The following is a 129,834-nucleotide window of genomic DNA, read 5'->3' as shown; positions in this document are numbered from 1 at the left end:
CCAGGTCACAGTAAGAGTCAATCTCTGAACATTTGAGCACACACTGCCTACGAGAGAGCTTATATAACCAGCAATACAGGACAAGGAGGGTGTTCAAAGTGGAAACAGACTTTCGGGTATATCACCCTCCAATGTAGTCAGTATCTTTAACTTCTTTGAAACCGGAGGTGATTTTCATCTCTATGATCAGTCATGGGGGTATATTTACTAAAGTGCGGGTTATTAGAAGTGGAGTTGTTGCCCATAGCAACCAATCAGATTCAAGCTTTTATCTTCTAAAAGGTGCTAGATAAATGATGAGTAGTTTTACAGTGTTTTCATATCTATAATAACATAGAAGGCTTATTCTGCTAATGCATCCATTCCTAGGACAGTTATACTCTCTGTACAATAGCCAACATGACCCGACCATTAGCCATGAGCACAACAAATTCATAGCATATTACAGCTCCCCAAACTGGGCATGACCAGAATAGTATACTGGGGTACATGTATGGGGATGATCAGAATAGTGTATTGGGGTAAATGTATGGGGATGATCAGAATAGTGTATTGGGGTAAATGTATGGAGATGATCAGAATAGTATATTGGGGTAAATGTATGGGCATGGTCAGAATAGTATATTGGGGTAAGTGTATGGGGATGATCAGAATAGTATATTGGGGTAAATGTATGGGGATGATCAGAATAGTATATTGGGGTAAGTGTCTGGGGAGCAGAATAGTATATTGGGGTAAATGTATGGGGATGGTCAGAATAGTATATTAGTGTAAGTGTATGGGGCTCAGAATAGTATATTGGGGTAAATGTATGGGTATGATCAGAATAGTATATTGGGGTAAATGTATGGGCATGATCAGAATAGTATATTGGGGTAAATGTATGGGCATGATCAGAATAGTATATTGGGGTAAATGTATGGGGATGATCAGAATAGTATATTGGGGTAAGTGTATGGGGATGATCAGAATATTATATTGGGGTAAGTGTATGGGGATGATCAGAATAGTGTATTGGGGTAAATGTATGGGGATGATCAGAATAGTATATTGGGGTAAATGTATGGGGATGATCAGAATAGTATATTGGGGTAAATGTATGGGGATGATCAGAATAGTATATTGGGGTAAATGTATGGAGATGATTAGAATAGAATATTGGGGTAAATGTATGGGCATGGTCAGAATAGAATATTGGGGTAACTGTATGGGGATGATCAGAATATTATATTGGGGTAAGTGTATGGGGATGATCAGAATAGTATATTGGGGTAAATGTATGGGGATGATCAGAATAGTATATTGGGGTAAATGTATGGGGATGATCAGAATATTATATTGGGGTAAGTGTATGGGGATGATCAGAATAGTATATTGGGGTAAATGTATGGGGATGATCAGAATAGTATATTGGGGTAAATGTATGGGGATGATCAGAATAGTATATTGGGGTAAATGTATGGGGATGATCAGAATAGTATATTGGGGTAAATGTATGGAGATGATTAGAATAGTATATTGGGGTAAATGTATAGGTAAGATCAGAATAATCAGAATAGTATATTGGGGTAAATGTATGGGGATGCTCAGAATAGTATATTGGGGTAAATGTATGGAGATGCTCAGAATAGTACATTGGGGTAAATGTATGGGGAGGATCAGAATAGTATATTGGGGTAAATGTATGGAGATGACCAGAATAGTATATTGGGGCAAATGTATGGAGATGACCAGAATAGTATATTGAGGTAAATGTATGGCATGATCAGAATAGTATATTGTGGTAAATGTATGGGCATGATCAGAATAGTATATTGGAGTAACTGTATGGAAATTATCAGAATAGTATATTGGGGTAAGTGTGTGGGGATGATCAGAATAGTATATTGTGGTAAATGTATGGGCATGATCAGAATTGTATATTGGGGTAAATGTATGGGCATGATCAGAATAGTATATTGGGGTAAATGTATGGGCATGATCAGAATAGTATATTGGGGTAAATGTATGGGGATGATCAGAATAGTATATTGGGGTAAGTGTATGGGGATGATCAGAATAGTATATTGGGGTAAGTGTATGGGGATGGTCAGAATAGTGTATTGGGGTAAGTGTATGGGGATGATCAGAATAGTATATTGGGGTAAATATATGGGGATGATCAGAATAGTATATTGGGGTAAATGTATGGGGATGATCAGAATAGTATATTGGGGTAAGTGTATGGGGATGATCAGAATAGTATATTGGGGTAAGTGTATGGGGATGGTCAGAATAGTGTATTGGGGTAAGTGTATGGGGATGATCAGAATAGTATATTGGGGTAAATATATGGGGATGATCAGAATAGTATATTGGGGTAAGTGTATGGGGATGATCAGAATAGTATATTGGGGTAAGTGTATGGGGATGATCAGAATAGTATATTGGGGTAAATGTATGGGGATGATCAGAATAGTATATTGGGGTAAATGTATGGGGATGATCAGAATAGTATATTTTGGTAAATGTATGGGGATGATCAGAATAGTATATTGGGGTAAATGTATGGGGATGATCAGAATAGTGTATTGGGGTAAATGTATGGGGATGATCAGAATAGTATATTGGGGTAAATATCACCCACCAATGTAGTATACATGTTTTGTACACAATAATAATCACCCCACCTTAACCCCTTCACAACTGAGATAGACAAATCATACTCTATGTATTTAGTACAACAGGAAATTAATACAAAATGTTGTCACCTCTTTCTTTCAAGTCTCGCTAGCTACAAACATGCACTCAAAATAACTTTTCATTAAAGCCTACCAGCCCTCCTGATCTTCACTTACCTCTCCGGGATTGATCTACTATTCTTCCCAGTTCATCCTCCTACTGTTCGCCCTCCCATTAGTATGTAAGCTGTCATGTCCTTTCCTTGCAGCCGTGGCAGCCTTTTTTCATCTTTATGCTAATGCTAATGCTAGAATCCTCTTGTATACGCTGAAGATACATGGGTCTGCATGTGGAAGCCTATACTGCCTACTAATTGTATGTTCGCAGCCATCAACATAAATATGGTCTTGGGCTTACCCCATGCTAGGTCTAAAAGATCCATCTGTACCAGGCATCGCATCTCCATCCACACGCTACGATAGAGCATAAATCAGCTTACAAGCCCACGATACTCTCATGAATCGCATAGGCAAACACAGGAATGGGTTCCGGTTGCCAGGAAACCCCCTTCCTTAGCCCACATCATAATGCCCACAATTGAAATAGCATATAATACAAAAGTTGCATGTTTTTAAGATGCCCTCATTGTCACAAATGAAATCATTAGCTTGACCTGTTGGTCTTTTAAAATGTGTCAGTCAGTAATGAATATACTTGTGCACCAACTAAGAGATCTGAAAAACATGCACTGTTAGGGGTGCACTGATATAGAACATCTATAGGGTCAATTATTAATACTATATAATAATACACTATCCAGTACATAAGGAGACCAATCTGTACATATATGTCCAGGGCAGTGCTAGGTTCTTTTTCTGCCCCTCCAGATTCTCAAACCTGCTCAAATGATCTGCAATGGAGGCCACATCTGAAATAAAAACATTTAGCTCAGACAGGATGGTCCTACTTTCTTATAGAATGGCTTACTGTTATTGCTGGTCCTGTATATGTCAGAATTATTACATATTGTACACTACTGTATACTGTACTTCGTATGCCGTATATTATAGCTGCTTAAGTGATGATTATGCCCTCTTCATGGACTGGCCACACTTGCTTTAAAATCAAGCATTTGGAAACCCCTCTCTAGAAATCCTGCGTTTGCCACTGAATCGGACCTCTAGTGTGCGTCCATTAGACTGGCTGATGCACGATTCCCATCCACCTGCTTTCTCGAAGTGTGTCAGCCAGTCTAACAAGACGGCATTTTTCTTGCAGTGTCATAACTAATCATAGAATCCTGTTAGTGTCATACACAGGCCCGCCAAGAGCCGCTCCTGCTCCGGGCAAAAATGAGGGCGTGGCCTAATTAAGGGAGGCATGGCCACGCCTACTTAGGTTAAAAAAAAAAATTTTGCAGGTGGGTGCAGTGAGCCCCCTCAGCCCAGCGCATAACCAGTGGGGGGCGCGATCAGCTTGATCGCTTTCCCCCCACAAGCATAGGAGACTGCTGTGGTTGCTTCTTAGCAGCCGTGAGCAGTCTCCCAGTGCAGCCCTGCGCACAGCAGTGTGTGCTGGGCCAGGGGCAGAACTATGGGAGACAATGGAGGCGCTTGCCGCCAAGCTCCAGCTCCGAAGGGGCACCTCTTCCATTGTCCACAATATATTCACCCCACTTAGGGCTGTAACTATGTACTTGGAGTGTACCGTCACGGCTGCCTAATACATGGCACTCCTTCCTTAGATAGATAGATAGATAGATAGATAGATAGATAGATAGATAGATAGATAGATATGCAACATATTTATCTTCCTTTTTTGGGGGGGGGGCACCAAATTATAACTGAGCTGCTGTGATGTAAGAGGGGGGGAGCAGTGCCGGACCCAGGCCCCCACCGGACCCCTCCAGCAAGCCCGGGTCCGGGTAATAGTACCCGCCCCCGCCCCCTCTCGGCGCCCCTGGTCATACAGCGTATAGCAGGGCAATCACAGATTAAATCATAAACTAATTTATATCTGACTTCCCTCTCCTCTACCGATGGCCATCTCACAACCACAGCCCTCTCCTCTACCTCCATCTCCTCTCTAGCCCACTCCTGCCAGCCTCCATAACAAAGTTTCCAAAAATAAAACTCAACCTAACTAACAAAGGCCCTCATTCAGAGCCACTCGCTAGCGGCAGTACGCTCGTTCCGAGCGATGTTCGCACATCTGCGCATGCGTACGGTTTTTAGTACGCATGCGCGAACCAGTCAGTGCGGCCGAAAATCGTTGGTACGCAATATAGCGAGGGCCTGCTATTTTGAGTGACAGAATGAGGCGTATGTGGGTGGTAACAGGGGAAGGTGCTTGAAAACGGGGAGTGGAGATCCGAACGCAGGCGTGCTTAAAGGTCAAAACGGGCGTTTTAAGGGAGTGCATAATTAATACAGCAGCGTCATTGCCCACGTCACTTGGTTTTTTTTAACTCAGAACTGCTCGCAAAATAGCGGTTGAAAACACCAACCACAAGAATAGCGAACAGTTCATACGCTGTACGATGTACTCGATTAATCTAATAAATAGCGGACATGACGTATGGTGCGTGCGGCCAGGGGGCGTTTTTATAAAAAAAACGAGCGTATGTTTTGCTCGCTCGTTCAGACTTAGAGGTGGGAACAGACTGCAATTTGCGAACGGATCATTTGAATAGCCACCCCTTGTTTTTGAACGAACGACCACAAATAGCGAACGGCTCTGAATCAGGCCCAAACTCTTTTCCCTCTAAACTGAATACCCCTCTCCCTCTGCTGTAAAAACTCTGATTCATCCACAAAACTCCCTTTTTACTTTCACTTTGTAAGGGTGTCTGCCAGGGTTTTTAGTAACAATTTCCTGCTATTTATATTGCTTGTGGTATATTTGGACCAATAGTAATACATGAGGAAGTCTGGATTTCAATTTTGTTTTTGATTTGAAGTTCGATTCAACGAAGCTCGATACAGAGTTGCTCCTAATTAATTAATTTTATAACACTGTGTAATGTATTTTGTATGTTTATTGGTTCATTGTCTATCAGAATTTAAAACTATGTGTATATTTTAAATTCTGAGATTTTAAAATATTTGTTAGTATAGTGAATATTTTTCTATAGCTGGTATATAAGCGCAGATTTTGTGGCGGGTTTATACAAGAGATTGCTTTTATCTCATATTATCCTGCTGCTTTATTCCTGCATTTAGAAATTGCACAATATTTGAATGTATGTTTATTAGGAAGGACTTGCTTTATTTTGATACTAGCTGGGATACCTGGCATTGCCTGGGTTGAAGACTGGACCCTGAAGTACACTAGCATCCTTTTTTTTTTTTTACATTGTCCTTGCCTATAACCTGGATAACTATGTAAATTAGGAGTAAATGACAGTGCCGGCAGCGTATTCTCATACCGTTTGGAATGTGGTATATCAGGAGTAGACTGACTACAGAACAGAAATCAGTGTAGCTTCCAAAATCACTTGGGGCAGGTGATACAGTTGTTGAAGCTGGAAAATTGGCTGAGACAATATCAGTTTAAAATTGAATCGTGGCGACGCCATCTTGGAAATGAGATCGCAAGACGCCATTTTGCGAATGGCCGCCCAAGCGCCATTTTAGATAAACTCACATTTAAGTACATATGGCGATATTACTATTAGCACCATGCGATTGCATCTTTCATTATTTCTCATATACACAGTAATACGCACAATTGTGCTGTTAACTAGTCGCATATTAGCGAATGCATAAATTCCAATATGAAAACACAGTTTAGTAGCTAAATGCGCATGCACCCGCACCAAGTTAACTAGCGTCTTTATATCAAACCCCGCATACTCACACATTACATATTCACATACAAGGTTTCATAAGCTTTAAGGTATAAGATTTAAGTTATTCTTTTAGTATAAATGCTATGAAATAAAGATTGTTTGGTGACTAAGGTTTTATACATGCTAAGTAAGCCATGTTTGGTTTTGTACTGATGCGTACTCTTTCCACAGTATTCCGGTGATATCGGTGGGGAGATCGCATCATGCATTCTCGAGTTATGGACCGCAGAGACTTCAAGCAACAAAATGTATATGGTATAAATAACTGTTAGGATGTTGCATGTGGCGGGAGGGCAGAGACCCCCAGTTGTTAGAGGCTGGGTGAGTCTATTTGAACCAGCCTGTTAAATTTCTGTAACAGATGCTTCCTCCCTGGGAACCAATGACATCAGCAACAAACTTCTCTATTGTCCGGTCTATTCTGGGGGGGTATAAATATGCGTTCTCAAACAATGGGTTTTTAGTCTTCATGCTGAATGCTGATAGATGAGGAGTTTCTTGCTGATGCCTAACATCTGGTCCGGAAGCACTGCGTATGTATACTGTACTTGGGTCGGTATAATTCCTTTGCGCCGAATTGTGTCTGGATCAATAGCGTGTAACTGACTGTACTTTTACTTGAATAATACTTTGCTTGGAACCACAGATTCTAGGTCTTAAGTCTTTATTTACTGTTTGACTGTGTACGCAAATTAGCGTCATCTTTAGAAGGTATAGGCAGGATATTAGAAGGTATAGGCAGGATATTAGAAGGTATAGGAAGGAATGTATAGAGGTTCTGATCCAGTATCATTAGTTGGGGGCTCGTAGTGAAGTCACTTACTTGCTCACACGGTACATACGTCTATCGATATTTCAGCAAAGGGTGGAGTGGCCACATGCAGGGTTTACCTGCAACCGCTTTGTGTTGAAAGATCGCTATCCATCTCCGTGTGAATCAAGGAAGCTGATTAGAATACAGGGACAAGAGAGGAAAAAGTTTGTTTTCCTCTGTTGATAGAACCTTATGTTTAAAGGGGTGCCGCAGTACTGAGTACGCGGCTGAGTCGCAGGTTTGCGCACAGCAAAGACGCACTTTTGTGTATGCAGCTAAAGGTTGTCATACGGTTGTGTGATAGTCGCATTATTGTGTATGCGACTGGTCGCACAATAGCGTATATGTACTTCCAGTTGTGCTGCCACGTGTTTTAGATAAAGCCGTTGAGGTTTACATTTTTCAATTGTTATCAATATCTGGGTTAACGTGTATTTTTCTGCGCAGGAAAAAAAAGTGTGTAACAGTGAGTGTTTGTTGGTAGGGGTAACTTGTTCCATACAGTTAAAGGTACCGTATGACCTTTAAGGGTTAAGTGCTAGTCGCTCGGTAAGCAGCTTTACCGTTCTATACACAGTAGCAGGTGTACATGTTGTCTTTGTTGTAGAGAGGTGCGTGGAAGTGGCCGACATACAACCTTCCATAGGTGTGGAAGTTGCCATACTAAATCTTATCCGGGTGTGGAAGTTGCCTTTTTTAAATCTTATCCAGGTGTGTGGGCGCCACCGACTTAAATCGTCCACAGGTAAGTGAAAGTATCTTGATTGTCTTTCACCAGTTTAAATCTTCATTGAAAAGCATAGGATTTTGTCTCAGAATGGGAGCCGCGCAAACAGTAGAGATGTTAGACAATGATGTGCTGCTAATGGAGGCGCCGATCGGATTGGCTCGTCGTATTATGCATACTAAGTACGGTACTTATGCGATAAGGTATTGTGATGTATGGTTTAAAATGACGATGAAGAGTGTTAGACCGTTTCCCAGAATTGGTAGTTTTGATAAAAATGTATTAGATAATGTCCGGGATCACATCAGTCTGATGCGCTCCCGGGAGAAAAAGGTTAAATATTATGAATGTTTAAAACTGTGGCAGCATGAAGGGGATGAGTGGCTTAAAAATGTGCAAACGACACAAACTAGCGTGCGAGCACATTGCCAGAGAATATATCCGTGACGCTAAATTGCAAAACGGGCGAGCCGCAAAATGGCGCCCACGTGCGGCAAGGTAGCATTGTGGAGAGTATTGCCAGCAGTTCACGCTCACCTCCCCCACCTTATGTGGATGGAGGTGCAAGTACAGTTACCAAAAATTCTCATAAAAATGTAACAAGCAATTTGTACCCTCTCTTAAGCAACCATAAAGAAAATGTTTATGATGTGGATGATGAGCCTATTGTAACGTCTGCCATTTCCCATGCTGTGCAGATGATAGATGCTGCATCACCACAATCACGAGTGGTGCCGCCATCTCCATCGGTAACAGCAAGGGAAGTGTTAACACCCTCTGCACCCGTAGAGGAAGTTGTTCATACCATACGTAGCAGCAGCAGACTAAACTAAACTACCGGTCTGCATCCCATTCGGACAATAACCGTTCCAAATGGAAATGCAGATGCGACGGTATAGTGCCCACGAGGGAAGTAGTAATGCATTGTCCATGGACAACAGCAGAACTAAATTCCATCATAAATTATTTCCCCGATCCCAAAAAGGAACTAGCCAAATGTCAAAGATTTTTGAGAAATTTGGGTAGTTCACATGAGCCCACTAATAAAGATTGGCGTGTGGTGTTAAGGGCCTGTCTACCACGCAATACCGACGTGACAAAATTTATCACGGATTGTGTATTGGATGGTGATGTTCCCTTAACCGACAAAGTAAACCAAGGTAAAATTTCCCACGTTGTAACTCAATTGGGTATATATTTCCCAGTAGTAGTTAACTGGAACAAAGTGTTCACCATTAAGCAAAAGGAGAGTGAATCTGCAGAAGATTATTGCGACCGGGCATTGCAGACTATCACCCAGTACACTTGGATAGAGGATATTAAAGATAGCACTCACCACAGGGGAATGATAGTCACGGTGCTCGTGGACGGTCTGAAAGAGAGTTTAAAAACCCGGGTTCAGACCTCACAGCCTGGCTGGCGGGGACTCACAATAGATACCCTCAAAGAAACCACCATCGAACATGATAAAAACATCTCAAAGAAGAGAGAAGCCCAGAGCGAAAAACTAATGGCTGTCAGTATCCAAGCTCTGGAGGGAATGACGGTAACATCACAGCCAACCGACACACTTGCACTTGCACACACACTTACATCTGAACAAGTATGTGCCCTCACTAACCCCACGCATCAACAAACACAACTCTATCCCACTAACCCGACACAACCACAGGTCCCATACTACTCACAAACTTCTTATCCCCCACAATACCCTTACCTTCCCTATCCTTACCCATATCCACCACCTTTACCCTCTACTCAAACCTCACAACAGCACATGTCTTCACCCGATACACGAACATGTTTTAACTGTAAACAAACAGGACACTTAAGTAGAAACTGTACAGTAAAAAGAGAAGGAACCCCAAGTCAGGGAAGACCTGGATATCCCCATAAGGGATATGCGCAGAGACCAGCAAATGTCCAACAGGCACCAGCTCCAATTGTTGCCGTAAATGCTTTATTGGAGAATGGTAGCCAACGCTAGGGGTCAGGTCATACCTGTAGTCTACAGATAGTCAGGTTAACGGGAAGTACTAGGTAAGAACCGGTCATGATGGTTGATGTAGCTGGTACTGAATATCCTTTTCTTGTAGATACAGGGGCGACCAGGTCAGTGATAAAATCTCCTGTTAATTTACAGGTGACCAACGAGACAGTACCAACAATGGGTGTAACAGGTAAAGTGGAACATTATCCTTTAACAAAGTCCACAGACATTACTATTGGGCCGTTGCATACCAGGCATTCTTTCCTCCTGGCTGCTGCGGCTCCTACTAACTTGCTGGGAAGAGTAAATTTAAAAGGCGGTAGGCAAGCTCCAAAAATTCCCCAGTACCCACTAAAACAGGAGGTAGAATTAGGGGTTTTTCCAATAATTGAGCGATTATTGCAACAGGGAATTTTAGTTCGTACAGCTAGTATAGCCAACAGTCCCATTTTTCCAGTGAAAAAGAGTGGTGGGAGGGGTTATAGGCTGGTACAAGACCTTAGAGGTGTTAATAAGGTGGTAGAGAGCCAATTCCCTGTAGCGCCAAATCCAGCTGTCATTCTGATGCAGATCCCACCAAACGCAACCCATTTCACTGTCATTGACCTCTGTTCTGCTTTCTTCTCTGTGCCTCTCCACCCTCACTCTCAGTATCTATTCACATTTACATACAGAGGTTTACAATACACATGGACACGGTTACCCCAAGGTTTCATAGACAGCCCCAGTATCTTCTCCCAGGCATTGCACGACTGTTTACAATCTTTCCAACCTGCCAATGGATCTGTTCTAATTCAATATGTGGACGATTTATTGCTATGTTCTGACTTGTTTATGTCATGTTTAAATGATACTAAACTTTTGTTACTTCATCTCTCGCATACAGGACACAAGGTGGCTAAGGACAAACTACAGCCGTACCAATCCAGAGTAAAATATTTGGGACACTGCCTAACCCAGGGTTTACGACATCTTACAATGGATAGAATCCAGGCCATACAAAACATGACACTGCCGCAGAATCAACAGCAAATTCGTACCTTCTTGGGAATGTGTGGATACTGTAGAATGTGGTTTTTCTATTTTTGCCTTACCTTTACAGGAATTAGTCTCTTCCTCAAAGCCCGATCGTGTTGTACACACAGAGGAATCAGAGTAGGCTTTCCTTAATCTTAAGGATAGTCTGACAAAAGCTCCTGCATTGGGAATACCTGATTATGAAAAACCTTTTGATTTGTATTGTACGGAAGCCGATGGTTGTGCTGCAGGTGTCCTTACACAAAAACATGGTGATGCCAGTAGGCCCGTAGCATACTACAGTGCCCAATTGGACACTGTGGCAAGATCACTCCCCACCTGTTTGAGAAGTGTAGCAGCTACCGCTCTATTGGTGAGTAAAAGTGAGGACGTAGTATTGGGTCATGATATGATTGTCTACACTCCCCATGCTGTATCTGCTCTGTTGAACTCAGCTCAAACCAGACACGTCTCTTCAGCTAGGTTTACCAAATGGGAACTAGCTCTAATTGCACCCGCAAACTATTTACTCTATTTACTGGTAAACATTGCAGCACGCTGAATCCAGCAACGTATTTACCATATGTACAACATGATGTACAAAGGGTGGAAGGAGAGGAGTTACTGGCGGGAGGTGAGTTCAGCAGACATAATGATACGCACGATTGTATGACATATCTGAATCAGACCTTTACTGCTAGACCTGACATACATGACACACCTTTAGAGAATGTGGATGTGACCTTTTATACGGGTTATGCTGTTGTAAATGACACAGACATCATAGAAGCTAAGCCTCTTGGTCCTCCTCGTTCAGCCCAGGTGGCAGAGTTAGTAGCACTAACTGGAGCGTGTGATCTGGCAGCAGGGAAATCTGCTAACATTTACACTGACTTGAGGTATGCGTTCGGAGTGGTGCATGATTTTGGGGCTCTATGGCGTCTGAGAAATTTTATGACAGCAGCAGGCACACCAGTTGCACATTCCCGACACATAAAACATCTTTTAGAAGCAATCCAACTGCCCAAAGCGGTGGCAGTAATTAAATGTAAAGCCCATACATGTGAGGATGACCCGGTGTCACTGGGCAACAACAGAGCCGATGAAGCTGCAAAATGGGCAGCAGGGTTAAAAATGTTTTCTCCAACTGAAAAAATTATGTCTTTCCAAACAATTGATATGCTGAAATTAATTGAGATGTAAAATTTGTGTTCAATTTAGGAAAAATCCATTTGGAAGTCCAAGGGATGTGGGCAAGAGTCTTCCGGGCTCTGGAGGGACGAACAAGGTAAGCCAGTAGCCCCCAAGGCATATTACTCCAGCCTGGCTGAGGCAGCACACGGTTTGACTCATCTGGGTAAACAAGGTATGTGCAAGTTGGTGAGGGCATACTGGTGCGCACCAGGTTTTTCTTCACAAGCAGAAAAGATAGCAATGTCCTGTCTGACCTGCTTGAGGAAGAACATAGGGAAAGCGATCCCTACCAAACCGTCCCACATTCCACCGACTGATGGACCTTTCCAGGTGATACAAATTTATTTCATCCAATTACCACCCTGCAGGAACCTTAAGTATGTATTAGTGTGCACAGACGTATTACTAATACTGCTGCGTTTAATGCCAAGAAAATAGTTCAGGAATTTGTATGCAGGTATGGTATCCCTAAAATTATCGAGAGTGATAGGGGTACTCGTTTCACAGGTGATGTTTTTCAAAATATGTGTAAGCTGATGGGTATTAATAGCCGACTTCATACCCCCTACCGACCGCAAGCCAGTGCCAAGGTAGAGAGGATGAACGGGACTATTAAAAATAAGTTAAGTAAAATCATGGCATAGACTGGACTAGGATGGCCAGAAGTGTTACCTTTGGTCCTACATAGCATAAGGACCACTCCTAGACCAAATCTGTCCCCATTTGAAATATTGTTCGGTAGACAACCTCATTTGATTATAAGTCCACAGGAAGACCTGAAGGGTAACAACGAGGTAACTGTAAAGTATCTTATATCAATGAGTAAGCAGTTAAAGCAACAGCAGCAGAAACTGAAATTGTTGTCTAATGATATGCCTGAAACTAACTGTCATGATGTTGAACCAGGAGAGTATGTAATGATCAGAAATTTCTTGCGTTCAGGTTGTTTGACTGATCGGTGGGAAGGTCCGTACCAGGTGCTGCTGACGAGTACTACATCTTTGAAGGTGGCCGAGAGAGATACCTGGGTCCATTCCACTCACTGCAAAAAGGTCAATCAACCGGTGGAGAAACAAGTCGGAGACAAGGCTGATAGTGTGGACCTGTCGCTCGCAAGCTTGTTCCCGGAGGATTGAAAAGGTTGTAATGAGATACCTGAACTAAAAGAAACTTGCAGGTTTTGTTGTGACAATGGACGGGCCTGCTGTGTTAATTTTCATATTCTCTTTTAGAGTGTTCACCATCTTGGTAGGTCCGGGAATATCCAGTTTCTGTGATGGGAGACCAATCGAGGAAATGGGAGCAGATGGCAGTGCTGATGGAGTGGAGTCAGGAGGGGTGCAATGCCAATCAGGGGAGTGTCTGACCAGTCTTAGTACTGTTATTGTTAAGAGAGCTGTCATTCCGGATACTCGGGGACGGTGTGGAGGTTTATCGTCTGAAGATTCCTGTATTTGTGAGCTATGTGGGTCCCTAGTTGATGAGAACTGTATCCAACGGTGCCAACCTAAATATAACCCATACTGGGGTGGGTATCCTTTAGAGGATTATCATAGCATGGTAGGCAAAGTGTTAAATCAAACTGATTGCTGGGGGTGTTCACATGTGCCACAGGGGACAGCATAATGTAGGGTTGGTGCCATCTCCGCTGAAAATCACGGAAATTTTAGAATTACGAAAAGGGAAAACATTGGATGGAAAATTTCTCTCACCCAAACCACCTCATTTCAAAATCTATCAATTCCAAGTAGATAGATCACTTTTGTGTTTAAACATAACCAACCCCAATAAACCCGGGAGTTGGGAAGTGACGGGGAATAATCAGACGATGACCTTCTCACAAAGAGCTGATAATGAGTCCATAAACCATGATCTGTTATGCTCAATTAAATCTGGTGGGAAACATTTTAGGTATAGGTATACATTGAGTTCCATCAAAGAAATTATTGGTAAGGTGCCAAATGGTTATTGTGCTAAAATAATACAGCCAGAAACTTGAATGTACCAGATGGAAGACCAAGAAATAGGATTGTTTGCAAGGGAAATGTGCATAATGATAATGATGCATACCATTCATTATGTTCTCCCTGATAATGTATATTTCATATGTGGAAGAAAAGCGTATAAATGGCTCTCCCCGAGTTCCGAAGGTTTGTGTTACCTGGGTAGAGTAGTCCCAGAAGTTATGACCCTCACACATGTTGAAATGCTTGGTATACATAAAAACACACCGTCACCATATCTTCACACACAATATGAACACAGAGGCAAAAGAAATATGATACCTGGTGACGTGCATAAAGCCACTCAGTTAATCAGTGAGACAACTGACTTTCAAGTTTTAGTCGCATTGGATCCCACCAGGATTGCTTGAGGTACATTAAATTTTAGGTATTATAAGGAACTTCCTGTCAGGGCTCAGCCGGGGATTGGCTCCCGCTTACCGCGCCGCCGGCTTCCCCTGTCATCCTGGGTGGTCGGGCAGCTTGCACGACGGCAGGGGAGAAGCTGAGCATTCTCCCCACATGCAGTGGCTTCCTGGTGGGCTGGTGTCTGGCATCGCAAGTCCGGACATGGGCGCCACCATGACAGTCGGCCCATGTGACTGTATCCTCCTTCCTGATAGGTCTGTGATCAGCTGATGCTGTGCACCTGTCTAAGGGTTCCCCTGGGTATATAACTGTTCCACAGGTTACAGGAAGTTGCCTGAACAACGGTTGTCTCCTAGCATGCCTTAGTGAGTTCCAGGTCCAGGTTCCTATTTTCCTTACAGCAGCAGTGTTACCATCTCTACCTGTGTGCCTTTACGTCTCTGGTGAATATCCGTGCAGCAGTGTTACCATCTCTACCTGTGTGCCTTAACGTCTCTGGTGAATATCCGTGCAGCAGTGTTACCATCTTTACCTGTGTGCCTTAACGTCTCTGGTGAATATCTGTGCAGCAGTGTTACCATCTCTACCTGTGTGCCTTAACGTCTCTGGTGAATATCCGTGCAGCAGTGTTACCATCTCTACCTGTGTGCCTCTCGTCTCTGGTGAACATCCGTGCTACAGTGTATACCACCTCTACCTGTGAGCCTTCTATCTCTGGTGAATTCTCAAGTAACCGTGAGTCGCTCTCCACTTGAAATCTTTATTGATATTTGATCCTCGTGTCAAGGTGTATTACTGTACGGTTAGGGTATTGCTTTGTGCCTAAGCAGGCATAACCTCTCTGGGCCACGGGTGTTGTGTCTCTATCCCTGCAGGGCTTGGGTACCTGGTCAAAGGACCGCGACCTGCTCACGGGGTGCAGCTAAGCCCAAATCCCAATTGGGGGGGTCACTGGCGAACACCATCCTGTGGGTTAGATTCCGCACCTTTGCCCAGGTCTTGCCAACACTCAAGACCTGTGGATGAGGAGAACATATATCCAGGCCCCTCGTCTCCGCTTCCTCCCCCATCTTAGGTCCACCACAGCCTCTACTCCAGTCTCAGACGTGACAGTTTGTTCAGGCCTAATGGAGGCTGCAGGATCCCAAGGTACTGGGTCACTACAAGAGTTGACCTCTCGGATGGACAACCAAGAGGCGCAACAACAACAAGTGGCTCAGTATTTACAGGAGCTCTCGAGGCAACTGGTTTCTATTCAAACCACATTGGCTTCTATCCTCCCGGCTCCTCCGACTGCAGCCCCTGTACCCTCTCCATCAGTTCCTTCACTGGTGGTTCCTACCCCCAAACTCCGACTCCAGTTAGCCACTCCAGAAAGGTTTGACGGTGATCCCAGGCGGTGCCGCGGATTCAACAACCAATGTGAGATCCAATTTGAATGTCTTCCCCAGAACTTTCCCATGTCTCGGGCAAAAGTGGCATATGTGATATCACTGTTAACAGGAGCAGCGTTAGACTGGGTCTCCCTTTTATGGGAACGGGCCAACCCCATCGTATCTACCTACGAGGAATTCATTTCAGCATTTAAGAGAATTTTTGATGAGCCAGGCCGTTCTGCATCTGCATCTTCTGACCTTCTCTGAGTACGTCAGGGCACACGATCCATGGGGCAGTATGTAGTCCAGTTTCAGACCCTGGCATCGGAATTAAAATGGAATGAGGAAGCTCTTAAAGCGTCCTTCCTTCATGGACTCTCTGAGAGGATGAAGGATGAACTTGCCTCCAGAGATTTGCCAGAATCTTTCGCTGACTTTATCTCTCTCTGCATCAAAATTGACCTTCACCACCGGGAAAGATGGGCTAGTAGGGGAAGAGGTGAAAGCCTACCAACTCGTTCTTCTGCTGTTAATCCGCCTATGCCTACCTTAGCTAGTGAAGAGGAACCGATGCAGGTCAATAGAACCAAACTCACCCCGGCAGAGCGCAATAGATGCTTCCAAAATAAATTGTGTATTTATTGCGCTGCACCTAACCACATTCTGAAAAATTGTCCTTTACTTGCGGGAAATGCGAGACCCTGACTGAAGTAGGGAGCATTCAGTTGGGGGTTATGCTCAAGCCATCCCAATTATCAGAGAGTCTTCTAGTAGTGTGCTTTCCCATAATTCCAGGACAAGAAAGGTCCATGCTTTAATTGATTCTGCAGCCGCTGGTAATTTTATTGCGGAAAAATTGATTCACACCTTGGGTGTTCCAGTCGTTCCCCTACCTAATAAATTGTTACTGTCCGGCCTAGATGGTAAAACTCTGGTAGGGCTACCCATTTCTTCGCTCTCTCATCCTGTGACTGTTCGAGTTGGATGCCTACATCAGGATATGCTGGAATTTTTTGTTTTACCCGAATCCTCCTATGAGCTGGTATTAGGGCTGCCCTGGTTGAAAAAACACAATCCTGTCTTCGACTGGGATGCTATGCAAATCCTATCCTGGGGTTCACATTGTTTCCAAAATTGTTTGACCAAGGTCGTTCCAGTATGTAACCAAGCGACGGTTTCCAACCCAGCTAAGAAGTTCCTCCGTCCTGAGTCTCCTAAACTTCCCCCCAGCCGGGGTTGCCTGAGGCTTATCAAGACTTTGCTGACGTATTTTGTGAACAAGCCGCAGATGAACTTCCTCCGCATTGACCTTGGGATTGTGCTATCGATTTACTTCTCGGGAAAAGCCCTCCACGTGGCCGTGTTTACCCCTTGTCCGTGCCAGAGACCGCGGCCATGGAAGAATACATTAAGGAAAACCTTGCTAAAGGATTCATTCGGCCTTCTTCTTCTCCTGCAGGGGCAGGTTTCTTTTTTGTAGGGAAAAAGGATGGTGGACTCCCCCCTTGCATAGACTACCGAGGCTTAAATCAAATCACCATAAAAAATCGGTACCCTTTACCTTTAATTTCGGAACTTTTTGACAAGGTTCAAGGGGCTCAGGTTTTCACCAAGCTGGATCTAAGTGGTGCGTATAATTTGATTCGAATTAAAACTGGGGACGAGTGGAAGACCGCGTTCAATACCAGAGACGTTAAGGCACACAGGTAGAGATGGTAACACTGCTGCACGGATATTCACCAGAGACGTTAAGGCACACAGGTAGAGATGGTAACACTGCTGCACGGATATTCACCAGAGACGTAAAGGCACACAGGTAGAGATGGTAACACTGCTGCTGTAAGGAAAATAGGAACCTGGACCGGGAACTCACTAAGGCACGCTAGGAGACAACCGTTGTTCAGGCAACTTCCTGTAACCTGTGGAACAGTTATATACCCAGGGGAACCCTTAGACAGGTGCACAGCATCAGCTGATCACAGACCTATCAGGAAGGAGGATACAGTCACATGGGCTGACTGTCATGGCGGTGCCCATGTGCGGACTTGCGATGCCAGACACCAGCCCATCCGGAAAGCCACTGCATGCGGGGAGAATGCTCAGCTTCTCCCCCGCCGTCGCGCAAGCTGCCCGACCACCCAGGATGACAGGGGAAGCCGGCGGTGCGGTGAGCGGTAGCCGATCCCCGGCTGAGCCCTGACAGTACCCCCTCCTTTAAGGGTAGGCACTGAATTTGAGGTGGAGAGGATCCTGGATTCCCGGCACAGCTTCAACACCCTTCAATATCTCATTGATTGGAAGGGCTACGGCCCCGAGGAAAGGGCCTGGATCAGAGCCTCTGATGTGCACGCTCCGCGACTAATCCAGAGTTTTCATAGGAGATTTCCAGATAAGCCTGATGGGTGTTCAGTGCCCACCCTTAAAGGAGGGGGTACTGTCAGGGCTCAGCCGGGGATCGGCTCCCGCTTACCACGCCGCCAGCTTCCCCTGTCATCCTGGGTGGTCGGGCAGCTTGCGCGACAGCGGGGGAGAAGCTGAGCATTCTCCCTGCATGCAGTGGCTTCCTGGTGGGCTGGTGTCTGGCATCGCAAGTCCGGACATGGGCGCCGCCATGACAGTCGGCCCATGTGACTGTATCCTCCTTCCTGATAGGTCTGTGATCAGCTGATGCTGTGCACCTGTCTAAGGGTTCCCCTGGGTATATAACTGTTCCACAGGTTACAGGAAGTTGCCTGAACAACGGTTGTCTCCTAGCGTGCCTTAGTGAGTTCCCGGTCCAGGTTCCTATTTTCCTTACAGCAGCAGTGTTACCATCTCTACCTGTATGCCTTTATGTCTCTGGTGAATATCCGTGCAGCAGTGTTACCATCTCTACCTGTGTGCCTTAACGTCTCTGGTGAATATCCGTGCAGCAGTGTTACCATCTCTACCTGTGTGCCTCTCGTCTCTGGTGAACATCCGTGCTACAGTGTATACCACCTCTACCTGTGAGCCTTCTATCTCTGGTGAATTCTCAAGTAACCGTGAGTCGCTCTCCACTTGAAATCTGTATTGATATTTGATCCTCGTGTCAAGGTGTATTACTGTACGGTTAGGGTATTGCTTTGTGCCTAAGCAGGCATAACCTCTCTGGGCCACGGGTGTTGTGTCTCTATCCCTGCAGGGCTTGGGTACCTGGTCAAAGGACCACGACCTGCTCACGGGGGGCAGCTAAGCCCAAATCCCAATTGGGGGGGTCACTGGCGAACACCATCCTGTGGGTTAGATTCCGCCCCTTTGCCCAGGTCTTGCCAACACTCAAGACCTGTGGATGAGGAGAACATATATCCAGGCCCCTCGTCTCTGCTTCCTCCTCCAACATAGGTCCACCACAGCCTCTACTCCAGTCTCAGACGTGACACTTCCTAAATTGATAGATAACATCACCGAGATGTACGATGACACATTCAGGTATACAGGGAAAGAATTGCAAGTGTACAAGAAAGAACTGGTGCAACACAGGCTAGTGTTGAATTATTTAACTGCTGTTACTGGAGGGTATTGCGTAACGTTAGCCACCCAGTTTGGAGTAAAATGTTGCACCTATGTCACCAATGATACCAGCGACCCCAAGGAGGTGATAGACTGAAAGATGGATGAAGTTCTGCAGCTAAAATGGGAGTTTCGTAAGAACCATAACGCTTCAGTGGCTGAAGTAGGGGAAGAGATAGAAGGATGGGTTTCATGGCTGAACCCAGTAAAATGGTTCTCAGGTCTAGGGGAATGGGTCCAGGAAGTGATCGCTAGCATAGGCAAATTCTTGATCCTTATACTAATTATCATCATAATAATTGTCATATGTGTCCGGTGTGTTCCTATTGTATTGAAGTGTGGAAAATGTAAAAATAGAATAAAACGCAAGAACGAAACTATGATGGTGGTCAGTAATGACAATATGAATACCGAGGTAAATATAGAACTGCATTACAACCCTGAACTAGGAAATACCATCATTTGATGTATTATATTTAGACGTGCATAGAATGTATTATTGAAATGTTATTTTTAGAACACCTCAGATAATGTAAAGTCTCAATTCCCCTTCAAGACTGCTTTTATAAGACTGGTGCATTCCCACACCTTTCACATGATCTTCCAAGATCCACGGTGTGCGTATAATAGTAGTTTTATGTCCCCACCCAGAGACACATTATTGATGGATTAAGAACCACCTTGTGGAATCCCATAAGAACACTAAATAATATGTAAATGTAAGCCTAAATTAAAACTCAGAGAATAGATTGTGATAGCATGTTGTTTGCTATCAAAGGGTGGACTGTCGAAGCTGGAAAATTTTCTGAGACAATATCAGTTTAAAATTGAATCGTGGCGACTCCATCTTGCGACTGGCCGCAAGACGCCATCTTGGAAATGAGATCGCAAGATGCCATTTTGCGAATGGCTGCCCAAGCGCCATTTTAGATAAACTCACATTTAAGTACATATGGCGATATTACTATTAGCACCATGTGATTGCATCTTTCATTATTTCTCATATACACAGTAATACGCACAATTACGCTGTTAACTAGTCGCATATTAGCGAATGCATAAATTCCAATATGAAAACACCATTTAGTAGCTAAATGCCCACGCACCCGCACCAAGTTAACTAGCGTCTTTATATCAAACCCCGCATACTCACACATTACATATTCACATACAACGTTTCATAAGCTTTAAGGTATAAGATTTAAGTTGTTAATTTAGTATAAATGCTATGAAATAAAGATTGTTTGGTAACTAAGGTTTTATACATGCTAAGTAAGCCATGTTTGGTTTTGTACTGATGCGTAATCTTTCCACAGTATTCCGGTGATATCGGTGGGGAGATCGCATCATGCACTCTCGAGTTATGGACCGCAGAGACTTCAAGCAACAAAATGTATATGATATAAATAACTGTTAGGATGTTGCATGTGGCGGGAGGGCAGAGACCCCCAGTTGTTAGAGGCTGGGTGAGTCTATTTGAACCAGCCTGTTAAATTCTCTGTAACAGATGCTTCCTCCCTGGGAACCAATGACATCAGCAACAAACTTCTCTATTGTCCGGTCTATTCTGGGGGGTATAAATATGTGTGCTCAAACACTGGGTCTTTAGTCTTCGTGCTGAATGCTGATAGACGAGGGGTTTCTTGCTGATGCCTAACATCTGGTCCGGAAGCGCTGCGTATGTATACTGTACTTGGGTCTGTATAATTCCTTTGCGCCAAATTGTGTCTGGATCAATAGCGTGTAACTGACTGTACTTTTACTTGAATAATACTTGTGCTTTGGAACCACAGATTCCAGGTCTTAAGTCTTTATTTACTGTATGACTGCGTACGCAAATTAGCGTCATCTTTAGAAGGTATAGGCAGGATATTAGAAGGTATAGGAAGGAGTGTATAGAGGTTCTGATCCAGTATCATTACAGTGCATCCAGAAAGTATTCACAATGCTTCACTTTTCCCACATTTTGTTATGCTACAGCCTTATTCCAAAATGGAATAAATTCATTTTTGTCCTCAAAATCCTACACACAATACTCCATAATGACAACGTGTTAAAAGTTTTTTTGCGATTTTTGCAAATGTAATAAAAAAACTAAAAACTTAAGAAATCACATGTACATACGTATACACAACCTTTGCTCAATACTTTGTTAATGCACCAATTACAGCCTCAAGTCTTTTTGAAAATGATGCCACAAGCTTGGCACATCTATCTTTGGGCAGTTTCGCCCATTCCTATTTGCAGCACCTCGCTCTATCAGGTTGGATGGGAAGCGTCGGTGCACAGCCATTTTCAGATCTCTCCAGAGATGTTCAATTGGATTCAAGTCTGGGCCATTCACAGAGCTGTCCTGAAGCCACTCCTTATATATATCTTGGCTGTGTGCTTAGGGTCGTTGTCCTGCTAAAAGATGAACCGTCGCCCCAGTCTGAAGTCAAGAGCGCCCTAGAGCAGGTTTTCATCCAGGATGTTTCTGTACATTGCTGCATTCATCTTTCCCTCTGTCCTGACTAGTCACCCAGTTCCTGCCGCTGAAAAGCATCCCCACAGCATGATGCTGCCACCACCATGCTTCACTGTAGGGATGGTATTGGCCTGGTGATGAGCGGTGCCTGATTTGCTCCAAACATAACGCCTGGCATTCATGCCAAAGAATGCCAAAGGCATTCAGTGTTTGTCTAATCAGACCAGAGTGTCCTTCAGTGCATTTTGGCAAACTCCAGGTGGGCTGCCATGTGCTTTTTACTAAGGAGCGGCTTCTGTCTGGTCACTCTAATATACAGGCCTGATTGGTGGATTGCTGCAGAGATGGTTGTCCTTCTGGAAGGTTCTCCTCTCTCCACAGAGGAATGCTGTAGCTCTGATAGAGTGACCATCGGGTTCTTGGTCACCTCCCTGACTAGGGCCCTTCTCCCCCGATTGCTCAGTTTAGACGGCTGGCCAACTCTAGGAAGTGTCCTGGTGGTTCCAAACTTCTTTCATTTACGGATGATAGAGGCCACTGTGCTCATTGGGATCTTCAAAGCAGCAGATATTTTTTTGTACCCTTCAACAGATTTGTGCCTCGAGATAAATCCTGTCTCGGAGGTCTATAGACAATTCCTTGGACTTCATGCTTGGTTTGTGCTCTGACATGCACTGTCAAGTGTGGGACCTTATATAGACAGGTGTATGCCTTTCAGAATTATGTCCAATCAACTGAATTTACCACAGGTGGACTCCAATTAAGCTGTATGTACATCTCAAGGATGATCAGTGGAAACAGGATGCATCTGAGCTCACTTTTGAGCTTCATGGCAAAGGGTGTGAATACTTATGCACATGTAATTTCTCAGTGTTTTTTTTAATTAAATTTGCAAAAATCTAAAAAAAAACTTTTTACACGTTGTCATTATGGGGTATTGTGTGTAGAATTTTGAGGACAAAAATTAATTTATTCCATTTTGGAATAAGGCTGGAACATAACAAAATGTGGAAAAAAGTGAAGCGCTGTGAATACTTTCTGGATGCACTGTACATTAGTGAGTACATATAGTCTAGTCCAGGGCCGTAACTAGGGTAGTGCGACCTGTGCCATGGCACAGGGCACCGCAGGGCAGGGGGCGCTGTTCGGGCCTGTCAATTTTCTGTTTATCATCGTTCTCACTTGTAGTTTCCTCTTATTTTATCGCCAGCATCTCCTGGCCTCCCCTATCTCCTCCCTGGTCCGTCCTCATGAGGCAATGGCCCTTTTTCTGGTGTGTTTTCTCCTTATTTAAAAAATAAGGGGGGGCGCCAATGCTCTTTCTGGCACAGGGCACCAAAAAGTCTAGTTACGGCTCTGGTCTAGTTGTAGTACCCTTGAGCGCCCCGACACTCGAGGAGCAGCAAGCAAGCAAACAAAATGGTTCTCCCCTTAGAACCTCAATGTAGCAAATATAAAAGTAAAACCTGAAAGTTAAAAATGCGCTCGTGTCTAATCAGAAATATAGGTACTTCCCTTCAAAGTATACGGATCCTCTTCCTGGAGTTTTAATCCTTTTTCAATTGATATCCATAACATGCAAAACAAAAAAATTATACCACAACCATGGTGTAATATTTCCTTATAAGCAGAGTATTTATTAATAGTGTAAAGTTAAAATTGTGTATTCTGCTATGACACAATCTACACCAATATAATACACGTATCCAAGATTAAAATAGATGGGGGATTACCAGAAGTACCATTATCATAGGGCACATAGATTTTAAGTTGGAGGTATTCCTGACTACCTCTAAACGAGTCTCTATTTAGGTCCCTCTGGGAATCGCTTATGAGCTATATAGAAGATGGGGGGGAGGGAAAGGGGGTTAGGTTTAGGCACTTGGGGGGGAGGTTAGGGTTAGGCACCCCTAAAGGAGGGTTAGGGCTAGGGTGTGAATTAGGTTAGCATACTTACCTTAATGGACGATCAGGATTTCCACCTCTGCCGGGCTGCTACTGTCGTGATTAGAACCGCCGGCCATGCGGCTGGCGGTAAATCATACTGACTCCCTTCTTGGTAAGTTCTACAATGGGCGAAACTATAGAGGAGAACAACTTCACAAACCTGCAAAATTAGTTCGCAAAACCCAGGAACCGCTGGATGGCCTTCAGCGTAACGGGTTGTTCCCAATCCAGGATGGCCTTCACCTTGCTGGGATCCATAGAGAAACCTTGCGAGGAAATAATGTAACCCAGGAATGATACCTCCTTTACATCAACTCGCATTTCTCTAATTTGGCATACAAGTTATTCTTCTGTAGCCTTTGTAAGACCTGCCTCACATGTCTCCGGTGTTCATCCATGGACTTCGAGTAGATGAGGATGTCGTCCAGATAGACCACTGCAAAGACTCCCAAGTAATCCCTTAACACCTCATTAATTAAATCTTGAAAGACAGCTGGGGCTTTGGAGAGGCCAAAGGGCATGACAAGATATTCAAAGTGTTCCGAATGGGTGTTAAATGCTCGTCTCCTCTGATGCGGATGAGGTTGTAAGCGCCTCTAAGATCAATCTTAGAAAAGATGGAGGCCTCACGCAGTTGGTCAAAGAGGACGGAGATGAGTGGCAAGGGATAAGCGTTCTTGACTGTGATCTTGTTTAGTCAGCGGAGGTCAATGCAGGGTCGGAGATATCCATCCTTCTTCTGGACAAAGAAAAACCCCGCTCCCACTGTGGATTTAGAAGGACGAATGAATCCCTTATCCTGAGCCTCTTGAATATATTCTTGCATGTCCTTATCTTCTGGAATAGATAATGCATATAGTCTGCCCTTAGGAAGCCTGGCACCGGGCAATTAATCGATTGCACAGTCGAAAGAACAGTGAGGCGGCAGAACATCAGCCTTCTTTTTGAGAAAACTTCGGCCAGATCATGGAATGGATGAAGACTTGGCTGAGACGGTGGCAGCAAGACAAACTGGATGAGACAAATATCCAGAGAAGCAAGTCGATCCCCACTCAAGAATTTCCCCAGATTGCCACTGGATCAAGGGGTTGTGTCTGTTCAGCCAGGCTAACCTCAGGACAACTGGAGCCAGTGGACACTGAAGAAGTAGGAATGACAGTTCCTCCCAATGCAGAGCTCCTACAGCATATTGCAATGAAGGGGTCAGGGAAACGACTGGAAGCTTGGAGAGATTTGGCCCATCCAGACCAATAACCGATAAGGGTTCAGGTTTCAGGCCCAAGGTCTTGGAAAAGGTTATGTCCATGAAATTCTCCGCAGCTCCGCTATCAATGAACGCAGGAACGGAGACTAGGTCGTGAGGGAGAGAGATGACTGCGGAAATAAAGACAGAATTTTCCAGGGAACTAGATGCAAGGCCTAGATGTACCTCCCCTAGCTCATCTAGACCTTGCCTTTTCCCGACTTCAGTGGGCAAAGCTGAACCATATGTCCTTTACCACAGCAGTACAGGCACAGACCCAACGCACGTCTCCTCAGTTTCTCTTCGGCCGAAAGAAAAAATGCTCCAAGTTGCATTGGTTCCTCAGACTCGGGCGATGCTAACCATAACAGAGAACGTGAACGCAGAGACGGCAATTTCTTCTCCACTGAGCCATTGGTCAATGCGAATAACCAGGTTCATGAGGTCATCCAAAGAACTAGCGGCAGGATACTGGACTAAGATATCCTTAATCTCGTCAGACAGCCCACAACGAAACTGGCTTCGCAAAGCTGGGTCATTCCAGCCATAATCGACTGCCCACCTCCGGAATTCTGTGCAGTAGTCCTCAGCGGCCTTGTTTTCCTGCTTCAGAGACCTGAGGCTAGCCTCTGCCATTGTCATTTTATCTGGGTCGTCGTAAAGGAGCCCTAAAGCAGCAAAGAATGCCTTGACCATCAGCAGTACAGAGCTAGTTGAGGTAAGACCAAAGGCCCATGTTTGTGGGTCACCCTGTAACAAAGAGATAACTATCCCTACTTGTTGTGCTTCAGAACTCGAGGACCCAGGTCGGAGCCTAAAATAGAGCTTGCAGTTCTCTTTGAAATTAAGGAAGTCCTTTCAGTTACCCGAGAACCGATCAGGCAGATTTAGCTTAGGTTCTAACACAGCGGAAGCTGAGGCACCTTGGGCTTATTCATCCCGGAGGGAAAGTTCTTGAACTTTCTGCATCAGAACCTGTATCTGCGCAGCTAAAATTTGAGCAGGATTTTGACTAGGCTCCATTATAGAATATCACTGTACCCAAAGAAAATATGTCTGGCCAGTGATAATGTTAGGGCACGTGCGTGACTCTTTTGAGTACTTGGCTGGATGTGGCCGTACAACAGCTTTGAGAGAAATAATAGCCGTCATTCTTAGTGGGCTTTCTTATATTGTGAAAGCCCACAAACAATGACGGCTATTTCCTGAGGAAGCCGCTAAGCTAGTAGGCAGAGAAACGCGTAGAAGTTACTTTGTATCTTGTAGAGGACAACAGACCATTCACCGTAGAAGTTCAGCGCTGAAGCCGCGAGAATAGCAAGGAGTGGCGGTGAGAGATACACTTGACCGGTAGCAGCGCAAAAGTGCCCGGACCCAAACACAGGGGAAAAGGCGCTGAATTGCACATGCTGCTGAGGGATATAGCGGACATCTGCTTGCCTAAGTTAAAAGCTTCCCCCCTCCTGAGAAAAAGGTCATAAGTGGTTGCATACTAAAGGTACCTAATTGCAGGGGACCGGAGACTGTTAGTTCTACTCTACATAACAAACAGCTGTTATATGTCCTATTTTTTATTCACAGTGTGTTTTATTGGAAGGACTAAACTACTTTACCTTTAATCCTTTAAAGTATTTTTTCCTGCAAAGGATCATTTGTGGTTGCACTAAGAACGATACATTGTGGATAATTAGAGACTGTTACAAGACAGCTGACATTCGTGTCTTTTATTTGGATACACAGCGCACCTTATTGAAAGGATTGAATTCCATTTTTTGATCTAACAAATCATGTTATGAAACCAGTTATGTTTGGAAACTAAAGCGATATATATGTTCCGAGATTGGATATTAAACAACTCAATTGCCACTTTTTTTTGCTGAAATTGCTACAGACCTGATTAAATTAGGTTGTACAGATTGAACATATGACTTTGGAGTAAAGAACTCTCTCTGTGCATTTAAAATAATATATAGAATCTTTTGATAGGAACATTGTTCTTGTGTAATATGTGAATATTTGTTTATTATTATTTTTTTTTATATATGTGATTTTATGTGAATTAAATTACTGATATATGCCAATTGAACATGTGATAATTGACAGCGCCGTGAATGCATCGCTGGACACCCCACTTTTCACACACATCGCAGATGGGGTGAGTGTACCTAAATGCATCCGTGATTCATGGGAGGGTCAGGGTGGAGACTGGGAGGTGGCCTAAAGTCTTCGTAAAAAGAGGAGGTGTCATGGGCTTGTTATGGGAGTGTCATGGGTGTGTTTCAGCATGCGGCTGCATTCTCTTTCGCAGCACCGCAGCCAGAGTGGCCATGTTTTGAGGAAGTTGCAAGGGAGACTCTGCACCAGGCAGGGGCTGCTCGATGAGTTGAAGGTTCGATGGTAGAGAAATCGGACCCACCAGTGCACTTAAGCATTGTACAGATATGCAAAGTGGGCATCGCAGGGTTTGCTCAGTCTGTCACACGGAAGAACACAAGAGAAATGCTTAAAGTGCCATATGCATATTTTTAGACTTGCAAATCGTGAGAAATCGCAGAGAAAACTGCCTGCACCTCTGAATCAGCTCACTTAAAAACCATCATCTGCAAGGAGTTTGAAAGTGTTTTTTTTCCCAGATCAGGAACACTATGGACGATCTAGTCTATTACGTTCAATGGGAATCGGTATGTAATGCCAGCGGCTGTTTAGCCGCCGGATCAAATACCGACAGCGTCCGCCCGATCGGTTGAAATCCTGACACCTCGAGGTAAGTACCCTAATCCTCCCCTCTCCCTTCTCTTCCTTTAGGGGTGCCTAACCCTAACCCCCCACCCCCTAGTGCCTAACCCTAACCCCCCTTGGGTGCCTAAATCTAACTCCTTTCCCCGAACCCTAAACCTAAATCCTCCCGGTGGGGGTGCCTAACCCTAACCTCCCCCCTAGTGCCTAACCCTAACCCCCCTTCCACTAGCTTAACCCTAACCTTCCCCGGGGGGGCCTAACCCTAAGTCCCCCCGGGGGTCCCTAAACCAAACCCTCCCATCCCCGGCTAAGCATATACTTACACGGCAGAGAGGACGATCAGTCCGGAGTCCTCTGTGTTCCGGCGTCGGAATTAACATAAGCATCGGTATTTCAACGCCTATATTAAATCCCTTGCCGGGATTACTCTGTCGGGATTGAGACTGGTGGCCACATCATAACTACATCCCGTTCAAAGGAAATGAGTTGCTGTTGAAACGGTTTGGAATCGTTAGCAACGGCACCGCAGCTCAGACAACCCAACAAAAATCTGCAAGTCCAGAGGTTCCCGTAAGTGTGGCGTATAGCTGACTTTACTTGTGCCATAAGTTGAGTCGCAGCTAACAGGATCGAACCCTATAAGCAATTGTGTCCCACTATAAGATTTCAAATCTCTGGGCCTGATTCAGACCCACTCGCGAGCGGCTGTCCGCTCGCAAGTGGGTCGATGTTATGCACTGAGCATGCGCACGACGGAGGGAGCTCCGTCGTGCGCATGCGCCAGACGCGACGAGCGAAGGAAAGTCCTTCGCTCGTTGTGTCCGATCAAAGGGGGCGTGCTGTCAATGTTGATTGACAGCACGCCCCCTTTGGTGGGCGTGCCGGGGGCGTGCCTCCCTGACGGGGGCGTTCCCACGGGAACGCCTCCCGTCAGAAGCCGGCCCACTGACATCACTAGTGATGTCAGTGGGAGTGATTTTGGCTCTGATAGAGCCAAAATCACTCCGGAGCTTGCGGTTGAAAACCTCAACCGCAGGCTCCGGCTCGCAATTTCGATGGTCGCGATGGTCTCGACCATCGCGGCCATCAAAAAGCACGCTCGTATAGCCTGTGGGTGGTGACCCACAGCTATACGAGCGTCCAGGAGGACGCTCCATGAAAATGGAGCACGGCCCTCATTCAGAGCGTGCGCTCTGCTCAGAGCGTACGGCTCTGAATGAGGGCCTCTATTCAGATACAAGCTTTGCTGTCCCCCATTCTTAGTAGCAGATCCCCAATATATATTGGGCCTGATTTATTACTGATCGCAACTGCGATTATGTACGCAGGCTGATTGTTTGCGTACTGCGCATGCATTACAGTGCGTGCGTGCAAAGGCTCCACTGCGATCGCACTGATTGACAGGAAGTGACCGTTGGGGATGGTGATGGGGGGTGGTCTGCGAAACGCAGGCGTGTCAGTGCATTTGAACACCGTTTTATATATATATATATATATATATATATATATGCAGCTTGAGCTTTCACTGCGTGCAACAGGGTTAGCAAATTCTTGCCAGAGCCATGTTTCTTGCACACGGGATTGCATACGCAGGGTGTGTCATGCCCCCGAAACGGTTGTAACATGCCTGAAGTTTTGCTGCCACTCCCCATTACCTCTCCCAAATGCTCCCTGACTGTCAATCACACTGCATGAAAATAGACGCTGTGAGCTACTACGGTAATGTACCTTGACAAACGCGTTGTGCGACTCGGATGCATGCAGAGTTTGACGATTATTGCTCAACTTCAAAAACATCAGCCTAGCATACAACTCTGAATCAGGGGCTTGATTCAGACCCGCTCACTAGATGTGGACTCTTGTTCCCAGCGTATACAAATTCGGCAAGGCAGGCGATCGCACAGCAAGGCATTAGCACGCCCACTATATCCTGGCGTGTGATCGCTTTGTGTATGCAGACGCCCACCAGCCTTAAGTCACCCACTTGCGCACGTCATCTCCAGGAAGTGTATGCAACCATCGGTACATCGGGTACTATCGGATGCATTTGCAGCGCTGAGGTTGACTACTGTATACCCTACCGCAAGCACTGCGAGCACTTCAGTGTCAATTTCAACCATGTGACGTGTACTATGACGCTGCCTGTTAATTATGCACACCTCTGAAACGGCGTTGAGACGCTCAGGCACGCCTGCATTTTTAATGGCCTGCCCATGTTATCACCCACAAACGGCTTCTCCTGTCACTCATTCAGCTGGGCTGTCTATGCTTGGCAAGCATACACTTCCTGATCTCTTGGACTAGTTCGTGCACGCGCACTGCGATGCATATGCATGCGCAGAATGCGAACCATCGGCAGCTACGAGCGAACGCTTCTTAGCAACCGGGTCTGAATCGAGCCCTACGCCCTCTGGGCCTGATTCAGAGGCGCTCGCAAAAAGCAAGCGCTCGCTCTGAATCAGGGCAAGGTTTTTTTAGTTGCGGCCTCTTGGCCGCTCGCATAGCTGTGGGTTACCACCCACAGCTATTGCGAGCGGCCAGGATGATGGTCGCAATGGTCAAGAACATTGCGACCATCGGGTTTGCGACGAGACCCTTGTGGTAGGGTCTCGTGGCCGCAAGCCCCAGAGAGCTTCTGGCTCTAATAGAGCCGGAAACTCTCTCACTGACATCACTGGTGATGTCAGTGGGGCCGCCCACAAACGGCAGGTGTTCGCATGGGAATGCCTCTGTTTGTGAAGCCACCCCCGCCACGCCTACAAAATGGGGCGAGCTGTCGATCAACATCAACAGCCGCCCCTTTTGCAGTGAGTCCCGGAGCAAGTGCTTTTTGCGCTCGCTCCCGGGCTCACGCACGCGCAGTGGACACGCCGTGCATGCGCACTGGGCCACCATCGACCCGCTTGCGAGCGCAATGCGTTTGCAAGCGGGTCTGAATCAGGCCCACTATTCCTTTTGGCGAGATCACCAATGATACTGGTAGCAATAGGAATAATACATTAGCACATTTACACACAGCTAACCTTAAACTGTTATATAATTTAGAACTGTTACACACAGTTTACCTTAAACGCTAATATAATTCAGAACACAGGTAGCAATTTCACTAACTCTAGTGTGGAACTACACAATTACTGCATTAAATAGGGGATCACCGTGTAAAGTAATAATTAGTCTTATGGTGCATACACACGGTCAAACTTGCTAGATGAATGATGAACGATTTCTGACAGCATTTAAATGAATGAAATGTTCCAAATCTGACTGCAAACACAGTCGATGTCAGATATCGTTATCTGACATGCGGGCACGCGCATCGTTGGTGGGTGCATGTCCTACATGTCAAAGATATGAACGATTGAACGATTTTTACAATCGTTATCATTCATATCTGATAAGAAATCTGACTGTGTGTATGCAGCATTAGCTATGGACCAGACAGCTGTCGTTGGTGCACTTGTAGAGATGCTAAACAGGGATTTGGGTCCATTAATACTACTCTGGCTAAGAATCTACCAGTTCCTCTTTTCATTTACACTAACTCCACCAAGTTTTCCTTCGAGTTGGGGGTAAATGTTCCTCTCAGAAGACTGACTCGGGGCAAGTATGTGGAATTAGGGGAACAAAGTAAAGAAAGCTTCGTCAAATAATTCTAGAGGTAATGAAAATGACAAATCATGTCACTTCTCTGAGCTATGATTGGTTTCACAGGGCCTCTTTCCTATGATGTAGTAGAGTCTTTGTCCTACATTTATTGTATGTATTCCAGCTGATTTTTATAGTCCTTTGTATAGTCTTATACTCTTATGACTAACCTTTATCCTGAGTAATGGGGTATGGGTTAATCACTAAGAAAGTTCAAACTGTGGTGTTTGAAAGGAACGTATTCAGTCTATTCTTGTAACTTAATATCAATAGGAGCTGAAGTGTGAATTTATGGTAGTGTTGTGGACTATCTTACTTAACCAACCAATGGTCAAGCAGAACATCCGATGTTAAACACAACTTGGATCAGTAATGCATGCAGGAGGTTTGACACCTCCTGCTGCATTACCATATCAGAGCTATCGCAGCTGCTACTATGTAACCATGTTAATTTCCAGCCATTTCCAGTCAATTGTGACCACCTCACAACTAACAATATTGTTTTCAGTTTTCACATCCATATTGGCCAAAGGCTGCAGCAAACTGACTGGCTAAACTAAGCAACAGAGCACCAGCACAAACACATGGCAGTTTAAAAAAGAATATAGCACATCTAAGAAACATAGTGGCAAACTAGATAAGGGCCCGAGACCAACACAGCTTAATGGAGGTGGAGTACTATTTAGTGGAAGCTAGGTAAAGCATTAATTGATTGACTGATTAATTGAATACAGAATATAATGATAAATAAAAAATAATAATAATGGAACAAACCGTTAAAAAACAAGAATCCAAATGAGATTGATCAATTAATTAATTGATTAATGTTAATAATTGAGCTATAAAATAAAAACCCAGAGAAATGGAAAATGCTATTGAGTAACAAACATCAAAAAATCCCAATGAGTCTGATACCTCAGTCTAGTCAAATGTAATAATTATTAATTATATATGATTTAATGATACTAGTCTGTTACTTATTATACGCTGCAGGAAACAGGGCCTATATGCCTGGATTAGAACATGGTGATGGATGGCTTTGCAAATACCAAATAAACATGAACGTGACAGTAAAGTACAGTAATATAAGCTGCCTGAAATACACACACACACAATCTTGGCAAAGCCCATAAAGAAAACTAGTGCATGATAGACTTGTCCTTGTGCCCTCCCACCCACCTTTCTTGTTTTATATTAAAAAGAACATGCACAGTTTAACAAACCAAGCACTTCAGCAACAGGGACTGCCACTTTTGAGGCTGAAGTGTGTGGTTTGTTTGGGCACCCACAAAACAAGCTACCAATGGGCTTAAGGCAGCTAACAGTGTAGTCCTTTGCATAGTCTTATACTCTTATGACTAACCTTTATCCTGAGTAATGGGGTATGGGTTAATCACTAAGAAAGTTCAAACTGTGGTGTTTGAAAGGTACGTATTCAGTCTATTCTTGTAACTTAATATCAATAGGAGCTGAAGTGTGAATTTATGGTAGTGTTGTGGACTATCTTACTTAACCAGTCAATGGTCAAGCAGAAGATCCGATGTTGAATACAACTTGGATCAGTAATGCATACAGGAGGTTTGACACCTCCTGCTGCATTACCATATCAGAGCTATCGCAGCTGCTATCTGTGTCCGAAACACGTTGGTGGGGGAGGAATGTTGCTTAAGACCTGGTGACCTGTTCCAGTTAAGAGTACAATGGGAGTGAGGTGATATTACCCGGGTGTCATCCTCTACTTTTTTGTGTTACATCTTCAACCGTGCCTTTCTGGAAAGGCCATTTATGGTATAAAGTGATTTGTTATTTTTCTTTTTTCTGTTAATAAATGTTATACTTTTAAACACTATGATCTTTTTTTTTCTGGTTGTATGTGCACTGGATGTATTGAAAAAAATGGAGAAAAACAGACTGAGAAGGGCGTCTGCAAAACTTTAAAAGATACCTTAATGTGTACCAGTCTCACATACTTAAGGTGAGGATTTATTCTCAATGGTCCGAAGAGGAATACGTTCATGTCACAAGAAATAATTGTGTTTTTTTTGCTGTATCTTTCCTTTTTTATAAGTGTATAAGAGGATATTCTATCCAGTGCCGGTTGGCCATCTCACATTTTTGCATTTGAGTTATAAGAGGTGTGGTGATCCTGAGGTGGATGCTGGCAGCAGGATCAATATAATGCAGGTTATATCTATTCACACTTTATGTTAATTTTCAGCCATTTCCAGTCAATTGTGACCACCTCACAACTAACAATATTGTTTTCAGTTTTCACATCCAGATTGGCCAAAGGCTGCAGCAAACTGACTGGCTAAACTAAGCAATAGAGCACCAGCACAAACACATGGCAGTTAAAAAAAGAATATAGCACATCTAAGAAACATAGTGGCAAGCTAGATAAGGGCCCGAGACCAACACAGCTTAATGGAGGTGGAGTACTATTTAGTGGAAGCCAGGTAAAGCATTAATTGATTTATTGATTGACTGATTAATTGAATACAGAATATAATGATAAATAAAAAAAATAATAATGGAACAAACCATTAAAAAACAGGAAACCAAATGAGATTGATCAATTAATTAATTGATGAATTAATGTTAATAATTGACCTATAAAATAAAAACCCAGAGAAATGGAAAAAGCTATTGAATAACATACTTCCAAAAATCCCAATGAGACTACCTCAGGCAGAGTAACAGTCTAGTCAAAATTAATAATTATTAATTATAAGATTTAATGATACTAGTCTGTTACTTCTTAGTCGCTGCAGGAAACAGGGCCTATATGCCTGGATGAGAAGCTGGTGATAAATGGCTTTGCAAATACAAAAAAAACATGAATGTGACAGTAAAGTACAGTAATATAAACTGCCTGAAATACACACACAATCTTGGCAAAGCCCATAAAGAAAACTAGTGCATGACAGACTTGTCCTTGAGCCCTCTTACCCACCCTTTTGTTTTAAAAAGGACATGCACAGTTTAACAAACCAAGCACTTCAGCAACAGGGACTGCCACTTTTGAGGCGGAAGTGTGTGGTTTGTTTGGGCACCCACAAAACAAGCTACCAATGGGCTTAAGGCAGCTAACAGTGTTGTTAATCAGCACTACAGTTGTAAGATGTTACCCTCATCCTCACCCTCATCAGTGTTAATATAATCATCACATAATATTAGCTCATCCCCACTGAAATCCACTGTTACAGAAGTCTCTGGACTTTGAACCTGATTCAGATCCGCTCGCTAGATGCGATCGCTCACCCCCAGCGTATGCAAATTTAGCTAAGAGACGGCATGGCATGTGCTCGCTCGGAAAGGCATAAGCACGCACACTTTGTATTGGCGAGCGATCACTTTGTGTATGCAGACGCCCATTAGCGTATGTAGATATGCACACTAGCGCATGTCATCTCCAGGAAGTGTATTAAAACATTGGTACATCGAGGACCATCAGAAGAGCTCACAGCGCTTGGGGTTGCCTTACCTTACCGCAAGCACTGCGAGGATTTTAGTATAAAAAAAGGCTGGTGACGTACTATAATGCTGTCTGTTAATTATGCACACCTTAGAAACGGCGTTGCAACACACAGGCACGTCTGCGTTCGCATCTCCACTCCCCCATTTTTAGAGTCCTGCCCCTGTTACCACCCACAAACGGCCTCTCCTGTCACTCATTACACTGGGCTGTCTTTTCTTGGCGAGTGAGCGGATTCCGATCGCTCTGAGTAGTTTGCACACGCGCAGAACGAAGCGTGCGCATGTGCGGTCACTTAACATCGGCCGCGTATGAGCGAGCAGCCGCTTGCGAATCGGTCTGAATGAGCTCCTTTGTTGTAATTGGTAGCAAAGGTATTCCTAATAGAATTTGTCAATCATTTTTATGAATGACAGTTTTCCACATTTGTAGGAAGTAGCTTTCTGGGCCACTCGCTCAAAAGGTTCCCAGTTGTTCTAAACACTCTTTCCAAGTATACACTGGATGGTGGGCAGCTTAAGTAAAGCAAAGCTAGTTTGTACAAGGGGCTCCAAGTTGGCTTTTTCCCTCCCAGTATTCAAAAGGAATGTGTGACATGCTAAGTTGTACATTCTTATTTAAGTAATCCTCCACCATTCTATTGATGCTTACTGAATCAGACTGAGTCACAATAGAGGTGTAAATAATTTTGGCCAATTCTTTTAAGCCTGACCAGATGTCATAATGTTGTTTCACTCTGGCGTGCTGAGTAGACCAGTGGGTCTCTTGGGAAAGGTTTATTCCTGGCAACAGCATTTGCAGGAGAAACTGAAGCAGGAGACGTCATGTCATGTGCCACTTGTGCTGACCACTTGCTCGCAGGGAGCTCTTTGCATCTTTTAAGATCTGTGTCAGTTGGAAATAAAGACATTACGTAGGACTTAAACATGGGGTCAAACAAGGTTGACAAAATGTAGTGATCCAATTGCAAGATGTTGCAAAACCCTTTGGTTCTGGTGAAGGGAATTAAGAACTTTATCTACAAGTCCAACATACTTAGTATGATTGCTTTGTTTCATCTCCTCCTTAAGTTTCTCTAGCTGCTTTGCCAGTAGTTTAACTATCGAAATCACCTGACTCAGGCTGGCAGCATCTTAATTCACTTAATTTATTACTATTTAAAATGGTTTCAGTATCTTGCATAAAAAGGAGAGTATTCTCCAGTGTGCTGAAGTAAGGTACATTCCTCCTCCTCTCCCTATGTCATGGCTTGTTGAGTTGGTTTGGAAGGCTTGTTGCTCTACCTCCAGTCACTAAAGCACATGAAGGGTGGAATTCTACCTGGTTACTACCTCTTGCTATAGTTAGTGCAATGCAAATTGAACTGTTCTTGCTGCTGCTGCTATCTTTTACATGCAGTTGCTGAATGCCAAAAATGGACAGAAATTTTAAAGACCAGAGACAGCATCTGCAGCATGCACCTGTCATTTTTTTAAAACAATTTTGAAACACCAAGTTTATTGTGTGCACAAAACATGGTGCGTGTTCAAATTCCCCCAGTTGCAATGCTCGTATAATGACAAATCCTGAGGAGAGTCTTAGCTGGGTATGTCATTTTGCTATCACATCCCTGAGTTTTTCCAACAAGTTAACACCAGTAGGCCTTTTCATGAAGCCAGTGATACAGAGAGTAGCCTGCCTGTGAATGAGCTGGTGTTGTGTGTTAGATACTGCTGCTATTGCTTAAGGCGATGCATCCACAGGGTGGGCTGTCACTGTCAAGTAATCTTTAGTTTGACCACTACAGCTTGTCCACATATCTGTGTTTAAGTAGATACTCGGCATGATGGCATTTTCTAGGTCAAGATTAAGTTGTTTTTTTTTATTGTCAGATACACAAATATCCCCCTTATCCTGTTACACTTCCGCAGTAGAATCCTCAATTTCTGTGTCACCATCGTTACTTTTACTGCTACTCATCCACACATTTGCAGAGGGTGCCAAAATGGTGGAAGTAGGCTTCTTTAAAATTACAGTTTCAGAAATGTCAGACTCACACATAGCACTCATGGACACACTTAGACTCTCTTCATGGATCTATGAAGTGTGTGAACACAGAGTTTGTTCTTCATCCTTAGTAGTCTTCACCTGTCAAAACAAGTACAGTTCCTCTTTTCTGCCTGGCGTGTCGCTCTCCACTCTTGTGCTTCTTGCACACTCAGCTGAAGCAATAAACTTCTGTTAGGTTGATCAGAGTGTGCTAGAAGCATCAGAGCAGAGAGTAACACCCCAGGTAGGAAAGAGGAACTGCATCTGTTTTGACAGATGCAGGGTGCTAGACTGAAGCCTACTTTGTGTTATTTTTTGGGGAATACCACTGTACACACCATCGCTTACACTGGAAGGAAAACACAATATGCAAATTTGTTTGCACTCATTTCTTTTTTACACCTCATCATACCTGTCCCACATCATTTACACCTCATCATACTTGTCCCACATCATTTGCACCTCATCATACCTGTCCCACAGCATTCACACCTCATCATACCTGTCCCACAGCATTTACACCTCATCATACCCATCTCATAACATTTTCACCTAATCATACCCGTCCCACATCATTTACACCTCATCATACCCATCCCACAGCATTTACACCTCATCATACCTGTCCCACAGCATTTACACCTTATAATACCTGTCATGCCTTCAGCATAGTGTTTGTTGTATTACACTATTTCACATTAGCAGCCCCACCTAGTGGTCAGGACAGCAGCAGTTTAAATCTGATCCATTTTGACCTTCTTAGCATTCCATAGCAGTCTAGCAATGCATTCTGGGCTAAAGGAGCTGTAAGCAGCCATTTTCCTTTCCACATGGTCCCAGACAGTCATCATTACATATGCTCAACCTGGTACAGCATCCGATGGTGAGTTCTAAGCTTCAACTGTGCCATAGATCTGCTAGCCAGTTATGTTATGCATGTTAGCTGTACTATGTGACATTGCAGCCTGTACTTTGCATACTGTATGTTTCATGTTGGTTGCATATCCCATGTTATGTATATGTTTGCCTTGCATTCCCATGTACATATAGTAATTGTTTTTATTGTTGTTTACTGTTTTACCACATCACTTGCCATCACCCATTACTTCACATCACTTGTCATATCATTACTTATCATTTCCACGCAAGTTCCTCTATCGAATAATAAACTCAGTTCTTCAGATCAAATCTGACTGGATTATTGGAAGATAGAGTATTGGTTATGCTGGCTGCTCTAAATTTGTCAGGCCCTTAGTGCGGGGCAGTACAGTAAAACATCGGGCTCCCAGCGCGTGATGCATATATCTGACTTCGTCAGCAACTTTTCTGTCAGCAAGTGGGACACATACAGACTCACAGATCTGTTACACTGCCAGCCAGAGCTATCTGCATATGACAGTACAAGAGTTTCTATACAGTCTAACCGTGGCAGCTCAGCAATAGGAGTACCGCCATTGACACACAGGAATTTCACACTGTCAGTACAGCCACCTGCATATGGCAAAACAACAGTCCCTGCACAGTCAAACAGCCTAACAACAGTCCCAAGACCCTGACTATTCAGAGACCTGCTACAGTGTCAGCTCAGTTATCTGCACATTACAATACAGCAGCCTCTACACAGTCAAGCATTTCTATTCCATCATCATGTCACAGAAAACGACATTTTTGAGAACGGTCATGCTAAGATAGCTCCCATTCTTAAAGACACAGATGAATGCTGGTACTTACCAATGTTTGGAGTATACCACTCAAAGAAACCAGGTCAGATCAGAGTTGTGTTTGATTCCAGTGCCAAGTTCGAAGGAATTTCCTAAGATTCCTTTGGTTCAGAGACAACGACCCCTCTAAACTTATTGCAGAATACCGCATGAGGGTACACATCTTTGGTAACAGCCCTTCCCCTGCAGTTGCCATCTACGGACTCAGACGTTCAGCTCAAGATGGTGAGCTAGAGTATGGTTCTGATGTCAGACAACTTGTGGAAAAGGATTTCTATGTAGATGACTGTTTAAAATCTGTGCCAACGGATGAGACAGCAATCAGCCTCCTCAAGAGAGCTCAGGAAATGCTTGCCTGCTCTAATCTCAGGCTTCACAAAATAGCTTCCAACAGCAAAAGAGTGATGGAAGCCTTCCCTTCTCAAGTTCATACCAGTGACTTAAGGGATTTAGATTTAGGAACTGGGGGCCTGATTCTGACCCGGTCGCAAGCACTGAGCGCTCGCTACCGGGTCGATGTTTGCCCACTGGGCATGCGCATGATGGAGCCAGCTCAGTCATGCGCATGCGTGAGACCCGGCTAGCGATGGGTGCTCTGTCGCTCCGGGTCTCGCACCAAAGGGGGCAAGCTGTCGATGGTGATTGACAGCTCGCCCCGTTTGGTAGGTGGGCAGGGGGGGTGGCTGGCCAAACGGAGGTGTTCCCGAAGGAACGCCTGCCATTTGCGGGCTGCCCTACTGACATCACCAGTGATGTCAGTGGGAGAGCTTCTGGATCTATTAGAGCCAGAAGCTCTCTGGGGCTTGCGGTCATGAGACCCTACCACAAGGGTCTTGTCGCAAGCCCGATGGTGGCGATGGTCTTGACCATCGCGACCATCATCCTGGCCGCTCGCTATAGCTGTGGGTTGTCACCCACAGCTATGCGAGCGGCCAGGAGGACGCACAAAAAAATACAAAACGCCCAGATTCAGAGCGAGCGCTCTTTCACAGCGTCCGTCTCTGAATCAGGGCCTGATTCTCCACGAGCTCAACGTAGCCTTGGACTCTTATGGGACTTAAAATCTGACTCCTTTACCTTCCAAGTGAACAGTGAGGAAAGACCCTACACCCGCGGAGGTGTCTTGTCTGTTATAAAAAGCTTGTATGACCCCTTAGGATTTGCTGCTCCTGTCACTATCCAAGGTAAAGCCTTGCTCAGAGACCTAACCTGCGAGTCATCTGACTGGGACGCGCCACTGTCTCCTCGGAAAAGAGATTTGTGGGAGGAGTGGAAAAGTTCTCTGTCCATCTTAACCAACCTTTATATTACACGTTCATATGCTCCTGTGCCTTCTACAGAAGTACAAAACCAGAGACTATGTGTATTTTCTGATGCTTCAATCCAAGCAATTGCCGCTGTTGCATATCTTAAAACTGTGGATATTAGAGGCCAGTGTCATATTGGGTCTGTCATGGGCAAAGTGAAGTTAGCACCACTTCCAGAGCATACCATACCCAGGCTAGAACTTTGTGCTGCAGTGCTAGCTGTGACAACAATCCATACCATGATTTCACATTGTCAACTTGAGCCACACAGATTCCAAAGATTCTCAACTTGGAAATCACTTCTTAGAGCAATTACCTGCCTAACTCATACAGCCCGTTCATCTAAACGTGCCACATCTCTAAGAGTGACTGAATGTATAGGTTGGTATCACTGCCAAAATATTTACGCAACCAAAGAATTACAATTTCGCTCAAACATCAACACTAAAGGTGTAGAGAGATACCTCAGTGAGCAAAGTTTTACATGGACTTTCAACCCACCTCATTCTTCTCATATGGGAAAGGACATGGGAAAGCATGACTGGCATAATACACAGAATCTTTGATTCCATATTCCTAGAAGTAGGTACTGCAAGACTTACTCATGAGAGTTTAACAAATTTCATGGCTGAAGTCTCAGCTATCGTCAATGCTAGACCTTTGACTTCAGTTTCTAATGACCCAGAAAATCTGCTTCTACTTACTCCTGCTACTCTTCTTACTCAGAAGACCGGGACTATCTATGCTCCTTCTGGAGAGTTCACCAACAAAGACTTATTCAAATGACAATTAAGGCAAGTTCAAAGCCTAGCAAACACCTTTTATGACAGGTGGAAAAGACAATGGACCTCATTCAGAGTCAGTCGTTGCGGCCGCACGGTCGTAAGGGAAAAGGGGCCGGATATGCAAATGATGCACTCGCAAGTTGCGTCCTTAAGATCGGATCGTTAGCTGGCCGACCAAGGGGAGGATGCGGCCGTAAGACAAAAAATACGCCCCCTTCTCGTACGCATTACACGTAATCTCCGGCCATATAAGGATTAATCGAGACCATCGGTAACCATCGGAACTGGTCGTAGAGCTTAAGGTTGACCATACCCTCTCTTAAGCACTACGATCAGGTCAGTGTACAAACCACCCATGTCACGTGTGCCATGACACTACTTTGTTAATTATGCACTCCCATAAAACGTTGTTTGCATAATTAGGCACGCCTGCGTTCGGATCTCCACTCCCCCGTCTTCAAGCACCTTCCCCTGTTACCACCCACAAACGCCTCATTCTGTCACTCAAACTACCGACCTGGCTGTGTTCAAGGAGAGAGAAATTTCTGATCGTAGCAGCTAGTTTGCGCACGCGCATTGCGAACTTTACGCATGACATCGGTGGCGTACGACCGTGCGGCTGCAACGACCGACTGTGAATGAGGTCCAATATATCTCTACCCTGCAGCCAAGGACCAAGTGGCAAGTTGCCAAACCCAACCTAAAACCTGGTGACATTGTGTTTGTCAGAGATTGTCAGTCACAAAGTAACAAGTGGCCTTTGAGTATTGTCACCAAGACGTTCCCGAGCAAGGATGGAAAAGTTCGTAAGGTCGAGATCAAGATCTGTAAACAAGGAGAGACTAAGTTGTTTCTCAGACCAGTGTCTGAACTGTTTTTACTGTTACCCACTTAGAGTTTAAATTTGTGGTATCAGCGATACCAGACGGGGAGTGTCATGCCTTCAGCATAGGGTTTGTTGTGTTACACTATTTCACATTAGCAGCCCCACCTAGTGGTCAGGACAGCAGCAGTTTAAATCTGATCCATTTTGACCTTCTTAGCATTCCATAGCAGTCTAGCAATGCTTTCTGGGCTAAAGGAGCTGTAAGCACCATTTTCCTTTTCACATGGTCCCAGACAGTCATCATTACATATGCTCAACCTGGTACAGCATCCGATGGTGAGTTCTAAGCTTCAACTGTGCCATAGATCTGCTAGCCAGTTATGTTATGCATGTTAGCTGTACTATGTGACATTGCAGCCTGTACTTTGCATACTGTATGTTTCATGTTGTTTGCATATCCCATGTTATGTATATGTTTGCCTTGCATTCCCATGTACATATAGTAATTGCTTTTATTGTTTGTTTACAGTTTTAACACATCACTTGCCATCACTCATTACTTCACATCACTTGCCACATCACTTGTCATATCATTGCTTATAATTTCTACGCAAGTTCCTCTATCGAATAATAAACTCAGTTCTTCAGATCACATCTGACTGGATTATTGGAAGATAGAGTATTGGTTATGCTGGCTGCTCCAAATTTGTCAGACACTTAGGGCCTGATTCCGAGGCGCTTGCAAAAAGCGAGCGCTCGCTCTGAATCAGGGCGGGCGCTGGTTTTTTTAGTTGCGGCATCCTGGCCGCTCGCATAGCTGTGGGTGACCACCCACAGCTATTGCGAGCGTCCAGGATGATGGTCGCAATGGTTAAGACCATCGCGACCATAGGGCTTGAGACGAGACCCTTGTGGTAGGGTCTCGTGGTCGCAAGCCCCAGAGAGCTTCTGGCTCTAATAGAGCTGGAAGCTCTCTCACTGACATCACTGGTGATGTCAGTGGGGCCGCCCACAAACGGCAGGCGTTCACTTGGGAACGCCTCTGTTTGTGAAGCCACCCCCCAGCCACAACATCGACAGCGCCCCCTTTGTAGTGAGCCATGGAGCGAGTGCTTTTTGCGCTCGCTCCGGGGCTCACGCACTCGCAGTGGGCACGCCTCGCAGTGCGCATGCCACGCATGCGCACTGGGCCACCATCGACCCACTTGCGAGCGCTATGCACTTGCGAGCGGGTCTGAATCAGGCTCTTAGTGCGGGCAGTACAATACCCGTCCCACAGCATTTACACCTCATCATACCTTTCCCACATAATTTACACCTCATCATACCTGTCCCACATCATTTACATCCCCACGTACCAGTCCCATATCATTTACACCTCCACATGCCTGTCCCACATAATTTACACCTCATCATACCTGTCCTACATCATTTACACCTCATCATACCTGTCCCACATAATTTACATCCCCACGTACCAGTCCCACATTATTTACACCTCCACGTACCAGTCCCACATTATTTACACCTCCACATACCTGTCCCACATGATCTACACCTCCACATCCCTGTCCCACATTATTTACACCTCCACATACCTGTCCCACATTATTTACACCTCCACATACCTGTCCCACATCATTTACATTTCATCATACCTGTCCCACATCATTTACACCTAATACTTGTCCCACATCATTTACACCTCATCATACCTGTCCCACATCATTTACACCTCATCATACCTGTCCCACATCATTTACATCTCATCATACCTGTCCCACATCATTTACATCTCATCATACTTGTTCCACATCATTTACACCTCCACATGCCTGTCCCACATCATTAACACCTCCACATACCTGTCCCACATCATCTACACCTCCACATACCTGTCCCACATCATTTACACCTCATCATACCTGTCCCACATCATTTACACCTCATCATACCTGTCCCACATCATTTACACCTGCACATACCTGTCCCTCATAATCTACACTTCCACATACCTGTCCCACATCGTTTACACCTCCACATATCTGTCTCACATCATTTACACCTCCACTTACCTGTCCCACATCATTTACACCTCATCATACCTGTCCCACATCGTTTACACCTCATCATACCTGTCCCACATCATTTACACCTCATCATACCTGTCCCACATCATTTACACCTGCACATACCTGTCCCTCATAATCTACACTTCCACATACCTGTCCCACATCGTTTACACCTACACATACCTGTCTCACATCATTTACACCTCCACTTACCTGTCCCACATCATTTACACCTCATCATACCTGTCCCACATCGTTTACACCTCATCATACCTGTCCCACATCATTTACACCTCATCATACCTGTCCCACATCATTTACACCTCACCATACCTGTACCACATCTTTACATGTCCACATAATGTAATCCATTATTGTGTTTTTTTTAGGGAAAATCAAAATGACATGTCTTTATTGGCCAAATTAAGCTATTTAAACCCCTCCAAGTGCATGATTATTCATTGGGAGGGGTGTACCAGAAGTTCTGCACTGTGGGCCTGATTCACTACGGAACGCAATATTGATTACGCACGCAGTTTAACTGCGATAGCATGCTAATCTGAGCGATCGCAATGCAAACTCAGCACTACATAAGGACGCCCACTTTACATTGCACACATCCGTAATACTTAGGAGAATAGCAAAACCATCAGTACATTCGAGACCTCAGATAACATATGGCATCGCAGTGGCTGCGTATTCACAGTTGTGTACATTAGTGAATCAGGCCCTTTGTCCTGACATTTTTACTTTAAAACAAAGATTTTCCCTATCCTCTGCTCAGGGGGGGTGTGTACAAGAAAACGTGAATTTTCTCCAAAGATGCAATGCAAGTTTTTCATTGGGGTGCAAATGCGTCGTGAGAAGTGCTTGCAGGGCCCAACTCACTCCTAATTAAATTGATCCCTTAGGGTCATTGTGCCACGTCTGAGGTTATTAGTTGGTCGGAACAGGCATGGGAGGCTGAAGAAGAGTAATATGAAGTGTAGAGGATGATGGGCCCGAAGGCGAGGACAGTGAAGTAAATGTCTTTATTGAGCAGCAGGTCAGAACGGGAACCGATGATGCAGGATTGAGAGATGGATCGGTTTGAGACCGATATTGATGAATTGAAGAACTTGATGCTTTTGAGACCGATGTTGATGAATTGAAGAACTTGGGTTTGAGACCAATGTTGATGAATTGAAGAACTTGGACGGTTGAGACTGATGTTGATGAATTGCAGTATTGGATTGGGTTGAGACCGATGATGATGAATTGTAGTATTGGATCGGTTTGGGACCAATGATGATGAATTGCAGTACTGGGTTTTTTGGAACCGATGATGGAAGTATCGGATTGGACCGATGGTTGGAGGTATCGGCTGGGACCGATATAGGTTAATGTTAACAAGTCTCTGTGGTAAAACCAGACTGGAATATTAGATAGTATAGGAGCCTTGATAACCAGACTTGGAACTGGAATATAATGGACTGGGGGCCTGATTCAGACCCATTCGCAAGGCTTCGTTTGCACGTAGCCTGCCGATGTTTGCAATAAGTGCATGCTTACAAGACGCAGTGCGCAAACTAGTCCACGCGATCGGGAAGCGTTTGCAGCCTGTACACAGACGTACCGCAAGCATGAGTGACAGGACATGCTGTTTGTGGGTGGTGCCGGGGTGGTCAATGGTAACGGGGGTATGGTAGTGCGAACACAGGCATGTCTGTGCGTTGGAACGCCATTTCAGGGGCGTGTATGATTATGACGCATTGTCAGCGCACACATCACATGGCTGAATTACACATAGCAGCACTCGCAGTGCTTGTAGTAGGGTATGGTCAGCCACAAGTGGTGTGTATGGGTCCGATGTTTGCTCAATGTTACCGATTGTTTAATATACTTACTGGAGTTGGCGTCTTGTGTCAGGCTGGTGGGCATTTAAATACATACCGCGATTGCATGGCAAGACATAGTGAGCGTGCTAATGTCTTGCTAGAGATTGCGGGATTTGCATACTCTGGTTGCTGATGGCTGCACGCGAACGCAGCCTAGCGAACAGGTCTGAATCAGGCCCTGGGACCGTTCAGATACAGAGGACCTCATTCAGAGTCGGTCACGAGCGCCGATGCACTCGTAACCGACCCAATGGTTTGGCCTGCGCACGCGCAGCGGCCGCACTGCGCATGCGCAAGCCCCGGAGCAACAGAGAAACTTTGTCGCTCCGGAGCTCGTTACCAAAGGGGCGGCTGTCGATGTTGATCGACAGCTGCCCCTGTTGGGTAGGCGGGCCGGGGGGGGTGGTTTCCAAAATGGAGGCGTTCCTTTACGAATGCCTACTGTTTTGTGGGCGGCCGCACTGACATCATCAGTGATGTCAGTGAGGAGCTTCCTGCTCCATCAGAGCAGAAAGCTCCCTGGGGCTTACGAGTGCGCAGACCCAACCTTAGGGTCTGGTCGTAAGCCCCGATGGTTGCGATGTTGATCACCATCGCGACCATCAACCTGGTCGGTCGTTAAGCTGTGGGTGGTAACCCACAGCTTAATGATCGACAAGGAGGCGGCCGTTCAGGATGCAAGCGGCCGCCCTGATTCAGAGCGACCGCTTGCAACTAACAACCGCCTCTGAATGAGGTCCAGAGTACCTGGGAGCTCAGCACTGAGCTGTAACTTCAGCAAGAAGCGACCTTGTACTGGCAACAGAGGCCAGTCAGCAAATGGAATTTATTGGGGAGGATCCCCAGGGATTGGATGCTGCGATCACCTGGTCTGAGAGCAGCGCTCTGAGTGGAGGAAGAGCATCAGGTGATAGAGTCCAACATGGCTGTGCCCATATTGTGGTTTAGGAGGGAGCTCTGGCGTGCAGCTTGTGTGCCATCATGCTGGGATGACACGCTGTGAGCAAGGGACTGCAGAGAGCCATCTTCATGCTCAGTGACAGGACACTGAGCGGATGGGGCACAGACGGACCTCAGCAGCAGCGATGTGTAGCGTGAGCAGACCTTCATGCTAGTCTGGACAGACACCGGAGAGGTATGAAAGTGGTTTTTAAGGGTAGGAGCGTGACACTACAGAGTTCATTGGTATTGTCAAGTTTGGTTAAAGCTGTGGTAAAGGGGGTTTTGCTCATGTCAGTGACTTATTGCAGATGGAAGGGAGGGTTATTCACCTGGATAGTACGTGAATCAATTTAGCTTTGTGTAGTGTCACAGATACTGGGTAAAAGGCCTCGGATGTCCTAGTTCTCTGGTGAAAAGTGGTATGTCCTAGGAGTCCAAATTCAGGACCTGGTTGCTCTCTAGACTTTTGGTGCTGTCTCGGTACGTCTCTCCATTCTAGGTGACTGCCGCAGAAGTATGATCCTTGGCATGCTTCCTCACAGATCCCAATAGTAGTAGGAGACAAATTGGTTGATTAGTATACTATAAAGCTTCTGTAAAGTTATTGTGCACTAAAGACAATAATAACATAAATGAATAGGAGCAACAAAAAATTATTTCTATCTGTGATGCTTTAATGTCCACAGTAATGTGAACCAGGTAAGCTAATTTTCAAAACTTCATGGTTAAATGTAAGTAGACAAAAAATGGCAGCTGCTCAATCAATCTAGCAGCAATAATCAGGTGCTTGAAAGGGAGGGGTCATACTAAGTAGAAAAAGGAGGGGGGTTTAATCCCCTATTGTTCCTCAGCACACTGAATAGTACCTGCAACAACATATGAAAACTATATGGTCATAGAAATCAGAGATATTGGTTGCATGCATTTGCAAATACATGGGAAGCTGCTAGGCCACGTCACGGCTTCTCTGTCTCTAGCAGTCCCTAACACTAAGGGGTTCACATCCGGGGCGCAGTGCACCCCGGAAAACGTCCAGCCCAGGACCCCCCCAGGGCATCACATGAAAAATGGAAAAAGAGTGACAGTGCAGTGTAAAGTATAGGTGTGTAAGACTAATTAATGAGATTTGGAAAAAGGGGTTAAAATATATGTGAATTATTACATGAAAAAAATACTAACATAATATGTGATGTAAAAAGCAACTATGGCCCTGATTCAGAGCCGGACGCTTTGACCAGAGCGCTCACTCTGAATCAGGGCCCACCTCCATTAAAATGGAGCGTCCTCCTGGACGCTCGTATAGCTGTGGGTCACCACCCACAGCATATATGAGCGTGCAAATTGATGGTCGCGATGGTCTTGACCATCGCGACCATCAAAACTGCGAGTGAAAGCCTGCGGTTGGGTTTCTCAACCGCAAGGCCAGGAGTGATTTTGGCTCTATCAGAGCCAAATTCACTCCCACTGACATCACTAGTGATGTCAGTGGGGCCGGCTTCAGACGGTAGGCGATTCCATGGGAACGCCTCCGTCTGGCAGGCACGCCCCCGGCACGCCCACCAAAGGGGGCGTGCTGTCAGTCACCATCGACAGCACGCCCCCTTTGATGAGACACTCCGAGCGAAGGAAAGTCCTTCGCTCGTCGGGTCTCGCGCATGTACACGATGGAGCTCCCTCCTTCGTGCGCATGCGCAGTGGGGAACATCGACCCACTTGCGAGCGTACTGCCGCTCGCGAGTGGGTCTGAATGACCCCCTATGTGTATTAAGTGGTGATGCCATGAGGGGGCCCACCACATATATCTCGGATTTCTATGACCATATAGTCTTCATATATTGTTGCAGGTACTATTCAGTGTGCTGAGGAACAATAGGGGGTTAAACCCCCTCCTTTTTCTACTTAGTATGACCCCTCCCTTTCATGCACCTGATTAGTGCTGCTAGATTGATTGAGCAGCTGCCATTTTTTGTTTGTTTGGTATGAGTGGCATGAAGGAGCCAGCATTAGTAGGGCATGCTGGTTCTAGTAGTGCTAGTTGGAGTTCCCAGGGGTGACTCCCAGGTAAGCTGGCTCTCAATGTGGATGCATTTATGTATGTGCCTTTATCAGGAGGCCTTACATTTGACAAAATTTATATGTGCCTTTATCATGAGGCCTTATAATTGGTATATTTTACATTTGGGGTGAGCGTTTGGGTGTAAGACCCCCGGGGCTGGTCTGGCTGGGCCCCCTCATGGCATCACCACTTAATACACATAGTTGCTTATTACATCACATATTATGTTTGTATTTTTTTCATGTAATAATTCACATATATTTTAACCCCTTTTTCCAACACTCATTAATTAGTCTTACACACCTATACTTTACACTGCACTGTCACTCTTTTTCCATTTTTCGTGTGATGCCCTGAGGGGTTCCTGGGCTGGACGTTTTTCGGGGTGCACTGCGCCCCGGATGTGAACCCCTTAGTGTTATGGACTGCTAGAGACAGAGAAGCCGTGACGTGGCCTAGCAGCTTCCCATGTATTTGCAAATGCATGCAACTAATATCTCTGATTTCTATGACCATATAGTCTTCATATATTGTTGCAGGCACTATTCAGTGTGCTGAGGAACAATAGGGGGTTAAACCCCCCTCCTTTTTCTACTTAAGTGTAAGTAGATAAGTTATATACTGTAGTGCAACTTTGGTTCATTTTTGGGGCGTGGGTGCCCTGGATTGCTTTGGTTGATCTGTTTCAGGGCACCACATTATAACGCATTTTTCTTTTATAACACATTTTAACCCTTCACTGTTTGTTTATTATACATGTACTTCACTTTTTTATTTTCATTCCTTATATGCAGCTGTGGCTGCTCTTAACTATCTCTTTTACTCTGCACTTTTCTTACTATGGCGGTGCCCTGGGGCGGCTTAGCTGGGCTAGTTTGGGGGTGTCCTGCGCTCTGGATTTGAACCCTAGTATGTTAGGGACCTACCCTAAAGAGGTTACCTGGATATGGTGGGTAGGCCCATAACCTTGGCCATGATTATGCTAAAAACCTCTATTGATTGCAAAATTTTATTGCATTTATATTTTATTAGTAATTAGGAGCTGTGCACCTGAGATTTGTCTGTTTCTCTGCGTGCAATTAGTCTTATCATGTAGCACCTCCCATTATATATATTCAGGGTGTGCAGTCCAGGAACCTTTCTTATATAAGTCGTAGTCTAATGCCAAAGGATTAAAAGCCAAGCGGAAGCTGTTAGATGAAATTTATTTGGGGATCCCACAGATTACCATGTCTGAGCCTCCACTTTTGTCATAGCCATCACTGTTTTGGGATTTATTTCCTGGCCAGAGACCTTCCATGTTGGTACATACAGATATGTTTTATCTATTCTAATCATTTACCTACTCTCCTAGTATTTTCAGTTCGCACCACATCCACACCCCAAGGAAGAGTGTACGGGTCTTCCAAATCCCACCCACTTCCTAGTGAAGTTGGCAGGATGAGGAGATAATTGAAAGTAATTGCAGCGCCATATGGAGAGGTCGGGGCTAACATATATGAAAACATGTCATTTAAAACCCACTAGCTCCTCGCGGTTCCGCGATTCGCAGCAGTTTACCAGGATGGGGCGAAGCCTACTGGCAAAGGAGCCCGGCCCAACCCCCCGAAGTGGTCAGCTGCGTCTCCTCATATGAGCTTCTCCCGGAGAGGAGATATAAAAAGTATGATTCTAATGCATGGGCATTTTAATCAAAGGTAGAGGAGGGGGTACTAATTCTCTGAACCTGGGCCTGCTGGAGGGGCATGGGTTGAGGTTGAGGGGAACAAAAATTTCCCTTTTTGCAGCATGCAGCGCCACTTTGAATAGTATTTTTCATTCATTTTACATTAATTTGAAGATGGCGTTAGTTGCTGGGGCCAAGCTCCGGAATACTTTGAGGGCTGCTTCTGCTGTTGGAAATGGCTGCTGTGGCCCCTCCACGGTATATATAGGGGATGCTTAATATTTGCGAGTACCCCCTGAAAACACATGCATTGCTATCTACATATTAGGGGGCACTATTCTGGTATGTCTTTGATAAATTGACATAATGTGTTAGAATTTGTAATGTTAGGCACCCATCTGATGGGATTCACTTTGATGTGGTGGATTGTCTCAAATATGCGCTAAGAGTTTATTATATCTTTTTTGATTGTCATTGTTGTTAGTGCTTACAGTGTGCATCAACATGTTCTTTTTCCTGCAGGGACTGGCTGGTGTAAGGAGTTATGGGTCTTGTGGTGGGCTTGATGGATATTTGAGGCAGTCGGCACCCATGAAGTAAGTTGGGCATGCCTCTGGATGGAACTCATAATTTCAGAAGAATGGAGTTTGCTTTGTAGACTGGTCTCTTAAGCATTACTGAACACAAGATGTGTTTTCTGGTTCAGATAGAGCATAAGGAATTTAGGTGGAGGCTGAAGAAGTAAGGGAAGAACTGACAGGAAGAATTCATGTCTGCATTCAAAGTTGACAGGAAAAGTTTTTGATTCTTCATTTCCCCGTTAATAATATGATCGTGCAAGACCAACCAAAGCATTCCGTGGCAGCTGGCAAAAGTGGTGTGAATGAAGTCTTCTGCTTTATGACTACAGAAATGACCTCTAAACAAAATTACTTTGATAGCCTAGATACATTACACTTTTTCGCCGATGACGTAATTTTCGCCGATTTCATTTATCCTCATATTTCAGCTTCTTTTAGGCGGCGCGCTAACGCAATGCAATGTAATAGGCGAAAAAGTTTTGCCTATGAGTACCCGGTGGAAAAAAGTGCAGAATTGGGGTTTTGGGGTGCAAACTTGCAGGGACCACCCTAAACCCTTCTTACACCCTCCTTGACGCCAACTGCGTCAAAAAATGCAAACAATTACACAAAGGACACCCCAAAAAAGCACTTTGAAAGTATGGGTGAGAAAAAAAAAAGTTGGTGCAAATTCAAAAACTAGCTTAATAGCCTCTGGGGGTGTCTGGAAGTATGGGGGAGGTATTTTTTTTATTGCAGGTGCTTGCTGAAGGTGCGTTTTTTGTGCACTTTAAAGCTTTATTTTAGTGACTTTGAATTATGCTTGCACCCATTTTCATGTACCCCAAATTTGATGGGAATACTTATTTCCCCCCCCAAAGTGAGGAAAAATCTATTCTTCATCACTTGCTCAATGACACAAAATAGCGCCTATTGAGACAATTTAAAAACCCCAAATACCTTTAGCAGGGCTATTCGGGGGTACCCATAGTGAGCCCCCATGTTAGAACATCTATAGAGGGGTGTCAGGCTGATTTCCCCAAAACTGCCAGAACTTTTTGCTGATTTCCAATTCGCGGGGTCCCGTTTTCGCACATTTGCAAATGAATACGGGGATACGCAGGGACGCGCGCGATACTTTTTCGCTGGCAAATCCTCCGGACTCTGGGCCTGATTCAGAGCCGGACCCTCTGACCAGAGTGCTCGCTCTGAATCAGGGCCCTCCTACATGAAAATGGAGCGGCCTTATGGACGCTCGCATAGCTGTGGGTTACCACCCACAGCTTATGCGAGCGTCCATGATGATGGTCGCGATGGTCAAGACCATCGCGACCATCGGGCTTGCGACGGAGACCCTGTGGTAGGGTCTCGCTGCCGCAAGCCCTGGAGTGATTTTGGCTCTATCAGAGCCAAAATCACTCCCACTGACATCACTACTGATGTCAGTGGGGCCGGCTTCAGACGGTAGGCGTTCCCATGGGACGCCTCCGTCTGGCAGCCACGCCCCCGGCACGCCCACCAAAGGGGGCGTGCTGTCAATCAACATCGACAGCACGCCCCTTTTGGTGCGAGACCCGGAGCAACGGAGAGCCCGTCGCTAGCCGGGTCTCGCGCATGCGCACGACGGAGCTCCCTCCGTCGTGCGCATGCGCAGTGGGGCAACATCGACCCGCTTGCGAGCGTCCTGCGCTCGCGAGCGGGTCTGAATGACCCCCTCTGACTTTTCGCTCCAAACTGAATACGGACTTAAGGTTAAGATCCAGGGCTGTAACCAGGGATGTGCAAACGGTACTTGCTCATTTTTAGCTCACACCTCTATGGGATGTGATCCAATACAAGGACCAAGGACAGTTATCATGCCCAGATAATCTGTGTAATATTAGTGTGCGAAGTAGGTACGGAACCTTGTGGCTAATTGAAATCTCCCCATAGCTGTGTAGTAGTCTCCATACATAAATATATTCTGCATTCTTTAGTGACTCACAATATGTCCTAAATTTCCATAAAATGTGTAAAATGTTGAAAAAAACCTTTACCTAAAGAAGATGATTTTCTGCAAATAAAGCATACAGGCCTATCTATATAGCCCTAGAATCCCCCTAGTCATACATGTTATTTAGGGGCCTGATTCACTACGGATCGCAACTGCGATTACGCACACAATCGGCCGATTATTGCGTTCTGCGCATGCATCGCAGTGTGTGCGAACGCTCCACTGCCATCGGGACTGCGATGGCAGTGACTACACAGACCCATTGCAGGGTGTTTGACAGGAAGTGACGTTTGTGGGTCGGGAGGGGGAAGGGGGTCGGCAAAAGGCGAGTGCCAGGACATTTGAACGCCGTTTGCAGGGGCGTGCATAAATTATCCACTGCGATGTAGCTTGAGTACTCACAACGTGCGATTCCTGAGTAAGGTCAGAGCTTGTTCAAGTGTGCGCGGGGCTCCGATTGTACTCGATGGTACCGATGGTTTTGCAGTCTTGCTAAACATTTCGTATGCGTGTAAGGTAAGGTGGGCGTCCCTATGAAGTGCTGCGACGGCATAGCGATTGCAATAGCATCGCGGTCAGACAGTGTGCATAATCGCAGCCGCAATCCATAGTGAATTAGGTCCTAGTATAGCAACTTGCGGTGTCTGAGCAGTAAGATCATTCTGTGTTCTCCTAAAAACTCTTCTAGACGTATGTTGTTCCATTTAATTTAATATGTATGCATATGGAGGATGTGTGACTGAAATGATTATATATATAGTGACTAATAAATCCCCAACCTCAGTTGGGCAGCACAATGCAGCATTTCAAAGCAGCAGTAGCACTATGGGGAGGGGAGGAAGGGAGCCCCAGCATATAGGGTGATCCCCCAGCATGACAGGAAGCTGGGGTTGGTGGGCCTGTCCATGACGTGGCACCGTCTGAGGGGGACTGTGCACTGATGTGCAGGACTCCTTTGTTAGTGACAGACAGACAGGCAGTGTGTGCAGAGCAGGCAGCCGGCCCTGCCCTCTCCCCTTGGCTGAGAGTGACTGAATGCCGGCCCATCGTGTGGGGGAGGGTGCACAGCCCTCCCAGGCTCATTCTTCCCCCTGCTAGTGATGATATGCATACATAGCACACAGTCAGACATGCTGAGGAGGAGGAGGTGAGAGGCTCATCCTGTACATAGCACCTCCAGTCCCCCGGCCCTGGCTCCAGCCTCCTCCCTGGATGCATGCTCCAGACCTGCCTCCTCTGGAGCATCCCTTACCCATCTGGATCCCGGGACTGCTGTGCCTGCACATGGCAATGTCTTTATTGCAGCAGCTCTGGCAGCAGAAAGATGTCGTCATTACTTTTGTTTTGCCTCTCCTGCTCCTTCCTCTGCCCCTGGTAGCACAGAGCAAGGTAAATACAATGGGCTTTGTGTACAAGGTATAGACAGCCACTCACCTTTATTGTGGGCTTCCCTAAGGTTACACTCAACTTTAAAAGCTCAGCATCCCTGGTATAGGTGGTACTATGATGATGATGGGGGCATCTGAGGTCTCTGCCAGGCAGGAAGACACTGCTATACTATATATACTATATATGCATGAATGAAATGTCTGTACAATATTTAACCAAACTGATTCAATATTTATTTAAAGTGTAGATGCAGTTGTCGGCTTCTGCAAGTTTCTGTGTGCTTGAAATAGATTGCAAGCTCTTTGGGGTTAATCACTTCTTACTTTGCTAAGTGTACTTTTTATATTTATTCCAACCATTATATAATTGCTATATTTGCACATGCAGTCTTGTTCCATCTACATACAACATGTATGGGTTGGGTATACCAACGCCGGTATCCTGATACGTAAAGGGATAGCGGCGTCTGCATTTTGCCGAAGGCAGTATATCGATGGCCGACATATGCACTAAATCCCACATTTATATTAGCAGATAGTCTCATAGCACTTACTATAAAGTAAACCTACAGATACTGCAATGTTTCTCTGGGAAGTTTTTTCTTTCAAGTTGTGATTTTATTTATTTTTTGACATAGGGCTCGATGCAATTGCCCGAGATGTAAATAGCGCCGGGAGATAGCTCCCGGAGCTATTCAATTGTGCGCGGTGTTTAGTTAGAGAATGCCCGTTCTCGTGACTAAACACCCTGTTGAAGGCACGAGAACGGGCATTCCCCGACCTAACTTTCTGGCACGATGCTGTTTTCCAGGCGCGATGGGCAGAAAACAGCCTCGCGCCGACTCTTTTGTTGGATTTCTGCTCGCATCCCTGGAGGGGTGCGTGTAGAAATCCTTAGTCGGGGTTAGCTGCGCGGTGTATTGAATAGCTCCGGGAGCTGATTCCCAGAGCTATTCACTTCGCGCAGAATAGAATCGAGCCCATAGAAACAGACACTGGTAATAATGGCCACATTTCTGCTACAGGCGTCAATATGGTAATTAGTGTTCCAGGTGTTGTGGGCTGTACAGTAGGTCTGCTGTGGGCTTTTCCCAAAGATGGATACTCAGCAGCATTCACAAAGTGCTAAGTTGTTGCCAGTATTCTGTAATGTTTGGACCAGAGACATTTAAAACAAATTTTTCGCCTGATATTAGAAATCAAATATCAAGCAGGCACGCAGGAGCTTAAGGGGCCTATGTATTAATAATCACGGCAGTGCCGTGATTATTAAGGATTCGCATCGTAGGGGATATTTTCATCTTTAATGTACAAAGGAGAACCCGCGGGGACAGCGGTTCCGGTAACTTCTCTCCCTGTGAGTTACGTCTCTGGCATTAGGTAGAAGTTTATCACTGAAGTGGACGCTGACACTGCGCATGCGCACAGTGTCAGCATATGGAACTGGCTGGAGGCTGTGGGGGAAAGATCTCTCTCCTGCTTGTAAAGGCGCACATCCACTAGGCGACTAGGGGAAGACAGTACGATTACAAAATCTTAATCGTACCGTCATTCCCCGTCCCCTGCAGTGCCTACACCGAACGATTAGTCATTCAGTGTAGGCACCGTCCCTCATAACCGAACATGGCCAATCTGTCGTTATCGGCAGATTGACCGGCATGTTCGAGTGATGATTGATGTCAGAAACAACCAGCTGGAGCATTATAGTGCACGATTAATTAGCGATGGCACGATTACGATGTCGTAATCGTGCAACCGCTCATTAATATCGCCTAGTGGATGTGCACCCTAAGCCTTCATAGCCAAACTCAAGCATACCGAGACCAAGCTTTGAAAAGCTTCGCTTTTTGGAGTTTGGAACATAGGGGTCAGATAGCAGTCCCCATTGAAAATAATGGATCTGCAGTGCTATTTAGCACTCTGCCAGAGATTTCTGCATTGTGCCATTAGTACATGGCTACAATACACAAAATTATGCAGAAACTGAAAAAAAAAAAATTGATACATAGGTCCCTAAAACTCCTGGTTTCAATTTTTTTTTTTTTGTGAAAATTTATAAAATCTTTTAGAGACCTGTTAATATAAAAAGTACTTTATAAGCAGAAGTTGATCGTGCGCTTTTTAACTGTGTCATGTGATACAATAATGAATCTGCCTGTATGTTGACCTGGGCTGTTGACCTGTCTTCGTGGAGGTTGGAGCAATGGCCATTTAATGCTGATGGCATTAGGAGATCATCGGTTTATATATATATATATATATATATATATATATATAAGGTGCCGCAAAACTGTACAGAGCTGTACACAAGTAATAACAAACAAAATACAGGTAAAACAAGGAAACGAAACATTCAGTAAGGGCAACACAGTGGCACGATGGTTAGATTGCTGCCTCACAGCAATGAGGTCTTAGGTTCAATTCCCACCAATACATAGTGTATTGTTGAGGAGTTTGCATGTTTTCCCTGTGTTTGAGTGTGTTTCATCCAAGTGCTCTAATTTCCTCCAACAAATACAAAACATGATGGTACAGTAATTGGCTTCTGACAAAAAAAAATAACCGTAGTGTACATGTGGTAGGGATTATATATTCTAAGCTGCAATGGAGCTAGAACTGTGAATGACTAAAGCGCTGCATAATAGGTGTGTGCTATATAACTAGCTGTTAATATAATAAGACAGACCATACAAAAACAGGACAAGTATAGGCAGGGTGGTTGAAGAGGAGGTTCATGAGACCGAGGGTAAGGAGGGCCCTGCTAGTATTAGTTTACATTCTCTTCTGTAGTCCTTTATGCTACCCTAATTAATTAGATAAGTGTAAATAAACAATAACAAGCAGCATTTTATTAAACCGTTATGGCTGATATCATGACCATGTGATGAGGAATGTGTTGTTCCCTATAGTATACCTGTCTTTAAAGGTGCGTACACACAGTACGATTAAAATGCACGATATGAATGATAACTATATCGTTCATATCGTAAATTTTTTCAGTGCCTCCAACCCACCAACGGCCTGCGATGCACGGGCATGTATGGATGATAATGTCCATCGCCTCTGAATCCGGGCCAACCATGTCGATATCGACCAGGTTACTATAGGGACCCACGATGGTTGATTGCGGGTTGCTGGCCATCGTTGGTGGTATGCTGGATGATTGATATTGATCATCCAGTACACCCGGGATATCGCTATCGTTGACGATCGTCCCGTGTATATGCACCATTATACTTTTTTTTTTTTCCTACAAAATCTACATATCTACAAGCCTGCAATTTAAGCTTGTCAGGTAAAACCTGAATTTGTAACAGGAGTTGGAGCTTGAATTTGGCTTCGGTCTTCTATCCAACCTGAAATGAAACAATTTCTCAAGCACTGCATCTCAGGAATGTTACTACTCCTCCCTCCTGCAACTTCCTCTGATAATTCTACCCGTAATTGCATAACATTAGGTTATTACTATTATTTTTTTGCAATTTGTCCTCATTAAGGGGTCTAGTGCTAAGCCGTGGGCAGAGATAAAGTACCAGCCAATCAGCTCCTGAAATTTTACAGGCTGTGTTTGAAAAATGACAGGAGCCGATTGGTTGGTACATTATCACTCTCCAAGGCTTAGTACATAGACCCCTAATTATTTATTGGCCCCTTTTGTTATTATTCTGTAGTTACTATGTACTTCCTGCTTTCCATGTCTATCCATACCACCTGGTCCCTTTCCAGTGTTGAGATATATATATATATATATATATATATATATATATATATATTTTTTTTTTTTTCTGTAATCCCCCACTGTATGTTATATTTCTACCAATTGCTCATCCTGCCAACTGTGACCTATGTACTGCGCCCAAGATGGCTGCCTCGGCTGGTACAACATGTGGAACTATTCGTTTAGTGTGTATTGTATTAAATTGATTTCATTTACCCATATGTTTGTCTTCCATGTATTGCTTATCTCATACATTGTAACCTATGTAGTGCACCCAAGATGGCTCCCTCGTCTGGTGCCTTCGTGGGTAGGATGAACAATGCACAGATCTGATGATTTTGTAAGGATCCTGCATCTCGCTTTAGTATTCTGTAGCTTACCCATTGTGTTTCATGACTTCCAGGCCTTGCCTTTCCATCCAGTGTAACCTATGTAGTGTGCCCAAGGGGCTGCCTCGCCTGGTGCCTTCGTGGGTAGGATAAATAAGCCTTAGAATTTATTATCCAAAATGGCTGCCTCAACTCTGTGTCATGTCAGTGGTTTTCTGTATTTTCTGCACATCTAAACCTCTGTATTATTTTCATGAATTCTGTAAAGAGCCTTGAGGCCTTCTGGAGAAAAGCGCTATATAAATAAAATTATTATTACATATTACACTTGGGAGTGGTATGATTCTGAATGTCGACATGGACTTATGTCAGCATTGTGCATGTCAGCAGTCCAAAATGTTGAAAATAGCATTTTTCACTATTTTAGCCTAACCCTAAACTAAATTAAGCACTGAAATGCAATGTCGACATTTTTCGGAGGGTTAGGTTCAGGCGCTAGGGGGAAAGGTTAGGGTTAGGTACAAGGGAGGGTTAGGGTAGGGTGAGAGGAAGGTTAGTATACCGACCAACAAGTGTCGGTATGTTAACCCTGTCGGGATACTGGCCACCGGGATCGTGACTGCCGGCAAGCCATACCCAACCCCTTCCAGGGGTCCTATATGGTAGACTTGCCACTTAGCAACAGTAAGGGTGGTGCACATTACTTTACGTTGACCACGTTATCCCTTTCAGAGGGGCCTACAACCTGATGCAATGTCCATTAGTGATTTCATGACATGCACATATACTGTAGGGTGATCTCTGTAGGGAAACTATATATGCAGGAGAAAGTTTCTGCACTGAACACAATGAGAAGTCTGTTCTGGTTTCTATGTCCCTAGTGTTCGTAGACATTACTTAAATGCCTATATTGATACAAGTATAGTGTAGGCCACTGAGTGGAACAGTGTTAAAATTAGCAAGCAGAGAATGTTGGAAAAGTGTGGTCTGACTTCTAGGAAGTTTGCACGCTGGCAGTTAGTCAGTTCCCGGACAAGACTCACACTTATGCTTCATCCCAGTGGTCTGCATTCAGTCATTCATTCACTTTTTGCATCACTGACCATTCAGGACCTGGGAAGACTTGTCTTGCTATTTTTGTTTTCCTTTCGACTATAAAAACAAAACAAAAAGATATATAGCATCTAAGTTCTTTTAGGTATCAGGTGACTTAAAACTACTATTTGTAATTTGAACCTTGATAATAATTTATCAGGTTACGTGTGCCGTCCTGCAACATTTACTAAATACAGTGTTTTTCAATTGCCTATGTGCTTTTTAATTCATGTGTTGTTATATGATAGGTACTGTAGCAATGTGTGTGTGCATTTGTGGCAGCTTTATATTTTGTCCCATGGATAACATAAAATAAACAAATTTGCCCGATGATGGTCGTACATAAATGAAAGGAAAAAAAAAGAAAATCCTTTTTTAAAACTTGAATTCAGTATCAGTAGTCAATTGTAATGGCGTGGTATGTCATGTCAGTGTCAGCATGGTCTGATGAACATAAGTGTCCATATGTGACATGCCGACATGGTCATGTCAACATTGTGCGTGTTGGCATAGTTTTTCTAGGGTTAGAGCCCTAACCGTAAACCTGTACTCTCCACATTGCTGCGACTGTCGGTGTGTGACTGTCGACGTTATGTCCATGTTGACATTGCAAATGTCGATATGGTCACTGTTGACATAATGACCCAATATAAAAAGTAACATCAATAAACTTGCGAGCAGGGCCTTCCTACCTATATATATCTGTCTGTTATTACCCAGTTTTGTTCTATTAATGTTTACAATTGTAAAGCACAACGGAATATGCTACGCTATATAAGAAACTGTTACTAAATAAATAATAATAAAACAATACCAGCACTGTGCTATTGCAACAGCCAGGTCACCCATCCATTATAAAAGGACAAGTTTCTGGTGAATTTGCATTGTCTGTTTAACTGGTGAGTGATATCTTAAAGTTACTTCTTTTTGTTTTTAAAGACTTTGTTATTAAAGGATATTATCATTTATATCCCTTATTTATAAAGTGTCAACATTTTACAAATCTCCAAACAACTAAGGTGATCAAGTTACAAGCAATGGGGGTCAATCCAATTAGCCACAAAGGGTGCGAGTTGCCATCACGACTTCGTTAAAATGCCGGCAACAGCACTTCATCTTGCACCCCTCGCGGCTGGCTCCGAGCCCAAATTCACACAATTTTGCTCGGAGGAGCTGCGAGCACTTCTGTGCGAGTTCATGCTGCCGTCAGGCTGTTGTTGTGGTCACTCGCACGCGTGAGATCATGGCAGACCATTGGATTGGACCCAATGAGTGAAGCAGAAGTTAAACATGACTCGGGCAAACAAGTTAACCATCTAAGAGGTGATGGAAATACTCAATCCAAATGATATTATTTATTTATTACTGGTTATTTAAAGAGCCCATACATGTTCTGCAGAGTTTGCAGAGCATATTTGACCGTTCACATCAGTCCCTGCCCCAGTGGAGCTTACAATCTATATTCCTTACCACACGTACACCCCCCCTCCCCCCCACACACACTAGGGATAAGTTTTGTTAGGAGCCAGTTTACTACCTGTATATTTTTGGAATGTGGGAGTAAACCCACTCAAGCACTGGAAGAATATACAAACTCCACCCAGTTAATGCCATGGTGGAAAATAAACCCAGGACCTTAGTGCTGTAAGGCAGTAATGCTAACCATTACGCCAACCGGGTTGCCAATATAGAGCTCTTGTAAGAATGGTAGTGGTGTAAAGGTGCTGTTGGACAACGGGGGAGAGGGAAGATGGGTATTTGATTATAGTTTTGAAATGCAGAAAGTTCAGAAGGGTCTGATGAATTAGATTACTATAAATATGGAGCTACATGATCAAGGAGAAGATAAGGATATACGTTTTTATAGGAAAATCACAGAAGACTATTTATGGATGGGATTGGGAATTTTTTTAGGATAGAGTCAGAATTAGCAAATTGTTTGTATTCTGTACAGTTTTGGAAGCAATTTTAAAGATTGGGAAATATGAGCAAAAGGGGAGGAATGATGGCATTATTAGGGGAGATCAGCAGCAATGTTTGTTTTGCTTGCAAGGAGAGAATATCTTCTTAGTGGAATGGGGAGAACTATTATGCAGGTGTACGGCCAGCATTAGGCTGCAGTAGTCATGGTGGGTACTTATCATAGTTACTGGAACTTTAAATCTTGAGCATTCACCGGTGACATGAGTGTATATATAGGTGTGCTCAACGGTTTACTGAGTAATAATATGTTCATATACATCCTGACGATGTTAGTACACAATAATGATCTCCCAAAGGCTTGAGAGAGACCATGAAAAATGCTGGTTGCCTTCATGGTCCGTCAAGTGTTTGGGAAAATTGTCAGTGTTTATTAGGGAAATCAATGTGATTCTCACAGCTGTTCGAGCCATAATGATTGCAAGTCACGATGGTGTGTAGGATCTCCAATATATAAATATAATGCATAACTGGCAGGAAAGGAGCATCAGTTTCACATATGAGAAAATGCTGGCTGCTGCTGCTCCATGTTAGTGGCCGACATATGAGAAAATGCTGGCTGCTGCTGCTGCTCCATGTTAGTGGCCAACATATGAGAGAATGCTGGCTGCTGCTGCTCCATGTCAGTGGCCGACATATGAGAAAATGCTGGCTGCTGCTGTTCCATGTTAGTGGCCGACATATGAGAAAATGCTGGCTGCTGCTGCTGCTCCATGTCAGTGGCCGACATATGAGAAAATGCTGGCTGCTGCTGCTCCATGTTAGTGGCCGACATATGAGAAAATGCTGGCTGCTGCTGCTGCTCCATGTTAGTGGCCAACATATGAGAAAATACTGGCTGCTGCTGCTCCATGTTAGTGGCCGGCATATGAGAAAATGCTGGCTGCTGCTCCATGTTAGTGGCCAACATATGAGAAAATACTGGCAGCTGCTGCTCCATGTCAGTGGCCGGCATATGAGAAAATGCTGGCTGCTGCTGCTGCTCCATGTTAGTGGCCGGCATATGAGAAAATGCTGGCTGCTGCTGCTCCATGTTAGTGGCCGGCATATGAGAAAATGCTGGCTGCTGCTGCTGCTCCATGTTAGTGGCCGACATATGAGAAAATGCTGGCTGCTGCTGCTCCATGTTAGTGGCCGGCATATGAGAAAATGCTGGCTGCTGCTGCTGCTCCATGTTAGTTGCCGACATATGAGAAAATGCTGGCTGCTGCTGCTCCATGTTAGTGGCCGACATATGAGAAAATGCTGGCTGCTGCTGCTGCTCCATGTTAGTTGCCGACATATGAGAAAATGCTGGCTGCTGCTGCTCCATGTTAGTGGCCGACATATGAGAAAATGCTGGCTGCTGCTGCTGCTCCATGTTAGTGGCCAACATATGAGAAAATACTGGCTGCTGCTGCTCCATGTCAGTGGCCGGCATATGAGAAAATGCTGGCTGCTGCTGCTGCTCCATGTTAGTGGCCGACATATGAGAAAATGCTGGCTGCTGCTGCTCCATGTTAGTGGCCGGCATATGAGAAAATGCTGGCAGCTGCTGCTGCTCCATGTTAGTGGCCGACATATGAGAAAATGCTGGCAGCTGCTGCTGCTCCATGTTAGTGGCCGACATATGAGAAAATGCTGGCAGCTGCTGCTGCTCCATGTTAGTGGCCGGCATATGAGAAAATGCTGACAGCTGCTGCTCCATGTTAGTTGCCGGCATATGAGAAAATGCTGGCAGCTGCTGCTGCTCCATGTTAGTGGCCGACATATGAGAAAATGCTGGCAGCTGCTGCTGCTCCATGTTAGTGGCCGGCCTATGAGAAAATGCTGACAGCTGCTGCTCCATGTTAGTTGCCGGCATATGAGAAAATGCTGGCTGCTGCTGCTGCTCCATGTTAGTGGCCGACATATGAGAAAATGCTGACTGCTGCTGCTCCATGTTAGTAGCCGACATATGAAACAATGCTGGCTGCTGCTGCTCCATGTTAGTGGCCGACATAAGAAAATAGTGGCTGCTGCTGCTGCTCCATGTTAGTGGCTGGCATATCAGAAAATGCTGACTGCTGCTGCTCCATGTTAGTGGCTGGCATATGAGAAAATGCTGACTGCTGCTGCTCCATGTTAGTGGCCGGCATATGAGAAAATGCTGGCTGCTGCTGCTGCTGCTCCATGTTAGTGGCCGGCATATGAGAAAATGCTGGCTGCTGCTGCTGCTGCTCCATGTTAGTGGCCGGCATATGAGAAAATGCTGGCTGCTGCTGCTCCATGTTGCTGAAACATGGAAAAAGGAACAGCGCAAAATATGAAAATACAAATGGCTGTACGTAATGGTTCAAAGTAATACATTTATTTAAATAAAAATCAACATAAATATGCAAAATAAATAATGTATAGATATCAGTGGAGTCTGAGCGATGTTAATATGCAGAAGTATAAACTCTGGTGTGAATAAAGTTGAGACCTGTACCCGCAGGTCTGAAAGTATCTCTGTTCAAATAATAGTATCCATACCATCCATGAAGAGTGTTAGTTGGTAAATGATGTATCCCTGCAGCTTAGTGCAGTAATTAATTCCTGATTGTTGGTAAATGTGCCTGCCGTGATTGTTATGGATCACAAGATATTAAGCAACATGTAACACTTTATTTATTAAGTGTATTTCTTTTAATTACCAGCATGGTGACCTGCGAGTGACCCTTGATGTGTACTGCCCGGCTGCAGGGTTAATTATTTGTCTGAGATGATGCCATGTGAGGGGAAGGCTGGCAGATTTATATATAGCTCATTAGGACTTCCAGCAAAGGCTCCAAAAGACAGATAATGGTAAAATGATGGGCTCTTATACATTCTGGGCTTGCCCCTCTCACCAATATGAGGTTGGCCTGGGAAGTGTTACGCCCCCCCACCAAAATAATATTGTGTTGACAAGCAGGTTCTTGGCTAATTTGCATGAACACAGAAAGGCAAAGAAAGGGGTGGAGGGCAACCTAACACCCAGGTAGGTATAAATACCATATCCCACATGCAGAGCTCTGTACAATTATTGGGAGTACATCTGATATTGAAAATTGCTCCATCTTCTTGCATCTCCTCGCAAACAGTTTCATGTAAGTGAGATTGTTCTATTAATTTTTACCTTTTGTTTACTGAAAATTATTTGCCTAGAACTATCTTTGTATGTCATTCTTAATTGTTTTAGTATATATTTTAAGCATTGTGAATATTGTTCTCATATTAAACTTATTTTAATAAGATTGGGCTCTGTGATTATTGGATCCATTTTTCTGTGGATTATGCTTATCCATGCAACATATCTGTATTATAGATTTATATTTGGGTAATGATACCTGGGACTTAATTGTAATTGCGTAGGGAAATCGGAAACTTCCTTCTTGGACAGTGTTGCACCTGAAATATTTCCGTGTTGGCAATTACTGGGAAATTAATAGTGAGTGGAACAGGTACTGGAAAGTGTAATCATTTTTGTTGACAGACTATATGGTTGTTCTTTATCAACTCTGTGTTAGACCCACGTCACAAAGTCTTTAGTGAGTGCTGATCTTGGCAAAGTTACGGACAGCAGTTAGAGATTGGAGTATCTTGTAACCATGTCTGTGACAATTACCCTCAGTGTTTTATATATCTACTAACCACTTGCACCCTAGACAACTGTCTACGTTCACCTAAATGTGTTTTCTTCTTCTGAAAAGGACACATAGAGAGGATTTTTACTTCTCTACCCCTTATCCACCAAACCTTTAACCCAGGTTATTGCCGGGGCAATCCGTGTCCATGTTTGGTGTCAATGGGTCTGAGAAAAATTACCCTGGTCGATTTACCCAGGAATCCGACTCCTGTAACTACCAGGGTCCAACCTGGCATGGTCCCAGGTAACTGTGCGGTGTGAACGGTGCAACTCTGGTTATCCGACCTGGGTCACGCTAAAATACGCTGATTGGAGCGAGAAGGTGCGCTCAGAGATGATATCATCTCCAAGCACCCCTTAGAGCTCACAGCATGGCTTCATGTACAGATGCAGAGGTGAAGAAGCTGCTGGCTATAAGGGAAGAGGAGGAGATACATAGTAGTAATTCATTGGCCATGATTGATGCATTGCAGTGAGCAGTCACCACCCACTCTTTATGACGTAGTCTTTGTGAACCTAAAAATGTCCATTTCTAATGACGCACAAGTTTTGAAGGGCAGATATGGATTCAGTGTGAATGGGGCCGACCTGGGAATAACCTGGGTGCAAGGTGCAGTGTGATAGGGGTCTGATCCGGCTCTGACACTGTTTGGTACTGCGTTTGAAAACGCCAATCTCTAATAAATATCTGTAGGCATTGTAAGATAAACAAGTGTCACAATGAATAACAAAGCAGTCTGACCGTTCAGTGTGGCTTCTGGGTGATCAGATTCTTCAAACACTTTTGAAAGTTAAGTTGGGTAGCGGCAAACGATATATCGTTCTATCTTCAGTGGTTGTGTACAACCGTTATGTCTGTGAACAACATCGTTCACAGATATATCTGATTGGCCCTTTAGCACAGCCGATGACTATAAATCTAGCATCTGGCTGGCTGTATGGCCGACCACCCTCTATGTCACCCGCAGAAGTCATTTAATATGACGTCACGACTAGGCTGGCATATTCAAATGACTCTGCTGGACACACACATTAGCCGTACAATTGTTAAGTGTGTATGCAGTTATCAATCGTTAGGTCAGACAGGTGTGTACCCAGGTTAATTTGTAAAGCAGGAACAAGCATAATGCAATTATGCAGAGTGGTTTCCAAGTTTTTACCTGTTAAGCTACAGTAGGTACACACTAGACAACTTGCAAATGATGCTATGTCGTCAACTATTTACCTTGAACTGCCGGACAAAAGATATAGTGCATACACACTGTGCAATCTACCAAACGATATACCTTGCATCGTTTGGTGGTTAGATCGTTAACTATATAATGTAACCATATCGCCTGGTCATCCAGTAGTGTGTACACACTGCACGACCTCAGGGGAATCGTTAACTAGATTGACAGATCTTTCTGCCTGTAGAGAAGATCTGAAAATGCGACGGACGACGCCACAGGAGCGTGCATAGTGCGTACACACTTGACAATTTGAACGATTTGTCAAAATATCGTCTAGTGTGTAGGTGCCTTTTTACTATTGTTGTGTTTAATGGCCCCGTGATATATTTTTCAGCTCTTTAATACACTGGAGGTCAGACTGTTACTAATCCTGAAGAAATAAACTGCTCCTACTTGGCATGTCTACATGGTAATACGTATAGTGGAAAAAAGTAAACACACCACTTCAAAATTTGGACTACCACTATCTTTTATTACTTTATACATTTTCTTCTAAATTATGGCTTGATGCAGCCTTCGCTATGAGCCCAGTGGTGTAAAGACTGTCTTGATTGCATGTGTTTATTATTGTATGTAGTTATGGAAAAATAGGGGTTTGGCCTTGCAGAACATGGGCACTTCTCAGCATACTAATTGATCTTTCTCGCACCTACTGTACTTTGTCTTTTTTTTTTTAATTTTTTTATCTTGTGACGTTGAACAATATGTCAGTGTTAACTTATTTATTGTTCAGGTTTAACTCCGTATAATATCAGTAGATAATTGAAATGTTTTTATTTGTATGTTTGAAATGTTGATTTAAGAAGGCGTCAACTGTCTTTTGTATCAACACGTGAAGTTCTGTCTCTGAAACCAGTTTAAGTCAGAATGTTCTTTGTGTTAGAGAGCAGTGTGCTCCTGCACTCTCTCCTCTCTGTGCAGCATTTATGATGGGCACTAGGACCCAGAGTCTTCAGGGAGGTGCAACCTCTGACTTGATGTGCACTGCAGACTGCAGCCATTTTACTGCGTAAAGCTGGGAACACGCTATACGAACTATTGTCCGATATATCGTTTAGACGCGGATCGTAACCTCTATCGTACACCTCCTATAGCGTGTACTCCCAATACGTCGCTCCCTGCCGTCATTCATTGAATCGTCACATCTGCTGTGCTGCACATCAGATGGAACGATTCCACGGGCGACGTGTGCAGCATGTAACGATACACTATGCCAGATTATGTCGTGTGTACGGCGACATGATCTGTCAGTACATCGCATCGCTAGGTATCCAGCTTAAGATTGTCACAGAAATGTGCAGAAGCACAGTACAGGTTGAGTCTCCCATATCCAAAATGCTTGGGACCAGGGGTATTTTGGATAACGGAATATTCCGTATTTTGGAATAGCAGCTTGCAGGTCATTTTATACAATATTTTCAATAATTTTATGGCTCAAGCAAAGTTTGTGTACAGAAATAAAATTCATTTATGTTTCATATACACCTTATACACACAGCCTGAAGGTAATTTTATACAATATTTTTAATAACTTCTGCCTTAGACAAAGTTTGTGTACATTGAACCATCAAAAATCAAAGGTTTCATTATCTCAGGCATGCCAAAATTATTCCGTATTTCAGAATATTTGGATATGGGAGACTCAACCTGGGTATCTAGCTCCTGAGGTGAGATATCCAACTGCAATACTGCTGTCATCCTGCATCACCACTGTATATATTCTGTATATACTGTATTGCTGCTGTTACTCTGTTACCTTCTATTTACTAATAAACCCAGCATCGTGATTGAGGACTCTCTGTGTGGCCTAACAGTCACTTTCACATCTGCTTCCATCCTATTGGCATCACCCCAATAGGCTATATCAATAGGTTATGGGTCTAGGCGCCCCAAGTGTGAAGTAAACAATAAGTTCCTGTATTTGAATCAGCATATACAGAACAATGACTGTGCAGCTGCAAGTATGACTTTCACCAAACTGAGAGGTTCAGAGAACTACGCCTCGTGGATGTCTGCTATGGTGCTATGGAGATGCAGCTGAAGTGGGCAAAGTTGTGGAATTTCACAAAATCATCCAGGTGATAATCCAAATCCTGATAAAGTGGATAGGGCCAAGGGGACAATAGACTTAGCTGTGGAACAGCATGTGAATTCCATAATTCATGGGAAAGTTGTGAAACCCTAAACCCTACTGGTGCTGTGGTCCAAAATATGTCTCACCTACCCCCCACCCCCCCTTACAGTGGCCCTCCTCTGCTATGGTATAGGTATAGCATCCACCACCAGCCGGGCCCCCAAATTCTTGGGTGCTTAGCACAAAATAGCTGATAGAGGGAAGACATACTGTATGGACTACAGGTGCAGTGCATTAAACAAATGTTGGGTGCCAGACTTTCTTGTGGTGATAGAACAAGAAAACTTTATTGACACTCCTCCATATCCTTCAGCATAATAAACGTAATGGTTGCAAGCTCTACTTCATCATCTTTCTCCAGTGCAATGCTTGTAGCAGGTGGTAAATGCTGTATTTTATAAGCTTAACGGTTACAGAAGATTAGTTACTTTCCACTCCAAACGAACACATCCAGCACAGTCTAACACAGCAGTGAAATGGCTCCGGTGCAGGAGAAACCAAATCCGTTATAAGAAGCCCTTTTTTCCAGGAGTGAAAATACATAGGATCTGCGAAAAGTCCCAGACCTAAGTGTTTTTGGCCGTAAAAATGGGGTTTAATTGGATACAACGGACAAAAAAATAATAATAAAAAAGCACCCTTTTTTTGTATCTAAAAAACCTAAGTACTAGTTGGGACGTAAATAGCGATGTGCTCACGATCACCCGATGTGTATGATTTCCCTTGAAACTCTCCCTGGCAGCTCTGCACACAATTTGGAGTCCAATCTTCATGCAATCTCTCCTGCATCCAGACTATTTACAGGGCATCGTGTCCTAGATTGTCAGATCTGCCCTACAGCACGTCAGATCTGACGATGCGATGTGCGACCAGCGGGGACGCGCATCGTGATCGTGAATGGGGACGAACGATTTCGGCATTTTTTACACGATCTATCGTTCCATTGCGTCGGAATCGTCCAGATCGTGTAAAAAATCGGAATGTGTGTGAGGGATGCAAGTGATGCACAGCAAAAGAAGCGTGACAAATGAAACTATTCAGCTTTAAATGTAACAGACAGTTGCAGGATGGAATGCTGGTACATCGACTCGCAAAGGAAGTTGTCACTGATATGGAAAGGATACTGTTTGTCCCTGATCTAGGCACTAACATAATAGCTGCGAGTGCTCTTGACAAAAGAGGATACAGAGTCCATTTTGCAAGGGGTCGGTGTGTTGTGTACAACCAAAAAGTGACCGTTGTTGCCGCAGCGACCTGATATCAGCACCAATACATTCTTGACACCAAAGAAAATGTTGTGTACTGATGACTCGTAAGTCCAACAGGTCACACAAAACAGTGGCATGCTAAGTTAAGACAAACAAATCGCCCATTGGGGGCCGTATTTCACGAGTCTACTCTAGTTGAGCACAATCAGGTTATCGTAGCAACACAGGAGGCTGTGGTGCCAGACAAACCTGAAGCTAGAGGTCTGCCAGAAGGCGAACCAACAAGTGAAAATCAATAGGAACCTGCTCTTTGCTCTTGTGTTAATCTAGTATAGATGCAGAATTAAGGCCTGATTCAGACTAGCTCGCGAACGCATAGCGCTCGCAAGCGGGTCGATGGTTGCCCAGTGCGCACATGCTCGAGCCCCGGAGCGAGTGAGACCTTCAGTCGCTCCGGAGCTCGCAGCAAAACGGGGCGGCTGTCGACGCCCCATTTTGTAGGCGGGTAGGGGGGGTGGCTGAACAAACGGAGGCGTTCCCGAAGGAACGCTTGCCGTTTGTGGGCGGCCCTACTGACATCACAAGGGTCTCCTCGCAATGCCGATGGTTGCAATAATCGTGACCATCGCCAGGCTGCTCGCACAAGCTGTGAGTGGTGACCCACATTTGTGCGTGCGGCCTGGAGACCGGAATTAAAAAAAAAATAGGGACGCCCTGATTCAGAGCGAGTGCACACCAATAGTGTGCGCCTCTGAATCAGCCCCTTAGAACAGAGTTGATCCCAATCTCTGTTTTAAAGGCACATTATAAGTAACATTAAGACATCTGCGCTTCTTCTCTTACGGCTATAAAAATGTGACTATACTAATACTGTTCATCCATTGGCACAAGCTGGTAATATGCAAATAAAAATAAAGGAACAAGAAATGGTGTTTAATTAATGTTACTTGTATTTTATTAGTAAAACCACTATTTCATGCTAATGCGGTTGATAGATTACTGGAGCTGTGGAATGTGTGAGTGAGAGATGTATTATTTAATAGCTAAAAATGTTCTAATCCAGTTTCACTGTCAGTCTTAGATGTTGTCACTGTGAATAGTGATAGGAACTGGTCTAGGGAAATACAGTGAGACTTTGTTTTAACAGGCTGCGGTGTCCCGCACCTGTGTAATCTTGTCCTCCTGTGTTCTAAATGTCCGTGATCAGTCCTTCATCGAGAGCCCGAGAGTGGCGGTGTTCGCTGCGATTTATAGGGGATAACCCTGTGGTGTCCAGTCCTCATTCCGCTGTTCTATATTCCGGTTAAGTGCAGACAAGATGCTCACCGGCATGGTGCAGGGATGACTTGCGCTGACCATCCTGTCGCTGCTGCACGTCAGATGCGTCGTCCCTGACAACCGCATGCAGGTAAGTGGAGGATGGAAGGCTATATTGTGCGGTCGTATACCAGATTGTGCAGTGTGGGCCTGATTCAGAGCCGGACGCTATTTGTGGACGGTCGTTCCAAAAAAGGGGCCGGCTATTTAAATTAAGCGCTCGCTCTTTGCGGTTTGTTGATGCCTCTATGTCTGAGCGAGCGAACTAAAAATGCGCTCGCTATTTTGTAAAGACGCCCCTTTGCCGTTTGCATCACATGTCATCTCCAGTATTTATTAGATGAATCGGGTACATCGAAAGGCATCTGAACTGCTCGCAGTGCTTGTGGTAGGTTTTTCTTACCACTATCACAGCGAGCAGTTCAGGCTAAAAGACAACCAAGTGACGTGATCGATGACGCTCCTTTACTAATTATGCACTCCCATTAAACGCCCTTTTGACCGTTTGGCACGCCGCTTTCGGATCTCCACTCCACCATTTTCAAGCACCTTCCCCTGTTACCACACACAAACGGTACATTCTGTCAATGAAATTAGCAGCCCCTCGCTGTTTTGCGAGCGCACGATTTCCAACCGCAATGACTGTTTTGCTGATGCGCATTATGACCCATACGCATGCGCAGTTGTGCTACCATCGCTCAGAGCGAACGAGCGGCCGCTTACGAGCGGCTCTGAATCAGGCCCAGCGTACGGCCGACTCCCATATCATTGCATCGGGCCTTGGGACGGCTAGGGTACCGTACATACTGTTCTGATGTGTATGCAGCCTAAGAGCTTGGGACAGATCACAGCATACAGATGTTACTGAAGTACAATCCTTGATGTTCAGAGGATACATACACACTTCTGACTTGCAGGCACTGTTTTTATCCCATTCTAACACACAGTACCACAGGGGGTAAAAGCCCGCCCCTGGGTCCCACAACCAATCAAGCTAAGTGCATGCCCTGTGCATACATACATTTAACATTGTCTCAGTGGTGGGTGGTACTCCTTTGTGCTTGAGACCTCTAGGGCTAGAACACAGACACCTGCATACTTTCCGACATTCAGCTCCCTCCTTCCGGGAGGAAGCTGAATGTCTGCATACAGCAGGGGGGCGTGGCCAGGCAATGATAAAGTATTGGGGGAGGGCCTGGGGCGTGACCGCGTCATCGTGACCCCGCCCTCTCTTCTTAATGCCGAAATTAACAGCATTGTGAAGCAGTAGGTGGAGTTCAGCTTGAATCACGTCACTGCCGCCCCCCCTGCTGCGGGGGTTTCTATCAATACTGCGCGGGGGGCTGGATGGGTCAAATCGGGAGGGTAGGCAAGCCTGCAACTGTCCCATAAATTATAAAAAATAATACATCTTACATTTCAAAGGAGCTGAACTGTCTTCTTCCTTAGATCTACCACCCAAACCAGTTTGCAATCCTAAACCCCTTTTTAGAAATACACGCATACCATCTGGGGTGCATTGATTGTAAACAAAGAACTGTTCATTTCTTACCAGGCATATTGCTAGGTCAGTATAATTGCTAATTAATTTCCTAGAAGATGGCAATTCCTTATATATTCCTGTAAGTGCATAGTCCCAATGCGTTTCTCATAAACTGTCGATTCTGCAACTGTGCACAGCGCATTACAAGTAACATGTTACAATAAATGTAGATACCTTTTTATCTGCAATCTGCTGATCTTTGCTAACACAGCCCTGCAGTCCTGACCGCAGAGCTGCACAGTAGCATAAATGCATCCGTACATAGGCGGTAAGGTGGAGTGAAGGTTGCAGTAGGGAAGTGTCTTTGAGCAGCAGAACAATGCAGGAATTCATGTATTCATTTCATTTTGCAGAATGAGGTAAAGGGGTGGAGTTGGTGTTTTTGGCTCTTTTTCTTTTTTTAAACCACTTAATTGGCGTGGTCGCATGTAATGCACCGGAGCCAGAAGTGCTTCATCTGGCAAGGTCTCGTTACATGCGACCACGCAGCCCGCTCAATCCTCCGGCTTTAGGAGGAGATCCGTCCTGCTCCGTCTCCTCTGCCCCCCGTAAGTGATGCAGCGGTCTGTGACAATGGTAAAGTGCGAGGAGGGGAACATAGTTCCGCTCTGAGCACCCCAGCAGCAGATGATTGGTCCCCCCCTGCCTCACACTCCGCTGCGGACTGCTAAGGTGAGGAGGTGGGGCTAAGTCATGGGGGGGGGATCTTTTGGCCCTACGGGGAGGGAACTGTTATACAGACTTTTATAATATTTGTGCATCTGGGGGGGGGGGGAGGGTTTATCCTAAAAATGTTTTTATATATATATTATAATATAAGTATCATAACTAGGGGGTTGGGGGGCGGCTATTTTCATGTGGGGTGGAACGGTAAATTACAGTGGGGGTCTATGGATAGAGCGGTTGGGGGTGATTCAAAACATCCCCTAGTTTTATATTATATATACATTTTTTTTTTATTTTTTAAATATACTTTTAAAAGTACTTTTTAAACTTAGTTAAATTTCTAAAAAAAACCTGACAATTTGTGCGCGGTTTTGTCGAAAATAAATTGTCAGTTAAGTGGTTAAAAAATGGATACACATGGCCTGACTCATTACGCTAAAGAGTACACACACGTACTGCGCATGCATTTCCATCGCAGTGGGAGGCACCAAAGAAAGGAATTGCACGTACAGTGACAGAGAGCCACATATCCGATGGATCTTTCCTACGCCCAGCATGGGGCTGGCACAAGTGCCGATGCTAATGACGACTTGCGGCTGTGGGCGGAATAACAGTGGGCGGAGCGGCTTGAAGCTGTACAGATTCCCGCATCAGCCCTATGCATTAGCATAAGGTAAAGAGGGGGGAGATGTACTAAGCCTTGGCGAGTGATAAAGTGGACGGAGATAAAGTACCAACCAGTCGGCTCCTAACTGTAATTTGTCAAACACAGCAGTTGGGATCTGATCGGGTGGTACCTTATCTCTCTCCACTTTATCTCTCTCCAAAACAAAAAGTACATCTCCCCCTAAATTTGGCTTGCCGCAGCTTCCCACAATAGCAGCCACTTTGCGTCTGACTTAGAATTAGCCCTAAAGTATCTACTAAAAACAAATATCAACCTCAACTCTTTTGGTTATGTAAAAGTGTTTGGAGACGATATTTACTCTTGTTAGAGACCAGCCGGTAAGAGGATTCCTGAGGAACGTGTCTCAACTTTGTGTGAACAATTAAGTAATAAAGTTTTCAGCAGATTATGGGGTCTATTTATCAAGCAGTGAAAAACTTAGTGAAGCGCACCAGTGGAGAAGTTGCCCTTGGCAACCAATCAGCTTTGAAGTAACATTTATTAAGTACAGTCTATAAAATAATAGGTAGGAGCTGATTGGTTGCCATGGTCCACTTCACTAAATTTTTCACTGCTTGATAAATAGACCCCATAATCTGCTGCGGACATAAGCCGGTACACATTATATCGGGCGATAATGCATTTTCCATACTTGCCGACCTTTTGGCTGCCTCCTCCGGGAGAAGGCAGCCAGATCGGCACTGCAGGGGACGGGTCTCGGCGGAGGTGGGCGGCTCTTAGGCATGACGACACAATCGCGTCATCGTATCCCCGCCGCCCACTATGCAATGCCGAGATCATGATTCAATGCAAATGACGTCATCGCTGGGAGTGGGCAGCCGCGGCCAGGTGGCCCAAGTCTTCGGGAGACTTGTTCACATTTCCGTGCGGCCCGGAGCACCACGCGATATTTGGTAGCCTCCTTTCGGTTTCGGGAGGGTAGGCAAGTATGGCATTTTCTTGCATTTTGCTATAAAGTCTATCTGCTATGTGCTGCTGTATGTTACTTATAACTGATCACAGTGACAAATCCCTGACATGTATTAATTTATTAACATTACACGTAATTCTCTGCCAGTCCCTGCATTGGTCAGTACCAGAGAGTCCAAGTTTTGGGAAGTGTGGTCACTGTATTAATTTTGATTTTTGAGGGGGGATCTGTATAGTATGCTTCCAATTCTTTGTAACTCGGGACTTGACTGTATCGGAATACATATGAATTACCGTCGGACACAAGTCAGGCGGTTCAAATCCCGGCAGCGGCAGGCCGACACGGCTGAAAATCCCGATCGTCCACAGGTAAGTATGTTCTAACCTAATCTAACCCCCCTACCCCTCCTTAGAGGTGCCTAACCCTAACCTTCCCCCCAGTGCCTAACCCTAATTCCTCCTTTTAAGTGCCTAAACCTAACCCCCCCCCTTCCCCGCCGCCTAAACCTAAGTCTCCCGGGGGGGTGCCTAACCCTAAGTCCCCCCCCCGGGGGTGCCTAATCCTAACCCTCCCCCCTAGCCTAACCCTAACCTCCCGGGGGGATGCCTAACCCTAAGTCCCCCCCTGGAGCCCTAAACCTAACCCCCCCCCCCCACGCCTGTACGCAGCGTTGCCCGGGATCACTTCGATCGGGATGCCGGCCTCCCGGCGTCGGTAAAATGACAGGCGTCTAGAATTAGACACCTGTCATTTAACCCTCACCGGGATAAAGCAGTCGGGAAGCCGGCTGTCGGGCTTACGTGCGCCGGCTTTCCTATTGCATACCGGCTGCATCACAGACATGCATGATTATATTATCCGGATTCTTACTGATGTTTTTTATTGATAGGATTTGACTTCCACGTACTACTATCTTGAATATATCGAAAAGAGAATGGCTTAAAGTTCCCCATGATTTGGACAAATCAGTCAAAATAATAGCACTGCCATGGTGTTGTTACAGCCCACAAGGAATAACTGGTGCTGCCATATTGGAATTAGGGGGGGAAGGTAAAGTGCGAGTCTGTAGGTAAATTTTACCTTATCCCAAACTTTAAGGGTAAACTGAATATTGGGGACTGGACAGGCTGAAGCTTGGCTGCAGGACCTTGGGAGCCAAACAATTAGGTTTGGATCCTATTTATATAATCCCACAAAGCACTTTTTTCCTTTGCAGTATGGCTGGACCAATATACAACATGTGGTGCTTCAAGTATCTAACTCCTATTTCCCTATAGATTGTAAGATTGCAAGCAGGGCTCTCTTACCTTTCTGACTGTTCATACCCAGTCTTGTTTAATTACCGTGCATGTTTCCAATTGTAAAGGTTCTACAGAATATGCTGGTGTTATATCTATAATGTTATAAGCAATAATGTTTACATAGCTGTCAATATTTCAGTAACCTTTTCGGGGATTTTGGGGGCACTTTGTTCTTGGTGAAGGACATGTAATTGTATAACACACTGTAATTTAACTAGACATATACTGTGGGACATTGCACATATATCCGCACAGGGGCGTTTTAAGAGAGGAGGGGTATCGTGTGCAGACATATCTGTCCACCGGCAGGTGCCGACCGCCCGTACACACACAGTGGCAGCCGTGAGGAGGGGGGAGTGACACGCCTCCCACCTGCTGGGACACTCCCCCAACACGCCCCCTGGCCACCGGGACCTGCAGGCAGACACAGATGATGGTTGTTCAGTGTGAACAACCATCATCTGCAGATATATCTGTATAGTGTGTACACACCATAAGGCACTGCAGAAACCTTTTGTGGCGCCATATATATATATATATATATATATCGCCAAAAGTCCTGCACTCGCAACTTAAGCTTGTCATCTTCAGGGTGCTTCCAAGGACGACTGGGTCCCAAAATAAAGTTAGATTTCCTGTGCGGAAGGATGCACTCTCTGGTTTTTTAAAAAAATTTTTTTTATTCATCTTCAGACATCATATTGAAACAAAGAAAATCCTGTTTTCATGGTCGACGTTTCGGTACAATCATGTACCTTTCTCAAGACCTCAATTCGACAAGATAATAAACAACAAACACTGGGGACCGCAAATAACAATATCTCGATAACAATTTCACGGAGTATGGCCAGACTTAAAAGATCCATAGAGGAACATTATAACCTGTAATCATATACCTGAAGGAAAGGCATAACTTCCGCGCGGCTCATAGCGTGTCGAGGCTCCAAACTACCCCCGCTATGCTGAGCTATGTCGACCACGAAAACAAGATTTTCTTCGTTTCAATATGATGTCTGAAGATGAATAAAAAGATTTAAAAAAAACCCCAGAGAGTGCATCCTTCCGCACAGGAAAACAAACTATATATATATATATATATATATATATATATATATATTATATATATATATATATATATATATTAATAATAATCTACCAAACCTGGCCCCTGGACATAATCCTGATCTAGGCCTATTATCACTGAATGTAAACATACAGGCCCCCATTTATCAATGATATTAAACACCAGTAACATTTTTCGTTTTGGTTTCACTTTGATACAAACAAAAAATGTACTGGCATTTAATAATATTTACCCCTCCAACGAGGTCCTCTGCTGGGCTGCTGGCAGCCTAACGCTGCCAGCGCTGGGCTCCGGTGTAATACGCATGCACGAAGGTCTGTCTGCACATGTGCATGACACTGGGATCTGGCAGTGCCTGGAAAGCTTCGCTGAAGCCGGAAAGGCACCGCGGGGTCTCCATTGCAGGCAATGGAGCTCACTTCGCTCTCGCCATCTAAAAGATGGCAAGAGCGATGCTTGACAAACAGCGATAATCTTAGATTACTGCTGTTTATTAAATCCAGAAATCTGGCATAACCCCTTTAGTGAGCGCTAATGTGGATAAATATCGTTGATAAATGGGGGCCTCTATATGGAAATTGCTGTGCCATTTTACGCCCCCAAGGCATCATTTGTAGCCCTTACCACTACCCCATTTGTTTTCTGACTGCTCCGTGCAGTAGGAAGCCCTGTGCTGGACATAAGAGGCGTAGGAGCAGGATAGGTAAATACAATTCTACTCATATGTGGGTTACATAGCTTAACACTGAACTGAGTGGATGGTGACTCCAAAAACATGCTGGTTGGTTATTTGGCTGCTAATGAAAAAATGTACCCTAGTCATACTTTCCTACTCTCCATCTCCTAGCAGGATGCATGACCAAGATGATTTGCAGCAAATTATCATAGAGCCCCTGTCCACTCCTCTAGGGACTCCGTGAAATTCGAGAGTCTCTCTGACAATCCAGGAGAGTAGAAAAGTATGAGACCAAGGACCTCATTCAGACCCGGTCGCAAGCGATGAGCGCTCGCAACCGGGTTGATGTTCAGGTCCTGCGCGCGCGCAAGCCCCGGAGCGAGAGAGAAATTCTCTCGCTCCGGAGCTCACTACAAAAGGGGCGGCTGTCGATGGTGATTGACAGCTCGACCCGTTTTGTACGCGTGACGGGGGGGTGGTTTCACAAACGGAGGTGTGCCTTAAGGAACGCCTGCCGTTTTGTGGGCGGCCGCACTGACATCAGCAGTGATGTCAGGAGCTTCATGCTCGATCAGAGCAGGAAGCTCCCTGGGGCTTGCGGTTGCCGATACCCAACCTTAGGGTCTCGTCGCAAGCCCCGATGGTCGCGATGGTCTTGACCATCTAGACCATCAACCTGGTCGGTCGCTAAAGCTGTGGTTGGTAACCCACAGCTTAGCTAGTGACCAGGAGGCCGCACTTGAAAAGGCAAGCGGCCGCCCTCATTCAGAGTATGCGCTCGCTTCTTGCGACCGCCTCTGAATGAGGGCCCAAGTTGCAGTGTGCTGACAAAAAAAATAAAACAATAAATCTTTACATGGCATTTTATGCTCTAGTTATTTTATGCACATTTGTTTGTTACTTAGCTAAGTATTGCCTTTATTTGCTTTTAGTGGTGTAATATATTTTAGTTGGCTATACCATTTCACTAGAGAATTACTAAGGAAATTCCTAAATTCATGTTTTTCTCTTTGCTCTTTTCTATATGCATAGGTAACCAATAAAGAGTGTTCTAATGATGCTTTAAATAAAGTATATTGTCTTTTGAAGGCGTTCTTCCCACCTACAAACAGCCTAGCTCCACCTTGAGTAGGGAATGGGTGCATTTTCACGATCCATATTGTAACTTTATTTTCTGTGTGTTTTCAGGAAGCAGCATGTGCGTATATATTACTGATCACCGCCGCGTTCTGGATCTCAGAGGCCATTCCCCTGGGTGCTGCAGCGCTGGTTCCTGCATTTCTGTTTCCATTGTTCGGCATCCTGAAATCCAGTGAGGTTGGTGATTACAGGTTTCCCCCGCTAGAACCTCATTATCCTGAATGTAATAGTGACTTTATTTATATACCACTATAGTGTTTGTTATCATTTAGGCATTTGCCTGCAGTGCAACCTGAAATGGTGCTCCTCTCGTACCATACACAAATCAGCATAAATATCTTAATTAGTCTAATATAAAGTACACAATAAAAAAAGTAATATATACGATTTTTCGACAATTCAAATGTTGACAAAAAGATAAGTGGATGGGACAATGCCAACGTCATTATGCCGACATGGCTGCAGTGTTAGCTACAGCATCTTAACCGTCTCGGCAGTATAATTTTAAACATGATGCTTTACAATCATGTTTAAATTTATATTGCCAACAATAACTGTTAAACTGCTGTCACTAACAACTGTGTCGGCATAATGATGCCATCATTGTCCCGTCCACATATAGATTGTCGACATATTGACTTCGACAAAGTGACTACTTCCCCCCCCCCCTTGTGTACAAGCCCCCGGGAGATGTATAACAACACTGCATTTTTTTTTTTTTTATTGCAGGTGGCATCAGAATACTTCAAAGACATCCACTTGCTGCTGTTTGGTGTTGTTTGTCTGGCAACTTCAATCCAGAAGTGGAATTTACATAAACGAATAGCACTTTGGATGGTACTGTCTGTGGGAAGCCAGCCCAGCTGGTAATGTGCGCTCTGTTCTATGTAGCTTTAAGTGCTCTCTGCTTGCTGGAACGTGTCAATATCCAATAGACAATTAACCTGTGTACACTGAGACTTTGCTTATCATGGTTCCAGAATACTAATAACAACACCTGTTAAAAATTGGCGGTACAGTGGCTAGTATCCTTTATCCTATGTCACAAGCAGAAGTAGTGACTTTCATATAAAGCCAGTTACAACCAGCTTGTTTTTTATCAGCTAAGCAAGACACTGGTGACAGTTGCCATGGAGTAGATCAGTGGTTCTCAAACTCGGTCCTCAGGACCCCACACAGGTCACATTTTACAGGTCACCCAGCAGGTTCACAGGTGTAGTCATTACTCACTGACACATTTTAATAGATCCACAGATGGAGCTAATTATTTCACCTGTGATTCTGTGAGGATACCTGGAAAACATGCACTGTTTGGGGTCCTGAGGACCGAGTTTGAGAACCTGTGGAGTAGATGTAACATAAAATGCTTCACGTGAAAAAAAGACAAACACATAGACCCCCTAATAAGAAAAAACAAACACATAGGCTCCCACAGAAAAAAATAAAATACATAACCTTTACTTGAAGATGTATACACACACATACAAACATGGTTACATATATCAGAGCTGTAGGGGATGCATTCGGGAAACCAGCTGTCTTAATCCCGACAGCCGGCTTCCCGACTGCTCTATCCTGGCGAGGGTTAAATGACAGGCATCTATATCTAGACGCCTGTCATTTTCCTGACGCCGGGAGACAGGCGCCCGGTATCCCGATCGAAGGGATGCCCTGGCACTGCGAGCGGACAGCCGCGGGGGGGGGGGGGGGGGGTTAGGTTTAGGGCACCCGGGGGGGGACTTAGGGTTAGGCTAGGGGGAGGGAGTGTTAGGATTACGAATTTAGGGTTAGGCACCCCCCCCGGGGTTAGGGTTAGGCACTTACAGGTGGGATTAGGTTTAGGCACTTGCGGGGGAGGTTAGGGTTAGGCACCCCTAAGGTGGGTTAGGGTTAGGCACTTAGAGGGGGGATTACGGTTAGGCACTTGGGGGGGAGGTTCGGGTTAGGCACCCTTAAGATGGGTTAGGGTTAGGCACCCTTAAGGTGGGTTAGGGTTAGGGGGTTAGTTCTTACTTACCTGCGGAAGATTGGGATTTCCAGCGCTGTCAGGCTTCCGCTGCCGGGATCTCTGCTTCTGTCGGCCTGCCACGCCCGGGATTCGAACTGCCGGCCAGAGGGACAGCGGTATTTCATACCGATTCCGAGATGTAGTGTTCACTCTAGGTCCAGCGGCAGGCAGGGCGCCGGACCTAGTGCTAGGGCACATTGGTGCGCGCCCAAAAAGGGGGCATGGCCAATGAATACGGGGTGTGTCTTTATGACGCATCCCCCTTTTCGTCACTCTTGGGGACGTGCTGGCACTTACGGACATGCCGGGCAGCCCCTAAGCGCTGCTGTCACTGTGAATGGATGCCGGGTGCATGCACCCGGCGTCCCTTCACCGGTGGTGACCGCTGCTCTGCCGTTTTCCCCACCCACGGGACACTGCGACCTGCGGGTGGAGGACAGAACCCGCAGACTGTTTCAGCGGGGTGCCGCGCAGGAGGGCAGGGTGCTTCCTACCCTTCAGAATTAGGGCAGGGCGCGGCGCCCCGCTGAAACAACCTAGCGGGAACACTAGAGCTGGATCCAATCAAATCTGCAGAAGCAGATGAAAAAAATGCATCTTTATAATAATAATATTACCACGTATCCTAAATACATTCCCGATACCTCCTCCCTCTTACACTGAGTAAAGACATAAATGATGCTAGATAGATTGGTATTTTAAGTGAAAAGCAGAAAAGTTTTATTTAGTATCCGATTTATCAGCTGTAATCCTGATTTGTTGCCTTGCTGTGCCCACATCTGCATGTCACAACTTTGTTCCAGGATCAGGTTTCCTCTGAGAAGGTTCTCTGAGTAATTCAGTGTATCCACTAAGAACAGTCTCATACATCTAAAATGATTAAGAAAGGGAAGAACAATTAATAATATTAATAAAGTTTACTCTTAAATTTTAAAAACTATTGATATCATAACTTATCTTTGGTGTGAAGTGCACCCTCTGCTTACCGCCAGTTCTTTCATCTTTTCTTCACTATCCGGACAGTTTGCTGTCATAAATGACACCTCAGTGTATTACAGATTCCATGGTCCGATGTTAAGGTTCCACAGGCCGAAGTTAGGTTGCCACATGTTATTGTTGTGGCTCCACGGGCAGGTGTTAATTTTTGGCTCTTGCAGGGGGGCGATACGGGGATGGCAGCGGCCAGTTTGGGGGCTGATATGGGGAAACCACGGGCTGGGCTGTGGGCGGCCTAGGTGGAGGTGCAGGCCGCCGCACAGGTTGATGTGGGGGAAATACAGGGCGCGCCTTAGAGAAATATGGGGACACCGTAGGCCGATGTGGGGCCTCATATGGGGATGGCAAAGGTTTGAGTGGCACAGGCTGAGCTGCAGATGTCACAGACTGACTTGGTAATGGCACAGGCTTTGCTGGCGGCACAGCCCGAGGTGGTTGCCGATGTTGGGGCGGCACCTGCCGAGCTGAAAGCATCACATGCCGTGGTGGAGGTGACACAATCCGAGCAGCAGCTGTCACAGGCAGAGTTGATGGTGGCTTGGGCCGAGGTGGTTGCCGGTGATGGGGCGGCACCTTCTGAGTTACAAGTGGCACAGGCTGAGGTGCGAGCTGCATAGGCAGAGTCAGAGGAGGCACAATGCGTGGTGAAGGAGGGACAACAAGCTGTTGTGGCACAAGCTCATATCGGGGTGCCACAGGCCGATATTTGTGCCAATTTGGCAGAGTCACAGGGGTTAAAGAGTTTTGCTGAACGCATTTCGATTATCTTTGCTATATAGCTGAAGATATGACAGTAGCCTGCTGGGGTTAGTTTATATAAGAGAGACTAGCAATGGCTTTATTACATCACAGTAGGCAGAGATGACTGGCAGGGGAGGAGGTCAGAGGTCACTATGACCTCTGACTAGGTCACCATGTATGGTCAGGCTGAGCTGAGGGACCATCTGACTAGTAGCATATGCAGAGGGAGGGTTTCTGAGTACCCCTTCCCACTGTGTGGGGGTACTCAGAAACCTGTGCAGTGGACAGGTCATGTTGGGTAGGTGAAGCACCCTCCTATAGGTCAGTATAGGGAAGTGAGCCTACTGTAACCCTCCAGTGAGTGAGAAGCTGTGTACATAAATACTTCACATTTCTATATGCAATCTTCCTCGGTTTGGGATGATTGATTAGTCAGGGGGCACAAAATACCAGGGCTGGCGAGGAGGTGCAGTCATGGGGACTCCTCATACTGTACACAAACTATCTGAGCTAATTATGCCATCTCGTACATAATGGTGGTGCAGCTAGTTTAAAAGTGGTTGGTATAATATAGAGCATATTGGGATTACATCAAGAGGAGGGGATCGCTTTAAGAATATATGTAAACAAGAAGCAATGTGGATACTGAAAATAAAGTCTTTAAAATCTGAAGGTATTAATGATACCATTGATCTGGAATTAATGTAGTAGGTATATGTACACAAATCTGATATAGACACTGCTGCGACCACCTGTGATGTTTAAAACACTTGTCACATCCATATGGCCCCCGAAAAACCTGACCCAATACTTTAAACCCATTTTCAATGTTTTGTTTTTTTTGACAAAAATTTGAAGGGTCGTTTTTTAACCAAGGAGTTCTGAAAGAAATCCCCAAATTTTTAGGCAAACATAGGGATTTTGTTTTTTTATTTTTCTCCAGGTCTGATGGAGAAAACTTTTCTCCTGTTTCTCACTATAAAATTGCGATAAATTATCGCGGGTGCGATATGATCGGACGATGCTCAGTCGATATTTTCGCCGCTAATTGAATACGGCCCTATGTTGAAATGAGCCCTTGGAATTAGATGTAAAAGTTGTCATACAGATTTGGGTGAAGAACCAAATCATTACTCACAAAGTGTGAGCTGTGCAGGTCAATTCATTGATTTTATGTGCTATTAGTCTGCAACTGTGAGAAACCTTCTCTGAACATTTCTATTGTACTGTATTTACATTTTAATTGCGTAGCTCTCAAATCACTATTTAATTGTGTGAAATATATTATTTAAGCAGGGCATGTACTATACAATTATCTGTCAGACATTTGTCCAATCTGGCTGGTTGGAATTAAAACCTGGTAATGTATGGGAGCAATTGACATCTGTTTGCTGACCTGCCTGTGTTAAAAAGGGAAGCAATCGGGAAGCCGACTGCCTATATACCGGCAGCCGGCTTCCCGACTGTCTTATCCCGGCAAGGGTGAAATGCCGGGCGTCTACATGTAGACGCCCGCATTTCCTCGACTCCGGGAGACCGGCGCCCGGCATCACGATCGTAGTGATGCCGCGAGCGGACAGCCGCTGGGGGGGGAGGGTTAGGTTTAGGGCTCCCGGGGGGGACTTAGAGTTAGGCACCCCCCCGGGAGGGTTAGGGTTAGGCTAGGGGGAGGGAGGGTTAGGATTAGGCACCCCCGGGGGGGACTTAGGGTTAGGCACCCCCCCGGGGGACTTAGGTTTAGGCAGCGGGGAAGGGGGTGGTTAGGGTTATGCACTTGGGGAAGTTAGGGTTAGGCACTCCTAAGGAGGGTTAGGGGGGTTAGGTTAGTGGATACTTACCTATCCACGATCGGGATTTCCAGCGCTGTCGGGCTTCCGCTGCGTCGCACTCTGCTGCCGCTGACGGGAATGCGGCCAGCGGTATTTCATACCCATTCCGTTAAAAAGGTGCCCAAGACTTGTTCATTCTGACATTTTACCATCTGGCTCTGGATATGGCTTGGATACCGGGGATCTGGTTTATTCAGGGAGATACCACTTTGTGGTGATATGCTTTCATTAATTTTGTCAAATGTGAGTTTTCTGTAGAAATAAATTGTTAGTTTTTTCCAATGCAATTCGGCACTATGGTTGTTCTTCAGAATTTCATAGTTTGTAAATTCAGCAATATTGATCTCAAATATAAAAACAGAGTAGTACTGACCTTCAATCCTCCCATAAAACGTTAAGAAAAGGGTGGAATTTTTATTTTTTTTGGTGCAGCTGATGAACTGCTTTTAATATACACTCATAGGTGTTCCCAAAGGGCTTGGATTGTGTATTTTTCTATGCACATGTCTGTGGTTGGTGTTACTCTGTGAATAAGGTTAGCACCATATGGAACCAGTGCTCTAGATCTAATATATAAAGTGAATTGGTCTGTTTGTCCGTTCGGTTATACATTCGGACACCCCAGCACCGATTGGGATGAAACCAACGTGAGGTGGTCTAGTTGAATCCTGGGTACGTTTTAGGGGGGTCGGGGTCCCGTTGGTGTATGCTGGGCAGAACTTTGACTCAGGGAGCCTATTCTGGGCCTTTTACTGGATGGATGTAGACAACCTCACATAATAAAACTTAATAACCTGAAGATTTAAACCCAGGCAACGTCGGGTACTTCAACTAGTACTTTTATATTTGTATTTATTTCAGTTGTTTTTGTATTTGTGTATTAACCATGCAATATTTTTATATTTATGATTCCACACTCTCAAGAGATGATATGCATGTTCTTTTGTTAAGTTTGTAGATATATATATATATACTTTGACATGTATCCAAAAGTGTCTGTTACATTGAGTTTTAAGAGTTGTTTTAATTTTTGCTTGTGTCCAGAGTTTTCTTTTTTTAATGGCGAGACTTATTTTTGTTTTGCTTGTTAACCACTTACTTGGCGTGATCGTATGGGATGTGACCACAGCCTGACAAGTGTCTTATGTCATGAAATCTTTACATAAGAGACATTTGTTTTTTTTCTGTAAGACACACCCCTGAGGAAGTCGCTTTGACAAAACACGTTGGGTTTAACGTGCGGGACAGATAACTAGTGGGAACAATTGCTGACTAGAGCTCACACCCTGAAAAGGGTAGGACAGCATGTGAATACCAGCAATCCCAATTATGTTTCAGACTACATGGAATGTGCGTCAATGTAAGGATGTTTTAAGATTTTTCCAAGAACATTTATAATTCTATTATTATGGCAATAAAAGCATTTGGATGAAGTGTACAGAGAGACAGTTTGGCCATCTCACTGGGTGTCTCTGGAGCGAAGGTCTCGTTTTAGAATTCAACAGGCGAAGAAGTATCCCGTCAGTTTCTTGCGAAGATACGAGCATGCCAACCTCCTTTGGATCGGAATATAATTTGAGGTTACAGAAAAACTATTTGCTATTGCAAACAAGTACAATATTGGCACCTCCAAGGAAATGTTGTGTTTCATTACTATTTGGATCCTGTGCTGGCAAGGGATTATCCCTGGGGAGCAGCAAACCCTCTTAGTCTATTTGGATAAGTGGATTACTGGACTAATATTGGAAATATTAACTTTGAGAGAGCACATGATATAGGTTTTTCTGTGTGTGTGTGCGCGTGTGTTTGTATGTATACCATATATACATATATCTACCACTGCTATGCAGATGCTACACAGCTATACCTCTCCGTTGCTCCGGGTATTGAGAACCCAATAAACAACCTTAAATGACTATCTGAGCTCCAGGAGTGGATGAGTGCCAGTTGACTGTGACTGAATCCTGATAAAACAGAGGTCCTTATGACAGGAGTTCACCATCAAAGGACAAGACTGCAGCTTAACCAACCAACTGGACTTGCGCTTGGGGGTTCAGAATTACAAAACTCTGAACATGCAGTGATCGCGGTGAGCGACAAAATTTGTGGGTCCCAGGGACCCACCACTTTAGAAAAATGGGGTCCTAACTGACCATTTCTGGGTCCCATCATAATTGATGCTTTAGAGCTCCCCATATGCCTCAGACCTCCCCACATGCCCCTAAAATGCAGATCTGATACCCCCAACAGCATCAGATATCCCCACAAGCCTCTTAAATGCATGTTTTAATGCCTCCATGATCTTTCAGGTAATATTACTTTCCACCTGTGCAGTGCCCCCAGGAGCGGTCCCCCTGTGCAGTGCCCCCAGGAGAGGTCCCCCTGTGCAGTGCCCCCAGGAGAGGTCCCCCTGTGCAGTGCCCCCAGGAGAAGTCCCCCTGTGCAGTGCCCCCAGGAGAAGTCCACCTGTGCAGTGCCCCAAGGAGAAGTCCCCCTGTGCAGTGCCCCCAGGAGAGGTCCCCCTGTGCAGTGCCCCCAGGAGAGGTCCCCCTGTGCAGTCCGCAGTTCAATGAAGGTATCTGCCCCCCTAAAAGGTGTGAGTGACCTGGGCATTAGGCCCAAGCCACTAAAGGGCAAATACGTGGGCCCTCTAGTGACCTGGGCCTAATGCCCAAGTCACACACCTATTTGGGGGGCATATACCTTCAATTGGGTCTAATGCCCCCTATGTTGCCCGGGCCTTGTGCCCGCCTAGAGACCCACAGGCCTATTGCCTGAATTCATCCCAAGGGCCTAGTGCCCGACAACCCTGGTGGTCTAGGAAGGAGTGAAAAAAGACCGGTGGCCCAAGGCCGCCTACCGGTACGGTGGAAGAGGCTGCGGGGGGGAGCTCCGTTAGCTCTTTTGCTTTCCTCCCCCGCAGTCCTCTTCGGTCCTCAGCTTCAGTCTTCTGTCGCTGGCCTGTCCTGGCCAGCGGCACCGCCTCTTCCTTCTTGATCACGCCGTCTTCTGGCCTCTTGCGCGGCTGCCGGAACTGTTGCCGCGCCACTCTTCTCTTCGGGAGGTCTTCACTCCTCCCCTCCGCCGACGGACTGATCGTATTTCCGCTCAGCAGCGTCTATTCAAGATGCCGCGAGTGGGCGGGGCATTGACGCGGCGAGCCGCGGTGGCTTACCCGGCGCTGGGAACAAACACTGTCCCAGCGCCGGGCACGGACGCTGTGCCTATGCTGGGATCAGACACTTGATCCCAGCACGGCTTTCTACAGCAGCAGCCAATGAGAGTCTATCTGACTCTCATTGGCTGCTCTAACAGACAGCGTTGTGTCTGTTACTGCAGGGGGACGCGCTGTGCTGCAGCCAGCTGTCAGGGATTGGCCACAGCGCAGCGCGTCCCCGGGGACTTTAAAAAAGTGGGTCCCCAGTCCCCGATATGGGGTAAAATACGCGCTACAGCGCGTATTTGCGAACACTGACATGTACAGAATCTTCATGGTGTCATGGGTAGTTGCTTGACACTTAAACATCAAGTATCAGCCACAATCAAACCCTCATTCTTTCATCTGAGGAACGTAGCCAGAATCAAGAACTTAGGGCCTGATTCAGAGGCGGACGCTCTTTGTGAGCGCTCGCTCTGAATCAGGGTGACCTGTTTTTGTTTTTTTTGGGCTGGCCTCCAGGCCGCTCGCTAAGCTGTGGGTGACCACCCACAGCTTTAGCGGGCGGCCAGGTGATGGTCGCGACCATCCGGCTTGCGACGAGACCCTTGTGGTAGGGTCTCGTCCACCGCAAGCCCCAGTGAGCTTCCTGCTCTAATAGAGTAGGGCCGCCCAAAAACGGCAGGCGTTCCTTCAGGAAAACCTCAGTTTTTTCAGCCACCCCCCCTGCATGCCTACAAAACGGGGCGAGCTGTCAATCACAATCGACAGCCGCCCCGTCTTGTAGTGCGTCCCGCATCGAGTGAAAATTCACTCGCTACGGGGCTCGCGCACGCCGCACGTGCGCACTGCCCGGCCATCGACCCGCTTGCGAGCGCTATGCGCTTGGGAGCAGGTCTGAATCAGGCCCTTAATTCCCCCAGAAGATCTGCCTAGAGTCCTACCTGCATTTGGATCATCACGCTTAGACTACTGAAATGCTCTCTATCTGGGTCTCTCAGCGAAAGAACTACATCGTTTGCAGCTGGTACAAAATTCAACTGCCATGCTGTTAACCAACCAGCCCTGTTACAGCCACATAACACCCATTCTCTGCTCCCTTCACTGGCTGCCTGTAAGATGGAGAATCTATTTCAAGATTGGCTTTATGACTTTCAAAGCCCTACATAACCAGGGCCCAGGGTACCTGAAGCGGCTTCTGATTCCTTACTGCCCTGCACAATTACTGCGATCTGTAGATGAAGGACTATTAGTTGTACCTAGAATCTCCCTGAATTAATCTGAGGGTCGAGCTTTTAGCTTTGCGGCTCCGACCCTATGAAACTCTGTTCCTTGCACAGTTCGAGAGACCTCCATTCTAGAATACTTTAATAAAAGACTTAGGGGTATATTTACTAAATTGTGGGTTTGTGGAAGTGGAGATGTTGCCCATAGCAACCAATCAGATTGTACTTAACATTTATCTAGTACCTTCTAGGAGATAATAGCTAGAATCTGATTGGTTGTTATAGACAACATCTCCACTTCTAAAAACCCGCACTTTAGTCAATATACCCCTTAGTCTTCCCGCTTGGCTGTTTCAGCAGGGCACTACGCCCTGCCCGATTTTCAAATGGCAAAATGTGCCCTGACCTAACTGCCGATGCCCTGCTGAAATAGCCTGCCGGGTGTGCCGTTTACCATCCCCACCCAAGGGCCGCAGTGTCCCAAGGGGGCGGGGGGGGGGGGGGGGAATGGCGGTGAAACACTATTCACAGTGAGGGGAGAGCTTGGGGGCTGCCCAGCATGTCCTTAAGTGCTGGGCACACCCCCAAGAGTGATGAAAAGGGGGTGCATCTTAAGAGTGCGTCCCCTTTTCTCATGGCCATAACCCATTTTTGGGCGCGCGCTACAGTGCCCTTTTTACTGTCTGGCACCCTGCCCAGTGATGGACCTAGAATTAACATTACAGACTCAAGACTCGCCTGTTTACTCACGCAGTTCACTAATGTCCCTTCACTAATGTTTGTCTTTGCTGTCAAGCTTTTTTTGTGTTTTAAATGCAAAAATCTCAGCAGACACTGATGATTTTCATCAGGAAATATAAACTTTTTTTTATGTCTCCTGATGTTTTTTGCATCCTGATAAAGGGGTGTATTACCCCGAAACGTTGATGACTGATTAAATGCCACTACATATTTTTCACAAGTCACCGAGTGCCGAATCCTGTGTTGCATGTATGGGGAGGACGCTTTCTCCTCCAAACGGAAGGCACCGGAGCAGGTAAACCAGTTTTGTCGCACCTGAGTGCCGGATCAATGTTGGTTGGTATCTCTATCTTTATATATAATCTATCTCTGCCTTTGTTCAAGCTTCCTCTGGCACCACAAGTTTATTTACATAGAAAGCTTAGATGTGCTTATTTTATCTACAGACCAATAGTATCGGCTTTTACGTCTTGAAAATATCTGGTGTTACTGTGCCTGAGCTGTGCAATTTGAACTTGGGTGCGCAGTGTTTGTCATCCGCACAACCTGAGGATAAGTATAGATTTTTACAGAGCCAGCACAGCATTGTACTGAGCGTAATAAATGCTTCTGTGACCGTATCAAGAATTATCCTTAAGCACACAATCTGTGATTTCTCAACAGAGAGACTAATGGAGCATACACACGGTCAGATTTGTCAGACTTGTCAGATTTGTCAGATGAACGATTTGAACGATTTTACCAAAGTTTTGAACGATTTGAACGATTGAACGATTTTTGACTGCATTAAAATGAATGGAATCGTCCAAGTCTGACTGCAAACACATCAGATGTCAGAAATCGTTATCTGACCATCGGGAACGCGCATCGTTGATCGTCCATCGTTCAGGCATGTCAGATATGAACGATTTTCCTTCAGATATGAACGACTGAACGATTTTTAAATCGTTATCGTTCATATCTGAAGGAAAAATCTGACCGTGTGTATGCACCATAATAGTAGAAGCTTTCACAGACCTTACAGTTTTTGGCTGTGATTGTGTGACTCCTCAATTGCAGATCCATATGGCCAGTTCTGCAGACCTGTGAGCAAGCAGGGGGACTCGCGTGGCTGAAACGGAGAAAACGTGTCTGTGATCGTCAGTCAGATTAGTGTCACATTACACGGTGACGTAATGGTCCAGATGTCGGGATTGTAGCAACAAACTGGTGTATTGATTAGGAACAGCATCATACTAGTATTTATCTTATTGATCAGTCTATGGCTGTCTTGTTAAATTGAAACTACAGAGAATGAGAGCTACAGATTTCCATTTGAAATGTATTTTTATTGCTGACAATGGTTCTAGGTGAAAGCCCTAAATTATTCACATCTGCTGTAAAACTATTTTGCACTAGAGCAACTTTTTTTGCATAACACATTTTCCTGTTCTAGGGCTGTTCTCAACGGTCTCGGCAGGAAGCTATGTCTGCTGTCGAGATATTGTGAGCGCCGTCATCCCGACAGCCGGGATGGTACCTACATCCCCATGAACTAATATGATGTGTTGTTAATGCTGAGCAATCCTTTTTGTGTGTCACAGGCTCTTACTGGGATTCATGAGCTGCACTTCTCTGCTGTCCATGTGGTTAAGCAATACATCGACGGCCGCTATGGTGATGCCAATTGTGGACGCGGTGCTGTGCCAACTAAATAGCGCTACTCCCGAGGAGCGAGCCTTAACCGACACTAAGCCAAGCCCACCGCCAAAAAATGAAGGTATATGGGATGATTGCTTTATGTCTACAGTTAATGTACTCAATGTTTTCTTGTTGATGAATGTAGTTTGCACTAGGTTGGGGGTCACACAGCTGATTGTTATCGTCAGGAATATGTTACCATCTGCCATCTGTTTGGGTTTATAATTTTGTCTTTCGTGGAGATGACTGGATTTAAATTGTGTCAACACAAAAGTGTTCATTTTTTTAAATTAATGATTATACAGTGAGCGGTATTGGCGGCAGCATATTCGCCTGGGTCGGTTAACAGCAGCAGCCTGGTTGAGGGACAGCCCAGAGGTCCTGTGACTAGGGTCCTCTCAATCACTGTAACACTGCGCTCACTATGACTTTGATGCAGAGCAGTGATGTTGTTAGGAATCCCAGCGATATCACTGTGACGTCACTGGGATTCCCTGAGATATGCGGAGAGGTGACGTCTTATAGAAGTTTCCATGAGGTTCCAGTGATGGGTAGATCAAATAGGAATATAAAACATATGACATAACAGTGTAAGTGTGCACCGCAGATCTATCGGGCCATTCTCTCGCACCCTAAAGGGTCTCCCGAAGTAAGAGGTGAAATGACATAACAAAAGTGAGACCGTGAACCAGGGATGGGGAACCTCAGGTGCGGGGGCCGTATAAGGCCCCTGGAATCATTTGGCCTGACCCTCAGAGCTTTTTTCTGCTAGCCTCTTCTGGGTTGCAAGGTGCCTAGAATGGCACCCTGCAGCCAGAATCTATGCAGCAGCGCCATCTGGAGCGTCCTTGGGATACTTCAGGCTGTCACACCGCTGCCCTTACAGCTCCCCAGAGCATCCTTAGGATGCTGTTGGCATTGCTGTAATCGTCGGCGATTGTGGCCCCGCCCCTGTGACATCCCATGGAGGGGGCGTGGCCTGCACTGGGCCCGCGAATAATGTTATATATATCAAAATGGCCCTCGGCAGAAAGAAGGTTCCCCACCCCTGCCGTAAACTAACACAGAAAAAAACCTCTGCATGGTAAAATCACATCAGTCATTGAATGAGAAACAAGTTTCTCATGGCTGTCATACACTTACACTTGAAGGTGGCATTAAATGATTGTCACCACAGAACTTCACAAATGGTTCTAGTCCCCAATATATTTATCCCCCTAGTCCTGACACTATAACCAGTTACTTCCACTCTAAGGGTTTGTGCACATGGTTACATTGCATTATAAAGACCTGCCATCATTAGGCGACCATCTTGTCTCTGAGCTGCTGTCACACCCAAAACCAATAATTTTCTGACCGCTGGTATCTATAGTTCAGGAACACCAGACTGGCGTTTAGGAGAAAACCTAAAAAGGTGCAGAAAATGTTTGTACCGCTAGCATTGCATAATACATCTGTCTGCGTAATCATCCTTTATAAGTAGGGTGATTTTTTTTAGTTACTTGTTTGTTTAATACAATTATTGGAGTGTTTACGAGTTTGACATCGCTTGTGGTGTATTTCTTTGTAGTTGTTTTTTTTATTATCTTAGTGGTGCCATGTTTTTGTTTCACAGACACTACAAAAATAGATCTAGCGTCATTTCCTGAAAGGTAAGCTTTACAGACTTCCAATCATTTTATGGTTATATTTGGCGAGACATAATATTTTGATTTTACTATATTTATGTTTCGCCTACTGTATTTACTTATTTAATAAGTTATTTATATAGCGCACACGTGCCACTTATTAAACTGCACCTGTTGCCTACAGAGCGGAGGCAGCCATTTTGTGTGCTGAACCCAATATTCAAGAGAATGCAGCCTATCAATTGCCAGAAACCCAGTGCCAGCATTAACCTAGAAAGTAAAATTTCTGCATTGCTGTTAAATGTCACTGGAAATAGATTGTCTATCTTTTGGCTTTGCATTGTGTTCACCACTGCAGAATCTCACAATACCCTGTACTGAGAAACCGTCCATTCTCGTTCCTATTGTGTCACATAAATGGTTCCTCGCATTTCACTGATAATCTTTTAGCAAGCCCTATTTGCCTGCTCTGCATAGTTTAGTAAATATTCCTTATTTGTCTCTAATGGATTAATAATTGCAGCTATATATGCTTATAGTGCAATAGAGGATCAGTTTTAGGTCTAGCTCGCTGAGGACAAAGGAACCCTGAAGCAATTTCCCTAGTGATATATTGGGAAACCTTCCCAATGTGTTAGATTCTAACTTGCATATGTTTATCAATTAGAATAACATAGCAGCGGGAGTGAACAAGGTATGTACTCTGGATAGTTTTGCACCAACGGCCACCAAGTTGCTAAAATGTTTTTTCATCTCATAAAAATGGCTGCCTGTATTGTGTTTACGGGGCAGCTGCATTTACAGGAATGGGGCTGCCAAAATGGCTGACTTACTGCCTTGATGAGGTAACTAGCATTTCTGTTTCTGACTCAGATTTAGAAGCAATTGCTTAGCAGGGTAACCCAAACCTCGTGACAACTCTGTTGTATTACATTTTCTGGTTTGTTTTTAATTCTTTCCCTGATACGTGAACATATAAGTTCCTTGCTGTAGATGGGGGTTGGGTAGGGGATGCTGGAGCTCTGGATCCCAGCTTTTGGAATCCCGACGCAAGCATCCCGACAGGGTTAGGATACCGACACCTGTCGATCGGTATCCTAACCTTCCCCCTCTTCCTACCGCTAACCCTAGACCTCCTTACCCGATGCCTAAACCTAACCTCCCCACCTAGTGCCTATTCCTAACCCTCCCCCTAGTGCCAAACCCTAACTCCTAACCCTAATGCTAGCCCTCCCCCTAACCCCGCTACTTACCTTCAGAATGCCGGCGCCAGGATTCTGAACGGTGTCTGGATTCCGGCGCCAGCATTCTGAATGTTGTAATCCCCGCTGTCTGTATTATGACCGCATTCCCTGGATGGGAGAAAAATATATCTTTAGATTTCGCTGAAGAACATGTTCCTTTGTGTATTGTATTCTGTTATATTCTAGTATTCTATACTGTTCCGTCTGATTGTGTAACGCGTAAGTGAAATCTAACCATGCAGTCAGGGGCATAATTACTGCCGGGAGCAGCCCTGTGAGGCATGTCCGTCTGTTCCAAGGGCCCCACTTGCTCTTCTCACCATGTGCGGGATCTGGTGCTTGTGCAGTGAAGCCCCCCTGAAAGTCATCACAGTGAAACTGAAACCCCCAATGGCTTTATTGCCTATGTTTCTGGTCCTGCGTATGCTCAGAAGAGCAGAGTGGGGCTACAGTGTAGTAAGTAGATACACATGGGCCCTGGGGGGCCATTTACGTTACAATCATCCCACAACAAGTATTGTTTTGCCTGTGCTTTCTATAGCAGTCATTCTGTGCTAATGAGGGGAACAGAAAAGCTGCCTGATCTACTTCTAAGAGCAGCTGTGAAAATAACATTGACATCTGAATTCCATTTTTGCTTTTGTTTCAGCAATAATATTTTGGATAATGGCATCGTTAACACTGAAGAAAATGAGGTTTGTTGGATCACTGCAACCCCAACAGTCATTCCTATTTAGTTTCCATGTTATTCTCTGTAGGGGTACAGTAATCACGTAAATGGAAAGGTTCTTCATCTGCATTACCGTTCCACACATATGGGCGATGTACCACAGACTTACATTTCACTTGGAGTTTACATGAAATATATTCATACATTTGTTTTACAGGAGGAACCGACATTTGAAAGACGGAGATATTCAAAACAGGTAACCACTCTCCACCTATCACTACTATTGGTGTAAACTCTAGTCCTATAGCAGTCAGTGTTTCGTGCATTACTGTCAGTAAAATAGGAGCCAATGAGTTATAGCTGAGAATAGGGGCTGGATAAGAGACATCCTTCATCGCCGCTTATCGCGATGGTGCAGGCTGTATAAGCACTGAAATGTACTTAAAAGAGAGAGTCACTGGAGAGGTGTTACGATAACTCTGATCTCTCCAACGATATCTGTCCTGCCTCTGCCCTGAGTGTATCGCTTCAGCCTGGTGCTGATGCATTACGGAATGCCCCCCGGGCAGGGGTGGTACACATGTGAAACGTCGCGAAACAGAAAAAGACCTCATTCTGGAATGACAACACATGCGTGAAGACGTCAGGAGGTGGGACTGGTTAGTAACACATCACCATTCTCAGATCATTGGAGGAGCCAGGGGGTGAGGGGCGATCAGGGCGTTCGCCCTGCGTAACATACACACATTTTCCCGACGGAGTGAAGCGTCCTGTGGAGCGGACCTCTATGGCTGCGACAGGAGTGATGGAACCGTCAGCTGCAAGTGCCACCATAGCTGGTTACGATGGTGGCGTTAACATCAGAGGGCGAAGGTGCTGCTATTGAAATCTTCAATTTTGTTGTAGAAGTGGTAATACCCCTTCATACATTTGCCCCTTAGTACCAAATTAACCCCCTCTTCACTATTCGTAACCTTTCACGTCTAAAGAGAACAGAAAACTAGATTGATTTACCTCCACATGTACATTGAAGCAACAACACTCCTCATATTTTACAGCATGAAAGGAGATGCGATGTGCAATGTGATATATACCGACACAGCGCCTTGGTGCATCAGCATAGTTACATACAGATGCCTCCTTATACACGGTTTCTCAAGTTGCAGCAAATAGCCCCTCTCCGCGTGCCAGGTCCGTGCGGCTATGCTTGCACCAAGTATCTTTTTTTACATCTTTTTCAGCGGAATATTTGTCTTGGTCTCAATATGATGTGACTGAGGCGCACCAGGAGACTACACTGATTAATTTGATATGCGACACTTTTATATCTGTGTGCGACTGAGTCTGAATCGGTATATGAAGTGCTATCATGCAGTAGCTGCCGCTTTATATCATATTAAGTTTCATTGTGCTTCATTTGCAGACTCAGGCACACACAGAGATACAAGTTTCGCATATCACATTATTCAGTGTAGTGTTATGGTGCGTCTTAGTCGCATCGCATTGCGACTAAGAGACCTTTTTTTGGGCGAAAAGGATGCAAAAAAGACACTCGGCGCAAGCAGAATCACATGGGACATGGTGTCTCACACATTCCAGGCATCTTGTGTTCCAGGACGATTTGAGGCTAGGGGGTAAATTTACTAAAGTGAGAGTTTTTAGAAGTGGAGATGTTACCCATAGCAACCAATCATATTCTAGCTATTCTCTTTTGGAAGGTGCTAGTTAAATGTTAAGTAGAATCTGATTGGTTGCTGTGGGCAAAATCTCCACTTCCTAAAACTCTTACTTATAGTAAATATAACCTTAGGTGTATGAGGATACATCTGTACAATAAAGGTATTTAGGATATTAGTCTGGGGCAGAGACGTTCCCTATACAAATTTAGGGGCTCAGGGCCTGATTCAGAGCCGGACGCTATTTGCGCTCGCTCATTCAGAAAAAGGGGCCGGCTATTTAAATTGAGCGCTCGCTCTTTGCGGTCTGTTGACTCCTCTATGTCTGAGCGAACGAAATATGCGCTCGCTATTTTGTAAAGACGCCCCTTTGCCGTTCGCATCCTACGTCATATCCGCTATTTATTAGATTAATCGAGTACTTCGAAAGGCGTCTGAACTGCTCGCAGTGCTTGTGGTTGGATTTTCCTACCGCAATCATGCGAGCAGTTCAGGCTAAGAGACAACCAAGTGACGTGGCCGATGACACTGCTTTGTTAATTATGCACACCCTTAAAACGCCCGTTTTGACCGATTGGCACGCCTGCGTTCGGATCACCACTCCCCGTTTTCAAGCACCTTCCCCTGTTACCACCCACAAACGCCTCATCCTGTCACTCAAATTAGCAGGCACTCGCTATTTTGCGAACACACGATTTCCGACCGCAATGACTGGTTGGCGCATGCGCATTACGACCCATACGCATGCGCAGATGTGCGAACATCGCTCGGAGCGAACGAGCGGCCGCTTACGAGCGGCTCTGAATCAGGCCCTCAGCGTATGGCCTTGACAAAAGATTAAATTGGCAAGAATCAAGTATTTGAGGGGATTCTGTTTCTATCCATACATACGTGTAGAGGGACTGACAATGTAGTCTAATGAAATTTTAGTGTTAAAATAGTTAAGTGTCCATATTAGTGAATTAGTAGTACTTCAGCGAGTTCTACGGCATTAAACCGTATGTGGATTAGGTAGCATAGCAGCCATGAGAATAACCTGGCATCGGCAATCGCTAGCAGCCATCTTTCTTACTAACCCAGACTCCTCTACTAAAGGTGAGATTTATCAAAGCTTCTAAAGAGGACAAGAGGAGGTGTTGCCAAAGCAACCAATCAGATTAAACCTATAGTTTATCTTGTACATTCTAAAAATGTTAGATTAAGGAGGAGATTTATCAAAGATTGGAGAGAGGTACGGTGGAGAGAAAGTACCAACCAATCAGCTCCTAACTGTCATTTGTCAAACACAGCCTGCAAGGTGACCAAAGCTGATTGGTTGGTACCTTCTCTCTCTCCACTTTACCTCTCTCAAAGCTTTGGTAAATCTACCCCAGAATCTGATTGGTTTTTATGGCAACACCTTCTCTTGTTCTTTTTAGAAGATTTGAGAAAAATGTATGGTACACACATTACCCTGATCATTCAGTCCAACAATTTTATTAAATAGCTGGATGCGATGTGACCTGCGTCTGTCCTTTGTGTTTGATACCAGTGCTGTATGTGAGTTTTGTGAGCATGCTCAGTATTTCCATAGACGAGCCCATTTGCCATCATATAATAATGACTTAATTTGCATTTACAGTTTTTCTCTGTGACACCCTGTCTGGTTCCTTTGAATGATGTACTTTACATCCTTTAGAATGTAAGCTCTTACGAGCAGGGCCCTCTACCCTCTTGTGCTTCTCCCTTCTCTACTTTCATCTACTTCTTACTCCCCACCGGGGCACCTAACACTTGGTTGCTTTGCTCTGTTGCATATCTGGGTGTTATGGTCGCTAATGTAGCAATATATATTCTCTATGTCCTTGTCCTATATTGTACTGTAAGTCACTTGTCAAATTATTTGTTTATGTACCGTGTAAGGCGCTGCGGAACACTTGTGCTGCCATATACTGTAAATAAAGGATAACAATAATAATGTACAGTATGTTCTCGGGCTGTACCTGTTATACAATGCAAACTATTAAAGTGTGGCATTGGAGGAATTTAACCAAATATATATACGAATAAATATATATATAAATATATACTGTGTGTGTGTGTATATAATATATATATATATATACATATACATAATCAGCTATACTCCCTGTTGAAATGATTAATAAAATGGCTTAAGCCTCCCTTTTTATGTTCTTGTAAACTGTGTCCCTGTAGTATAAGGGAGCAGATAGTTCTTAGAATACGTTTGCTTGGCTCTTGGCTCTGTCACGGAACATTTGTAAAACATCTGGTGATGGCTGAGAGATTATAGAGGTATGCCACAGTCTGATCTGCCTCCAGCTGCAATTCAGTGATTCAAAGTAACATGATCTCACAGGGAACATGGAGCCACAGTATATTCTGTACAGTGCCTGGATCATAGTATTTATGACTAAATTCCTTTATATCAGTGGTAAAAATGTTACTATTTTACCATAGTTCCAAAACTGATTCTTTGGAACGTACCATTAAATTCTTTGCATAGGAAATATTTTGGTTCTGCAGAATCCAGCAAGGTGTGCAGAGAGAGAAAGGCTGGTGCACATTTCATTGCAGTCTTGCTTTTTGTGCTCACAGAGCAAGTCTGGACGCTTCTACAGGACTAAACGCGATCACATGATGTGCAAGGCTTTCTCGCTGGGAATCGCGTATTCTTCCACCATTGGAGGAATGGCCACACTCACCGGGACCTCCACTAACCTCATATTTATTGAACAGTTTGAAACGTAAGTAATTTCTGACATGCAGAAGCTGTGTGTGATAGCAATGCGCAAATTGGCAATTTCTCAAACAATTTATAATTAGTGTGTGTGTGTGTGTATGTGTGTGTGAGCCAAACTGTAGCATTTGCATGTTGGGCGTCTGCACAGGACACCCTATCTGCAGTGAGTGTAACTGTGTACTGCATTAGGTGTGCTTGGTAGTTATGGTACAATAACCTATAATTTGTACATACAGGTATACGATACATTAGTTCACAGAAAGTCCACTCTGGTACATGGACAAATCTCGCAATTATTAATAGGTTCAAGTTCAACCTTATAATCCCAAACACTGACCATTGTTATCCTTAACATTTGCCCAAATCCTAAATCTCGCATTGTAACCCTAAACCTAGCACAAGACCTAATCCAAGTCTAACGTAACCCTGTAAATCTATCCTGAGTCCTAAGAGATCTCTGATCTTGCTCCTCAAATTCTAAAAATGCAATAACCCCTCACACAAACTTTTTTGTTCTCAAGAAAACCTGATACACTTTCTACTTAATGGAATACAGTCACAGGTTCCACCTCTGAGAAGGAGATTAGAGCGACACTAATGTCTTTAAAAGGGCCCTGCTAACAATAATGCAACTCTGAATCGTACAGGCGCAAGCTCTAGAATGGCATAATTACACACATTGTAAATCCCTGTTGCAATAGTACATAACTCTACAGTAATCTGGATATACAAAAGCGCAATACTGCATAGTTAGAGAATATTATTGCAATCCATAGACCTATATTATAATACATTTGCCATAGGACACTTTTGAGCCTTTGAAAATGATGTTAGACCACAAATGTACATTATGGTGATATTATACAATCAAGACGCATATTAGTGCAACATTGCATGATTTTAACATTCTGATTAGCATAGCGGTGCATAATTGTACAGTTGTACACTGGCAAGCTGTAGAATACAATAGTATGTACAGTGCATCCAGAAAGTATTCACAACGCTTCACTTTTTCCACATTTTGTTATGTTACAGCCTTATTCAAAAATGGAATAAATTCATTTTTGTCCTCAAAATTCTACACACAATACCCCATAATGCAGGGCTCGACAAATCCTGGGGGCCAGGTTGCCATGTCTACCAGATTTTGCTGCCTGGCTACTAGATTTTGCAGTGAGGGAGGAAGCAGATCCTCCTCAGCTCTGGCGGAGATTCGTGCCTATAGTATTGCGGTGTTCATATCATGTACAGAAGTGCATGTGCTGAGTGCCTCCTGTGGTGACTGCTGTGCCTCTGTTTGTCCTGGCCTGCACGGATGACTCCTCTCTATCCTGGCCTGCTCTAATCCTGGCTGTCTGTCCCGGCTGTCTACTGTCTCCTATCTCCGGCTGCATAGAGCTCTCCGGTAATAGGGTCTATGCGTGTACAGGGATTGCAGAGCGGCTTCAGAGGGATAGTGGTGTGACCATGAGGGGAGGGGGGTTTTGTTGTACTTTCTGGCACCATTATTTTATGTGAAATGTGGTTCTTTATTACTGGAGGGTGGAGCAGGGGAGCTGTGCAGAGCAATGAGGGGGCCTCCATTTTACTGTATCCATTCAACTGTGACCACTTTGTGGACTAGTATAGTGTGTATAACAGTTGCATAACACAGAGAGCTGTGCTCCTCGCACTCCTGTAAATTTTTGGGTGGGAACGGTGGTCTGGCTCCTACACTTTCATCCTGGCTCCTAGATTTTAGAAAAATGTGTCAAGCCCTGCCGTAATGACAACGTGTAAAGTTTTTTTTTTTGCGATTTTTGCAAGTTTTATAAAAAAAACCTAAGAAATCACATATACATAAGTATTCACAGCCTTTGCTCAATACTTTATTGATGCACCTTTGGAAGCAATTACAGCCTCAAGTATTTTTTAATATGATATGCCACAAGCTTGGTACACCTATCTTTGGGCAGTTTCGCCCATTCCTCTTTGCAGCACCTCTCAAGCTCCATTAGGTTGGATGGGAAGCGTCGGTGCACAGCCTTTTTCAGATCTCTCCAGAGATGTTCAATTGGATTCAAGTCTGGGCTCTGGCTGGGCCACTGAAGGACATTCACTGAGTTGTCCTGAAGCCACTCCTTATATATATCTTGGCTGTGTGCTTAGGGTCGTTGTCCTGCTGAAAGATGAACCGTCGCCCCAGTCTGAGGTCAAGAGCACTCTGGAGCAGGTTTTCATCCAGGGTGTCTCTGTACATTGCTGCATTCATCTTTCCCTCTATCCTGAGTAGTCTCACAGTTTCTGCCACTGAAAAACATCCCCACAGCATGATGCTGCCACCACCATGCTTCACTGTAGGGATGGTATTGGCCTGGTGATGAGCGGTGCCTGGTTTCCTCCAAACATAACGCCTGGCATTCCTGCCAAAGAGTTCAATCTTTGTCTCATTATGGTCTGAGAGTCCTTCAGGTGCATTTTGGCAAACTTCAGGCGGGCTAAGGAGTGGCTTCCGTCTGGCCACTCTAATATACAGGCCTGGTTGGTGGATGGCTGCAGAAATGGTTGTCCTTCTGGAAGATTCTCCTCTCTCCACAGAGGAATGCTGTAGCTCTGACAGAGCGACTATATGGCCCTTCTCCCCTGATTGCTCCGTTTAGACGGCCGGCCAACTCTAGGAAGGCTCCTGGTGGTTCCGAACTTCTTCCATTTACGGATGATGGAGGCCACTGTGCTCATTGGGACCTTCAAAGCAGCAGATATTTTTCTGTACCCTTCCCCCAGATTTGTGCCTCGAGACAATCCATTCTCGGAGGTCTACAGACAATTCCTTGCACTTCATGTTTGGTTTGTGCTCTGACATGCACTGTCAAGTGTGGAACCTTATATAGACAGGTGTATGCCTTTTCAAAATCATGTCCAATCAACTGAATTTACCACAGGTAGACTCCAATTAAGCTGTAGGAACATCTCAAGGATGATCAGTGGAAACAGGATGCACCTGAGCTCCATGGCAAAGGCTGTGAATACTTATGTACATGTGATTTCTTAGTGTTTTTTTTTTAATTCAATTTGCAAAAATCTCAAAAAAACTCTTTACGCATTGTCATTCTGGGGTATTGTGTGTAGAATTTTGAGGACAAAAATGAATTTATTCCATTTTGGAATAAGGCTGTAACATAACAAAATGTGGAAAACGTGAAGCGTTGTGAATACCTTCCGGATGCACTGTAAGTATAAAATAGCCAATGGCTAGAATAGTTCAGTGGTATAGTATAGTATTAGAATATAATGGATGACATTAGTCCAGTAGTACTCCATTATATTGTATAACACTATCCAAACCATTTATGCAGAATGCTTAGTGTTTTTATCGGGATAAAGTTCTCTTTCCCGCCATACCTAAAATGTGCTAAATTACATTTAAAAACGACCTATGTCTTCTCCCCCAATGCCCCTCACATTCCAGTCCTCAGATTGTCTAGCAGCGCTCCTCACAGTGCGATACACTAGAAAACATTCAGGCCTGTTTCTGAGCTAGACACTAGTGGATCTCGCAGATATCTGCATAATGCGCAAACTCTGGGAAAATAAATTGGTGACTGCGCATGCACCAAACAAAACGTATGCATGCGGACGGAGATCGTAGGTGTGGGCAGATTGATCCTCCTGTCCACAGAGCACTCGTTTCTGAGCGGTAACAGAGTGACGACACATTGGAGCTTTCCCGTGTTATGGGAGTGTCGTGGGCTTGCAAGCCGACTTTCGTGCTCGATCGCAGCATGTGTACAGAGGTGGAACCAGATGGATCTATTTGCACCCAGCATGGGGTCAGTGCTAGTTCAGATGCTAATGATGACGACTGGCGAAGTAAAAACAGTGGGCGGGATATGCTTCCGCATGCAGGCAGATGGGTTTCCGGGGCATATATTAGCGGACTCTCTGCATTACTATAGAAAAGTAAGTTGGCTGCATGCGAGTCCAAATCAGGCTCTTGGTGATCATATCTGTGTATGATATTTCCTGCATAACAAGTCTCTGAAATAGAGATCCCAATTCCTTTATATTAGCACTGTTGTTATGGCAATCCTGGTTCAGCAGTAAAAGCTGTATAACACACATGTATAGAATGTCTGTGACGTGTTCCTTTCCTTACCGTGACATTCTTCTTGGGTGCACATTTCATGGGGTTGGGTACGGGATCCCGATGGTCAGGTTGCCGATGGTCACAATACCGACAGCGGCATCCCAACAGTCAGAATCCCAACATATTTCTGAAAAGATTGTAACCCTAACCCTCCCCCTAACGCTCCTGTTCCACAGCCTATCCCTAACCCTCACGTCCGGAAGCCTAACCCTAACCCTAGTTCCTAACCCTAAGCCTGATACTTACCGTCGGGATTCCGACTGTCTGGATGCCGGAGCCAGTATTCTGATAACCGTGGAGATTCTGGAGCCAGTATTCTGACTGCCGGCGTCCTGATGGTCAGGATGCCAACTACATTCCATTTGATGATATTGCAGAGAAACTCTTATCTTTGTGTTCCTCCTCTACAGGCGTTACCCTGGGTGCCAGTTTGTGAATTTTGGATCCTGGATCGCCTTCTCATTTCCCATTGCCTTCATCATCTTGATATTTTCCTGGATGTGGATAAATTGGCTCTTCCTGGGCTTTAGGTGAATGGCTAATGACATGTGGGGTTGTACAGGCCTCTATAGGGCATTGACTGTTTGAGAATATTTTCTGCAATGGGTGACGATGGAGGACTGTGAAACCAACATGATGTAGGGGGACCTGCTAGCCTAACAAATATAATTTAATATATAGAATGGGCAGATTTAAGTAGTGAATTTGTCAGCTTGTGAGTAAATTGAAAAATGAATAGTAGTTGGGTTTTTTTGTTTTTTTTACAGCAAAATAATATTTGAATTGAGTTGTTATATTAAGGGTAACCACATCTAAAATGAAATATTTAGTATAAGATATAATACAAAATTAAAATTAAGGTATGTTACTATGACATAGCGTTACGCCAACCCAGTGGTCCTGTGCTGTGATGTTGCCGCGGAAATGGGACGGTCACATTGTAGCGCCATTAACAGCATTGCAGCCTCTCTGAATCCACCACGCGGTAATTAGAGACTGTCGCAGCTTTCAGAGGGACCGGTGAGACGGGGGTCATGTTTTATCTGGTCTAAATGACCAAAACTGGAATACCAATGACCGCATATCCTGATATAATAAAATAAAATGAACAAGTTAACTTAGCTTGGTGTAGAGCAAGTATATACTGTGTTTTATTTATAGATTTTTAGGGTGAAATATATAAACATTTTGCTCACATATAGTTACTTGTCACTGCTATTTAACAATATTTTGGTTATAATTAGCTGTCACTAAAATGTTCTTAGCCCCCATTTTGATGTAACTGAACATGGGTGAAAAGCCCACTGCAGGCATTGGACTGGATGGAATGGGCCGCCGGTCACATGACTACATCCCGGACTGAATACCTGATTCTCAAAGATAGTACAAATAAATAAATACAAAGTTTTTGAAAATAAACTTTTATGCATAAAATCATAGATTTATCTAACGTGTATTACATCTAGGGATTTTTTTCCAGGAGATGCACACTAATGAAAAAAATAACTTATTTAAAATTAAATTATTTTTTTCAATGGCCTGTTCTGTTAACACCATCCTGGAACGGTTAATAGGCCGGGAATTCCTTAATAATAGAGAAAATGCAGGACTACTAACAGTATATAAATGTTTAGAGGGATAACAAGGAGTACCCATTTTATGGGTCATTTAGGGACTTGTCTCTGGCTCCTAATGATTGGATAGGTTACATTTCCATAACTATCCAGTTCACAAAATAGCCGCCTGCACTGGGTTCCTATGTGCACACTAATGGCTAACAGCTTGAAAATAATAAGCCCGACAGCATTCTGCTTCAGCAGCAATAAACCTTATTAGAGCCTTTAGCACAATGCAGAGGCGCTGACTGTGTCCCATGCTTATTTTGCAGTCTAAAAGAAATACAATGCTGGCGAAAGTCCAAGTCTCCGACCGATGAGGACTCCAGAAATATTTTGAAACAAGAATATGAAAAGTTGGGATCTCTCAGGTATGTTTTCATTCCAGTAAAGGAGAAGGGATGTAGTCACCATCCCGACCGTCAGGATGCCGGCGGTCAGAATCTCCGGCGCCGGAATCCCGACAGAAGTCCAAATCCCGGCTCCAGAATCCCGACCGCTGACATTCCGACGGTGAGTGCTAGGGTTGGGCTGTGGGTGGGGAGGGTTAGGCTGCGGGAAAGGTGCGTTAGGGTAAGGGTTATAATACTTACCAAATTCTGTTGGGATTCTGAACATCGTCATCCTGACTGGAGAATAATGATGTGGATTATGGATTTAAAAATATTTTACACCAATCTTTATCCCTTTTTACCGCTGAGGGTTTCTCTCCTGTGCTGAGCCCATTTTTCCACCTCTTGCCCTCCTCACATTCCAACATCAATATCTGTAATCTCTTTATAACCGTACAAATGACACCTTTTTTCAGAAGATTTTGAGAGAGACTTTTCAGTAAATACCTTTTCGTGTTTTTTTTTTTGCTATTCTAATGTCCAAAAAAGTTTTTTTTTTTTTTGCTTAATAATGAATGAAAGCAAACTAAAAACAAATATATGTATAGTTTCTTTTTTTATACACCCCAAAAATAATTACTTTGTGGTTCTTGCATCTGCATTAATCTACCTTAGAGTAGAAAGCAAGGCTTCTACACATGGGTTTTCATGATATAATCTGCACTATAAAACGCTTACAGTGTGCAGGAATTATATGGCAGCACAACAAGGCAATACCATTTTTATATCCGTAAGAACCTACAGCATTAAATGAGGGGAGCCCTGTTTGTATCTGACACGAGGTAGGGGAGAACTGAGCTTTAGATTACAAATAACAATACAGGTTGAGTCTCCCATATCCAAAATGCTCAGGACCAGGGGTATTTTGGATATCGGAATATTCCGTATTTTGGAATAATTGCATACCATATTGAAATGTTTTAGGAATATGGCCCAAATCTAAACAAAGAATGCATTTATGATTCAGATACACCTTATACACATAGCCTGAAGGTAATTTTATACAATATTTTCAATAACTTTGTGGCTCAAACAAAGTTTGTGTAGATACATGAAATTAATTTCTATGTCATATACACCTTATACACACAGCCCATAGGTCATTTTATACTGTAGTTTAATAATTTTGTGCATTAAATAAAATTTGTGTACATTGAACCATCAAAAATCAAAGGTTTCACTATCTCGTTCATGCTAAAAATATTCCGTATTTCGGAATATTTGGATATGGGAGATTCGACCTGTATATCCTATTGAGCTTTTAATGTAGCCGAGGTATAAAGTTTGAAGAAAGTCCAACTTTATCAGAGCTGGGTGGCTACTGTTAGGTGGTTATGCTAGTAAACCATTTACTAATGAAACAAATATCTTTTTGGGAAAAGATCAGATATGAAAGTGTTCTGGGTAATAAAGTTTTTAAAATCTGTTATTTTGAAATGTTATCTCACCATTACAGATGTGTCCTCATACATCTATCCTCAATACGCCACGCAGCGCGACTTGCCTGATGTGAGTGAGTCGTCACTATGCTACTCTTGTTTTGCCAAAAATGCGACTAAGGGCCATATTCAATTTGGAGCGAATAGTCCGTTATCGATAATTTATGGCCGATGACGTAATTTTCGCAATCTTCACTTATTTCCATATTCAATTTCAAAGACTTTTCGCAGGTGCGAAAAGTCTTTGTAAAAAAAATGGGGATAAGTTTTCACCACTGCTTAGGCGGCGAAAAAATGTGCAGAATATTAAAAAATAGTCTGCAGTCTTTGGTATGTCCCCTTTAAAGTAATCTGTGTCAAAAAAGTTAAAGAAATTTGCATAGGACACCCCCAAAAAAAGCGGTTTCATTTTGGGGGCGAAAAAAAAAATTGGGGAACAAACTTAAAAAGTAGCAAAATTGACTCAGGGGGATTCCCAAGTATGCGGCCGGTATTTTCTAGAATGCGGCTGGTTGCGGCATGTGGATTTTTGAAGAATTTTAAAAAATCACTTTAGGGACTAAAAAAATATGCTTGCACCCATTTTCATGTACCCCAAATTTGATGGGACTAGTTATTTTTTTCCAAAAAATAAAGCTAAGTGCTATTGTTCACCACTTCTTCAAAGCCGCATTTATGCACCTGCCGCAGCTGTTTAAAAACCCCAATTACCTTCAGCAGCCCAAATCGGGGGTACCCATAGTGATCCAAATGTCAGACCGTCTTCTAGGGGGTGACAGGCTGATTTCCCCAAAAGTGACAGGACTTTTCGATACTTACAGTTCCGCAGGGTCCCGTTTTCGCTGATTCCTAATTGAATATGGGGATAAGCGGGCACGCACCCGATACTTTATCCCAGGAAAAAAACGGCGATGATGGTGAAAAGTCCGACCTCTGACTTTTCACCTCAAATTGAATATGCCCCTAAATCGCAATGAGATGTGCCTAAGACGAAGCGGCAGACTGTGCTGATTAATTTGATATGCAACACTTGTATATCTGTGTGCGCCTGAGTTTGTATATTATTATTATTACTACCAGTTATGTATATAGCGCACACATATTCCGCAGCACTTTACAGAGAATATTTGGCCATACACAATAGCCCCTGCCCTAGTGGAGCTTACACTCTATGGCCCTCATTCAGAGCCGCTCTCTAGCGGCAGTACGCTCGTTCCGAGCGATGTTCGCACATCTGCGCATGCGTACGGTTTTTAGTACGCATGCGCGAACCAGTCAGTGCGGCCGAAAATCGTTTGTACGCTATATAGCGAGTGCCTGCTATTTTGAGTGACAGAATGAGGCGTATGTGGGTGGTAACAGGGGAAGGTGCTTGAAAACGGGGGAGTGGAATTCGAACGCAGGCGTGCTTAAAGGTCAAAACGGGCGTTTTAAGGGAGTGCATAATTAATACAGCAGCGTCATTGACCACGTCACTTGTTTTTTTTTAACTCAGAACTGCTCGCAAAATAGCGGTTGAAAAAACCAACCACAAGAATAGCGAGCAGTTCATACGCTGTACGATGTACTCGATTAATCGAATAAATAGCGGACATGACGTGTGGTGCGAGCGGCCAGGGGGCGTTTTTATCATATAAACTAGCGTATGTTTTGCTCGCTCGTTCAGACTTAGAGGTGTGAACAGACTGCAATTTGCGAACGGATCATTTGAATAGCCACCCCTTGTTTTTGAACGAACGACCGCAAATAGCGAACGGCTCTGAATCAGGCCCTATGTTCCCTATCACATGCTCACACACATACACACTAGGGTTAATTTTTGTTGGGAGCCAATTAACCTACCAGTATATATTTTTGGAGTGTGGGAGGAAGCCGGAGCACCTGGAGGAAACCCACGCAAGCACAGGGAGAATATACAAACTCCACACAGTTTAGGGCCATAGTGGGAATTGAACGCACGGCCTCAGTGCTGTGAGGCAGCAATGCTAACCATTACACTGTCTGTGCTGCCCACAACGGAATTTGTAATGAGAAAAGCTGCTGCTGCTACATTGTAGCACTTCGTATAAAGATTCAGAGACTCAGTCGCACACAGATATACAAGCGTCACACATCAGATTAATTAGCACAGTCTGCTGGTGCGTCCCAGTCATATCACATTGCGACTTAGACGCATTTTTGGCCAAAAAAAAGACACAAAAAATACGCCCAGGCCATATGACCTGGTGCGCCAAGAGCAATGATGTATAAGGGCACATCTGTAGATCCCAGCTATCTAGTTTGTTGCATTATATGCCTGTAAATAACCGTTTTCCTGAGTTCCCTGATGTAAAGATACACATTAATAAATGTTTTATTGTATTTATGCTGCAGTTACCAGGAGGTTGTGACACTAGTAATCTTCCTATTAATGGCCTTATCGTGGTTCACTCGGGACCCTGGATTTATCCCAGGTTGGGATTCACTGTTTGGACTGTGAGTTGTGCTAGGTGGTTACAATTATATATTTTCTTACGTCACCTGTTTGCATGTGCAGTCTGAGGTCTGTATTTATCATACTAGGCAGATGCTTAGAGCAATACTGAAGTATAAAATCTTTTTCCTTTCTTCTTTTGGGTTTACCAGTCTTTATTTTCCAGTAAAATAATAGGAGGGGTGCTGGATGTATTTATTCACTCACTGGTCTCACAATGTATTATTTTGGACACATACGGGCAATTGTCTTTGTTATTGCCACATGCATCCTAAAAATGACTATAATGACCGACAGTGACGCTATCACTTTTAATAAAATTATTATGAGGACTGTTGGTTTAGTGCATTAGGGAGATGGATGTTATTGACCTTTGTGCACGGTCATCTTCTTGCCCCAATGATGCCAGATATCTTTCTATCTTGCACATCATCAAGAGTGGGCAAAAGGCAAAATAAGTTGCAGCCATGGAAGGTTAATGTGGGCATTAACTTCACGCAGATAGTACCTTACAATCATGCAGCATTAATGTGGTACAACCGTGATTGGATAACCAATAGTAATATATATGTCAGTTCCTTGACGCTGGGCTGCAGGCTTATATGCTTTGATCAAATCATGAGAAAATCCCCTTGGTTTTATTTTCTGCGCACACATAGATTTGCAGTATATTATTGTTAGCGCCGATAGCAAAAGTTTTTCCGTTTTATATCCGTATCACCCTGGAACTAAATTTTTTACCTGATGGTATTCTGGTTAGTTTTCTTCATCAACATGATGCGGAAATTTGCCAGGCAGTGAGGGACAAACCTTATTATGCTCGACTCGTAAATTGTGGCACATTTAAAGACCTAGTTTTAACCTCAATGCGTATAGATCAGTGGTCTCCAACTTTAATTGAGGTGTGAGCTACTTTAGAAAATTGAAATTTGAAGAGCTACTAAAATTGTAGAAAAAAAAAAATCTGGCTAATAACCGAACAATTGAAGATAATTTAATGAAAATGAAAAAAATAAATAAAAAGTTTCATAGAAAATAATGCATTTATTATTACAGTGATATTGTTGTAGTTTGTAAATAAAATGTAAGCACAGACACACACTGTTAATTACCGACTCCAAGGAGGTACGTGCAGTACAGTACGCTGTAGCGTAGATGTCGTGGAGGGAACCACGGGGAAGCACATCAGGTGATTGCTGTAGAGGCTGCTGCAATCATCTGACATGCTTTTCTGTGACTACACCCATGGCGTCGACGCCATGGGGAAGCACACATCAGAGGTCACTTCCTCCTAGTTGACTCGGCAGTACTGCAGCTTGGTGAGCTACCAAAATTAAGACCACAAGCTACCGGTAGCTCGCAAGCTACAGGTTGGAGACCAATGGTATAGATCTTTGCTTTAGCCATTCCTGGGCAACCCTGATTACCAACATGGCACGTCTGCCTGTCCGTTTCACGCTTTGCTGGAGGATGGAGGGGTTAAGGGATGTGGTCTTTCTAGTTGATCTTTCCACCAAAAAGCCGTTGACATAGGCTCAAGCGGTAACAAATTTCCAGAGCTTAAACGTTTTCCCTTTGAATTTTTCAGGAACAACATTATGTAAGCGCCTCTATTCGGGGGTTCTCAGACCAGGATTTGACAAATCCAGTTTGACATGCTGCTGAGGTTCCCCCCGGCCACACGACGGGCAATCTCACTGCATTATACACTCTTACAGAAACTTGTTGACCGGGTGCACTCCGGTTTCAGTCAATGGCTGCCCTCTTTCCCTGTCCTCTTCTACGACAATTTAGTCAAAATATGTTTCCTGTAGGTTACTGCCCTTGGCACAATATCAGGAAATTCTATAGGTTGTAACATTCACCTCCTCGCCAGTTCCTTGCGGGAATGTCCTCGTGCCCTGCATGCTTACTCGCCTTACTCTCACAATAGGCTGAGCTTGTTCAATACAACATTTTTAAATTTAATACAACGTCCACATTTGTGTAATCACTATAACATTTTTTTGTTTTGTTTTTTCTCCTATGAACAGGAAAGGGTACAAATCTGATGCTACATCAGCTATTCTCTTTGGCTTTTTATTATTTATTATACCTGGAAGGAAGCCCAGCTGGCTGCGCTGTAGATCCAAGGGTAAGTGACTTGTGTGTGTACTGGGCACTGTGAATACTAGAGGAGATATGGAAAGTTTTCCTGGATGCCTTTAATAGACTAAAAACTTAGAAACATTAAATATGTGTGCTCACTTCAATTGATGTTTGTGCCTGAAATATAATATACTAGTTAAATTACACTACAGACAGAGTAGGTATTTGTGTCCAAGAGATAATATGGATACAGTGCACTGTATACCGAGCTGGTGTGTATATCTGAGAGATAATATACAGGATACAGTGCATGGTATACAGAGCTGGTGTGTGTATATCTGAGAGATCATATACAGGATACAGTGCATGGTATACCGAGCTGGTGTGTGTATATATGAGAGATCATATACAGGATACAGTTCAGGGTATACAGAGCTGGTTTGTGTATATCTGAGAGATCATATACAGGATACAGTGCAGGGTATACAGAGCTGGTGTGTGTGTCCAGGAGATCATATACAGGATACAGTGCAGGGTATACAGAGCTGGTTTGTGTATATCTGAGATCATACACAGGATACAGTGCAGAGTATACAGAGCTGGTGTGTGTATATCTGAGAGATCATATACAGGATACAGTACAGAGTATACAGAGCTGGTCTGTGTATATCTGAGAGATCATATACAGAATACAGTACAAAGTATACAGAGCTGGTGTGTGTATATCTGAGAGATATATAGAAGGTACAGTGAAGGGTATACAGAGCTGGTTGTATCTGAGAGATCATATACAGGATACAGTGCAGAGTATACAGAGCTGGTTTGTGTATATCTGAGATCATACACAGGATACAGTGCAGAGTATACAGAGCTGGTGTGTGTATATCTGAGAGATCATATACAGGATACAGTGCAGAGTATACAGAGCTGGTGTGTGTATATCTGAGAGATCATATACAGGATACAGTGCAGAGTATACAGAGCTGGTTTGTGTATATCTGCGATCATACACAGGATACAGTGCAGAGTATACAGAGCTGGTGTGTGTATATCTGAGAGATCATATACAGGATACAGTGCAGGGTATACAGAGCTGGTTTGTGTATATCTGAGATCATACACAGGATACAGTGCAGAGTATACAGAGCTGGTGTGTGTATATCTGAGAGATCATATACAGGATACAGTGCAGGGTATACAGAGTTGGTGTGTGTATATCTGAGAGATATATAGAAGGTACAGTGAAGGGTATACAGAGCTGGTTGTATCTGAGAGATCATATACAGGATACAGTGCAGAGTATACAGAGCTGGTTTGTGTATAACTGAGATCATACACAGGATACAGTGCAGAGTATACAGAGCTGGTGTGTGTATATCTGAGAGATCATATACAGGATACAGTGCAGAGTATACAGAGCTGGTTTGTGTATACCTGAGATCATACACAGGATACAGTACAGAGTATACAGAGCTGGTGTGTGTGTATCTGAGAGATCATATACAGGCTACAGTGCAGGGTATAGAGAGCTGGTGTGTGTATATCTGAGAGATCATATACTGAATACAGTGAAGGGTATACAGAGCTGCCGTGTGTGTGTATCTGAGAGATCATATACAGGATACAGTGAAGAGTATACAGAGCTGGTGTGTGTGTGTGTGTGTGTGTATCTGAGAGATCATATACAGGCTACAGTGCAGGGTATAGAGAGCTGGTGTGTGTATATCTGAGAGATCATATACATGATACAGTGAAGGGTATAGAGAGCTGGTGTGTGTATATCTGAGAGATCATATACATGATACAGTGAAGGGTATTCTGAGCTGGTGTGTGTATATGTGAGAGATCATATACAGGATACAGTGCAGGGTATATAGAGCTGGTCTGTGTATATCTGAGAGATCATATACAGGATACAGTGCAGGGTATATAGTGCTGGTGTGTGTATATCTGAGAGATCATATACAGGATACAGTGCAGGGTATACAGAGCTGGTGTGTGTATATCTGAGAGCTAGAATAGAGGGTACTGTCCAGAGTATACAGAGCTGGTGTGTGTATCTGAGAGTTATGTAGAAGGTACAGTGAAAAGTATACAGAGCTGGTTGTATCTGAGAGATCATATACAGGATACAGTGCAGAGTATACAGAGTTGGTGTGTGTATATCTGAGAGATATATAGAGGTTACAGTGCAGAGTATACAGAGCTGGTGTGTGTATATCTGAGAGATCATATACAGGATACAGTGCAGGGTATACAGAGCTGGTGTGTGTATATCTGAAAGATCATATACAGGATACAGTGCAGGGTATACAGAGCTGGTTTGTGTATATCTGAGATCATACACAGGATACAGTGCAGAGCATACAGAGCTGGTGTGTGTATATCTGAGATCATACACAGGATACAGTGCAGAGCATACAGAGCTGGTGTGTGTATATCTATATACAGGATACAGTGCAGAGTATACAGAGATGGTCTGTGTATATCTGAGAGATCATATACAGGATACAGTACAGAGTATACAGAGCTGGTCTGTGTATATCTGAGAGATCATATACAGAATACAGTACAGAGTATACAGAGCTGGTGTGTGTATATCTGACAGATCATATACAGGATACAGTGCAGGGTATACAGAGTTGGTGTGTGTATATCAGAGAGATATATAGAAGGTACAGTGAAGGGTATACAGAGCTGGTGGTATCTGAGAGATCATATACAGGATACAGTGCAGAGTATACAGAGCTGGTTTGTGTATATCTGAGATCATACACAGGATACAGTGCAGAGTATACAGAGCTGGCGTGTGTATATCTGAGAGATCATATACAGGATACAGTGCAGAGTATACAGAGCTGGCGTGTGTATATCTGAGAGATCATATACAGGATACAGTGCAGAGTATACAGAGCTGGTGTGTGTGTGTATCTGAGAGATCATATACAGAATACAGTACAGAGTATACAGAGCTGGTGTGTGTATATCTGAGAGATCATATACATGATACAGTGAAGGGTATAGAGAGCTGGTGTGTGTGTATATCTGAGAGATCATATACATGATACAGTGAAGGGTATTCTGAGCTGGTGTGTGTATAATCTGAGAGATCATATACAGGATACAGTGCAGGGTATATAGAGCTGGTCTGTGTATATCTGAGAGATCATATACAGGCTACAGTGCAGGGTATACAGAGCTGGTGTGTGTATATCTGAGAGATAGAATAGAGGGTACGGTGCAGAGTATACAGAGCTGGTGTGTGTATTTTAGAGTTATGTAGAAGGTACAGTGAAGGGTATACAGAGCTGGTTGTATCTGAGAGATCATATACAGGATGCAGTGCAGAGTATACAGAGTTGGTGTGTGTATATCTGAGAGATATATAGAGGTTACAGTGCAGAGTATACAGAGCTGGTGTGTGTATATCTGAGAGATTATATACAGGATACAGAGCAGGGTATACAGAGCTGGTTTGTGTATATCTGAGATCATATACAGGATACAGTGCAGGGTATACAGAGCTGGTGTGTGTATATCTGAGAGATATATAGAGGGTACAGTGCAGAGTATACAGAGCTGGTGTGTATATCTGAGAGATTATATACAGGATACAGTGCAGGGTATACAGAGCTGGTCTGTGTATATCTGAGAGATATATAGACTGTACAGTACAGAGTATACAGAGCTGGTCTGTGTATATCTGAGAGATCATATACAGGATACAGTACAGAGTATACAGAGCTGGTCTGTGTATATCTGAGAGATAGAATAGAGGGTACGGTGCAGAGTATACTGAGCTGGTGTGTGTATCTGAGAGTTATGTAGAAGGTACAGTGAAGGGTATACAGAGCTGGTTGTATCTGAGAGATCATATACAGGATACAGTGCAGAGTATACAGAGTTGGTGTGTGTATATCTGAGAGATATATAGAGGTTACAGTGCAGAGTATACAGAGCTGGTCTGTGTATATCTGAGAGATCATATACAGGATACAGTGCAGGGTATATAGAGCTGGTCTGTGTATATCTGAGAGATCATATACAGGCTACAGTGCAGGGTATACAGAGCTGGTGTGTGTATATCTGAGAGATAGAATAGAGGGTACGGTGCAGAGTATACAGAGCTGGTGTGTGTATTTTAGAGTTATGTAGAAGGTACAGTGAAGGGTATACAGAGCTGGTTGTATCTGAGAGATCATATACAGGATGCAGTGCAGAGTATACAGAGCTGGTGTGTGTGTATCTGAGAGATATATAGAGGTTACAGTGCAGAGTATACAGAGCTGGTGTGTGTATATCTGAGAGATTATATACAGGATACAGAGCAGGGTATACAGAGCTGGTTTGTGTATATCTGAGATCATATACAGGATACAGTGCAGGGTATACAGAGCTGGTGTGTGTATATCTGAGAGATATATAGAGGGTACAGTGCAGAGTATACAGAGCTGGTGTGTATATCTGAGAGATTATATACAGGATACAGTGCAGGGTATACAGAGCTGGTCTGTGTATATCTGAGAGATATATAGACTGTACAGTACAGAGTATACAGAGCTGGTCTGTGTATATCTGAGAGATCATATACAGGATACAGTACAGAGTATACAGAGCTGGTCTGTGTATATCTGAGAGATAGAATAGAGGGTACGGTGCAGAGTATACTGAGCTGGTGTGTGTATCTGAGAGTTATGTAGAAGGTACAGTGAAGGGTATACAGAGCTGGTTGTATCTGAGAGATCATATACAGGATACAGTGCAGAGTATACAGAGTTGGTGTGTGTATATCTGAGAGATATATAGAGGTTACAGTGCAGAGTATACAGAGCTGGTCTGTGTATATCTGAGAGATCATATACAGGATACAGTACAGAGTATACAGAGCTGGTCTGTGTATATCTGAGAGATATATAGAGGGTACAGTGCAGAGTATACAGAGCTGGTGGGTATAACGACCATTCACTTGGCCCAAGTGCACAACTAATTGCATATAGTTCCTAATAAGGACTAAGGAAAGCATTTGTGCATATATGGTTATGGAATATATGTTTGGTGAATGCGCAGGCCATCTCTTTAATGTGTTGAGTGGTGGACCATACAGGCAGCCACTATACAGAGCAACTAGTTGTGTATTACCTAAATATGGCTGTCTAGACTATCTAGTGCTAATCGTAGCTGCTTTATCATTGTGCCGGTTTAGGAAAGTCACGAGTATCCCCGGTGGTGGAGAGCACACCAATGATCACCTGGAAGGAGTTTGAAGAGTGTATACCTTGGCATATCGTCATCTTGGTTGGAGGTGGTTTTGCTCTGGCCAAGGGATGTGAAGTAAGTAATCTTCCAGGTGATGGCACATGACTGTGCATAGCAGGATCAGCCATGGGAGCCACATTCATGCCTTTCCCTTGTACAAATCACACAGTATTTCTGGTGACCTGTACAGCAGTTATTACCTTTTATATAACCATGATTTTTTTTGGTTGTCAGGGCAGCAAAGAATTTGAGCCTTTAATATTTATTTTGGATAACCCGTTATGATCTACCCTTAAAATGATTAATGTCAATTTTCCAATCATGAAATAAAGTATTACCAACATACATGTCATACATGTACCATTGTCTATGTAGGTAACAAAAAAAAGTAAATACACTATGAAGGCGCTATGTAACAAATAAAGAGCGCTTGTGAATAAACATGTATGAATGTAACGCAATACCTGTAAAAAAAAAAAAAAAAAAAAAGGATTAGTAAAAGATGTTTAAAACCCTTTTTTAATTTTAGGAAAGTCCATAATTGACATCAGGGTTCCGATAACATGCCTTGCAGTGCGGTGTGATACTGGAGTCAGACGTGAAAAACTATGTCTCTCCCTATATCTGCCTACCTTTAACGGCTTCCGCTCCGTCCGGCTGGTTCCCTGCACGGGGTGATCGTCTTCTTCGTCCGTGTAAACGGCCCGATGCTGCAAAGGTGCAGTGTGATGACGTCACTATGTCTCTGCTGTGTGTCAGATGTGCGCTAAAACCAACGCGTTTCAGGCTCCTGGCCCTTTTTCAAGGATAGCGTTCCATCCTGTGTGCTCCATTTTATTGAAAGATTTAATTGATTCAATTAAAAACCTAATTCTATAATTAGGTATAATTAGGTATAATTTCCTTTTAGAAATAAATAAAAATTAAGGTATTGCGTTTTTGTGTTTTTATTATGAGAATGGTATTATATTATAAAAAGTGATGTAAAAATTAGAGAAATTTAAGCAATGTATAGAATTAATTGATTAATAGGTATTTAAAGGAAAGCATTTATCTCTATATCCATATTTAAACCTGCAGGTTGCAAGGTTTGCATCCAGAAAATCCATTTTGTTTCCTTTTTTCTCAATTCTTTTGAAATGTCACCTCCTCTCCAGTTAGGGCAGAGAGGAGGTGACATTTCAAAAGAATTGAGAAAAAAGGAAACAAAATGGATTTTCTGGATGCAAACCTTGCAACCTGCAGGTTTAAATATGGATATAGAGATAAATGCTTTCCTTTAAATACCTATTAATCAATTAATTCTATACATTGCTTAAATTTCTCTAATTTTTACATCACTTTTTATAATATAATACCATTCTCATAATAAAAACACAAAAACGCAATACCTTAATTTTTATTTATTTCTAAAAGGAAATTATACCTAATTATACCTAATTATAGAATTAGGTTTTTAATTGAATCAATTAAATCTTTCAATAAAATGGAGCACACAGGATGGAACGCTATCCTTGAAAAAGGGCCAGGAGCCTGAAACGCGTTGGTTTTAGCGCACATCTGACACACAGCAGAGACATAGTGACGTCATCACACTGCACCTTTGCAGCATCGGGCCGTTTACACGGACGAAGAAGACGATCACCCCGTGCAGGGAACCAGCCGGACGGAGCGGAAGCCGTTAAAGGTAGGCAGATATAGGGAGAGACATAGTTTTTCACGTCTGACTCCAGTATCACACCGCACTGCAAGGCATGTTATCGGAACCCTGATGTCAATTATGGACTTTCCTAAAATTAAAAAAGGGTTTTAAACATCTTTTACTAATCCTTTTTTTTTTTTTTTTTTTTTTACAGGTATTGCGTTACATTCATACATGTTTATTCACAAGCGCTCTTTATTTGTTACATATTGAAATTATTTTATTAGGAGCTGCTTTCAAAATAACATCCATAGCGCAGAATATATATTTTTTTATCATAACTATGAAGGCGCTAACAATATGTCCTAACAGATGCCAGCCAATTCAAAAGATCTTTCAGACGAATCTCCACTTTGATAGGTCACATGCCGAAGATCCAAGCATGTAAAGTGATACAAAGAACTCCACAACATAGTATAATACTGTATGTTAATATAAACACCCAAGGTGGTATGGAGAAATGGAATGATATTCCAGGATCCAAAAAACAAGGAAAGCCACACGTGGTACATGAAAGTCACTGTAGGTATAAAGCTTACACTCAGCAAGCTTTCACATCCGTATATCTCAGGTTCTTTACAACAGGTGCTGTCAGCAATCGGTACACAGCCTTCCTCTCAATTTTGGATATCCACATAAAATAAAAATGTGCCTACATGGTGTAGTATTATTGCTATATAGCTTCAATAGGCTTGCAGGAGGCCAGCAATCGTGAAACAATAAAATACAATTACAATTAGAGGGATTGGCTCCCTACTGGAACATAAATGCAATTTAGCATGTCAGATGAATCTCTCCGGACCGAGATGGAACCTGGGTTAAAAGTATGATCGTTATCTCAGACACACATGCACGGTAGGACAATGCCGCTATATCCACTCTACCAACACGTTTTGTTTTGTAATAATTAGGGATAGCAGGACCTTACAAGAGGAAGGCTGTGTACAGCACCTGTTTCAAAGTACCTGAGATATACTGATGTGAAAGAGTAAGCATAATCCCTACAGGGACTTTTATATCCCATGTGTGGCTTTCCTTGTTTTTTGCATCCTGGTATATTCCCAACATTCCATTCCTCCATACCACCTTGGGTGTTTATATTCACATACAGTATTATGCTATGTTGTGTTCTTTGTACCACTTCACATGTTTGGATTTTCGGCATGTAACCCATCAAATTGGAGATTTGGTTGATCCTTTGAACTGGATGGCACATTTCGGTTCCGCCTTGATAGTGTGTTTATTGTTTTGTCTACCCATTTCAATCTGGAGGATTTGGTGGTCCTCTTTTTATTCACACAGGACAGCTAGGTAGTTGCGGTATACTTCTTTATCCATTGTTTTGTTTTGTGGGTTTTTTTTTTAATTGAGTAATTTTTATTGAAAATTTTTAAGATTACACCCAAACATAAATAAAAAGTACAACATAGTGTTCATGGCAGACATAGAAATTACTTGAAGCCAATATAGATATTACATTGACATTAAAATCAAAACATATATGTATATACAGTATGAAAACATACAACCAATTCCAAAATAATACTGATACAGTATCCTAGTGCGCACCCAAAGGCGCCATCTGGGTCCGCACAACATAAATCTAATGGAGAACTGGTCACATGTCTGCACACTATATACCCATCAAAAAAATGATCACCACAAAACAGGATATAAAAACTAAAATATACAAATAAAAACACCATATCTGCCAGAAAATCAAATAGAATCGCAATTAAATACAAACCACCTCCCCTAACCAAACCACCCCATAATACCCCACCCTGTATAACCTGTCCCCAACCCAGCCATACTTGGATCCCTTAAAACCCAACCCACCGCTAACTACGCTAACAACCTAACCCCCCCCTCCCCTCCCCAAATACGAATAAAGGATAATAGTTATATAAATGACAAAGGCAATATACTAATGGCCCTAAGCTAAGCCTGACTAGCCCCAGCCCTCCCGCAACATTTGACATTTTAATACATTCCATCAAAGTAGCAATATATTACAGATCTAAATATAACCATATAGCAAAGGAGAAAAGTCGAATGAAGCATTCAACAATAGGATATATAAAATTTCCAGCAACTAAACATACTAATATTTTAAAACATGTTACTATTAGTCTGGCCTCATCTCTATCCCTTGAAAAGGTGAAATTGAAGTGATAGTCCCATCTCGGCACATATGAAGGGGAACAGAAGAGGCATACTGAAACGGTAAATTCTGGTATCTCGGCCCACTTAATACAAATAAAGGACGAATCATCAGGACAGCAACATCGGAACACCCAGAAATAGGATAGCAACTAAACTCAGATTTAATCACATCCATTGGAAAAAATACATTTGGAATGAAGTCAGTCCTAGAAGCTGTGATGGCTGCAACTTCAGAAATTGGCCGTGTAACTTGTTCATCCACATCACAGCACCTCTTAGGAGTAACACATGAAGGAAGGGTATCCGCCTGTATGTTGTCAAAAGCTTTGTAAGAAGCCTTTGAGTAGAGGCACTGACAGCCTGAAGGATTTGTTGCAAAGAGAGAGACATATTTAGGAAGAAATGTCACACAGCAGGAATTCCAGTATAGCAGGAGAAACAGGATGTGTGCTGTAGAAGCAAACACTCAGCGACAAGATGGCGGAGGCTAGCGCACCACCAGAGCTCTACACCAAGAGACGTACTTAGACAGGAGAGCTGAAAATGGCTGATAGCTCCAGCGCTTTGTAAACTTCACCGCCAGGTGCAACAGATGAAAAATGTCCGCAAGCCCTTATGCCAAGGCCAGGAGGAGAATCCAACGATGAACAACAGGAGGATGATATCCCAGCTAACAAAAAGAGGCCCGCTGGGAAGGAAGCAGCCGGTCCAGGAGCAGCGTTCCAGTGGAGACTAAACAGTCGCAACGGCAGACCAGGGAGAAGACCAAAATTGTCAGCAGCCACATCCAGCACAACACAAACAAGCAGCAAGAGGCAGTGTGTGTAGAGAGCCGGCAGCTGAGGGCCCGGAGCGCCAGAATGTGGGCCGGAAAACAGGGAGAGACCAGCAGGTAAGTATCAGCCTGATCAGCAGCCACAGAGACCAAGAGCAGGGACAGAGGCACCGGACCACATGCAGGATGGACAGAGGCCAACTTCAACTCCGGGGAGATATCCTGTAAGATGCCACAGCAGGAATATGTCACGGTGCACCAAAGGAGGCAGGCAGTATTAACCCACTCTGGTAGCGTCCATTAAGCCAGAATAGTTAACTGACAAGGATATAATCAGGATATATGCGGGAGAGCTGGTAAAATGCTGCCTACACCAAGCTACTCCAGGCCACACCCCCGTTTTGTTTTGTGTTTACTATTCCCTGCCTGGAGAGCTTGATCATTGGTGGATGCCCATGGTAATTCTTCTCTGCCCCAAGCTAGGGGTTTATTTACTAAGCAGCGGCTTGTGATCGCTGCCACTGGGATACGGCATCTCGACCACCAGCATTCCGAAGGTAAGTAGCAGGGTTAGGACTAGGGTTAGAGTTAGGCACTAGGGGTAGGGTTAGGCACTAAGGGGGAGGGCTAGGTTTAGGGTGCGGGGAGGGAGGGGAAGGGAGAGGGGGAGAGTTAGAATAGCATACTGACAGGTGTAGGTAGTATCCTAACCCTGTCAGGATGCAGGTATTAGGATTTTGACCGTCGGGATCCCGAGCGCCGGTATCTTTTACCCAACCCCCACCACCATCTGGCATGTTTAACCCCTAAAATTTAAAAGGAAAATGCTTTTAATAGCAAGACACTGTATGTTTTGCTATTAAAAGCATTGCCGTTTTAAATTTCAGGCTTAAGGATGCCGGGAAGTGGCGGCACTTAGAAGCAGACACTTAGTATATAAACCCCCTAGGATTAGTTAATTTGACCGGTTTACTTCTTGGTCATCACCTACATTTCTTTCCCCAATTATTTATAGGTAATTACAATTACTATGCTGAGTATGTAGTGAAGATATCCCAACTGTTTCTATGCTGTCTCATTCTATACAATTACAATGATTAGAAGATGTTTACAGTAAATAGAAAATGTAACGTGTGTTACTAGTCCTTGTATAGGGCTTTCCACCCTCAGACAACTATAAGTTATTAGTGTGTACTGTCTGACATAGCCTTATCTCCCGTTCTTCATTCCATTATTTCCCACCAGCAATGTTTGGTGAGAGAATAATGGTATTTGGGGAATAAATGTCACCTGATGTATACAGAAATAACACTGAGGGGTCTAGTTACTAAGCAGTGTTCGGAGACAGAGTGAAAAGTGATAAGTCTGTGATAAGGTGCCAGCCAATCAGCTCCCAAACACAGCCTGTGAGATGACAGTTGGGAGCTGATTGGCTGGAACCTTATCACTTGTCACTCTGTCTCTTAACACTGCTTAGTAAATAGACCTAAGCCTTTGGTGTGAAATAATGACAACTGTCATTCCATTCTAATTTCCCTTTGGGTAACTGATCACCATGACTATACTGTAAATGCTGAGTCACAAGGGATAGTGGGATTTGCTGATCTTTCTTAATTACACCATTATACTCTTGTGGGGTATTTGCTGCCCATGGTCCACACTGTCGCACACTGGTGCCATTAACACACTTTGTCTGATCCCTGTTGTAGGTGTCGGGGCTCTCATCATGGGTTGGGCATAAGATGGAGCCTCTCAGCAGTCTGCCGGTCTGGGTGATTGTACTGATCGTCTGTCTGATGGTGACATCTGTTACAGAGGTGGCGAGCAACCCGGCCACCATCACCATATTCCAGCCCATCCTTTCTTCCCTGGTGAGGACATACTATTGGCAGCGTCACAAATATGGCAATGTGTTTAGTCTATAGGAAAGATTCCTGGACTGCACACCCTGAAAATATATAATGTATTTAGTCTACAGCATACCTTCTTTACTGACCTGGTGCACTGTTCAGTATTGGTGAAACGTGACATCTATCCAGCAGTGTGCTAATGAGTAAATCTAAGATGGAAATGGTCTGACTTGGATCTTTGGCTGCATCTTTACTAGGATGCATCATGGTTGGCCCCTATGGGCATGTAAGGAGCGATTTGCACATCTTCATCCAGAATTTCATCCGTTGCTCATAGGACAATGCTGGTTGTTAGATCAGAAGGCAGAGAGAACACTCTCATGTTTGTATACCAAGACTCTTCATGCGTTACCCATCTCTAAAAAGTGCACTGACACAAGTGGGATTTTTATGCACTGATCCAGGAAAAATCCCCACTGTGGGGCTGATGCAGAGTGACTGGTAAGCCAGTTAGCGTAGCTGAACTGCGGGGAATTGCTTTGTGCATGCTCGCATTTGCCCAAAGGCAGAGCAGCTTACAATTTGTTATGACTGGAGAATCGTAAGGGGAGAAGAAAGGGGTTGGTCTGACGTCTGAGTACAGTAAAGCTGGCTAGACACTGTGCTATATGCACCGTGTGACTCGACGGGGGGTCCGACATATTGGGCGGTCCCCACACACGGTGCGATCGGGTGGCCGGGCCGCCTGATATTCTGGCTCCCCCACCTGCATAGCGCTGCATGGGATCGCACATCTCATCCCGATTGACCGAACCTGCAGTAAGATCTGGGGGTGCGATGTACGACCCCACGGGTGCGCGCTCTGTTTGATATCTCATTCCCATACATGGTACGATAGAGCAGCCAAATCGCACCATTCAGTCGGATCGGCTGCATTAGCTTGGAGTACAAGCTTATTCTTTTAGAAACATACAGTCCATAGCAAGGATAGATAATTCCAAATGCATATGTTCTCGTGTTTATAAAGAGTATTTTCATAATAAATCATGAATAGGCTCCTTTTTGCATTTTGCCGTAAAAAAGCAATCCGCACAAAAATAGTGTATTTGTACCCGTGTGCCGAGATTCACACATCTCAAAAGGTGCTTGGTTTTGCTTCTGTGCAAAATGCGCCTCATTTCCGTCTGTTAGAAGGCGTATCTTTTTTACTGGCTAGAGAGCAGGTTCCAAAAACTGCAGATGATGGCGACATGGTGGAGACCAGATGCAGTTTTTTGGTGTCCACTGGAAACTGCTTGTACACAGTGCAGTGCATGCCAGAAAATGACGTACTGATTGGTTGCTGAGTGCATGATGTCTCCTGAGTGAGTCAGCGATCGTTGCTAGGAGACAGGCGCTGGGCCGAGACTGAGGCCGAAGAAACGGGTCTTAAGATATATGTAGAGTGCTGAGGGAACAAAAACAGACAAATCTCAGGTGCACAACTCCAAATTATTAATAATATATAAATACAATAAAATTTTGCAATCAATAGAAGTTTTTAGCATAATCTTGGCCAAGGTTATGGGCCTACCCACCATATCCAGGTAACCTCTGTAGGGTAAATCGCTTAATCTGCATAAATATCGCAATATCAGGCCCTAAGAAGACATAAAGACCTTTTGATCCACCTCTGCGAATGGGCAATTCTTCCACATTTAATCACACATACTATACACAGAATGGAAAGCACAGTTTTACGCCCTACTAATGGACTTGCATCCAAATCTGTTTAAGTAACCTGAAATGTCCCATAGTGACAGCATGCTCTTGTTTTGTTTTCTTCTTGCGGAAAAAGGCTGAAGGCATTGGAGTAAATCCACTTCTGGTCATCATCCCAGCTACTATCAGTGCTTCCTGCGCTTTCCTTTTGCCTGTGGCCAATCCTCCAAACGCTATCGTGTTTTCCTACGGTCACCTGACTGTGCCAGACATGGTGAGTAGATGGCAGATTGCACAATGCACTTTGCAAATGCACATTTCATCTCCGTATTTATAGAATGTCAAACCCTTGAGCTTGTATATATGTCGAAACCGGTTTTTAACCCAACATCTCTGCATAATATATTATGTAGTGTTTAAAATACTTTTTGCTTCTTTGATCTACATCCAATTAGCTAATTGTTGGAGCCGACCAATTCAATCAGCAGCTGATACGGCGCGCGTTAATTACCTGAAGGTGCACTCAGGGAAACCCATTTGATTCTGCATTATACGCATAATCGGTGGGTTACCGCGTGTTATCAGAGGTTTTACCGTGCGGGGAAAAGCCTGTATAATTGAATAGCTCCGGGGGTGAAACCTCACCTTGAATATGCCCCTAAATGCCTCCGCTGCGTACAGCCTTTATCAGCAGCTGCAGTAATGAGATGGAAATATAGCATGTAGTGTATTCATAGCAACCTCTGCTATTCTAGCAGATCTGGACTTCATTTAAGTCTCTGGTCAAACCTAGTCAAATTGTTTTTAAAAAAAAATAATTAAACCTAATTCTAACCTAGAAATATACATCCTGCAGATGCAAAGCTGAGTCCAGTTCATTGAGTTCAGCTGAACTGGGTCCAAGCTGCTAGATCATAGCTGATAGCATTTAATAAGACCACTAACAGAATGCTGAACTGAGGAAGAGGATGTAACTTCAGGGGAGCCCCCAGTGATGACTTTATACTATATAGTGAGCATAGAGCCTATGCAACGTACAGTGGCATAGCATACTATATACTTTATTTAGGGTGCTGCAATCTATACAGTGTTCTAAATAGAATGCTGTGCTCTGTGGATTTAAAGGCCAGGATCCACAGATGGAAGGGAGAGGCAAGTCATAACATACATACATTCTGTGGATGCGAGCAATTGGCCACAGACTTTTGTGAAATTTTCTTGCAAACACAGTGGATGTAATTTAAATTACAGATCTTTTGATTGCACAAACTATAACAGCAACATGTATAACTTGGTAGTTGTCTCCCCCTAGTGGGTAAAGTATATTACTACCAGTACACATTCTTTGAACACTTTAAAGTCCTATCTCCTACATAGGTTTCTTCACTCGTCCTATGCAAAAGTCTTCCCCTGCCCAAACCACACCACCCTACTCCACAAACCCATGTGATTTGGTGGGCACCTAGGCTCACCTGTGCAATTCAAGCAATCCTAGCTGATTCTGTGTGTCCCGGCATTTGTCTAACACCTTGTTTAATTTCACCCACAGATGAAAGCAGGACTTGGGACAAACCTAATCAGCATGATGACGTTATGGTTCGGACTTTATACTTGGGGAATACCCATGTTTGACCTGAACACATTCCCAGTCTGGGCATCACACAACTCATCCGCATCAGCAACACCATGATTAGACTTTTTCATCTAGACTTCTAATGTGAAGAAGGCAAATTCAGATTGACTCCTTGGCACCTTCATTTCCAACCTATGTTCTCCAAATGACGTCACCTGGAAGGTCGGCTACTCACTAGCTTCTTACTAACCAGGCTTTATGTGAAGTGGACAGGTGGAGCAAACAGGCTGGCTATACGGTTTAGGAAAGCATATCGCAGAACCATAGTTCAGAGAGAGGTTTGAAATTGGTTAAAAAAAACTAAAATAAAACAACATGTGCAGCTTCATATGCACTGCTGCTGCTGCAGGTGAGTTCAAGAGCTTAATGGTACCCAAAGTCCAATTGTTACCATTGAGGAATTAGGTTAGGGTGCCATGTCTGTTTGATCCTGACTGACCCCCTTCTGTTATTTTATCCCGTGCCTCATTATCATTGACCCTTCCCATTCCTGATTACTCTTATCACTTGACAAGAATGTTAAAGGCTTTTAATATATCAATACGGCCCTAGAGATATGGTAATTGGAATATGTCTAGTAAAAACTAAAAGAATACCTTCACTTATAGCAATATTTTGAGATGGTGTCTATTAAAAAAAGGGAATAACTGTTTACTGCGTTCATATCCTCTGGCCTTTCTGTTCATATGCAATGGGCAATCTGATACCACCCACTTCTTCTATGCTCTAACTTGTGACCAGTGATAGTAATTATGGAGTCTTATGCACCCAAGTAAGACGTCCACTCAACCTCATTTAGGACAAAGCTTCCCAATCCCCATCTCCCGTAACACACGTGCTACGCTGTGAGAATTTCCTTAACCAAGTGCTGCTGAATTGAACTCACTTGGCTACTAATTTTCCTACATGATATTACAAATTTAGGCGTCTATGTACTAAAGCCTTGGAGGCAGATAAAGTAGATGGACATGACCTTTGGGGAAGATGTATTTGCGCTAGAAAGTGATAAAAGGCTGTGTTTGAAAAATGACAGGACCGGATTCTAGAGCTTAGTACATCTGCCCCAAAGTACCAACCTATCAGCTGCTAACTCATTTTTCAAACACAGACAGTAAAGTGACAGGAGCTGATTGGTTGGTACTTTATCTCCGTCCACATTATCTCTTTCCAAGGCTTGGTACATAGACCCCTTTATCTCTCCACTTTATCCCTCTCCAAAGCTTAGTAAATAGACCCCTTAAATTCTGTTTATTGGAGAAAATGCTCCAGAAATTTTGCTTTAAGAGTGGCGAGGGATCGATTTAAAGTCCTCATTTGTGCCAACTCAAATATGTGCATTCATCCGAAGGTTAAAACGCCGGATATACAGTATTGCCCACGAGTCATCCTATGTGAAGCCCACTTCAGCTCATGCTAGTTATTGGTACATTATGTGACCTGCTCATGAAAAATTGGATAATGTCCTAGGCATCCTTTCTCAGCCAGTGAGAACTTATTGTACCAGAGGACGGGGAGGGGCGCAAATGTATGTCAAGTTCTTCTGTTAGTGAAAGGGTTAAATTTAGGGTTGTGTCACAAAGACGATTTTTCTCTCAGTATTATCACAAATAGGATTTCATACAGATTGCGGATTTATGTGAACGGCTGCCGCGCTAGTGCTGCTGTAGCCTGGGTCCCTGTTAGAATGCTGGGAACAGAAGATCGCTGGGTGAAAACATAGCCGTATAAAGCACTGAGTAAATGACACTGCTGACAGTCACCCTGTTACTGAGTCCTCACCTCTCAAGCTGACCTTTGTGAGTAGTGAGAATATCTCCCTTCCTTTTTAAGCTCCTGCGATTCTCCTGCTTGCGCCGGCCACAGAAACGCGAAGCTAAAGTCGCCCGTGTGACGCAGCCCTTAATCTCCGCTCTGTTTATGTTGGTGCTAATGAACATGTTTGATCCTGCTTAATAACTGGACATCCTTCCTAGGGTACCGATCTGCTGTACAGTGCAGGACTCACTGATAGCTGGTATCTCTGTTTAATGGGAAAAGGTTAAGACTGTAGTTTAAAGACATTCAGATAATTACTACTGGGAATGACCGTATCCCTCTATAGGACAGGAGCATGATAAACTTGAAGCTGTTACCCTGATATTAAAGCTTTTTATATGCTCTTGTTGAACTGGCATTAATGGCGGTCTGTGAACTGCAGATGTATGCCCACAACCATTGTACGTTCCTTTGGCATGTGCTGGACAATGCTTTTTTTTATTTGCACAGTAGGATAAAATAACTGCATTATCACAGATAAATTGCACAAAGGTCATGTTCTGTTTTGGGAGGTTTTGTACTGTAAATTAAGTATCTTATTAAAGGGGGAGACTAATTGAAACACCCAAGTGTTTAATAACAATAATTTTGAATAAAATGCAACGATTGTAATAATAACTGTCTTCATCATCTCATTTGTTTATGTTGATTGCACACACACGCGCACGCACACACACACACAAACGCAAAAATAAAGATTGTACTTAAAGAAGAGATCAAACAAAAGGGAAAGGGTGATGCTTCAGTTTTAAACAGATTTATGTATTATTTAAATGACAGATATCTAACTTTTAACTACAATATAGGACTGCGGAAAATTGAGGTTTTAGACCTGGAACAGTTTTAATGAGAAGGGGGAAATATACACCAAAGCAGTGGATTACAATGCTTCCCCATGCAGTCGATAGACATCACCGTAAATGACTGAATAATAAAATTATTGTTTGGATCATTTTTAATACATTCATCAGAACCTTTTTTGAGGAAGCTGGTTTCTGTCAGCAGGCGGAACTAATAGAGGACGGGTTCCGAGAGAAGGAAGACCTCATCGAACGAGCAATAGAGCAAGCCAATAAACTAAATATAAATTAATTATTGGTATGCATAGAAACATAAGTGAACAGTGATAATAAATGAGCAATTATGACACAATGTAACACTGCAGCACAATCTATATAATAAGTGAGAAAGCGTGTCTGTCTGTTCGTCCCCGTCTCTTTGTCCTTTGGTCCTAGCTCCACCAAATTTGGCTTGGTGGTGTAGTTTGAACAGAATTAGGTTTTTGTCTAGGTTTGAATTTCGTCAGAGCCACACTGTCACACAATTGCTAAAAATAGGGACACTCTTAAACTACACAGGTTCCAGGGCTGGCTCCAGTGGGAATTGGCAGTTTGCCAAAAACCTGTGAGGAAAGATACAAAAGTATCCTATTAATCTTAAGGGGGGTATCCACTAGACGATAAAGTTGAACGATAGCGATAAAATCGTTTGCTAATCGTTCAAACATCGTTTGAAAATTTGGTCTTTTAGACATCTATCATCGTG

The 129,834-nt window shown here is 44.1% G+C and overlaps 1 protein-coding gene across 1 annotated transcript; it reads left to right on the top strand.

Annotated features, from left to right (window-relative positions):
- The first annotated feature begins 53,818 nt into the window (after positions 1 to 53,818).
- On the top strand, positions 53,819 to 128,887 carry LOC148526379 (solute carrier family 13 member 1-like). Its single transcript, XM_088470439.1, has 16 exons — positions 53,819 to 54,270; positions 78,967 to 79,095; positions 79,648 to 79,784; positions 91,200 to 91,375; positions 92,912 to 92,948; positions 94,818 to 94,863; positions 95,056 to 95,094; positions 99,113 to 99,261; positions 103,794 to 103,913; positions 105,272 to 105,370; positions 109,204 to 109,305; positions 111,337 to 111,437; positions 116,595 to 116,722; positions 123,000 to 123,161; positions 124,978 to 125,115; positions 126,391 to 128,887. Exons 1-16 carry the CDS (start codon positions 54,094 to 54,096, stop codon positions 126,529 to 126,531), a joined length of 1,881 nt encoding a protein of 626 aa, XP_088326565.1. The 5' UTR covers positions 53,819 to 54,093; the 3' UTR covers positions 126,532 to 128,887.
- The last annotated feature ends 947 nt before the right edge of the window (positions 128,888 to 129,834 follow it).

This window comes from Taudactylus pleione, unplaced genomic scaffold (assembly GCF_031769625.1).
Source record: "Taudactylus pleione unplaced genomic scaffold, aTauple2 ptg000100l, whole genome shotgun sequence".
Taxonomy (NCBI): Eukaryota; Metazoa; Chordata; class Amphibia; order Anura; family Myobatrachidae; genus Taudactylus; species Taudactylus pleione.
This window is presented reverse-complemented; position numbering and strand designations above follow the sequence as displayed.

Excerpts from the sequence above, each read along its gene's own strand:
- LOC148526379 (XM_088470439.1), top strand. The coding sequence starts at position 54,094 with ATGCATGCTCCAGACCTGCCTCCTCTGGAGCATCCCTTACCCATCTGG. Across the intron at positions 92,949-94,817 it reads CTAGCGTCATTTCCTGAAAG|CAATAATATTTTGGATAATG; the intron begins GTAAGCTTTACA and ends CTTTTGTTTCAG. Across the intron at positions 94,864-95,055 it reads TTAACACTGAAGAAAATGAG|GAGGAACCGACATTTGAAAG; the intron begins GTTTGTTGGATC and ends TTTGTTTTACAG.